Source organism: Rhipicephalus sanguineus, chromosome 8 (assembly GCF_013339695.2).
Source record: "Rhipicephalus sanguineus isolate Rsan-2018 chromosome 8, BIME_Rsan_1.4, whole genome shotgun sequence".
Classification (NCBI taxonomy): Eukaryota; Metazoa; Arthropoda; class Arachnida; order Ixodida; family Ixodidae; genus Rhipicephalus; species Rhipicephalus sanguineus.
The window spans coordinates 55898804-56042982 of NC_051183.1; the positions used below are offsets into that span (position 1 = coordinate 55898804).

Consider the following 144179-nt stretch of genomic DNA (forward strand, 5'->3'; position numbering starts at 1 on the left):
CACTGTAGCTGTCATAGCGACTTCACTCCCGCCTTTCGAGCCCCACTATGCCGAATATAAACAACGCCTCATTTTAAAAATTTTTTCGCGTATATATGATCTAGCTGGTCTGTGTAACTAACCCACTTAATGTTCTTTTTTTTTTCGCGAATCAATAATGGGCGGAATCACTCGGCTTCGTGATAAATGTATCTGCACCGTACGCTTAAAATTTTTTTTATTTACAGACGTAGATCGTACAAGGTTATTAAAACTGCAGTTGGACTCGTATACCCAATAAAAAAATATTTATACATAGTTAATATGACTACATAACAAGTAACATGTATCACGTGCGTACACATTTTTATTGCACCTTGGAATTGCACCAGCGCGGATAAAACAGGACACGAAGAAACACTCGACAGTGTCACGCACTGACATACTGATTTTATGTACACAATACCCTGCCCATGTATGCGCAAATGTTTGCCATATCACAATATGAATTATCAATGCCGAAAATGTCACTCGTGGTCGAACAATAAACAGATGCAACAAACGTGTATGAACATCTGCTAGTCGACTACGAAAATGAAAAATAAAGGACAGCAAGAAACGCCGCGGTGATGTTTGCAGTCGACAGCCGACGACAACGTCGACCTACCAGCAACTGGGGCATCCCAAAGAGAGCCCAATCACTTTGGACCTCCCCCGCTTCCTAATGAGAGCTACTTCAGCCCCCCTCTACATCTCCTTTTTCTGTACGTCACTATCCAGCCCGTTTCATCCGTCAGTATAGTTCTGTGCTTAGGACTTCGATAGCGAAACAAGCAGCGACGTACCAGCATTCTTTATTATTTTTTTAGAAGTACCCCTACCCCCCCCCCCTTTTTTTTTTTTACTAAAGCACGAGTATGGTTTTGTTGTCACCACCCTCGCGCGTTTTCTTGCTTTTATTGCTTTCACACTTGACTCTGCGGTCACTCCTAGCTTCGTTGGGTCCAGCTGTTTTTTGTTGTCAAACGCAGCCCCAGAAATTTCTCTGCACGTACGCTGCATGCTCTATGTGCACGACCGCCTGAGGCTGTAAAAAAGCGCGTCCCTCCCGTCCAGATGCAGCGGCGGGCCGTCTTTGAGACAGTTGCGATTTGCGGATAGACACAGATGCCGATCCTTCAGAAAAACAAGCATATATAAGTGCAGTAAAGCGGCACGCGGGGTGCCGACAAAGGTCCTTCAAGCGAATGAACGGAGTGAACATGCGCTGCAGGGCACACACAAATGGAAACAGTAGCTTCAACTACTTGGATCAGTTTAAAAAAAAAAGAATAAAATGCTCGACTCCCTCCCCTCCTCATTTTTTTTTTGTGATCTCTTTTTGTGTCATTGTGGTGGCCCTCTCCCCGCCACCAACCCCGCGTTTTTTGATACCCCCGCAACTACAGCGTAACCAGCCTAACCCCCACCGACCAAGGGGACGCGCTCCACACCCCGCAAGAGTTTTCAGGAGAAACTGGCGGCAGCGCCCCTGGCGGGCGCTCAAGCTGTCGACGCGGAGAGGGCCGCGGCGGCGCGGCGCAGGGATACGGCAGTGAGCCCACTGCCCCATTCTAGTACACTGTAGTGATGACGATAAGAACTGTGTAGCGGGTGGCGCCCTATCCAATCGTAAAATGAATTATAATAACGTAAAGATGTTACTATTGTTCTAGTACACTATAGATGTTACTATTAGCTCGATGCACTCTAAAGTCCGTAGACATTTCCCTAGGGAAGGAGAAAAAAAATATTAAACCACCGCTGTCCCCAGTTTTTTCAAAGGCAAAAATCTAGGGACTTTTAGCGCCGCCACGCTTTCGGCACCGCGCAGTTTGAACTGTGGACGTACATTACCGTATGGATTTCTCACAATTTGCAAAAAGTGTTCGCGGAATGCTTCACACAAAAGCCATTCCCCAATACTACGGCCAGCCCCACCACGCTGGTCTAGTGAACCGATGGTCGCGGGATCGAATCCCGGCCGCAGGGGCTGCGTTTTCGATGGAGGCAAGAATGTTTGAGGCCCGTGTACTTAGATTTAGGTGCACGTTAAAGATCCCCAGGTGGTCGCAATTTCCGGAGCCCTCCACTACGGCGTCTCTCATAACCATATTGTGGTTTTGGGACGTTAAACCCCAGATATTTAGGCAGTTTTCGAATAGCGTACGCAAAGCTTTGCGTTGTCTTTTCGCGCAACTACGCATGCGTCGTACGCTAACCGCTTGCGGGCTCCCGTTAAGTGACGGAAATAGCGGGCCGCTAACGTTAGCTTAGCGTACGCTATTCGAAAACTGCCTATTATTATTAATACTAAGGCCATATTTTTAACGCGAACAGCGTTGTTTCACTCTTTCACCAACTTTTCTATACATCCGAGTTATGGTAAAAACACCTATTTAAAACGAAAGCATTTTTTTATGAGCCATTTAAGTGTTAACTGTCCTCTGAAATTGCCAAGTTAAAGAGCTAAACCGACCTCCAAAGCCCTCGCGCGTTGCATGAGCTCCGATCTTGTTTTGTAGCTCACACACACACGCGCAAATAAAATTTGTGAAAAAAAAAAAATCATGCAGAACCTCCCTTGCAAACTGTCAAAGTGATGCGCAAGCGTAGAGTTTTGTTGTATGTCGTGGCCTTCCCAAGAATTGAGACAGCATCTCCATGCCGTCCTTTATTCTTTTAGTGTTCCTTATCGTATGAAATGGTCTCAGAGGGTGCATATCCGACCACGGGAACAAAGTTTAGCATTTCATTTCCGCATTCTGAATTTTCCCGAAGGGCACATAGTGGCTTTACATATTCTTATAAAGGGGCTTTTATTCCAGCACCATGAAATATTTCAACAAATCTTTTACAAGAAGTGTTCTACCTTTACGTTTGTTTCATGCCGCCATAGAACACATTAATCTGGTTCAGATATATGTTCCTATTCTGCAAGCATGGGTTCACCCGTTTCTTTCAGCTGTTCTTCAAAACCGTCTTACTTACCACCTCCCTTTCGTTTTTGTCGCAAGCGTTGCTGATGAATTGCCAGATGCATAAGGACACGACGTGATAATATCCAGAAAATGCCCACACCATTTATACTGCTTAAATATGCTCGACTGTGGCACAAAATACATTTAATGAAAAGGGAGATGGAAAAGACAAGGAATCGAAGTGCCGTTTTTTACGTCGCTGCCCTTCTGTTTTCTATCCCCCTTTTCACATAATATATTTTGCGCCACAGTCGAGCATACCTAAGCACCACTTGCCCCCCAAAAAAGTCCTTTGGACCATTTTATACCTTTGAAGTTATGATGCTTAATTTCTTTCAGTGAGCATTGTACAAGATGAACACTAACTTCACGATCCAAACATTGACACCCAAAGTTTGTTTGAGCTCGAGAGTTTAGTGCTAAAATTTGCGCGCAAGTGAACTTTCCGGAAGACTGTTGTGCGCACCTGTAGCCTTCCTTATCTTGTTCCACCTGCAGAGGAATGGGGTGTCTGTCGGGCCACTATTTCTCAACGCGAGCGTACAGTAAGTATACAAGAATACCAGCTCAGACTAACCTACACTGAATGCTGCGCCATGTCACATAGCATATCGAAGTGCCACCTGCTGCAATGTATGAATGGAGACAACACTCTTGGCTATGCGATGAAAAATGCGTGCAGCGTTTTCAAGGTCTCGCTTTGCAGTGAAATTCTTCACAAGGTGCAACCCTTGACTGCAGCAATGTTATTCTATTGAGGGTAAGACAAAATTAAAAACCTATACAGTAAAAGCTCGTTCATTCGGAAAATCTGATAATTCGGACGCGTTCTCTGGTTCCGGCAAGCCCCATATGCATGGCACCACTCATTAGATTGGTCATATTTGGCCACAACCCGTTTAACTGGGACGATTCTTCAATAGCGCCAAGCGACGCGAAGGAGCGAAAACGGTGTTCATGGACAACTGAAACGAGGTGGTGCGGTTTGCATCACAATCAGCTCTGGCGTTTTGGTAGGGTTTTGGACAACTGGTATTGCCAGAAGCAAAGCCTCCGAGATGATGAGACGTTTCGTGACTTTTCCGCTAGGGGAAGGGTGCATGTGCCGGGGCATTGTGAAAAAGGCGGATTGCCATCGTTGCGAACCGTACGGTAACGACAGCAACGTTTCTGCTTTATTCAGCGTGAACTGCACGGTAACGACAGCAACAACGTTTCTGCTTTATTCAGCGCGAACCATACGGTAACGACAGCAACGTTTCTGCTTGATTCCGGGTTAGCACGTTTCAAGTTAGTCGGGACGGGGAGATCTTGAGCCACGACCACATTGTGAACAAAGTAGCGAGTGGCAGGATTTACATGTTAACCTAGAAAATGAAAGTGTATTGACGTAACAGACATCTTCTTTTCTTGATACCTTCAATAATTAAAAATTCTCATAATTCGGACATTTTTGCCGGTCCCGTCAATCTGAATTCACGAGTTTTCGCTGTATCTGATATTACATGCAGTTGTGTTGAGTGGTGAAATGTACGGGGCAGTGTAGTGCACACTAGCTATCACTTGGCTGCAATCCTGGGCTTAATAGAGCTCAATGGCTACATTATTGTGCCATAACCTACCAGTTCTACAGAAAAGCTATGCAAATGTCGTTCGTTGGGCATTTTCCATTACCCCTGAGGGCAAGAACACTACCTGATCCTCAACAATGGAAATGCCTAGAACCAGTGTGTGACAGGTGAAAAAATGTTTTATTGATGAGCAAAAACCACAGAAACCAGACCTTTTCTCTGCACAGCCAGCACAAGCTGGCACGACCCAAACCCCGCAAATGCGCATTTGACGCACATTGCATAAGTGATGTTTTGGTCTTCGGACACATTTGACGCCGCCTATGGCAAGAAAAAAGAAAATAAAAGACCGCTGCGAAGGGTGCTGTGTTATGTTGGAGCTTAGTCGTCGCCATTTTCGCGGCAGCTAGCCGGGGATCCGCTGCGGCTCCGAGACCGCGACTCGCGCCGGGGGGACTGCGACTGACTCTTGCCGCTTCCGGGACCAGCAGAGTTCGACCGTGACCGATCACGAGATCGGCTACGAGACGAGCTCTTTCTCCCGTCCTTCCTGGCGACTTTCCCATTCTCCTCTCCCCTGCCAGGTGAAGCAGAGCGGGACTTCCCGCGGCTACCGCTGCGACTTCGGCTCGACTTCTTTGGTGACCCTTCCTTCGACTTCTTGCGACTCCGTGACCGGCTCTCACGCTCCTTGACGGGCGACCTGGAGCGGCTCCGAGAATCCCCCTTGCCGCCAGCAGGAGACTTGGAACGCGATGCGCTCCTTGACTTCTGGCCGCCTCCGCTGCTGGCGGGAGACTTTGATCGGCTTCGGCTCAATGACTTCTTGTCGGCCTTGCCCTCGGACTGGCTACGGCTGCGCGACTTCCGGTCGTTGCTGGCAGACCGTGACCGGCTCCGGCTGGACGGCTTGCTGCGCTTCTTGCTGGGCGAGCGGCTTCGGCTGCGGCTGGCAGCTTTCTCATCCTCGCTCCTCTTGCTGGCTACAGAGTGGCTTCGGCTACGGCTCGCCGGCTTACGGTCCTTGCTGGCCGAACGGCTGCGGCGTTTGGGCGACCGGGAGCGGCTGCGGGACTTGCGGCGTGGCGCAGGGGACTTGGAGTGGGACTCGCTGGAGCGCCGGCGCCGTGAAGCACTCCTGGAGCGCCGCTTGACGGAGCGGGAGCGGCTCCGCGATGCACTGCGTGAGCGGCGTCGTTTCTGTGGGCTACGGCTCTTTCGACGCCTGGAGCCGGAGCGTGATCGACGGTTGCGCCGCGGTGAGCGGCTTCTGGAACGTTTACGACTTCGACTGCGGCTCCTCGAAAAGCTGAAATGAGACAAATCAACAAATGGGGGTTGATTAATCATTTTCAACCACATATGAGCCGAGAGGCAGTCAACAATGAACTGTTTGCTTGCAGTTGTACAGAATGTCTTGTACTCAGTTAAGCCAAGCAGTCACATGAGAGCAACTTGCAAGCTCCTGCAAATGACTAAACACTCCTGAAATCTTTTAGCTTGTAAAAGCTATTTCAGCACAAAGAGAAATGTGCCAGTCCTACCTTCGTATTGGCTTTTCCTCGACAACTCTGATCCGCCGACCGTTGATCTCGGTGTTGTCCAGTTTCTCGATCGCTCGCTTCATGTCGGAGTAGGAGGCAAACTCCACCACACTGCGGAAAAGACAACCGTGTGTTGGATGTGGGAAGCCTTTACATATTCACATACATACATGCATACTGCGAGGTTTTATGTGCCAAAACCCCAATTATGAGGCTCGCAACAGTGGAAGAACTCGGGATCAATTTTGATCACCTGGGGTTCCTTAACCTAAGAACGTGTGGGTTTGAGCTAGTTGGTACCCAGTACCAGACCACCGTGTCTGTCTTTTCGTCCTTCATCCAAATGCCTTGCGCTTAACGGTAGCCAAATGCCTTAACATACACCAAACTCTAAATACATGCTGGGCTAGTCAGTGAAAGGAGCCCTAAACTGAGGGGCGCAAATTAAAGCAGGTCAAGAGCCAAGAAAGATGGAAGTGCTCATCTTGTCTCCGCTTTGCGTTTGTCCTAACCTGCGCCCCCCATTGTCGAGTTAAGTACCGTATTTACTGGAATCTAGGCCGGCCCCAATTCTAAGCCGACCCCCGAAATTCACAAGGCCAGAAAAAAAAAAAAAAAAAACCTTAGTCACTGTACTCGAATCTAAGCCGACCCCTCCACTTTCGCACATCGTTTTATTTAAAAAAAAAAAAAAAAACATCGGCTTAGATTCGAATAAATACGGCATGTGATTGTTTTTTGCATTTCGCCTCCACCAAGATGTGGCTGCCATCGTTGGGACTCCGACCCATGTCGAGCATAGCAGTGCAATACCTTAGCTGTGCTGCGACCTGTAACTGCAGTTCCTCGTAACATTAATAATCTTGGTTCTAAGCGTATCATTAAAACCAACAGCAAAGACTCCATGGGTCCTTCAAAAAATTGAATATTTGTGTAATTAATTTGAAAAACTGCAATTACAACTCAAAAGTGATGATGTGACATCACTTACCCCTCAGTCGAGGATACACTTCCTATCAAGACGAAATATGCTGCCAGTGTCAAGCCAGTGCTCTTCAAGTACATTCATCATCATCCTGACTATGCCCACTGCAGGGCAAAGGACTCTCCCACGTTTGGCCAATATATCCAGACCTTTGCTTGCTGCGGCCACACTGTCCCCACAAACTTCTTAATCTCATCTGCCCACCTAACATTCTGCCGCGACCTTGTGTGCTTGCCTTCTCTATTTCAAGTACATCGCCAGCATTAATTCTATACTCTTTAACTGCGTTGCCAGTGTTCACATGCTGCTGCAACAAGCGATTTTAAAGAACACCAGCTTCATGCAGGATCGAGACTACACATGCCAACTTCGCAACCGTAAGCCCGGAGAAACCCAGACAGTAGCCGTAACGCGAGCCTCGCGATAACACAAATTAAAACTGACAAGAAAGTCAAGGAAAAAGTACAGGGGATGTTACTTGTAGCAATTAGGATGTAAATGTGAAGAAAGTAAAGTGGTCGAAAAAATAACTTGCTGCCAGCAGGGACCGAAACTGCGACCTAGCTGCGCTAACGCTCTTAGATTTAAACGCACATATATACCCTACATAGTGGACGGAAGGACAACCGCCGCCGTAGCTCAGTGGTAGAGCATCGGACGCGTTATTTGAAGGCCGCAGGTTCGGTCCCTGCCTGCGACAAGTTATCTTTTCGTCCACTTTCTTCACATTTACATCATAATTACTACAAATAACACCCCCTTTACTTTCCTTGGCTTTCTTGTCTGTTAGTTCTAATTAATGCTGTGTCTAGCAATGAAAAACAAGCCCTTAAAATTCCCCTTTCGCTCAGCAATACAGTTAAACCTCGATATAACGAGTTATCGGTTATAACGAAGTAAATGAATAGTCTTGTCATACGTACACTTTTAGAAACATGTTTATAACGAATTTTCGGATATAACGAACTTATTATCAGGTCAGATGAGACTTTTGTTATAACGAGGTTTGAGTGTAACACAAAGGCATATAAAGCATGACAGTTTCTACTAACCCTTCGTTGCGTCTGTGCCGGTGTGCATCAGCATAGGTTACATCGCCAACCTGCCGCATGCGATCCTTCAGGTCCTGGTGGGGGCAAAGAGAAATCCGCACCACAAGGCCCGAGCGAGGGCGAGCACGCTTGTATTCAGACACGGCAACCACAACCACGCAACAACCGTGGCACTGGCCGACACTTCACACGCTCGGAACAGCAAGAGGCACAGAGAAGCGCAGAAGTGGACACTAGATCACACGCTCGGGGACACGAACACAAGCAATGCCACGTGCACCCTGCCAGCCAGGTTTCTGTGCTACATCAAGCTGCACTTAACACAGTTTATGATAATAATAATCATAAAGAACAGCAGGTAAACCAACTCTTGCTTGAAGGTCTTGAGCCTAGTGCCCTTTGTTCAGGATATTGCCATATTTTTTGCCCAATTGTTACTGTACTTTTTCCCTGTTACCATACCTTTTTTTCACTCCGTTCGTTACTGCGTTTCCCCCCATATGTTGTTGCATCCTTTTTTTCACTCTGTACAGCATTCTAAACTTACACAGTGAATAAACAATAAGGGCTAAAGTGCCCACCAGTGTCACACAAAAGTGTCTACAAATCCATAACTGGGTAAAATTGCATCTTAAAGGTGTAACATGCAAGTGTACACAAAATACACCTTTTCAGGTGTACACTGCATTTTTGCTCCCTCAGAGCAAATTACACCCAGAGTGTAATGCAAGTGTACATAAAAAGTACACCCTTTCAGGTGTATATTACCATTTTGCACCAGTATTTTTTACTACTCCAGCAGCATCTGCTGAGGCATTTAGTGCATCTCAGATGCAAACTGCATTTCCTTGATAAGCTATGCTCTGCAGGGCACATGATGTGAAATATCTGCCTTGAATGCCCCAGCTGTGTTTTCCTTAAATGGTCTCTTAAAACTTTTTTGTTGCACAAGTCTATTATGCAAAACAGACTCTTTTAGCCACTCAAGCAGACACCATTACCGTGCTAATAAAACAACATTGATGCAGCACTTGATACCGAACTGGCAAGGGCTTCTGGTCACGGAAGAGTTAAATAATAATAATAGTAATTAAAAAAAAAAAAACGTGAAGGTTTTGGAAAGCAGGCAATGCAACTAATGAAACAGGATAAAGTAAGCAGGGGCTTAGCGAATATGGTGCGTGAAACAAAAATACGACGAAAAAAAAGGGGGGGGAAAAGCCAAGCAACACAAGAAATAAAACCAATAAAACATATTCAACATGCTCCAGAAAGAGACCAACCTTTGCCCAAAGGGATAGCAGTGGCCACAGCCAATTCGTGACCGATACAAGCATTCAGAGTGCCAATATTTCTATTTTTTTTTCTTTTGAACGAGCTGTCCCTGTGGGCAGTGGGGTCTTCAGAAGGGAGTGCAAAGCACCCTGAAAGACAAAAGACAACTCCTTTTTGACAACAGAACGATGGATAAAAGCTTATCTGCAACTCGGTGCACTGCAGTCAACAAAGACTGAGTCAGCCAACTCGTAACTAAAAAGTAAGTTTACTTATTGTCTACTTTCATTTCTCTAATGTACGTGACAGGTTTATGATTCTGTCATATACGGGCTGCCCTTTTGTCTGTCGCCAATCCACACTTAGATGTCCGTATCAGATGAACATGACAGGTGAGCCTTTCTCTCCATGAAACATTTCAGGCAAATTGTTTAGGTCCACGGTTGGCTGACTATCTCGCAGGTTTCACTGCACAGCACAGAGCTGGTGAGACAACACAACTGCACACGCATTTCATCCCCCAGCAACATCTTCCCAGCGAAAGCTGCAAGAATTTTGCAGCTGCAATCTCGCGCTGCAACATGGTGGTGCAAGTGATGATAGTTACCATCAAAAAACGAACGTTCAAGTGGTATGCTCGGCCAACCGGCAACTACCCGGCCAACGCGGTGCAAAGGGTGGCAGTGAAGGTGCTGCCCCCAATTATTTTCCTTTCCGTTCTGCACTGCCTTACTGCATGCTACTCTTGTTCCACCCCAGTGCAGTGCCCGGGAGATTGCAGCCACACGGAGAGAAAGAAAGGTGCAGTAAACGAGTGACACACACAGCATAGGCAAACAGGAGGAAAGGCAAAGAGGATGTCACCAGATTGGCACAGTCCGGGCAGAGGCAGGAGGGGAGGAACTAGGTGAAGCAACAGGGACAGGGTGAAGGGTGGAAAAGGGACGGGACGACGGACAGCACGAGGACAGCATAAAAAAAAAAAAGGTGCAAGGAGGAGAGGCAGGAGAAGGGAAGGACAGACAAGGCCAAAACCATTCTCCTCTCCGGTCACCAGCCACGACAGGAGGAGCAGGAGGGGTGGTTCAATCACAATATCATCCCGCTTGCACACCGCCCGCGGGTGCAGCCACTCCAAAAAAAACTCTTCCCGCTTTTTTCGGTTGAAAAAGGGGGGGCCCCGCCGACGGCGGGGGCCGTAGACCAACGGGGTGGTGAGTATTTACCTTGGCCAGCGCCCCAAGCGTGCTGGCAGGCAACCCCTGAGCGCACAGTCCGAGAACAACCCTGAAGGAGGGCGCGTGGGGAAGGTGGCGCAGTGCTGCCGAACAGCCCACCACGGCAATGGGGAGAAGGAGGAGGACAGAGCTCCGTGTACACCATGGAGGAGGAGGGACCCCCGAGAGACCAAGAACATCGTGGGGCCGCTCTCTTTTACCTCGACCCTCCCGAGACCATCGACCGACCGACGGCTCGCACACTCTACAAGCAAACAGCCCCGGACGTGGCCCCCAGACCCCGAGGTCAAAAACGGCAGCCCGGCCACCAACCTCTCGTCTTTGCGCCGTGCGAGTGCCGGTAGGGCACCTGTTGCAATACCAGTTGCTTTCCTTTCAGACTTGCCTAACCTAACCAGTAGTGGCCGAGAGAGCTGGTTAACACTAAAACCGAGCCCTTCGGGCTAACTAACTAGAGTAGGGTACAACTAAAGAAGTCTGCAGAAGCCTCACAGGGATGACCGAAGAGCGGAAGACGATCACCTCTGCGACTTAAGAAATAGCCCCGTTCATGCAATGCCCTCTTTCTCTGAAGAGAGGGTTCACCGGCTGTCCGGCTCACGATGTCAAGTCTGGAGTGCGTGGCCATTGGGGCAGGTTTGTGTGCATCCGCCTTTCGAGGAGGAAATGCTGCAGACTTCTAAAGTTGTACCCGACTATAAGTGACGCGACTTCAGGTGATAACATTGGAGCTAGAAGAGAAAAAGCGTGCACACACACTGCCTGCATTCTCAGGGGATAACGTTTCGGGACGTCGCTTCCAGTGCGCACCAACTGGCCGAGCCTCTGCCTGTTGCCCCAAAGAGGTGTCAATGCCGGACATTACAGAGCACTGAAGTGACCCCGAACGTGATCTGCTGAGAATGCGGGCAAGAACAGTTTTCTGTTTGGCAATGTTTCCATCCCGTTATCGGGGATTTATATACACACCCTCAACAACCTTTCAGCTGTACTCCCAACACCACCTTCTCGAACTATTTCAGAAATACCTGAATATAGGTGTATATATCTGTGCATTACAGCCCCCATCGCTGCCCCACCATCTATTTGGCATGGCTTATGCATTGGGCAGTTATGGCACTAAACACGACCTGAACTTGCACTCACTGCTACGATCAAACATATCGTCACATTCCCTAGCTTGTACCAACTTCCAGGATAGTAGTTGCCGATATCATTCTATGGTATTTATCTACCAAAGCTAACTGTGAGTAAACTCAGACTAAAAGCAGAACACTCTCTGGCATCGTATGCTGACAGGCTGAAAGCCTATGCCAGTTTGCAACTCCAGGGCTTAATCGGCAATGTCAAGTGGTAGACTCAAGGCTGCTTCAAACTAATGGTAAGAAGAAAAGAGCCTCACAATAAGCTTAAAAAAAGGAGAATGCCATAGTTGGTAGTCTTGCTGGTTCTTCCGATGACACTGGTAGACAAATTATCGGAAGCAATATTAAGTTTACAAGATTTTCGAAGCTACACTAGAAATTTGAGCTAGGCAAGACTCGAGCTAAAGACATAGCAGCCTACAAATTCAACGAATTGCAAATGATAACTCGATAACGGTAACATCATTTATGCTAGATTTCCATAACAAAAGCTATCATGAACATGATGTCTGATTGCCCATTTGCAAGAGCTTAGCACAACCGAGTATAGATGTCCAGGTACGGAATGAAAACAGGGAACCTTTGTACTGTCCTTATACCAAGTCATCTCTCTCTGTCAAAGACTGAACTTTCGCTAAGTGTTTAGACACAATCGGACTAAGCGCGCTCTTTAACGCAGTGTCAATCAATCAACCTTTCCCCACTGGCGGCAATGAATCATCAGCTCAAAGTAACAAAGGACACAGGCCAAGAAGCAGGCGCTTGAGATACTTTACCTGCCAGCTGATGCGGCTGCTCAGGTTTTCGATGATTACTCGGTAGTCTGTCCGTGTGGGTGGCCCATATCTGTTAGTGCCACTGCGGGACACCCAAGAGACAACAGAGGGGGTCTTTGTTTCAAGTACGGCCCTCCCGAACTTCACTCGTTTGCGCTTAGGAGCAACACCCTTTCCGTGCGGGCAATGGCACCGGGCAGATGTCCGAGATCACCAGCACGGCTATGACAGGTGGACAGATTTCAACACCGATTGCGCGTTTGAACTTTACTGCATTGTTCGCTTAACCGGTTTTTCTTTTTCGGGAGACGAGTTGCTGCGAATCACAAGCAGTGCAGGTGAAAACAAGAATTTATAACACTTTTGATGACGCGGAATAGAACCTCAGCATAACAAATTATCAGCTATAAAAATTTTTCGGGTATTTTCATGAAAGATGACACTTATGGCAAGGTTTCACTGCATACAGTCGAACCCGGATATATCACACCTGACGGGGATCACAAAAAGGCCGTACATATACGTAATTCGACATACAGTAGACTCTCGTTAAACCTGAAGGGACCAGGAATATATGTTCCACTTAACAGGAGTTCCGTTTACTTAGAGATGAACAGGGGTGCAAAACTCGAGTATGAAACCAGTCATATTAGAGGCAGTTTCATTTAACCCTTTGATATGCTATATACACAAATTGTGTACACTTGTTTTTGTTAGTTGTACTGACTTGCGAAACGATTTCCCAACACGATTTCCCGCGTGTTATGCATGTCTCGGATGTCCATGCTCGACAACTCACCTGTCGGTCCACGCGCTCCGTGGCGGAGGGGGCCGGCGGGCAGTTCCGTGCGCCAGCTCGACCACCACCCTGCACGGAACATTACGGAGGAGCGATTACATTCGGGAAGGCCTGCTATCCTTAGACTTGGAAAGCACACCACAGATTCAAGCATTAAGGGGCCACTAAAGTGAAACACTGAATCGGTTTAGATTGATAAATTGTACTCTGAGAACTCTAATGTTGTTAATTCCAACATCATAGGTTTATTATTAGAGGAGAAAATCAAGGTCAAGGTTTCACTTTTAAATTTTGCACCGAAACGCACGTGACGTCTTGGATTTCAAAGTGTATTTTTCTTATTTTGGCAACAGTTGCTCAACAAAATTTCCTGAAACTCAGTATGTTAAGTCTGTGGCACTCCCTTGGAGGACACTGTGCTTAATTTTTACTAATTAGGAACTACGCAGGACCTAGCAGACACCATCAGAATCTGTGACGTCACCACGTTTGGTGTGGGAACTTCAAGGTGGCGTCACCACACGTCTCTTCACGGCAGGAGTGGTGATTTTGGAATTGTGAAACGGCAATTTCCTAATGTGAGAAATATCGTCTTTCTTTAGTGCTGCTTTAAAAACGGTAAAGTTGGGTGGCTAGGTACTGCAAAATCCATGATTTCCAATACAAAAATTAGCGAGTGCACGCTGCGCAGCTCTTACTATCTTAAAATAGAAGTCCAAGAGGATGTCACAAATAACCTTTTACATGGAATAACCAGGGCTTATTTAGTCTTTTTTTTGCTTGCAGAGACTGTTTTGCAGCTATGCTAAACTTATCAATTTTGACTGCTTCAGAGAATTTCAAAAGCATTTTTTCTTTCTCAAGATGACATAAGCAAGTTGCTTGACCGAAAGCATTTGCACTTCTTATACCCGTCACACGGTCAGCCTTAATTGCGGTTAAGCTAACTACGGTTAGAGGTAGCTACACGGCAGACATAACCGCCGTTAGTGTCCTAACCGTTGTTATCGCAAACAGAGCTAGGCAAGCATGGTTTACGCTCACGAACCGAGAAGCTGACAATATGGCGGACAAGCTACGACTGCACCAGTTGTGAACCAGCGCAAATTAATTGGCAGCTTCGCATTGTTTGAGGATTCTCATGGAACGCGGCTCCAGTTGGCGAACAACAGTCAAGCAAAACTCGTGGAAAACAAAGTTTGCCGTAGAACAGCCAACAACAATGATTATTCCGTCTTTGGCCAACACCACCTAGAAAACTAGAGGGCGCTGCCCGAGCAGCGAGAGGCTACAGCCCTACCGCTACATGTTTCTTGAAGGGAATTGCTTTTCGCACTGTTCGTGTCAAGCCCCCTCGTTGGGCCACAAACACAGAATGTGCAGTCAAAGGTGGAACAATTCAATGCACTGCCACGGAGCTGTAGAAATGCAGTCGCGTACCATGAAACTTGGCGAGGGTGTGACCAAACTCCTTGCCGACCACACGATTTTGTCGGCTTGCTCAATTGAGCTAACCGAGCCCGTCTAGCAGTGGCAAATGTTTCGCGTTAACTGCGATTAATTCTGTAAACCACGGGTAAGCGTAACCGCAGGCAAAACTGTTCGTGTGACAGGGGTAGTAGATGGTTTCTATACTCCGTTTCACACATCAGGTGCAACGCTGCGGATGCTAAGCAAGAAGTTCGGTCAGCAAAACGTGTTGAGTCCGGGTGGCTTCGGCTTCAATTTCGTTGTCGTAAATGTGGCCTCCATGATCGTCTCCGTCTGCGCGCTACCGTAACTAATCGCGGAGGCCACAACGCGCAAAACAAAGAAACGCCAAGCGATCCAAGATGGCCTATTGAGCACCGTATAAATAATGTTATTTGTTTATTGCACAGGCACAAAGCGTATTCATTTATTACTCAGTCTAAAAACGAAAAAAATCACATTACGGGAGGTAACACCATGAAACTATTTCTTGGTACAAACGCATCTACTGCAACAAGTCTCGCTAGCTTCCACAGCAGTGCACCTGATGCATGAAACGGAGTATGGGGCAAATGTCACGTACGTGCAATGCGACTAAACCACCAAACACAAATAAACTATTGCGCCTTTTTTTTTGCATTACAACAATTAATGTAAACTACCGCAGGCATTTGTCATGGCATTTGCTGCATGTGTTGTATTAGTGCAAGCAACACGCGTTGACCCTCCTGGAAACACCTGCTTCCAACAGCTGCCGGCGAAACAAATTTAATGCCAACTGCACTTTTCCACAGCAGTCAGCTTCCCCATAACCAAATGCAACTATTTTCCCTAAAACGTGACAATCTGCCAAGGGTTACGTTGAACTATTCAGGACAATAGGCTGTTTTAGAACAAAGTACGTAAAAGATAGCGTTCGGTACGTACGCCGTTTTCGTCGGTTAACGTGGGTACCCAACAGGAGAGCGTGTGCAGAGGCGTCAAAGGTGAATGCAAAGATATGTGTACCTTCTCCTCTAGTTGTCTATTAATACGCAATATTCCTTGAATGTATGAGCAATAACAGGGCCGCAGTATGCACGACACATGTTGCGACAATTACAAGCGAATCACGCGAGTTCACGCGAGTGCGTGTATTCCTGGGGCAAGTAGGAACGAGCACTGGCGCTACACGAGATAACAGAAAGGAAAAAAAAATATCGCGGGACGCACTTAAAAAAAAAAAAAGAAAAGCAGTCCTAGCAAAACTAATATGCAAGTGTGTGTCTCGTTTTTCCTGCGCGCGCGCGCGCTACACGACAAAGGAAGCCTCTACAGGAAGTGTTCCAACCGAATGATCAAACCTTTTTTTTTTATTTATTATTTTTCTTTTTGGCGCCCAATACTTACCGTTCGCCATCCAGTTCTCGGCCGTTCAGCTCGTACACGGCGTCATCGGCGTCGCGGTAGTCATCAAACTCCTGAAAACCGATTAACATTATTAGTTTAATCTAAAAAAAAAACTGATAGAAGGAACGGCCGCCAGCCACCCGGCGCTCGAAGCAATTCACACCGTATTCAACACATCGCATTAGAAAGAAAAAAAAAGAAGAAAAGGCGTAGTGGCTTACCACAAATCCGAATCCATTTTTAAGCAGGACTTCACGGATCTTTCCGAAACCCCGGAAGAACCTCTCCAAATCGCGTTCACGGACGCGATAGCTGAGGTGGCCAACGTAGACCCTGGTCATGATTTTTCAGGTTGCTTCGCCGTGGAACCTGCGTTCGAAAGTACGAAGAATGAGCCCCACGCCTCGTCAGCGGTGCAATACGAACACTAGAGAACGTGCGACAAAACAGTCGAGACCGATCGCACGCAGGAAGACCCTGAAACTGTCCCACGGCCAATTAAGAACGGCGTAGTGGAACGTTCGATCGGCGCGACGTTACTGCGTAGCGTTCGGATTGCGAGAAAATTGGATTACCGGGTGACGATGCCACGGGTGGGATTAGAATGCGGTGATAGGAGGAACGCCAAGGATGTCTTTCGGAGTTGTTCTTCTTGGTGGGGGGCGAGAGGTGGCCAAGTGGACGCTTTTCTCGGAGACTTTTTTAAGATGGCAAAGCCCTTATCGCCATATTGCAATCCGCAACAACACGCGCACAGCGCGCTCACGAGTCACGCAGCGCACGTGCGAATGTTATTTACAAATGTTATAAAATTAAACGCTAACCAAGTGCTCTTACCGCGCAAAATTGAATATTTATTTATTATAATTTATCAGCTTATGCCAGCCTCATATTGCACGTTTAATAAAAATCAATCTGGGAATTTTGTTTTGCTTTTCGGCCAATCGCGCGACGGGAAAGTAGAAAGTGCGAAGCACAAGTCACGCAGCGCACAAAAACTTTTCATATTAAAAGATAATTAACTAATTATAGCGCAAAAATTGTAATTTTATTTACTGTTATTTATTCTTTTGTGTATTATGCGCAAAATAAAAATTAATTTGGGAATTTTGTTTTGATTTTTAGACCAATCGCGCGATTGGAAAGCTAAAAGTGCGGAGCAGCAGTCGACCAATCGCAGCGAAGCTTTGCGGGCGCATCGGCTTTTGAAAATACGTTCCGGCTGAACCTGAGGTCGCGTTTCACGTGCGTGCGCGAGCCGATTGACAACCCCACGGCAGTTTTTCCTGTGACCAAAAAGGCCTTGCGTGTTTTTGTCTGCGGCAGAAACTGTCTCTACGACGTGGCTGCATCGAGGACGAGAGACGCGCAAGACGCCGCCACCACAAAACGGTGAGCTCACTGAACTGTCGAGCCGGTTGGCAAGTTTTTGGGGACGTGCTTTGTTGTGCGTTGTGTGCCATATTTACAACCTGCTGTCAGGCTTTGAACATTGATGCGTCCGAGGTTCGCTCTACAGGAAATCCCATGTCTCGTGTTCTACAACCGCGACCGGAAGTGGTATCCCCCCCCCTCGGAAATAATCAAAACGGTCGCCGCTAATTGCTTTCTGAAACCAGTAGCCCTCGCAGCGTGGCGTTTGACGCGGACCCTGCCCATTGCTACGCCTCTACTACTTGTGAGCATTCGTAGTTGCGCTGTGCATTGCCAGATTCGGTCGTTCTGTTTAACGCCGTATTTCGCTACTTCGCCTGTGTCATAGGGAGTGGGGGGGGCGGGGGGGCAGTAAACTACGTGGCATGCCGCTTCGCGGTTGTCGGCCGCATAGACTTACGTCTCGCATGTCTCGCATAAGACTTACGCAACACCAAGCAGAACCTTCCCTGTGTTTGTATTAAGCTTAGACTAAATATTACGGGAATGTGTCGGGGGGGGGGGGGGGGGGGCAGGAGGTTAACACCCCCCTCCCACGGGCGTAGTGAGAACTTTTTCGGTGGAGGTTCAACACCTTATGCGTGTTCGTGCGTGTTTGTATACATGCAAAATTTTCAGGGTGGGGGGGGGGGGGGGGAGGTGTTTGAACGACCCCGTGGCTACGGCAACGCCCCCCTCCTATCTGAGTCTACGTAACATATATATTTATCGACGTTGTGAAAACGGCACATTCATGCTTGTTTGACCAGAGGCTCTTGAGGCGAGAAAACCAACCTGCATTCTGTGTTTCAGCAAAAAAAGCAATTGTAAAATAAACAGTAACCGGTAATTTCCAACGAAATTTATTCTCCAGGTAACTGGACATTACCCTCCAAGTTCTAGCCGCTCCCGTATTAGCATTTCCCTTCATTCCCGATCCATGCCAACCGGCAATTGCTCAAAATAGCACTTGGAAACTTCAAGTAACAGATGGCGTATCGATTTTTCTAATCATCTATTTTATTACCTTCAACTCCCGTTTTCAACCTTGTTGAGTTTAGCTTTGGGCCACGAGTGGCTGGCAACACCTGTGTGACCGCCACTGAGACATATTTAATGCAGGTTCTTTAAGCTCCTACAAACATTTCCTTGTGGCCTCCAGAACAATTGGCTTGCACTGACGTCACTGGAACCGCCATGTTAGAGTACCAACATGGTGGCGCACAAACTTTGTGATGTCACATTAATGTTATCAGTACTTCGTGTGCAGGTTGTTTTGTTATGCATGCACAGAGGCTAATAACGTTCCAGCGGCATTGTTATCGCATTGAAGCTGGTTACCTGTCACATGTATATGCTGCCTTGACGTCGCTGAAGACACCGTGGAGTTGGAGTAATAGTACATTAACACGTGTCTGTGACATCACATGAAAGCCATCAATAGAATTGTGTGCTTGGCCAGCCCAGTCTTCTCTTACCTTGCCCATTGGCTAACATTGATTTTCTCTCCATTGTAATGGTGGCTTGTGTGACATGCCCGAAATATGAAAGATATGAACAAACACTGAGCATCTCTTATGACTGCGATATTTCGTTTGGTGGTCCATGGGACGCTTCAGTTGTGCCACACAACAGTACTGTTTCATCTATGTTAATCTTGAGGAGCTAATGAGTAACTCGACACTAACGAATCAGGACAAAATGAATACATATATTGCTGCAGTTTGTTTGCACTTGTGTCGCATGTTGAAGATAATCTTATTCGCGAGTGCGCGGCGAGTCTTTTAAATTCATTTTCAGGAAAATTAAATGGCTTCCACGGGTATCATTTAGCACAGCTTATCACAGTACCAATGAGAACATGTATTAAAAATTTAATTGAGATCAACAGACGTAGAAAAATTGACTGAGTTGGTCTTTAAACGTGTCAAGCTTTTCGTTTGTCCCTTTGCACGTGAGTAAAAGTTTAGGTATGTCAACTCTCTTAATCAAATAGTCTATTGACAGTACAGCACTCCTTGTACAGCACTCCCGTCCTCCTTGTTCATCGGCGTCCCACTTTTTACTGAATGTGCATCAGCAATCCCAGCTACACGTGTCTCTATTTTAAATGGGCACTAAAGAGAAAAACGATTTTTCTCTTATTGATAAATTACTTTTTCACAATATCAAAATCGCCATGCTTGTCGCGAGAATACTCTTGGTAAGCGAAACAATGTGGGTGGCGACGCCACCTCAAAAAAGTTTCCGCACCAGTCGCCGTCGCATCATCAATTGTGACGGCGTAATAAGGCCTGTGTAGTTCCTATTCGGTAAATATGAAGTTCATTATACTCTGAGGGGGGCTTGAGGCTCAGCATACCAAGTTTCAGCATATTTCATTGAACCAATGTTGCCAAAACACGAAACGCATGCTTTGAAATCCACAACGTCACTCGTGGAGATTTTGGTGCAAAATTTAAAAATGAAATGTTGACCTTGATTTTCTCCTCTATTAATAAACCTATAATGGTGAACTTAGCAACAATATAGCTTTGAGAGTATAATTTATCAGTCTAAACTGATTTATTGTTTCACTTTAATCTCCCTTTAATAAGCAGTGCCATCATCGCTCTCTCTCTAACAGCCGTCGTCCAGCTGACCAGCGAACCATGTCAGTCTGCTCCTTCGTGGACAACGCAGCCTGACTTCCGTAGGACCGGCAAGGTGCATCGTCCGTAGCAACCTCTGAAGCGTCTACAATGGCACCGCCGTTAAACCGCAAGCGGCGTTCCAACGAGACCGCGCAGTCGGCCCCGAAACGCCGCCGGTCTGGCAACAACCCGCCATCGCCCGGGGCACGCGTAAATGTGGCTGTCAGGGTGCGCCCGCTCAGCGATCGCGAGGCCGAGACGGCCAGCATCGTCCGCGTGGTGGACGACAGGTGCCTTGTGTTCGACCCAAAGGCCGAAGCCGAGCCTTTCTACTTCCAAGGGCAGCGGGCGTGCGGGGGCCTGGTCAAGCCAAACAAGGACCAGACGTTTATGTTTGATCAGGTGAGAGAAGTTGCAACCTCTTCCATGCAGCTGTTATCCTGAATTCTCACCAAAGATGGGCAGATTTTGTTATATTGTGGGGCTCTCTTGACTCTGAGTCTTGTATTCCTCCACACAACGAACTCGCTCCTTTCAGTGCCCGTCGGCACGTATGCTTATTAGCCCCGAGAACAAACACTGGCATCGCTGCAGGCGCGCCAGTGTGACATCACGACAAGGCGGCGCCTGCTCTGCCGCCGAAGATTTCCTTTTCCTGCGCCAGTCGTGTGCCCACTCTTTCGCAAGACGATGGCGATTGCTCCTCAATTCCGCAATGTACATCTCTCGCGGTAAAAGGTGTAAGCGTTCATTACTACGAAAGATAACTAAGCCCTTTCGAACGTTGGATAATGATGCTTGGAATGGGCAAACCACTGTATAAAGGGGAGCTTTATTGTGAAAGGGGAAAGGGGAACAAACCATTTGTTTTCACCGCGTATTCCATGTAATCGGTGCAAAGAAAACATTTCTGCTAAATGGTTCGAACTTTGTAGCAACTTTTCATCTCGGTGATTTGACAGAATTGCACTTGCTGCTACAGGAGACTTAGCTATTCCTGTCTGTCAAAAAGATCGCCTACGATGTTTGAACTGTAGAGAAGCATTGGAATGCTCTAATGGGTCGTCATCTCGAGTGCCTCCTAGTGGGTCGCCCTCTTCGCCTCTTCTCGGAGAGCACGCCCCTCGTGCTCGTGCTCGTGAGAGTCTGCGCTCTGTCGTTGTGCATCGTCGCCATCAATCCCGCCGTCATTAAACGCCTTAACAGAACGATTAAACAAAGTAATAATACCAGTCGCGTAGGGTTTTAAAAAATACGGAGGTATTGGTACTTCGAGCAAGTTCAGATATTTTTTCTCGGCAGTCATCAGTGATTCTGCAGTCACATCGTATTTATTATACATACTGCAGACCCTTAGGTCCAAGCAGGTTGGCAGTTTCAATATGACATGTATAATACAGAAAGTGACATAAAATTGTTTGCCATTGGCGTAAGTTTTTTTATATTACAATAAATTGCGTGAACAGTTGTTCCGATGTTCACTGCGGTAGTGTACAGGTTAAGTTGCTCGGCTGCTGACCCAAAGGTCGTGGGTTCTATCCGGGTTGTAGTGGTCACATTTTCGGTGGCAGCATAATGCCACAGGCCCATGTACTGTGCGATGTTAGTGCATGTTAAAGACCACCAGATGGTCGAAATTTCCGAAGCCCTCCACTACGAGGTGCCTCATAATTGTAGTGTGGTTATGGCATGTATAATGCCAGTTAATAAAAAAGTATTCGTTCCGATCTATCACTGCTTCGCAGATGGTAATTTTTCCTTCGTGTGGAACACTAGTACACTAGCATTCGTTCGCAAAACAAATGCCAGACAGTTGAAATGAGGATACTGAACTGTTTCGAAGATGCATTCAACGACGTGGCCCGCGCAAAAAACGTCAGTCGCCTCAATGAGGTATGGACTTATCTCACACACCTTGTTGATGCTGCTCAGGTGTAATGAACTGAAAAAAAAAATGTATCCAAACTGCAGTAGAGGTCTGACAGCAGAGCTCTTAAGATGCTGCACGAAGACATGAAGGTTTAGCAATTAACGTCAGTTTGTGTTTGTATTAAATGGAAGTACTAAAACTGATGTGAGAAACGTGAAACTGAGCCACAAAGTGAAAGAGTAGACCAGAAAAACTGGCCCTACAGCTGAGGCGGTGCTCTCGAGCACTTTCGAGATACTATTTTGCGAGACACGGCATTGCACGGGCTCTTGAGACTGTGTGCGGATAGCAGGCTTGGCACAGTGCTAGTGAGAGTGTCTGCAGATACGTGGATGCGGCCGATGCAGAATAAAACTTGCGGAGGTGATCGCATCTCCTAAAGGAATTGCCCGAAGACAACACAACCTAATAAAGTAAATACGGTGTTTTATGTGTCAAACCCCATGATATGATTGAGGCACAAGCATTGTGATCTCGCAGAATTCCTTCACGTACACTTCTATCTAAGTAACTGAATATTCCTGTATATCGCCCCATTGGAAAGTGGCTGCCGTGACTGGGAATCGAACCCGCATCCTCGAGCTTGGCAACATCGCACAACAACGCAACCTGGTCCCCACTTTTAGAGTGTGTACGGTGGGGCGGGAGGACGGTTGACGATAGTATACCTAAATAAATAGTTTGCTTCTTTACCCGAAACAACATCGCTGCTGCTATTGTCATTCAGCTGAAGTTTGAGACAAGCAAAAAGTGAACACAAGAACTCTCACAGCGTACGAGGAGAGCGCGTTATCTTCATGCATTGTGGCGGGTGTCAAACGAGTCTGTGCCGTGATGTCATAGAGGTCTCCCGCTAGGTGGCGCCTCCCGAAATTTTCGGGGCTAATACTGTTGAACCCAGATATACTGAATCTGAAGGGGATTACAAGTGTTCTGTTTGTAAGGAACTCAACATATGAAATATTTTATGTATCGAAAATATATTCAAGGGGATTTTACAACTGTTCGATATACACAATTCGTTATATGTGGGTTTGATAAGAGCGGGTTCGACTGCACACCAGAGCACGACAAAGCACATCGACAAAGCCCGTGACTGGGCAAGAAAAGGAGAAAGCATAGTTGACAAGCAGAGCTCATCCTTAACACACACAAAAAAATGTATTTTTTTGAGCTCTAAATAACTTGATCTCGTGCTTCTTGATTTGTCGCCAGTGTGGTTTGAAGCGGGACACAAGAGGGTGATGTGAATGCAAGATTGTGGGTTGTTTGCAACTCTGCTTCATCTCCCATTTCTGCCATGTCAGTGACAACCTAGAACCTCAGATAACCAGTTTTGAGGCTAACTATGATGAAGTTTGGTGTTGACTAAATTTGTTACTAGCTATAGCGGTACAGCGCACGATACAATGGTACACCACTATGTAGCAGCCGTTACGTTCCCAGGTCCTATGTTTTCCCGGCTGCTAACTTGTTGGTATTGGTATTTTTCATGTATAAGTATTTGCGTTCCTTCAAATAAACTCTGTTGATAGTTTGCACTCGTCTGTTGCAAGTGTTACCTTCTAGTCCTCGCGTTTTTTGCGCAGCAATTATTTCATTCAGTACGAGAACTTGTCATCCACTCCCGACATAGCTCTCATAGGATCCAATACATTGGGAACCTCACATGCCTTAGCATTGAACATTAATTTCCAAAAATGACGTATGTTTGTAAGAGGCCCAACACAGTCCATGTACGGCACATGCAATGCTAAAGCTAATTCCTTTCTTTTGCTGCCCTACACCATACTTAATGCTGTATGTTAAGATTTCCTGTGTAAAGCTCCCTTTGTGCGCCTTAACATTGAACGCTAAGTCATGAAGATGACGTACATGCATAACAAGCCCACTACCATCTACATACAGTGCATGCAAAGTAGAGAGCACGCAATGTTTACGCTAATTCCTTGTGTTTGCTACACTTAAATTCATTATCTTTGTTCTGTCACAGGTGTTTGACGAAAATAAGGACAATGATTATGTCTTTGAGCACACAACCAAGGAAATGCTCTCGACGCTTCTTGAAGGGTGCAACTGCTCTGGTAAGTGTTGATTGCTGAATGGCCCTTTTTGGTATCATTGATATCTTTATCTACGCTGGCTTTTTATCTAGGCTGTATCCAGGCAATTTAGCTGCAGCTGCACTTTGCCCCAAAAAGTAAATTAATCAGTGCAGGCAATGGAAAGCATGAAAACGAAAATAGGAATAGGCAGGTCTAACAAAATTTGAGATGGAAAATTTCCGATTATTTGTTCCCACAGCAATTTGTACACCAACGTGCCAGCAGTGTCCTCGCATTTAGGCCTGGTAAAACCATTAACGTGTTGCCACATGCTCTTCTTTTTCTATTTTCATGTAACCGACCCTTTACATGTGTAACCACTGCCTTTTGCGCGCCGTGCCGGAAGTTGAACATTCCCGATTATTTTAGATTGTTCTGATGAGCTTGAGCGTGCAACGCGATCATAGTTTATTCCGGAAGTAACGCGGCCATTAACGATAAGGCTGAGATCTTCGATGCCATATGTAAAATGCGGACGTGCCGATCAGATTACAGACGATTGTGCTCAAGGCTATCGTTGCACGGGGTGTGTCACATCTTTTCTTTCTGGGCACAAGTTCGCCCAGTAGAGTGTTCCATCCTTGCCTGCTGGAGTTGTGCGCGCTTCACCGTCACAACCACGTGACGGTATGCCCAGGGTTGTGACACTTGGGGTTGCTTGCAGTGTTCGCGTACGGCGCGACCGGTGCCGGAAAGACTTTCACGATGCTGGGCTCCGAGGAGTGTCCCGGAGTGGTCTCTCTGACGGCCAGCGAGCTGTACAGACGCGTGGACAAGCTCCGGTCTGAGGGACAGTCGTGCGACGTGGCGGTCGCCTACCTGGAAGTCTACAACGAGGTCGTGCGCGACCTGCTGTGCCCCAACGGACCGTCGCTGGTCGTCCGTGACGACCCGAACAAGGGCATCGCCATCTCCAACCTCTCCATACACAAGGTCAACCTTTGTCCCGATACCTCGCCAGTATGCCTGTGCGTGCCTGCCAACTCTGAAGTTGAATTGACTGGCGCAAATACTTGGACAGGGACGAAGAACACAGGACGTGGGCTAGCACACACTCTCAAACGTAAATTTTATCCTTCCAAGAACTCTGCTTCACAGCCCTCAAGCATGCATGCAAGACCAAGGAAAATAAAATGACATGTCATTTTATTTTCCTGGGTCTTGTACACATGCTTGAACGTTGTGAAGCAGAGCTCTGTGAAGAATAAAATTTAGTTGCAAGTGTGGGCTTGTCTGCATGTTCTTCATCCCTCTCTAAGTATTTGCGCCAGTCAATTGAACTTCAGCTATGTACCAACTAGCCTGGCAGCAGACGTTGCTAAGCTACCTGCCAAGTCTCCAGGTTTGCCCTGGAGACTTCGAAATTTTGAGCAATCCTCCGTTCCAATTTTACGGGCATGGCCGTAAGTCTCTTGAAAAGCAGCCCTAACCCCATTGCGATAGAAAATCGGGAAGGACTGCGGTTCTAAAATTTTCTGGCCTTGTTCTATCGCGTGCGAAACGCTTAAGTCAGTTTCACCACAGTACACTGATGTCATGTGGAAAAGCATACTAAAATTGGCAAGTGGCTGTACTAGCTGTCAACTCGTGGTTCACAGCACATTATGCTTCATGCACATGCTTGTAATTGTTAGTACTACAAGGGGTGTTCAAATGAAAAGGCACGAAACGACACTGTGGGTATAAGTGAAGACTTTATTCAAAGTATACACTATGTGCTAAATCACAACGATCTCAGTGATGAACGAACCGAAGGACTGTTTCCATAATTCCTGTGGCCTTGACGAGACCCACTCCTTCACAGCGTCCTTGAGTTTGTCGTTCGAGTTGAAGCACTTCCCTTTCAGACACTGTTTTTCAGGGGACCAGACACTTGGAAACCGCAGGCGATGAATGGTGGCCGGTTTAAGGCCTTCCGCTGTCAGAAATCAGATAATGCGTCGCTACTCCTTAATCGACAAACTGTGCGATGTGAACATCATCCTGTCCTCACATGCACTGCTGCGTCAATTGGATGGCGCTCTTTATAAGAATAAGCCTCTGCTCTCTCCTGCGCATGCGGGCGCCCCCGCATGCTCCAATCCACAGCAGACTCCACTTACATCCTTGGATGTCTCGCTACGTTCTCTCATGGCGGTATAGGCATCTATGTTAATGGCCATGTTGCGACGTTTCGTACCTTTTCATTTCAACACCCCTTGTACTAGTATGATTTCCGATATTAAAAAAAAATCACTGGCAGTTGTTCAGAGCTGTCTATGGTGTTGCTGCAGCCCTGAGAAACGTTAAGAACTTGCACCAGTTCTCATTTTTCGCGTCCCTCCATTGGCCCCGCTTTACAAATCTTCCGAATTTCCATCTCGCTAGGTTAGCAGGTATGTCTGTGAGTGGCGCAAAGTTACAGGAGCATGTGCTGCTGTCGCACTTTGCAGAAGTTGCGGAGTACTGCTTGTAAAGAATTTTGCGAGTTAAGTTTTTAATGTGAGGTAGACGGGAGCAGTCTGGAACTGAAAAGCTAGGAAGTGACGCGCCCACAGGTGGAGTACAGCGATGCATCGTCCCAAGCACAGTCTGTTGTTAGCGACATTAATCGGGATGACACTGTTAATGCGACTGATGAAGCCAGTGTCATGGACCCGTGCAAAGATATGGGAGTCATCTGTTTGGTGCAAGATTTTGGCAGCAATAAGTTCTGTAAAGAATTTGAGGGGACCACGTGACCTGTACCTTCGATTTTAAGTGTATCAGCCGCTGCTTAGTACGTCGCGTCGCTGGAATGGTTTGTCTGTGGCAAAGCTGCATATGATGAGCCCTTGTCTACTTCGGATAGTCTGGAAGCCGTAAATTGCTGGGTTGGCATCGAAGAAGCCAGGCTATTGTAATGAATGGCTGATTGGGCGAGTTGGTGATTCATGATACTCGAAATATGAGCACATAACTACACAGGCACACAAGAAGACAAAGGCAAGCACATACTACCAACTGAAACCATTGGATTACTTTCCAATGAACTTTCAGCAGGTAGTATGCACTTGTGCTTGTCATCTTGTGTCGCTGTGTAGTTGTGCACTTGTGTTTTAGATTTAACGATTATTTTGAATCGAGGGCAGGTTAGCCAACAAAACGACTGAAATTTGTTAATTAGCTCGTCTATGACGAACAGATCTTGCGTGAACATGACATGCGAGTTCGGCTGTACATTAATAGTTGTAGTGTGCTACGAGAGTGGTGTCACCATAGTCGCATGGACAGTATTAGACAGTAGCTGTACCATACTAGAATAACACAGGTTTGAGTTTGTAAGAACATTGCTGTCATGCAAAGAGAACTTCACAGCTGTGTGGCTAGTGCAGCCCCCTGTATGTGATCGATGGAAGTAAAATTTACGAAGTGAGCAAAAAATAAATAAATTTCAGCGAAAGCCAAAAAATTCAGGAGCCCTTCCCCTATTAGGAAAATGGGGGCAAGCGACGCTTTGCGTCTGCGTGCATGTTTTTCTTCTTCCTATTGCATTGCGCAATGCTCCCTCCTTTTTCCTTCCTCCATGTCGAGAATTGGACCTTCATTCACGTGCTTTGCAGTGCAACACTTCTGTTGCTACAGGCAACAATGGTTAGGCATTCGTAACCAGGCAACAAAAAAGTGGCAGCGTGAAATGACCAGTCTCTTCGTTAAAAGATCAGATTTCCATATCAGAAACTGCTGATAGCAGACAAGCCCAGGATTGAGAGAACATCAGTTATTAGATAGCGCACATTCAGATATGCATGTGACCAGCATACCTTTGAGGGCCCTATTTTGGTACACTCGCCAGTGCCAGTTCTCTTTGCACACGACACCGCCGTCACTGACAGCTGTAGCTCATAACAAGCTTGACTTGAAGGCTGTGATTGAAATGGTTGTGATTGAAATGGTTGTGATTGAAGTACAAGTTGTGCAACGGACAGGAAAGCTCATTCAGTGCATTAGCTGCAACATTGTGCATTAATGAATGCAGGTGAAGGAGTCTGGTGCACTGTTTGAGTTGCTTCTGAAAGGCAACAGGAACAGGACTCAGCACGCCACTGATGCCAACTCAGAGTCGTCGCGGTCCCATGCAATCTTCCAGGTAAGGGCGAGACACTGTTGCGCGTGCGTTGGAGCTATGCAAAATATTTCTGCCCCCGCCAGAACCAGGCTCTTTTTGAGCACTTAAATGGCGCTTGTGGCAGTGCACATAGCTTCGTTGCCGTGCCATCTCAGCGCAATTAGTGCAGTGACAGTTTGGAACGAGTTGAGAATGTTATGGGATTGATGTGTGGAGGGGAGATTCTAATGCATAGGTGTCTGTAGCATAGAGTACAGTCGAGCCAGACTATATCGAACCCGTTTATATCAAATTATCCCGTATATCGAACAATTTCTAAACACGGTAAATTTACATTGAGAATACATAGCAAAAGTTACTGTTACATCGAACGAAAATAGCAACGACAACCGATATATCAAACTCCATGTGCCTCAAAAGTGCCCCAGCAAGTTGGCTTTCCCTCGCGGTGGCGGGGAAAACTGCCGGCGCAACCCTAGAAAAAGTGGTTTAGACCCGGTTGTGCACGGGCGAACACCCCCCTGCAAGAAATGATCCTGGCCCGCTCGCAGCAATTACAGCCAATCAGAGGCCGTCGTGCTTTCTCCGAGGCGCGGAGGCGGTAGAAGTGAGCGCCATTTTTTTTCTTTATGCTTGTGTGCCTGCTGCTGCCCGTTTTTCGAGTCCTCATTCAGCGTGGTCCGTGCTGGTGGTGTTCCCTGTTGGTGCTCTGTGAACTTTATTGGCGCGCTATCGTCATGGCTTGTGCAAAGAGGCAGAATTTGCCGTTCGCCGCGAAACTCGAAATTATAAATCGGGTCGAGCGCGGTGAAAAGTCCGACGTCGCCGCCGCGTACAAAATTCCAAGGAGCACCTTGAGTACTATCCTGAAGAACAAGGCAGACATCAGGGCCAAGTCGGACAAAAGGCCAGGTGCCCGTGGCGCCCGACGTGTGCGCACTGCTGTGTACGAAGATGTTGAAGCGGCCGTTTACAAATGGTTTGTGGACGTTCGGTCGCGAAACATCCCGGTGTCCGGCCCTATGATCGAGCTATTACCGTCAGCTATTACCGTAAATTGACGATGGCCCATTGCCTACATCCTCCGAAGTGATTAGTGCACTTGCGTTGGTCCGGCGCTATTGCGTAAATGTGGAAGGTTGCGGCCTCAGCTGCTCCGACTCGTTGGACAACGTGGAGGCGTGCGTGCTGTCGCAGGCAGCGAAGTCGTTGACACAGAAGAAAATCCAGGACTATTTTGTTCCAAAGTAGGGCACGCAAGTATGCCACCATATTAATAAAGTACTTTTCTTAATGTTATGTGCCTTTGTGTCAAAATCCTATAGCGAGCCTATATCGAATTATGCCATATATCGAACTAATAAACGTTTTTTGGCGAGTTCGATATACCCGGGTTCGACTGTAATAACATTACTCTAGATGGAAATGTGGTGCTAGTGTCTATGGGAGCTGCAACGCATGGCACTTACCCGCGGATAGGCCGCAGGTAGGTTAAATGGCATCCGAGCGAGTAGTGGCGCTGTGTTCGCATGGTTTAGAGTTAGCGCGGTGGCGCCGCCTGCGGGAGAAGTTAGGCCGGCGCATAGAAAACAGCAATGAGCCTTTTTTTGGGTTTGGCAGCGTGCGTGGATGGACGTCTCCCGCGGTGGGTTCGTGGGGGACGATACTGTGGCTTGTTTCCCCGCGGGCCTCTCGTGGCGAGTCGGGCATCGGCGACACTGCACTCGCGGTGCATTGTATGTCTTATGTTGTCCTGTGTGTGTTATGTTTTCTGGGTATTCACCAGCATTGTGTAAGGTTACTTAGCAAGGGACTAGTTGTGTATCAGATTCGGCAGGCGAGCTCACCGCATGTGAAAGAGGTTAATAAACATGCACGTAGTTATTCTCGATGGCGTCTATTGTCTCAGTGTGTTCCGAGAGCGGCGATATCTTGAAACCCCACAGCGGGTCACTTTGGTAACACGGTGTTACTCCTCTTTTGCCCGCTTTCAGGTTTACGTCACGCAGACTGAGAACGTGACGAGCACGAGCAAAGGTATCCGCGTCTCCAAGATGAGCTTTGTCGACCTCGCGGGCTCAGAGCGTGCGGCTGCGGTGAGCAGAAACATCAAGGACCGGATGCGCGAGGGCACCAAGATCAACCTCTCCCTCCTGGCCCTGGGCAACTGCATTGATGCCCTCTCGAAGGGTGGGGTAAGTCTTAGTCTGTTGAAACCGCCGTCGTTTCTCTTTCGTTCATTCATAACGAGGGTCTCATCCCGGCTGACTTACCGTATTTACTAGATTGTAACGCGAGGGGTGACTTTTCATTGCGTCCAAGAAGAAAAAAATTGATAATACGTTGGAATGGAATGGAAACAACTTTATTGAAAGTCCGGCGATGTTTAATAACCCGGGCTCAGGTCTCCCATGAGGGGACTTCAAGGCTTTGCCTCAACGCCACCTCGCGGGCCCGCTGGACTGCCCATTCTTGTCTTGAAGTTGGAGCTGTGCAGTGCGGCTGCCCACTTCGACGCGAGAGCATCCGGAGCTACTGCCATCTGAGCTGCTGTGACAGGGCACTCCCATAACATGTGTGAGAGCGTCGCTGTAGTTGCCTGACATAATTTACAAGTAGCATCCGGGTACTGGGCAGGGAAAATGTGCCGCAGTCGCACCGGACTGGGGAAGGTGTGTCCTGCAGTTGTCGCCAGACGACTGCCTGGTGTCGTTTTAGCTTGGGGTGAGGTGGGGGCAATATCCGCTTGCCTAACTGGTAGTGCTTGGTGATGTCATTGTACCTGACCAAGCGTTCTCGCGTGTTTTGAAGCAGGAGGTCTGAACTCGACGGGGCGGCATCCGACTGTGCGCGGCGGGTCATTTCTCGCGCATAGCGGTGTGCCACCTCGTTCGAATTATAGGGGGGCCCTCGTCGGTGGGGATGGTGACGTGTGCTGGGAACCATAGGATAGCGGTGCTATTGAACTGCTGTCGACCAGCCTTCCTTAGGATCTGGAGAGCTTCTGGGGAAATGCGCCCCCGCGCGTAGTTACGGACTGCGGTTTGCGAGTCGCTAAGAACAGCTTCGCAGATGGGGTCGGTAAGTGCAAGCACAATCGCAACCTCTTCCGCTGTGTCTGGATATTTCGTGCTGACACTACACGCGTGCGTAAGCCGGGAGTTAACATCTACGACTACCGCCGTGAACCGGTGTTTGTTTCCATATTCTGCCACGTCCACGAATCGCGCAGTTTTCTCCCCACCGAAGGAGCGCAGCACTGTCTTTGCACGAGCCTGGCGTCGGCCCCCGTTATGTTCGGGGTGCATATTTCGATGACGGTCAGAAACGATCCATTCCACACGACATCGGCGACACGCTAATAGTTGATAATACGTTGGTATTCAGTTGTAATGCGAGGGTCGACTTTAGTTAGGAAAAATCTGGGGGAAAAACTCGTGTTACATTCGAGTACACACAGTAATGCCTTCAGGTAGTATGCTAGTGCTTATTGGTCAGCTGCCAACTCGTAAAAAGCTCGCATATTACGCTACGTCAGTTCGCAAGAAAGTCTTCCACACTCGCCGTCATGGCTATGAGTGGCAAAGGCTAACACTGCCAGGTTTACATGCACAGAAGTATCCAATAAAGTAGACGGGAGGACAGCCGCTGCTGTAGCGCAATCTGCCTCTTTCATTTTCTGAGAGGCAGATTGCTGCCTCTTTCACGGGAGCAAAGCGAGAATGACTGAAGCCGACCGAGCGCACGCGCGTATATATACACATGAAATGGGGGAGGGAGATGAGAGAGTGGGTTACAGGCTCCTCCCCCGCGGCTGCTGCAGCGTGGGGGAGGAGAGTAGAGAAGGTGGCCGAACACCTGCGTAAAAGAGTGTGGGAGAGAGAGTAGGCGCTTGCACAGTGGAGCACCGGCACCACTCCCACCGCCGGACACAGCCCCGAGCAAAAGCTGCTTCGCATCTAAAAAAAAAACTACGTATATTCCCGCTTACTGGATTACTAACTAGACCTGTCTCACGGATAGCTGATACGACCCTATTTTCAGGTGAGCATTGATTGCAGAATACCGAATGCTGCACTGTATATATAGATTGGATAACATTTGCCTACACTGAATATATACTCCTTTCAGAGACGCGCATTAAAAGTGGATGTACTATTCAATTTAATGACCATTCCGACCAGTGCACTTACGGAGTTTTCTCTTCGCTTGACATACCATAGCAATGTGAGAGTTATTCCATGTTATTGCGAACTTACTTGCCTTTCTGCATTTTGTTGCTTGCTATCATCATCCGGCCGAATGTAAACAGTAACGGCTGTCCCGATGCTTGTTGGCGGAAATGGATGTGCCCGACTTGTTGAACGAGCGGTGCTGCAATTTTCGAACTTCTGGGTTCTCAACTAGCTCATGGATTCAAAAATATGTTGCATATCACTACCTGAAACTTGCGTTGTTGTGAAATTGCTTTTTAAAATGTTTGCTCTCAAGACGTGGCAAATGCATTGAACTCTATGGACCTTCGCCGGGGATGCCAGATTTCCTTGCTGCCGCGAGAATTTCACTGGTGCAGTAAAGTTTTATGGCACAAAACCTTATCGCGGTACGCAGGGTACGCACTAAGCAGTAGGCATGGGGCGAACCACTGTGGCTTAAGCGGTCAGCGAATGCATTGGGCTCTATGGGACTCGGTCGGGGATTCATCGCAACTGCGTTTTAACCGTTAGTACGTTTAAAGCGGGTACATATTAATGAGGTTTGACTGTACAGTAGAACCTCAGTGATATGATCGTGGCTTATACGAATTTTGGGGTGATAAGAATTTTTCGGTGGTCCCTGCAATGTAATGGAGTTCGGTTGTTGCAAATAGATTTTCACCCCGGGACACTTGATACGAACATACGTTACCGTGCAGGTACAAACAAATGCTGCTCATGCTACGGTGGTAAACACTGCAATCGCACGTTGGCGCGGGAACCTGAGCGCGGGCATGTGGTCCTGACCACCAGTTTGTCAGAATGTGCCATCAATGGCACGTCGTATCCTCCAAGATTGGCTCGAGACAACGTCGTTGTACTGAGTTCACACTTGCCTGCCACGTCGATGCAAGCCATGTCCTTGCAATCAGATGTACTATGAAAGGTTGACGAGGACAGGAGGAAGCGGATGGTCTTGGCAAAGGAGCTAGACCTCGCATCAACATGCACGATTGTTGGGGACGCGCACACCTGCTAAATCTCAGATTTGCACGCGAGACTCCCGAATTTTGAGGAAACCTCCCGATTGTGCGGGCACAGCCGTAAGTCTCCCAAAAAACATCCGCAATACAGTTGAACCCACTTATAACGATTACATTTGTGCGAATAGCAAAATTTTGGGTTCGAAGCGAATACAAATATTGAAGTGTGAGTGCGAATCGAATCGAATATTTTTCTAATACTTCGAAGCAAAATTGCAGAAAAAAAAAGTTAGAGAGGATTCCTAAGCATATTCTTATGAGATAGCAACATGAAAGTGTTTCTTTTCGCTAGGTTGATGAAGCACTGGCGGGGTAGTGTTTCATAGTTGTCTTATCAAGAATAAGGCAATGTAGAGGCCGAATTCTATTTATGTACATGATTTGGTGCAACCAATGTGTTGCCGACAACACTTTACACGTGATAGGCAGAGATGCCATTTCCTCAGCCTCTCCTCTTTCAACTTCTGTGGAAGCCCAACTGATGTGGCAGACAAGGGTGTGCTCCCTTCAGGTCCGGAGTTCCAAACCTGCCTTGTAAACGTCGGTATATAACACCTGAAATTTTGGATGCTAAAAAGCTTCGGCGTCCACTTTTGCGGACTTCCTGCCCAAATTTCAGGCCCAAAGTAGCATTAATTGATCCCCCAATTCTGCCACATCTTTCATCTCCATGTTGGAACCAGCGTTTTGAGTTAATACATCTGCAACCGCAGCGGAGCTTGAAAGGCAGCCTTTCTGCAATACCAGGGTGTGATAAGATGAAGCCTATTGAAAATCTAGGGACCACTTCCAGTCGGACGTTGACTGTCTCTTGGCAAAATTCGACCGTAACGGAGCTTGAAAGGCAGCTTTACAGCAATACCGGGGTGTGATGAGGTTAAGCATATTGAAAATCTAGGGACCACTCTCAATCGGACGTTGAATGCGTCTTGGCAAAGTTCGACCGTAACGGAGCTTGAAAGGCAGCTTTGCTGCAATACGAGAGTGTATTGAGGTGAAGCATATTAAAAATTTGAAGGGGTCACTTTCAATCGGGCGTTGACTGTATTTGTTTTTGGAAAGTTCGAATAGTAAAATTCCAGTGCGAATCAAATAGCAAACACTATTCGAAATTTCGAATATTCGCACACCCCTAATAACGATCGCACATATAACGATCGATTGGTTATAACGACCAAATTTGGGTGCACTTACGATTTTCCTATGCTAGCCATTGAAGCTGCGTCCACATATCGTGAACATTTTTTCAAAGCCTCCTACTTTTTACAACGAACACTTCAGACACGGTCGCGGTAAAAATATGGCTCATACGAAGCGGAAAAAAAAGTTAAAACAGGCCTTCTGAAGCATCAAAGGGGCACTCGCGAGCACGTGCCCCGCTCCAGTTTACTTGCGACTAAGATATACCAGATTGGCGAGCACCGCACGCAGATTTCAGACACTGTGAGCGAGGTTTCTCACTTTCAGGTGTTTCTTCAGTGGCAGAATGCCAGTAAGGAAAAAAATAGGAGGCAGCATGAAGCTTTGCAGTTAGCTTTTGCATGGTAACCTTTCCTGATGCCGTTCTCTGCAGCTAAGACCGCTTACGATGAACCAAACAATGTCTTGGAATGCAAGAAGGCATAAATGCAAGAAGTGATAACTGCGATAACTTTTCATCACAAAAAGGTTCACTGCGTCCCTAAACTCGTCGATGCCACAGTGTGCCGCAAAAAGTCGTCAGTCTTTTCGGTAACTGCAGAGACCGGTCGATCGGTGATTACGACTTCCTCGCGGTTGCGGCGATGCCTTCGCGGCTAACGATCAGAAAAGAGCGAAGGCGAGGTGGCGGCCGTCGATGAACGTGCCATTATGTCTAAAAGCCGACAACCTTACCACAGTCATCTGCAGACTTCTGCTCGGCTGTGCGTGTGGCATACACTGTGCGGATTGACGGCGATACAAGCACTGCATGCTGCCATTCGCTGCCACTGTGTCGTGCGAGACCGCTTTAAAGTGCGCGTTGCTTTGTAGAAACAAAAGTAGCTCACTGTTGTTCAGCGGTGCGGGCACAGAAACGTCGATGCACTGACAGCGAGTGTATACCTCATATTTGATTAGGCAACAACCCAAGTGTGCATGTGCATCGTAGTGCAGGGCTGCAAGAGCATCGCGGAGACGTAGAGTGCGCATTACTTGCAAAAGGCTTGTCTTCGCAGTGTTGAACAGGCTACTCGCCGCCCCCGTGCACGGTCGGGAGTGAAGCAGACACGAAGAACGTACAAATGCATTCATACTGTATACAGCAAGTGGCCCGCCAGCGACTCTATGAGAGGAGTAGGTGACACGCTGCACACAACTAGCCAGGGATGATCGGCTCTACGTTATGGGTCCGCGCTTCGGTGAAACGGTGTTAGTTCATTGCAAAGGCAGTTAATTCACTCGTGAGCATGCAGTGGGCGTCGCTTCATGGCGCGAAAAGGCTTGGCTTGTCACCGGAGGGGTCGTTAGCACTTTAATAAAAGTGCACAGAAAAGAAAAAAAAGGCTTGGCTGCTAAGTGCATGTTTTTAAGGGAGAGTCCATATACAACGAATTACTGATATAATGACCACTTTTCGCGACACTTCAGAGTTCGTTATAAACAGGTTTGACTGTATACCGTGATCAGAAAATAATACATAACAACAAAGGACAGCAGTTCAAAAATTTTTCTGGCCTTCATCTATCGCTTGCAAAGCACTCCTTAAGTCACTTTCGCCACAATACTCTGGTGTCATGCGGACCAGCGTACCAAGATTAGGAGAGCTACTAGCTGTCATGGATCTCAACACATGTTTCATTAATTACACACATGCGCCGTATACAGAGCTGTTCATGACATTGCTGTGGCCCTGAGAAACAATAAGTGAAAGTGTACGCCAGCTTTCTTTTGTCGCATACTAATTCTGTGTTTTCTGTTTATACGGATTTTGGATGATATGAATATTTTTGGTTTACCTTGCATGATTTTTATCACAGAGGTTTTAGTGTACTACATTGCAATGAAAGATTACAAATGATGTCCCCGATGTCTTCTTTGACGTCGATGTCTATTGGTTTCATTAGGTCGTGTCTAACAAAGACACGAGCTGTCCAACAGGATGGTTGCTAAGGGACCTGAAATCATTTGATAATGGAGGAATGTTCTGATTAATCAACCAGCCTTTTTTCTTTCTTAATCTCTTTCCAGGTGCAGCGGGTGCCGTACCGGGGATCCAAGCTGACCCACATCCTCAAGGATTCGCTGGGCGGCACGTGTCGCACCCTCATGATCGCAGCAGTGTCGCCGTCCAAACTCAGCTACACCGAGACGCACAACACGCTGAAGTACGCTGAACGGGCCATGAAGATTGAGCTCCAGGTTTGTGAAACTTTGTGCACGTATTGGCTGTGGTTTCTGTGTAGTGGAACAAAGTAACAAATGAGAAAGATAAACAACTGGCCTCATGATTTCTGCTAATTGAGTGGATAATGAAGCTAATAGGCCTATCCTTTCTTTTTTGCTTTTAGTCATTGTTATACACTGCATTCATGCAACGTCATCTTGCATTGAAATGCAGCCAAGCCAATTTCTTGTTAATTGATCTCTTGGTCTCGTTAATTAATTAAAATAAATGATCGCCTCGTATTGCAGCACTGTTGTCGCCGACCGTTTATTCGGACTCCGAATAATCGAGAGTCCGAAAAAAAGGAATCACCAGAAAAAAGCACTTTTATTGGCCCAGCGGCCGGAAAAAACTTGTTAGTGCGCGTCTGTACACATGCACACTTACGCGCGACGAAGTCGGCCTGTATTTCAGCCAATGTTTGGCCACCCCTGATGGTCGGCAATAGCACTGCAATGGCCTACGCTGAATCCGCATTTGATGGCTGTGGTGTGGGAGGTGCATCGTCACGGCAGTCGCTGTCCACATGTGTTGGTTCGAGTAGCTGACGGATGATCTCATCGCCCAACTCGGCGAAAACTCCAAAGCAACTTCCACCTGGTGAATAATCGCCGTTTTTTTCGCCATCGTCGGGGCCTTGTAGTTGCCGCGTTTCTTTAGCTCCGGCGGCGCACGTGGAACGGGCAGCGTCGGAGCAATTTCATCAGATCTGGCCTAGCCACAGAAACGCAAACCCTCACACGCCAAAAGGAATTGACGTTGGGCTAGTTGATGTTGCAGCGCTTCTGTAATCTGCTGTACTCTCTTTGTCCGAATTAGAATCCGCGTCGTACTCGTACGCGCTGTCATTCACCTGAAACGCCGCACAGAGTCTATTCTAATCGTGGCTTGGCTTGGCCTGCTGTTTGGCCGTGGTGGCTGTTCAGTGGATAGTACTTGACTGGCTAAAGCCAAAAGGCAACCGTTGCGTGTAGCCAACAAACATAGCCTTCGAGATCTGTAATTTCTGCGTGGATTTTTGACACTGGCACGATCTCCAGTTATAGTCAGTGCAACATTTGAGTGCTGGCAACCTCGCAAAAATATTGTAAACATTGCTGACAGCTTGTCATGGCGTTCAGCGTCGCACTTGATCAGCCAGCCGGAGTCCGAAAAATCGAACGGCACACTGTGGGGCGTCCGAATTTTCGGTCGTGAGTTTACATTACTTCAATGGGACGAGTGGTGGTGCCGCGAAGGTGTCCGAATAAACGAGCATGTCCGAATTTTCGGCATCCGAATAAACGGTCGGCGACTGTACATGGTAATGGTGTGGTACATTTTTAATGTGTACAGTCAAATCTCGTTACAGTGAAGTTGCATCTGATACAAAATAGCTTCGTTATTTCCAAAAATTACAAACCTATATTAACACTTACAAAACACGTTGTGGGGCTAGTTGGTGATACATTCTTATTTGTCCTGTCATGTACTTCTCTGTCTTGTCCTCATCAAATCTAGTGCTACAATATTTTAAATAATATATGCACGCGATAACGTTAAAGGGCTCATTTTGGCTGCCTGCTTTTTGCATGAGAATGAAAATGCAAGAAAAAAATGTGTATCTTGATGATTCCTTGTGAGAAGACATCTCTGTAGAGTGCTTGCATGAAAAAAAATATGCGATGTGTTCTCACCTGAGGATTCTGAAGAAAATACTGTGGATGAACCAGAGCAAAGTGATGCAGTTGAAGCCTTTGTCGAACTATGTTATTGCAGAATTTGTGAAATAAACTCTGCTGAATTGAAAAGAACTGCACTATTCTTATTCAAAAAGAACGCTACGAACTTGGTGAAATCTGGTACGATTTCCTCACTTCTTCATGGTTCGGGAAGCACTAATATTATCTGCATTTTTGGGCAAGTCGCAGTAGCCACGTGCGATTGGTGGCACCAAGAAATTAAACTGCGTCATTGTCATAAGAGCTGCATCACCGAACACCGTACGTCATCACTGACGTACAGCGTGCAGTCACCGACAAAGAAACTGTGTCACTGATGTACCATGTCATTACCAACGAAGAAACTGCATCACCATATATATGTTATCACCGATATAGAAGCTGCATTGCCGACACACCGTACGTCATCACTGACATAGAAGCTGCATCACTAATATGAGTCATCAAAACTGACATACACTGCATCACTGACATAGAAACTTACTAAATTACTAAAAACGCTTCTGAAACATGCGGCTGACACCCGCCCCGCGTAAGAGATCGTGCCACTGCCATCACCAGCATATCATACGTCATCACCGATATGCCTTATGTCATCGGACATAATGCTGCATCACCACCATAGAAACAGCATCACCGACATTTGGTGTCATCACCAAAGAAGAAACTGCATCACCGACATGCAGTGTCATCGCCAATGAAGAAACTGCATCACCGACATTCGGTGTCATCACCAATGAAGAAACTGCATCACAGACATGCTGTGTCATCACTGGCAAAGAAACTGTATGACTGACACCGTACATCATTGCCAACATAATTGTACGTTGTCACTGACATAGAAATTGGTTCACTGACATATCATGTCATCACGGACTTAGAAAGTGCAACATCGACTTGCCATATCATCCGCAAAAGAAACTGCATTACCGTCGTGCCATACGTCATCAGCAGCATAGAAACTGCATTACAGTCATGTTGTATGGCCAGCAAAAACTCGCAGGGTCTCTGATGCATTCACCTAAGACAACTGGAAGGCGAAAGCCATCTTCTTTTTCTACTCACTCGATGTATTGCTCCTGCCCCCCCACCACCCTCCGAAAGCTTTCGAAAGCGAATTTTTTATTTTCTCACAAGCCATTTTACAATATAACGATTCTTGGTAGTCCCTTGAGATTCATTTTATCGAGCTTTGACTAGTGTCTCAATGCTTTTTTTTCCACAGTGCTTTTTCTGTTCTGGTTAATCACTGTCAATAATTCATTTGTGCAGGCCAAGAAAAATGTCCTCAACGTCAACGTGCACATGTCGATGTACAGCGCGCTCATCGAGGAGTACAAGCAGAAGGTGAGATAGATTGCCCTTAAGCCCTGATATAACGAAGTGAATCTAAAACTCAGTAGGTCGTACCTAGAGGCCATAGCTTTCCACGATGCCAGGAAAAATTGCAGAGTTGAACGTTTTTGGGGGGAAATGCAGAAAAACTATGGGTGTGCAAATATTGGAGTTGGAATCGTGGAAATCTAAGGCCTCTAGTCAATGTCAAGCCAGCTCTCTTCATGAACTGCGATATCCTGGCCCTGCTGGCTTTGAAGTGCATCCCCAGTTTTTTAGGCGCGTAAAACCTCTGGCCTTGACGTCGCATGTGAAAGTTTGGCCACGCTACAGCCACTGCTGCCAAACTACACGCGCGGAAAGTCGAAATTCGCACCCTGCTGCCCAGCTAACCCATCGAGACGCTGTGTACACAATTGTGTACACAACCTGTGTTTGTTATTTTTATCGACTAAGGGCTAAGGAAGAGCAAGGTACATTGAGCTTTGGATGAATTGAACACCCTGCACAGTAAACTTGTCTTCATTTAACTTCATTTTGCAGTGTACTGATCACTTTGCTGAAGGCCCTACCATATACGACAAGTCGTTTTTGCAATTTTTGGGGGAATCATGGAAAGCTAGTTGACGGGCCGCTTCCCGCGACCCATGTCAAAAGTACAGTTTTGCTTTGCTCAACATGGAGATAACCGAAAATGAGTTGGCACTGTATTTCTAGCCTGAGATTTCATTTTATACAAAAGACAGAGCATGAATGGCTTCAGAATAGATTACAATGTAATTATGAATGATTACTATAACACACATAAATTAACGTATTACGAAATTATTTTTGTTGCCATATAATATCGAGTGCCTTGAAATAACGTAGATTTGACGCACTTACAGACAGTTCTTCATAGGTGGTGTCTGAAAGGATTAATTATTTGGCATGAAGAATAACGGCCCTCTTGAAGGCTGCTAGTGACGGTACTTAGCACCATTAATTTTCAAACGGGAAAAGCCAGGCAAGCTAAGCAGACCGCTCGAACAAAACCTCCAGTGACTGCTGCCAGGTGCGTAACCAACATAGTGCGGCGCATCTGCCCGAGTCAGCATGGCGGCTGCTTATATGCGACTCCGTCACGTTGTACAGGTCTCGGAAGCTGTCATCGAATGAGTTGGTATTTTATCCATCTTGCCCTGCAACCCCCCGATTACCTTTGTACACTCAAACCTCATTAAAACAAAGTCTCATCTGACGCAAAATAACTTGGTTATATCTGAAAATTCGTTACGAACGTATATGTTCATAACATTGCATTTATGACAAGACTGTTTACTTTGTTATATTTGATAATTCGTTATATCACTGTTTGTTATGGTAAGGTTTGAGTGTATGTCTACGGTGTTTGAATGGAATCGATTTGACTAGATAAGATGCAAACGCCGAATCCTTTACCTCCCAGGTGGAGGGCCTTCAACGCAAGCTCGACAAGGTCGAAAAAGAGAAGTCCGAGCTCGAGGCAGAGGTGGTCGAGCTCAAGGAGAGTCTCGCGACGGCCCACCGAGACGCCCTGCTACGAGGACAACAAACCGGCGGTGGCAGCATCGTCCCAGCTAGGCATAACGATGCCCTGTCGACGACGCCCGTCCTTTCTCCAAGCGTTGAGGCGAGCCAGCCCAGTGACTACGGCAGGACAGCCTACTTTGTTGATGCAACCAGGAAAATATACGCTGTGCGTGCAAAGATCGTCAGGCAGATCTGGGGAAAACGAGACCGCCATCCGCCACCAGCCTGGTGAGTGATGTCGTGGCAGTGCATAAAGGATTAGGAGGATAAGCGCTGTCCTGTCAAATTCTTAGTTCTTCTGTCCTCGTTTTAGGTGCGCTTAAAAAGATTTTGATTTAAACATGAAAGATTAGGAGAGTAGGGAATAAGTTGCAGCATCTCGGCCTTTGACACACCTGGTTCTGGGTTATGTTACTCAAACCAGGAATGCTTGTGGTGCAACATTCAACGAACTGTTAATGGCAGAGCCCACTTTCTGTGAAAGCCCGTATGCATTTCAATTGAAGCTTCTTCGGGCCACTTTCAAGCGGACGACTTGAAAGTAGCGTGATGTTTACTTTGAAGTCGTCCACTTTTTCGTTTTACTTTACACAAACCATTTCTGCACGTTGTGGACCCTGTATTTATAGTGCGCGACTTCCGCATAACCATTTGCCGTAGAGTTTTTCAAGCGAAGCTTGTTACAAGTTAGATTTCAGTGGTGGCGGCAGCATCGTGTACAAGAAACCCGGTGCTCGAAAGTGTACAGAAATGTGGCCCTTGGAGGTCTGCCGGTCGCGTGCGTATTAGTATGCACCGTATTTGTATGCATAAGCCCTCTCTTGATCGTGGGCTTGTCGGCGACCAGCTATTTCCGATATGGCGATGGGATCTTTTATCGAGGTCTCATGTTATTCCATGTTGCCACATTTCATGTTTCACTTCATTGTTTCACGCGTGGCCATCATTGTTGCCTGTAGCAACTTAAATGTTGCGCTGCCAAGCACGTGAGTGAAGGTCCAGTTCCCGGCATGGAAGGAAAAAGTTAGGCAGAAGCGTTGTGCAATGTGATAGAAAGTGCAGTAAAAGCTCGTTAATTCGGATTTCACAGGACCAGAAAAACTGATTGACCAAATGCCAAATTATCAGAAGTATCTAGGAAACAATAAAATTTATAGAACATCAATGTACTTTCATTTTCTTGTAGAATGTGTAAATCCAATAATTAGCTTGCATGAGCGCAGTGCAAAAGCCGCAGTTTTCGTCATTTGCAACTTCGTTCACAGCGTGAATGCGGCTCGAGATCCCTGTTTCTTAATCCGAATCATGCTCTGAACCAATACCTTATTGTGTCCCAACAATGTGATTGTGGGTGGTGGTAACGACTTTCTGAAAGTCTGTGGCTGTTTTGGCTGTCCATGAATGTTGTTTTTGTACCTTTGTGCCGCTTCGCGCTCCACACGCTCTGGGGAATGTCCAAATTAACGGGGTTGCGGCCAAGTAAGACCGAATTAACTAGAGCTTGATGCCATTAAAAAGTGCATGCGCTGGCCGTGACCTGAGACCACGTCCGAATTATCAGATTTTCCAAATTAACGAGTGTCGAATTAACGAGCTTTTACTGTTCTAGGACAGGCATGCAAACGCCAGGCTTCGCTGGCCCGATTTTCTTGCTAGTGAAAGGGCTCCTGATTTTATGGACAGTCTCGACGGGTTTTTGCTGTCGCCATCCTGTCCTTCCCGTATGACGTCCAAATTGATAAGATCCCCTTGCGCATTGTATGCTCTACCGCGGGTAAAAGCGCGCAAGTGGGGGCGATGAACGCGGCCAAAGCAAAGATCAAACGAGCCTGCCCATTTCAGTCTCTCGGAGGGTGCATGCGATAACATCACCCTGCTTGGGAGGCCCACCGTCGAAGCAGACAGGAAATGCCCTGCCCGTTTTTAATGACCATGAAAAGACGCGAGGTGGGGGGCGGGGGGGGGTTGTCATGCGAGCAGCCACTTTCAACTTTCAATGTAAGGGCGCGGTCGCAATCGCTGGCGTGTGTGCTATCTTGACAGCCATCACAGCGGGCGGCTCGTATACCCTTCTACGTGCTGCACTCTCAACGCGAAGTGACTATGCGGAGAGCATCTCTCCCTGGAGCGGCCGTATTCTCTTACACCAGCGTATTGTAGTTACACGAGATCGGATACAAAACAGTTAGCTGCCAGCCTCACTTCGTGTAACACTACAATTTGTTGCTATCACATTCATTGCTTTGCCCTTGTGGTGAAACTGTGACTTTTTTTGTCCTATTCAATTTTCTGAGTTTGGGCATGGGATATCAATTCTAAAAGCAAATTTTGAAATCGACGTCTGATCTCCTTCTTTGCAGGTGAAAGAGAACTGGAAGCAGCAGGTGGCAAAGACTGTCAAGGTGCTTCAGGGTTGCACTGAAGACACCCTGAAGGTGAGCGTTTGCTTTGACCAAATAACAATGGTTTGCTGCAATGACCTGGATGCCAGTCGTGGGATTGGACTTGTGCAGCCTTTGCGGGTCTCCTTGAATTGCCACCGCTGTGGGAATTACCGTATAGACTCGTATAAAACCTGCACACATGTAAGGGTTGCACCCCACAACTCGGCAACCCAATACAGTCACAGACCGTTTCTTCGGACGCTGAAAATTCGGACATGCTCGTTTATTCGGACACCTTCGCGGCATCACCGCTCGTCCCATTGAAGTAATGTAAACTTACGACCGAAAATTCGGACGTCCCACAGTGCGCCGTTCGATTTTTGGACTCCTGCTGGCTCATAGAATGCGATGTTGAACGCCATTACAAGCTCTCGGCAATGTTTACAATAGTTTTGCTAGGCTGCCAGCACTGAATTGTTGCACTGGCTGTAGCTGGAGATCGTGCCGCTGTCAAAATCCATGCAGAAATTACCGATCTCAAAGGCTATGTTTGTAGGCTACACGTAACGGTTGCCGTTTGGCTTTATTAGCCAGTCAAATATTCATTGAACATCTGCCATGGCCAAACAGCAGGCCAAGCCAAGATCTGAATCGGCTCGGTGCGGTGTTTGAGGTGAATGACAACGCGTGTGAGTACGACGCGGATCCTAACTTGGACAAAGAGTACAACACAAGCGCTGCAACATCAACTAGCCCATCGTCGTTCCTTTCGGCGTTGGAGGGTTTGCGTTGTCAGATGTTTCTATGGCTAGGCCTGATCTGCGTCCCGACCTTTGTGTCTCGCTCTCTTGTTTGTTGCTTGGCGTGCGAGGCCTGATGCGTTGGAGGCGTTGGCTGAAATTGCTCCGACGCTGTCACTCTGCCTAAAACATTTTATGGCCTATGAAGTGAAAAATTTGGCATTAACATCCAGTGGTGCCAGAATCCATGTTGATTTCGCATTCGACAGGATGGTGTGATCATGTCAAGTGTTCCGTGATGTAAGTTGACGATAACGTCACATCAAATGTTCCATGATGACGCGGTAAATATTGCGATACACTCAAACCTCGATATAACGAGCACATATACAGTAGAACCCCGCTGTTACGTTCCTCACTGCTGCGTTTTCCCGGCTGTTACGTCGTTTTCCACCGGTCCCGGCATAGCTCCCATAGGATACAATGTATTGGGAACCCCGCTGTTACGTCGTAACTGTCGGACCGTTCCCGTATGATACGTCGCGAAGTGCGCTCGGAATCGACCGAGTGACTACCGAAGAGAGCGGCCATGGTGCATTTTCACGCAGCTTGGCCTGGTTTTACCGTAATATTAGCCGCATGAGAGGCGCAAGCAACAGGATCTTTCAATTGATGCAAACAAAAGCATGGCCTTCGAGATTCAAATTGCAAAGATGGCGTCTATGACGTAACTGCGCGTGAAAGCAAGGCCTTCGAGATTGGCATATACTATTGACAAAAGCATAGCCTTTGAGATTTGCATTGCACAAACATGGCGTGTATGACGTAATTGCTTGCGAAAGCAAGGCTTTCGAGATTGGCATTCACTTCTGCCATCGCGTTGGCGTAGACTCATCATCATCGTTATTTGTCGGAGAACGGGAGGAGTTCGAGCTGGTTGGAGCTCGCATGGTCGTGCGTGCGGTTCGCGGTCGGACTCGCCGCGCTGGTCATGATTGCGTGTGCTTAGTTCTTTCATGCCTACAGCTGTTGGTGTTAAAAAAATCACATACGTTGATTACATTTCTGTGGATGAGGCCGTCCTTAGCTCCGCGTTTCTATCCATCGACTAGAACGCGGCTGAGCGCGCCAATTTTCGTGCTGCTCGTAAGAATTGAAATAAAATTCTGTACCAGGGTGTGTCCAGATAAGATCAAACACGAGGTCCCGGTCACCATTCCCGATTGTGATGAAATTTACTGTAGGTCTAGGCATTACACCCAGAACAATGGTTTCGCAGTTAGTTTTGCGAAAAAGATTTGTTCGCCTGAAAAAAAAAAATACAAATTTCGGCCGCAAAAAAAAAAACGCTTTTCCGCCGATTTCGCGATTTCTGAATTTTGAGCGCACCTAGGGAAAAAACTGTGCACTTCTTCGTCACAATATTTATTCCCCTTAAAATAAGTGAAACACAATCTTATGAGGCTATTATTTTTCTTGCTTGTCGAAGCACTTTTGAAGAAAAAAATCACAAACTTGGCAAATCGCACAAAATACCTGTATTTCAGGAATTTATTGCTGCAAGCACGTTAAAGTGAGGGTAATAAAAATCGGTAAATATTAACTTTGATACTTTCGCTCTTTTTAAAATAATTTGCGTGGTTTTATCACGCTCCGTTTTACTCGATAATTGCGCTGAAATGTAAGTAATTTACCAAAAACGCCGAACTTTGAAAATGATTTTAAAAGGCCATTTTTAATTTTTTTTTAAATCCCTCTGATTGAGGTCAAGGGCGTCGTCTACCATTGTGCAGAAAAAAACGTTGCATTATTTTGGTTGCTAACAAGTTATAGTGCGTCACATGTGACCATGCCAGCCTAGCGGCCGCGTCGTTCCTTATTGGCTGAAACTCGGATATAAGTTGCTAAAAATACTTGTACGTGACATAATCACAAATCAGCAGCTCCACACCAACAAATGCGCAGTTCGGTGTCATGGTTCAGCAAGCTTTGTCTTGCGATCAGCCGCTTGACAAACCCGCAGCAGCGGCCGCTCGATGCTGCGGGCACTCACATTATATGAGTGCCGCTTCGACGGCGGATGAGCTCCGCTTGCGCGTGAAAACTACGGTAAGAGGACGAAAGTTAAAGGCCGTTATGTGTCAACAAATGTCATAGTATGCAACGAAAACACTGCCGGCGATTTCCCAGTGAGCGCCTCCAGTAGTGCGCTCATGTGTTGCTTTCTCTCTTCTAATGGGCTAAAGATAATTAGGATCATTCTATGAGCAACAGATGACACAAAAGAAAGCCATTGACATCTAAAGAAAGCTGTCATACGTGCTTCCGATGGTCAAACTACTCAAATTGCAGTTCTTCATCTCGTGCCAGAACACTTGCGTCAGCCGGCTGTGAAAAGAAGTGTGTCCAAGTTGTTTGCTTCATTGAAGAACCGCTTTTACAATACTCTCTTGTTGTGCGTCGGCAGATCAAATATTCAACGCAAGTCGAGCGTTTATCACGATATTATGCGGCTTCGGGCATAACAGCAGGGGAAAAAATACATCCGTGCTGTATTGAAGGCGCTCACTGGGAAATCGCCGGCAGTGTTTTCGTTGCATACTATGACATTTGTTGGCACTTAACAGCCTCTAACTTTCACAGTGATGCCTTCCTTATCTCATTCGTCCTCTTAGCGTAGTTTTCACGCGCAAGCAGAGCTCATCCGCCGTCGAAGCGGCACTCATGTAATATGAGTGCCCGCAGCATCGAGCGGCCGCTGCTGCGGGTTTGTCAAGCGGCTGATCGCAAGACAAAGCTTTCTTAACCATGACACCGGGCTGCGCATTTGTTAGTGTGGAGCTGCTGATTTGTGATTATGTCACATACAAGTATTTTTAGCAACTTATATCCGAGTTTCACCCATAACGAACGACGCGGCCGCTCGGCTGGCATGGTTACATTTGACGCACTATAACTTGTTGGCAACCAAAATAATGCAACGTTTTTTTCTGCACAATGGTAGATGACGTCCTTGACTTCAATCAGAGGGATTTAAAAAAAAATTAAAAATGACCTTTTTGAAAAAATTATTTTCAAATTTCGGCGTTTTTCGTAAATCACTTACGTTTCAGCCCAATTAACGGGTAAATGGACCGCGATAAAACCACGCAAATTATTTTAAAAAAGAGCGAAAGTATCAACGTTAATATGTACCGATTTTCATTACCCTAACTTTAACTTGCTTGCAGCAATAAATTCCTGAAATAGAGGTATTTTGTACGATTTGCCAAGTTTGTGATTTTTTTGTTCAAAAGTGCTTCGACAAACAAGATAAATAATAGACTCATAAGATTGTATTTCACTTGTTCTTTAGGGCGAATAAATATTTTGATGGAGAAGTGCACCGTTTTTTCCCTAGGTGCGCTCAAAATTCAGAAATCGCAAAATTGGCGGAAAAGCGTTTTTTGCGGCCAAAATTTGTATATTTTTTTTTCAGGTGGACAAATTTTTTTTCGCAAAACTAACTGCGAAACCATTGTTCTGGGTGTAATGCCTAGACCTGCAGTAAATTTCATCACAATCGGGAATGGTGACCGGGACCTCGTGTTCGATCTTATCTGGACACACCCACCACTAAATATTTTGCCGTTTTTCCTGTTTTTCGTCTCTTACGTTTCCCGTCTCTTACGTTTATTTCCTACGGTCCCTTCAAAAACGTATCAGCGGGGTTCTACTGTATAACGAATTATTGGTTTTAATGAAGTAAATGAAAAATAACCCTGTCATAGTGTTGTGACTGCATGTTTATAACGAATTTTCGGATATAACAAAGTTATCTTCGTGTCAAATGCGACTTTGTTATAATGAGGTTATAAGTAAAAGCTCGTCAATTCAACACCCGTTAATTCGGATATTCGGATAATTCAGACGGCTCTATTGGTCCCGGCCAAAGTGCATGTTAATCTATGGGACCAAACCTTCGTTAATTCGTCAAAATTGGGCTCCGCACCGCTTAATTCGGACAAATTCTGACTGCTGCCGCTACACAAATGTGTGGTAAAGCAGCGCTGGCACCACTGGGGCGAAACCGAAACTTGAGTGACATCGCCATCGTCGTCAACTAGGGGGGGGGGGGGCGATCGCAGCGTCACCGAACGTCGGCGTCTTCTTTCTTCGCTCCACTGCGCCTCCGACGCCATTTTTCCTTGTGTTGTGTCGGCACCGTCTCTTCTTGCGGAGTTCTTGTTTTTTTTCCCGTTGTGACCGTGTTTACATGTGAGGCCCGAGCATATGGCAGTAGCCGACGGTGGCATCGACGAGGTGTCAGCTGAGTCCACCGACGATGACTGCCAGACCTTCGATGCTGCCCTTCCCACAGATATGACCCTTCAGGACTACATCATGATTGATGATTGTGTCGCCACGACTGGTCTCCTGCCCGATCAAGAAATTATTAAAGGTGTCGCGACCTCATCGCACCTCACGGGAAGTCTCGGAGGCGCTTTTGATATTAGAGGGCGTTTGCCTGAGCACTTCAGACAGTTTGCGTGCTGTTGGCCATTTGGAAAAGTTAAGAAAAATTGTAATGTAAGCCGGAATCTGCGTGACAACGCAGACGACCATTACAAAATACTTCAGCAAATAAAGGTATGCTTCTCCAACTTGATTTTAATGTTGTTTTTCCTGTTCATTCGTTAATTCGGCATTCGGTTAATTCGGACATTTTTTCCGGTCCCGTGAAATCCGAATTAACGAGCTTTTACTGTAGTGTAATGTCATGTGACAATAACATTATGCCAAACTTTACGCGACTCTTATGGCGATAGCATCATCACTAACATTTCGTGACGTCATCGTGATGCGATATCACTTGATGATGTAACATCACCCGATCATGTCATCACATCAAACACGATGTCCAGAGAAATCGTGACAGAACTACGTTGCAAAAAAATCTTAAACAACTAGCTGGTAGCACCTTCGTTGTAAGATTTGAATTGAGGACTGAGCCAGTGCTTTGTTATCCTGCGTCATGCGCTGTTACTATAGTTATTTTTAGTCTATGGCACACCCAGCACAGTCACATAGGCCAATTAAGGGATGACTGCTAGCTGTCACATCTTGCCAGGGTGCTTTTTTCCATAAGTAAGCTTTGCGGGCGTGGCTTGTTGCACCACATTTCATCTCTTTTTGGAATGGGCATCATAAAGCTACTGTCTGTGCTACCTTTAGGTAGCAGGGTTGCGTGTAGGTGTGCCTCGCGACCGCAGCTGTGCGATGAAGCCGCACTTTGTTTTTCCAGGCGATATGCCTAGTGTGTCACCGATCGACATCTCCTGTCATGTCGCTGACCGACGGTGAACTTGACTGTCGAAGACTAGTGTCAGTCCAGTACGCTGCAGCGGCGGTGTCAAGAAATGCGAAAATCGGCCTGAGCATCGGCTTCTCCATAATGCACAGCTGCTAGCAGCGTTTGGAAGACAGACGTGCAACTCTGCTACCTAAAGGTAGCATACACACTTGAACCTCATTATAACACTTGCATTTTACACGAAAATAACTCGCTATATCAGAAAATTCGTTATAAGCGCATATTCGAACCACTGTATCTATTACCAAGGCTATTCATTTACTGCGTTATAACCGATAATTCGTTATATCCATGTTCATTATATCGAAGTTTGAGTACAGCAACTCTAGGTCAGCACATAGATTAAGCCCCCTATGTTTTTTTTCTCCCTCTCCAGGAATCTGAGAGGCTGGATCACTTCTTGCAGTCGCAAGCAGCCAAACGTCTTGCTGCTAAAGAAAAGCTGGAGGCACTTCACAATGAGCGAAGACGAAACTTCGAGTGTGGCAAAGACCTTCTAGCAGAGGCTTCTGCTGCCGGTTGCTTGGAGGTGAGTGTGCAGGTTATTTACCGTATTTACTCGAATGTAACGCGCACCTTTTTTCCGGTAAAACGAGTCCAAAAATCGCATGCGCGTTAGAATCGAGTACCGAAAAAAGAAAAACTGTTATCATATTGCCATCGGCATTTCAAAATGGCCGCCTCCTACGCGCCTTGGCCATTTCTCGTGTGCTGAGATTATCATCCCGTTCTGCATTCGCATCGACGGCATGGAAGTGCCGACTCCAAATACTCGAAGAGTACACTACGATGCTGCATTTAAAAGAATAGTTACAGTCGCCGACTGATAAATCGGACACTGATAATTCGGACATGCTCTGTAATTCGGACAGTCGCGCGGCACCGCCGATGATCCCATAGAAGTAATGTGTAAAGACGACCGATATTTCGGACAGCTGCGAGATCTACAGTGAAATCTCGGTATAACGAACTTCAGGGGACCGCGGAAAAATGTTCGTTATTCTGAAAGGTCGTTATAGTGAAAGCCCAAAAATTTACCATAACAATAGAATTTCAGTAACGCAAACGTCCTACCTTTGCAACGGTACGTCCTTGAACTCATTTCTCACAACAATGCACACGTGAACGTCAGACAAGGCACGTTTATTTGAAATAGTCCGTGATCGTTTTTTTTTTTTGACGGGTGCAGCACAAACTCTGCGTCACGAACGATTCTAGACCGTTCGCATTTTTATCCGCCGCTTCGGTCGCTGTTCCGCTTTTTTTTATGAATATGCGGAGTTTCCTCAAGTAGTCCAACGCATCTGTGGCCGACACGGACTCGTCGCGATCTTCGGGTGCTACCGTGACATCGTCGTCCATGTCATCGCTGCAATCCTTTAAGGCCCAACTGCATGCACGCGAGTTTTGAGCGACGGCCGACAGGATTTGCTGTCGCGGAGGGCCATCCATCACCGTCGCTTGTCGCAGGGGTGCAATCGCGAAACGATGCTATTTCCGATTCCACACGGCTGGCTGATCGCGCTTATAACGCGGACGGACCGTCGTTCTGACCACTGGCCAAGCGCGAAAAGCACGAAAGGCATTGGAATCTGAAATAGAATCGTTCCGCGATAGCATCCCAGGTTTCTGGAAAGCCAGAAAACATCGCTTGTCGCCCGGAAGTGAGCATGACGATATCCAACAACATGGCAGCATCTCTGACCCTTGCTTCGGTTGCAATTTGCTCGTGATGCTTCCAATCGGCGCGTACTTCAAGGAATGCAAGTTATAGACTACCTTATTTACAGCCCCATCTCACGCGTAGAGCGAGGCAGCGGTCGTATTTTGTCGTTATTTATGATCGACGGTTCGTTTTGATGTTTCGGTGGTAGCTTGCTGCATTGGTGGTAGCTTGCTGCAATGTCAACATCGTCGTCGTGTGAGGTAGCCCTTCTCCCTGCGAAGCAACGATGTGAGGCGCTGCGGCTTTTCTTAAACGTTCTATGACAGCAAGAGGAAACGTTGTCGAGATGCGCCTCGTGGACTAACCCCAACATAACGCAGTTTGCAAAGTGCGACGTAGCGTAGGCAGCGTACGCTTCCGGGCGCCCCATGGGATCACAGCAGATACTACTGTCGCGGTTAAACATAAGACTGCAAAAAAAGAAAGTCACGAAACGCTTTTATGGCATCTTTATCTCAAACAAGACAATAATAAATTTGGCATGTTGTCATTCATCTACTCTGTAATTCTTTTTTGTAATTTGCCTGCGTGCGCACAATAGTTTTCAATCGAGCAGCGCAACGGAGCCCGTTTGTCGCAGTCGCCTTCGCTCGAAAGTCGCGTGCTATGCACGCGGTTGGGCCTTTACAAAACCAGATGCGTTGTCGCCTCCGCAACGAAGGGAAAAAAAAAAGTTCTCCGCCCGCGTCTTTCTCCTCCCGTGCCATCTCAGGTTTTAGCGGGAGGGCGTCCGCTCTTCGCGCTGCGTCGTCTGCTACCTTACAGCTCCGACTGCCATGACCGATACACTGAAATCTAAGAATCCTCGCATTTCGGGATATAAGTTCGTAGTACTGAGGTGTTGTTAAGATTACACGGGAATTAAATAACGATCGTTATTCTGAAATGTTCGTTATTCTGAAGTTCGTAATAGTGAAATATTTTTACATTGAAACCAGTGATTCCACTCCTGCGCCAACTGCGCCAAAGTGTGCCAAGTTGTATTTACTGCGCCATCCTGATAATATCAACGAAATTTGCGCCAAACTGCGCCAAAGTCTCGGGTTTGGGGGCGTCTATCACCGGCAATCGCACCGCCGGCGCGTCAGAACATGTGCAGCTCGATCTTGGGGCTGCCAATAAAGTCGCAATCATGGACCAAGAATTATTCCGCTGAATAAATAGCACTCGTGCGTGCGTTCCGAGTGAGCCACAATGCCGTGCATGGTGCCGACGCAGCTTCTGTTCTGCAAGTCGGCTCGACAGCAAAACGCGCTCTCCGCAGAGGCTCGTGACGTCTAGGCCTATCGGTAGCGAGAAAGTGCGACGGCGATTCATCGGCGGACGTCGTTATGTTCCAGAAACGCTGCTGATAGCTCGTTTCAAGCGTCGCACGGCACGTAAGGAAAGAAATGTTCAGTAATAACTACATGAGTGCCGCTAAAATGTCTGTCATTTCTGTTTCCGGACATCGCGGAATGAAATCTGGGATTGCTCGCAGTAGATATATGGGAGAATATCTGATTTTCTTTGCTTCGCGTTTATGGAAGAGCATGCGAACGGTGGAAACGTGTTGAGACTTTTCCTCAGATATACTTTATCCATGGATCTTCATCCAGAACAGCTTTTTCGTAATTCCTTCCGCCAGCACGTCCGAGTTTGTAATCACTCTGCGGTAAATACCCCCTAAGAGGCCCTGGCCTCTCGAGCTCACGTGCTAGGGTTCCAATTCGAATTTTTTGCTTGCTTTTTTAAAAATGTCATCTCATTAGTAAAATCATATCTCCTGGTCGGAGCAGCCGCAAATTCGCAGCTGTCAGTAGCGGGCCCATCGCTGACGGCCCACAGTGAAGCGGCTACGCCATGTTACGCGTCCGCCCCTCGCTTTCGGGGGTCAATAGCTAACGGTAAAAAAAAAAACTGTTTCGCTTACGAGCGAAGCAATGAATGCGATACCAAAAAAATGTATTGTGAAACGAAGACTAGCAGCTAACTCTTTTGGATCCGATCTCGCGTAACTCAACAAAACGCTGGTTTAAGGGAATATGGCCCCTCCAGGAACCGAAGCGTTTTCTTGCTCTGAGTTCTCTAAACGCGAAGTAAGCGTTGAGAGCACAGCAAGTTTACGAGCCGTCTCCTGATGCCTCGAGATAGCGCGCGCGCAAGCGACTGCGCCCTTCGAACGATGCCCCCCCCCCCTTCCGCTCCCCTTGCGTCCCTTCATGCTCCTTACGAAAGACGGGCGGGGCGTTTCCTCTCTGTTTGATGAGCAATCGACGGCAGGCCCGCACGCGGGAAGATGTTATCTCATGCGCTGTCCGTGCGGCGGAGACAGACGGCCGGCTAGTTTAATCTCCGCTTCAGCCGCGTTGTCGTCAGCGCTCGCGAGCGTTTACCCGCGGCTAGAATGCGCGTGGTGATGTTATTAATTTGGACTTTATACGGAAAATTACGGCAACGGCGACGGCAAAAATCCGCCTAGAGTGTCCATATAATTGCTATCGCAAGGGTCAGTGTACGGGGCAGATTTTGCACCCCCCCCCTCTTAGGTGATTAGGGGGGGCGCCCCCCCTGCCCCCGCTGTGCGCACGCCTATGCTCCTGAGATGATTTTTCCATGAGATTTGCAATGAATCGAAATATTTTTAGCCTTCATAAGAGCCCCATAATAATACTCAGGTGCTTGAATGTTAATGCAATATGCTTCTGTATTGCACTCCAGGATGTAAAATTCGCGGCTCCAAAGTGCTCCCAGATGCAAAATTATCTGCTCCAAATTGCTCCAAGATGAAAATTTTGCTGCTCCAAATGCTCCAAAAGAGAAATTTTGCTGCTCCAAAAATTGCTCCAAATCAGAAGTCCTCGGTAGCATCACTGTGAAACTATAAGCAGTCGGCACGGGATTTCTTAAAAGTTCGTTAATTTGAAATGTTCGTTAATGTGGTGTTCGTTGTAACGAGATTTGACTGTACATTCGATAATCCGGACCCTGTCCGAGATTGTTGCGCATGCCGAATCGCCAGCCATTATCTTCTCCGGCACCCGTACCATACAAAGTATGGCCTCAGAGATCAAAGCGAAAGCTAATTGGTGATCTATGAGGCTTTATTTCGATCGCTACGTTATGCCTCGGAGATTTGCACTTGGAAATGCCGATCTTGGAGGCACTGGTCAACTGCGGGAAATCGTATCGACATCGCGAACATCCTACATTCCGGTTCCTGTACCCCGCGCTGTGCTGCTATCGCCAGTGCGTCTGTGGTAGAGCGTTTTGCGCGCGCGTTCATTTTTATCTTGAGACTTGCTTTATTTTACGCTCTGCTGTCTCAAAAGATCTGGGTTAAATGGCGCCAACGGTGCCCTCACAGCCAGCGCCGAAAGCCGCGCCGACAACGAAACGTGGCAGATACAGTCAACTGCAGATTTTTCGGACGCCCGATTTTCCGGACATGCTCAAATTCGGACGCTTTCACGGCATCGTCACCAGCCCTATAGACTTCAATGTATTAGAACGTCCGAAATTTCGGACGCTAAATCTCTTCGGCGTCCGATTTTTTGGACTTTGCCCAAATTGCAGGTCCGAAAGGCAATAATTGAAGCCCCCACCTCTGCCGCGTCTATCATCTCGTAGGTTCGAACCAGCGCTTTCGCGAGTCGACCTGTTTGCGACAGTAGCAGTCCGAAAGTCAGCTTTGTCGCGATGCCGAAGTGCTATGGAGTGAAGCGGACCGGAAATTCAAAGGGGCTGCTATCACGGCACCGTGCGCCGATGTCTTTACGGATAAGCAGTGAAAATGCACGGAGGCGTGATGGCGGCAGGTGGTAAACGCGCCAGTACGGCTCAATCGCTGACAAGCCTTACGATAAGTCTTCAGTCAACTGCTTGATAGTGCATGTGGCCTGGTGCAGTTGCATGCGTAGTGCACGCATTTAATAGGAGAGAACCCAAACGCGCCGCGCCGCCATTCATGCTGCCGCTTTGTGCGACCGCTAAGTGCACCGCACAGACGCGTTGCCTTCACGAGCGAAACCAGCTCATCGTACAGCGATCACATCACACTGGCGAAGATGCAGGCGGACTTCGTTGCACGTAAGCGGGAGTGCGGGCAGCAACACATTGACAACTTTTTCGGCCACCGGGACCCTGAAGTGTCAATAAAAGTATTTTTTTTCTGACGCATTCGTTTTTTCGGACATTCAATAATTTCGGACTTATTTACGTTCCCCGTGGAGTCCGAATTATCGGTCGTCGACTGTATTACATGTGCAGAGACGGACGGACATCGGGCCGCATCGCGGTCGTTCGGAGTTCCCAAAACGTGCGTGAGAGACTGGCGCAAACAGAAGCAGAAGATTTTTTACAGCAAAGCTTCACGAAAGGGTTTCAGTGGATCAAAGCAGGGCCGGTTTCCCGAAATCGAAGAGCGTTGACAGCGACAAGGAGTTGTCCGACAGCGACGAGGACTGATCCATTACGCAACTCGTATCGCCGCCGTAGTGGTGACAGCTTTAGCGGCAAGGCCCGCTTTTTGACTGTGTTTTACTTTTTTAAAACTTTAGTTCTTTAAAAACCCAAATACTTGTTCTTCTGAATGTGCGAAGTCTGACTCCTATGGACTTTTGTTCTTTTCTCTCACGAAAAAATGGGTGCGCGTTACAATCGATGTATTACTTTTTTTTTGGTCGCGGAAAACGGGTGCGCGTTACAATCGAGGGTGCGGTAGAATCGAGTAAATACGGTACTCATTTGTTTGTTATTAGGGGTGTGTGAATATCACATTTTCAATGTCTAAGCCAATTCAAATAATGAAAACAATGTTCAAATCGAGTATTCTCGAATACGAATTTCGCCGTGTCACAGGAACTATTTGTATCTCCAGAAAACATTATAAGCATACTACTAGCATACAATGAAAGCTGGCGTGCCGTTTCATTTGTTTGTCAGGGCTGCATAGACAGACCTGAATGATTGTCAGTAAAATTTTGGACGTCGGCGATCATATCAGTGCTCTAAATATACAGCAAGTCTACGCATATCTAATTAAGACTCTTGCCTTTGGAACATGTTGTCCAGTGTTCAAATCCCAGCACCGGGAGAAAAATTTTCACTCCAGTGAATTAGTTTTTTTCTTCCATCCTCCAAAGAGGGCATCAGGGGTTCGACCGTTAATGCTTCAAAATACCACTTCTCCCTAGGGAGTACTAGGTGTTTCTTTTGCGTTAGTTTCCTAAAGGGCACCAGGGGTTCCACTTTAATGCTTCAAAATACAGTTTCTCCCTAGAGTGTGCTAAGTGTTCCTTGTTGTCACGGACAAACTGCACAATGAAGGTGTGCCATTCACAGTTCTACTGTTCGAAACGTTTTGGTTATGAAATGAATGAGACACCGACGGCTTACATATTCTTTGATGTACTGTATTTTTACCTGGGTCCTACCCCGTTCGGCAGGACACACCTACCTTTTATCTGTTCATCTATGACAATGTTTGAAAAAAGATAACCCATCTGTCCTGCCCTGTTTAAAAGTTTTTCTCGTGCAGGCTGTGGAAGCGGAAATAGCCGTGCTGGAGCCACTGGTCGAGCATGCCGAGACCCAGGGTCAGCGGCAGATGTTCGCCGAGCTCGCCGAACTGCTGGGCCAGAAGTGCAACCACTGGGAGGGCCTGAACAGCGTGGCAGTTCCCCACCTGCGCAGCCTCTACGTCATCCTGGAGGCCCGGAACTGCTCCAGCTCCGACCAACGCGATGCTCATGCAGCCGTTGTCAAAAAGGTGATCGCGTCATAGGACTCTGTAAAGGACTTTATGGTTGAACATCATCGTGACAGGAACTCGTGTCTGGCCCAAAGATCGCTCTGTTGTACATTAAATGCTCGTTACTTCAGATTTCAATGGGACGCCTGCAGAGTTCAAAGTTATTATACATAGATGTCTATGGGGCTTGTGACGGGGCTGTGAAAGCGTCTGAATTTTCAAGCATGTCTGAAAAATCTGCAGTTGACTGTATACATAAACTCTGCAAGTGTTATCAAAATTGGTGAAGAACTAAAAAAAAAAATTTTTTAAAACTTCAGAGCACAAGGGTCCTCCTTGACTACTTTCTACTGTACGTGGAACATACTTGGGATATAATATCCCTTTACTAGGTGTTTACTGTCACTAATTATAAAGTGTCACTTGGATTGTGTGCATTGTCTGTGAAAAGATGAGTTACTTTAGGATTATTCTGAAAAGAGCAAGAAGCAGTTTTTCTTTCGCTCATAAGTGAGTTTTTCACCAAACAGCCACTCCTATGTTAGTAGTTATCAGAATTTACTGGTTGGCTTTCTTGCATGCCAGGCCAAGGGTCCCGGTGTGACATGGGCGGATGAACAAAACGAGGAGGCGGATGGTCAACTGGACCTCGCGAGTCTGCTCCACGCTCCCGAGTGGCGACTGGCAACCACAGTGCGGCGGAAGTCTGTCACTCTACCATCCGTTAAGCTCGACGACTCCTTTGAAGGTGAGCATTTTCCGCCGTTATCAGTTTCATCTATCTTGCATCCCCCAAGGTGTTGCTGTCCAGCACTGTTGTAGGGCTGTATATCTACATAACTATTTGTTGCAACTACATTCTAACAGTTAGTATTGCCATGCGTGCTTATTTCTTTTAACTCTTTCCTTAGCGCGCCCATAGGGCATCGATAACCCACTATCTGTGGTTTGAATTGTCACTTTCGAGACATTCTGCGATGTTCACGGACACACTGCGCGATCAGTTGTGAAGAACAAAAATAGTTTCTTTTTTATGTAGATTTTTTCCCAGGTGGCCTTGATTTTTGAGTGCGCTCCAAAGTGGCGCAGTCGTCCAAGTGGAAAGCGAAAAATGGCCGCCACCGGATGCGGCACGCGCGCTTCGCAAAGTTGCAGATGTTAGCATTCCGGCAGGTTTGTGGCTGATTTTATCGATTTAACGAGCAGCAGCGAGTCTGAGGATGCTGTGTTTTGGTTGGACTTTGACTCTGAGAGTAGTGACGATGCAAATCAGCCCGAAACATCGGTCAGCTTCGCTTTCTGCTTCGGGCCGTCTCAGTTCGCGTGTGTGCACGAGCCTGCCAGGATGGAAACTTAAGAAACTGTAAGAAATGCAAGTGCGACAAGAAAACCAAGCAGAAAACATGAGTTTACTTCAAGAAAATCGACATTACGCTATGCTTTGCACCGAGGAACTGCTTTGCCGCATGATATGGCCAATTGTGGTGCTTGCAATAAGATTTTTGTCGGGAAAGTCCTGTTCAATGAAAAAGTTTGAATTTTTCAGGGATGGAGCCTATTAGACGGCAGTACATTTTGTATGTCTCATAATTCCTGTTACATTTCTTTCTTAGAAGATAGAGGCGTGTCTTTACAAACTAGTATGTTGAATTTTGTCCTGTAATATTGAATCTGGTAATTTATATCACTCTCATAGCATGAATCTCATTAATGAAACCTATATGTGTAAAGTTCATTCATTCTGCTTTTCGTTGATGCGTTACATAAAATATTAGGTGCAGTAGTTCCTTCAGCAAAAGATCTAGTGTAACCTACAAAAACTATTTTCCCCGTGGTACGGAAAGAGCTAATTTGATCGGGCTTCACACACAAGGATTTATCAGGTCGCGCTGCAGTCTTTGGAAACATTACGATTGTCTGAGAATGTTCAATTAGGATTACATGCTGGACACAAGTGACTGAGCTTATTCTAGAGAGCACCAGCGATAACGCTGGAAGGTTTGATAAGGCGTGTATGAAATTGGTGCATTTCACAGATAAGCAGATTATTGATAACTGATGTCCGTGTTCAATGTTATCATTGTACAGTGAGTGTTGCTTGTAGTTTGAGCCTTTCTTTTCCTGGGCATGAGTTCACCAATAGAGTTTTGACTTGCAGTTTTTACTGTAGTCTGTAGTATGTGGTCTAAAGAGCTGAAGGCAGTGTTAGGCATCCTCTTTCAGTGTGTTCCTATTCTCTTTTGTTGGCTCTGGCTTTGGATCAGGCTGCACGGGTGACATGACGTTCGTCCGGTTTCCGAACGGATCCCCGCATCCACGGCGTCACAGGCGTAGCATGAGCACAGACATGGCCAGCACGTCTGCAAGTCCGGCCTGGAGCTCGATGCAGTCAAACGCCGCGAACGAGACATTCGTCAGCGACACTCCCAAGCTGCAAATATTCCAGCCAAGTAAGCAGTTCCACTCCTCTCCTGTTCTGAAGTGCACAGCTGAACTTTCGCTCGATACTACAGTCGAATCTTGTTATAACGAAGTCGCATCTGGCACAAAAATATACTAGACTCTCGTTAAATGGAAACTGAAGGGTCGAGTAAAATATGCTACGGTTAACAGGAGTTCAGTTTACTGAGAGATGTGCAGGGGTGCAGAATTCAAGTACGAAACCAATCATATTAGAGGCAGTTGTTCATTCAAGCAGCAGTTCCATTTAAGGGGGCGGCCGGGTCTTTGGGACCGAAAAATCGCAAAGAAATCTGTTTTTTTCTAATGGCATTTTTGAATTCTGCGAGCATTTTTCCATCTGCCTGCCAATTTTCAGACTCGAGGAAGCGATAATTTACTTGTTATATCACTTCAAAGAAGACGCGCGAGCTCGATTTGCGCAGAATCCGACGAAAAACACCACTTTTTTCGCGACGCGGAGCAGCCGTTTGACGAACGCCATAGCCGCGACCTTTGTCTCGTTTGAAAGAGCGTTTCTTCGTCTACAAATTCCCGCTCATGCCTCTTCGCACCACTCATTGGTTGGAGAAAAAAAAGCAACCGAAAAAGAAGCATAGTACGCGATGCTATTGGCTGTTACGCGCACGTGACCGCGAGCTGGCCATTTCATTGGCTGAGCGCGTCTCGCATCGTCTGCTTGGGGCGGCAACAGCGCGCAAACAACTTGTTGCGCCGCCATTTTGCCTGTTCTTCGACCGCCGACCGGAGTTGCTAGCGTGCTCGCGACCCAAGTTGTTGCAATGCCTGGATCAGCGCGGAAGTTCCATTCGCGGCATAAGTTTGGCAAAAAAAGAAAAAAGTCGCAAGCGAATAACTTCAAGGCGCGTTTGTTAGCGAGAAGTGTCGACGACGAACGAGATGGGTCGCCCGCCGCTGCTGCCGATGCAAGCCCGTCAGGCCCGCCAGCCTGCGATGCTCCTGATGCTCCTATAGACGACACATCGCTGGCAACGGAGCGCGCAGGAGAACATCGAGACTCTGCATCACCCAGCTCGTCCGCCGACAGCGAAGGATTCGCCGAGCCGCCCGAGGCAGCTAACGGAGAGTTAGGCCTAGCGGGCCTGACGGCCAGCGACGCTTCGCAAGGCAGCAGCCGCGTCCGCCGCGATACAACCTTGCTAACGCAATCAGAGCTGCGGGAAAGGCAGACGAAAGCTGATTCGAGGCTACGCGACCTTGCATCAAGGGCCGCGTCGAAAAGAAAATTTGATTTTCTGAAAAACGACGCACCGGCCGGCGCTGCTCCCGCGGTGCCGAGCGAAGAGGCAAGTTTCATAATTGCCGATCTCGGCTGCATGGGTCCACTGTTGGATGCTATGAAATGTAAAGTCTGCAATGGCAGCGTCAGCATCTATAAACGGGACAGAGAGTACGGCCTTGCCGTGAAAATGTGTGCGCACTGCGTGAACTCTGGTGACATCGCGCAAGCATGGAGCTCTCCGCGGGTGGATTGTGATCAAAAAGTGAAACCGTTCGCCATCAACATTCTCGCCACTCGAGCCATGCAGACCACTGGGAACCGTCAAGCGGCAATGAACGATATCTTTTCGACTATGAACATTTCCCATCGCGGTCTCCATAAGAAAACGTGGCAAGGATACGTAAAGCGGAAATTGACGCCTGCAGCCAACTGCGCGGCCGAAAAAGTCACAGGCGAGTGCGCGAGTGCAGTTCGCGAGCTGTATAAGGAACTGCATATTGACAATTCCGACAATATTGCAGTTTCTTATGACGGCTTGTGGATGACGCGCGGGCACTCATCCCACATAGCCGTGGGGGCAGTGATCGAGCTCTTCACTGGGCTTGTGCTGGACTATGTTGTTCTGAGCAATTACTGTGCCGGATGTGAACTTGGACCGAAGGCAGACGACCCGGCATACCAGGCTTGGCGTGACAGCCACGTGTGCCAGAAAAACTCCTCAAAAAAAGCTGGCGAAATGGAAGTGGAGGCAGCCGTGCTCCTTTTTGAGAGGTCTCTGGAAAAAAATGGCCTCAGATACACCACAATCTTATCAGATGGCGACAGCCGCACCTTCCTCGCCTTGCAAGATGATGTTTATGGCTTCATCAAGGTACAAAAAGAGGATTGTGTAAATCATGTACAAAAGTGTATGGGCACTGCCCTACGCAATTTGGTTGCAAGGCACAAGGGAGGGGCCTCTGAAACCCTTGGAGGAAGGGGAAGGCTCACTGGGGACCTCATAACCAAGTTGAGCTCTTATTACGGCTGGGCGCTCAAATCTCATAAAGGAGATGTTGAGGGCATGAAAAGAGCTGTCATGGCGACTTACCATCACATAACCTCTAATGATGGTGAGTCAAACCACAGCCTGTGTCCGACAGGCCCAGGCTCTTGGTGCCGGCAGAACGCGGCAGCTGCAAAACGGGAGCCCACTCCAAGGCACCGCTATAATTTGCCACAACATGTGTGCAAGGCTCTCCTGCCTATTTATGAGCGCCTATCAGAACGAGGGCTCTTGGAAAGGTGTCAAAGGGGTAAAACCCAGAATAGTAATGAAAGCCTTCATTCTATGATCTGGGCTTTGGCACCTAAGCAGCGCCATGCTTCACTGTTTGCCGTTGAAGCTGCAGTTGCTGAAGCAGTTATGAAATTTAACTGTGGCAACGTGAGAACGTCAACAGGTATCCTTGATGAACTCAATCTCAACCCCAGCCTCCCAAGCATCAGACGCATGACGGAGAAGGACAGGCGTCGAGTGGCAGACTCTAACCGCAAGCGTGCCTCCAGTGAGAATGTGCAGCGAGCACTGAAGAAGCGCCACTACAGTGCTAAGCATCAGTCCGATTATGTTCCTGGTGGCTATTAGCATCTGCATTGAAAAATATGCTCATTCTCATTGTGGTTTTTTTAATAAACTGTGTGTTTTTTGTTTTTTCCATTTTTCTCAAAATGTAAATTTATGACTATGTTCAATCTTGAGGCCTCGATATCTCGGCAGCTATGGCAGGCAGAACAATAATTCTTTTTGCAATGGAAACCTGTATGCGTGTAGAATCCAAGTATGAGAATGGAATTTAGAGCCCATGCCTTTTTAATTAATTACTCATCAAAATTGTAATATATGTTGCCAAGTGCTTTTTAGAATGTAAAGTTCGTTCTGCTGTAAAATAGCTAAAAAAAGGCAAAAATAGAAAACTGCTTGCATCGTTTCAATCTTAGTCATTAATATATGTTGCCATATCTTAAATGTCGCTTTTAATTAAGCAAATTTTTTTCTACTGAGGCCTTAAACAATGGGGGGTGAACTTAAGAGGTATCTCGGGAACGAGATGAGTTACAGGAAAAGTAATTACATATTTGAAATCAGCAGAAAAAACTGCACAAGTGTGCACAGTTTCATCAAGATCACTGAAGAAATAACAAAAAAATGTCTAAAATGAGTCTGCCCCCTTAAGAGATTCCCATTTATTGAGTCTGCTGTAACTTCGTTATGTCCGAAAATTCGTTATAAGCGTATACAGTCGCCGACCAATAAATCGGACACCGATAATTCGGACATGCTCGGTAATTTGGACAGTCGCGCGGCACCGCCGATGATCCCATAGAAGTAATGTATAAAGACTACAGATATTTCGGACAGCTGCCAGATCTACATTCTATAATCCGGACCCTGTTCGGAGACTGTCGCGCACACCGAATCGCCAGCCATTATCTCCTCCGGCACCCATACCATACAAAGTATGGCCTCAGAGATTTGTAATTGAAAATGCCAATCTTGGAGGCACTGGTCAACTTTGGGAAATCTTATTGACATCGCGAGAATCCTACATTCCGGTTCCTGCATCGCCGCGCTGCGCTGCTATTGCTGCTATCACCGCCATTCTGTCGAATGTGTCTGCGGTGAAGCGTTTTGCCGCTAAGGCAGTGACTGTGGTAACGGGGCTTGTCAGCGCAGTACCACGGCCGCTACATAAAAAAAACAGGTGCGGCCTGCTGCGTGGCGCCGAAACGGCGTCCGGGGCCTAGTTCTCCTGGCGCCCGCTCTGGCGCCACAACACCGGTCCAGCTGTTCACGGAGAAGCGCTTCGACAGCCGCGTTTGTACGCCCGACACTTACTACAATTAGGGGCCGTAGCTAAGGCGTTTCATAGTTGCGCATTACAGGTTGAATATTGAAGTCGTTATTAGAACTGCCCATTACCCCACATATGTGAACAGTTTGCCCTGGAGTACTAATGTTTTGCAGAGTGGGCCTCAATACTCTCCGTGAATGCTGCCCGCCTGGCTCAACTGAAATGAAAAGTGCCACTCAATCACTGATCCCGTTAATGGAGAGGCAGTTGCCGGGCAGGTTCCAAGGGCTGACTTATCGGCCCACCGAAACGCACCATGAAAGTACACACAATTTAAATGTGGGTCCTTTTAGTGCGCCAACAAATGCCGGTTGTGGTCCAAAGCAAGAGTTAGAGCCAAGAGTTGACAACACAAACAAAATATATTCTCAGTTAAGGGAGTACAAGCATCACGCAAATATCCACACTGGGCAGGTATCAATTACAACTCACAACATCACTTAGATGGTGTTTAAAACAACGGGAACAAACTTACCGTGCTACAAATGCACTCTCATCCATTAGAAACTATCCAAGAACGCTTAAAGGCCTTGAATATTCACCAAACGTGTGCAACCCACAATTCTTCGAACATTTCACGAATATTTCTCTTCCAAGAAACACTCAAACAATATCCAGCTCTGGTCACCGTCATTCAGCAACACTCTTCTAAACAGTGCTCCCACGGTGTCATCACTCGATTATCCAGGATCGACTGACCGCACTACACTACTTACACGAGCAACATAACTTCTTTGCCGACATCACCATACCGCCCTACCCTCCGTCGTCTCTCGTTTGGATCCTTCCCGGTTTCGCGAACATTCCAAGTGATTGTTCGGCTTGTAGCACGTAGCGCAGCGACAGCTAGGGGAAAGGGGTTCGTCTCGCCGGTTCGTCTGCGGAATCGGTCGGTTCCACTTTGATTTCTTGAATTCCCCCTATCTGCGCGGGTGTTAGGCTGTCGTGACTGCGACGACATCTTCGGTGGAGAGGGTAGGGGCTCGCCCTCAGCGCCTTTTCATGCTTGTCTTTTTTTTTTTTTCCTTGCGAGCACCCGTTGGGGGTAGCAGTCGGCGCAGTGGCTTGATGCTGTAGTCAGGATGCGGTGGCGCGCGCCTGTTTTATCGCTCGTTTGTGACAGAAAGAAGTGCTCTGTTACGAATATTACGCTTCCCGACACTGTAGATCGCATGGGAATACGTGGCACTTCACAGTAGCGTCTTTTCACACGTTCGAGTTGCACAGCGGCAAACAACAGCTTCGCGTCATCACACCGCTAGAAAAAACCGTCTGCCACACACGCGCACACCGAAAAACCGTACTCAGGCGCAGGAAACATGAGGCAAGCTGCTCACACGCACGGTCACACACAAGAAAGACACGAGAAAGCACAAGAAAAAGCACACGGACACGCATAAATCCTGAGGCGACCACATAGTAACACGAACCGGCGTCTGCCTTGCGGACCTAATGCGGACCGTGCTTGTGGCGCCCTCACCGAAAACAGCTGCCGCTCAGCCGACCCGCGCTCGCCCATTGACGGCGACGCGACGCAGCAGGCCGCACCTGTTTTTTTTTATGTAGCGGCCGTGGCAGTACTATCGTAAGATAGTACTGCGCCCGTCAGTAGGGGCCAGTCAGCGTAGTGTAATCGGAATAGTGAGGAAGCCCGTCACCGTAGTGTAATACGGTGGCGGGCCTCGTCTCGAGCCCTTGCCGTCCTTTTGTCATCGTACAGAGATAACATCACACTGGCGGAGATACAGGCGAACTTGGTTGCACGTAAGCGGAAGTGCGCGCAGCAACGCATTGACAACTTTTTTTGGCCACCGGGACACTGAAGTGTCGGGAGAGGCCCCGCTCAGATGACCGAAGCGCAGCAGCCGGTCGCCTCCGCGACTAAAGAAATAGTCCTGCTCATGCGCGCGCCGATGTTCTCTGAAGGCTGAGCCACCGGCCGTCCCGCTCATGACGTCAGTCCCGTGTGTACACCCGTCGGTGCGGGCTTGTGTTCATCCGCCTTTGAGGAGGAAATGCCGCTGACTTCTAAAGTTGTATGTAACTATATTATTATCATCTCTTATTTTGATACTATACATCGAAATAAGGGGTGATTAGAAAATAGGAACGCTGTCCTCTGCTTATGAGAGACAGGCCCGTAGCAGGGAAGGGGGGGAGGGGCCTAGGCCCCTCTCCCCACCAGCTATGGTGAAGTAGGTGTTTTTACCAAAAATAATGAAAATAGGTGTTTTTCTCAAATAGTCAAGGTCTCTGCATCTATGACAAGACTGTTTCATTTACTTCATTATAACTGATAATTTGTTATATCTGTGTTTGCTATATCAAGGTACACATGTGTTATTAAAGAGCAGATTAATAGGCGTAAAAAATCTGGGTCATGGGTGCCCTAATCTTAAATTCCTGTTAAGCGCAATAAACTTCGCGGGTTGACCCTGGTCCAATTTTTTCGCGAAATCCAGTCCAAAAATGCGTAATTTCTTTATTGCTGAAATTAAGGGGGGAAGCGGGTCTTTGAGACCGAAAATCAGAAAAAAAATCGAATTTTTGAAAATGTTTGATTTGGATTCTGCCGCTACTGATGCATAACCTCGCCAATTTTCATTCGTCTTAGATCAGTATTTTAGCCGTGACAGCATTTTATGTGCCATCAGCGAGCTAAATTTTTAGCGATGAACGCGTAAAAAACGGGCTTATTCAGCGCTGCGCTGTTGCCGTTCTACGTTCCCTACGGCAGCCATCTTGGTCGCATTCGAAAGAGCCGCGCTTTTTCTTGAATATCCCGCCGCCCTTGTTTCCGTCCACTCAGAATTCATGTAGAAAATCCGCGCCAAAAAAAGGTCCCTCCGCGTGAGCCTATTGGCACAGTGAGCCCACGTGACTAAATAACGCCTTCCGATTCGTCGGGCCTCCCGCGCTGTCTGCTACAGTGCACGCAAAGCGGCAAGTGATGTCGCCGTAGTATAACTGTGTTCTCGTCGATTTTCGTCCGTAAAGTTCCAACCCGCGCAAGCTGGCAAGAAACTGGAGCAGGCGTTTTTATCATCCTCAACAAAGACTGCACGTTGCGGCGGCTTACTGGCACGGCGCCAAGCGAGCTAGACGAAGTGCGCCGCAGCCGCCGGGAGTGAATTAGGCCTACGCTCTCGGCCGCGTTTTGGAACTTTGATCGTGGCGAAGCCACATCGAAAGTTGCGCAGCGCTCATAAATTCGAAAAAAAAAAAAAGCGAGATCACGGCTCGAGTGCATCAGACGCGCATCCAGCGGAGGACGGCGTGGCGGGGGAACGCGATTCATCGGTCGAAATGCCGACTTCACCTGTGTCGGCGGCCGCCTCGACGACGTCAGTGATAGGCAGCGTGGTAGAAGGATCGACACGACGTTCTTGACTAGCGCCGATCGTGCGCCCCCCCCAACAGCAGAAAAAGACTGAAGATAAGATCTCCGGCTTATCGGCAACTTCCGCTAGCGAGCGCAAGCTGCGGACGCTCGCAACAGCGTGCGAGGGCTCTGACCCGTCGGCGGCTAACTACGGCATCGTCGACTTCTCCGCAATCAACAAACTGCTTGAAAGGACATGCAATGGGGCCGTTTCGATTGGAAACTGCGATAAACTACTCTCCTGGTGTCTTCTAAGGCATTTATTTGCAAAGTAAACCATTTTTGCTTGTGTAGCACTCCTTGAAGATACGGAGTTTCGTTTTTTGCTTTTTTCTCAGTTTCAATTTTTTGGCCACCTTTCATTCTTTTAACGAGCGTTTCTCAGCTTTGGTACACTCGATTTTGATTATTGTATTACTGAAAAGCTGGATGTTTAGTGAGTGCAACAAAGTGTCATATGTTACTATAGAAAAGCGTAAATTTTTAAAAGAGAGAAAATAACAAAAATATATTTTCTCGGTAATCGAATGGCAAACTTTGAAGCTTCATAACTTTTGTTGTAGGAAAGCTAGAACCATAAAATTTGCTTTTTGAACTCTGATAACTGTAGAATGCAATGACATTTAATTCAGCAGGATCCGAGTAGCCAATATATCAAAAAGGTGATTAAACGAAATTTTAATGAATGATTAATTTAAAAAATTGTCATAAGGGCTACATAAAAACTCAGTTCATATTTGATATTTACACATGTAAATACATGATCACCGATTTGATATTTACACATGTAAATACATGATCACCCAAGTTTTCATCATCCTAACTTAAAAATGCTTCATGTCAAAGTGCCTCTTCCCCCTTAAAAACAATGCTTTCAGTCTTTTCTGATTTTCTCAGTTTCATTTTTTCAGCCAGTGTGCAAACTTCTGATCACGTTTTCTCAGCTTCCACAAGTCCAGTTTTAATCATTCTTCTTTTGTTTAGAACCTAAGTGTTTGGTAAGTGCCGTACTACTACCAAGTAATGCAAGATAATGTTATTTATTAAAACAAATGTCACTTTTGATCAAAGTAATTGAGCTGGTACTGCAAACATGAACTTCAAATGCCTACAACTTTTGTTCTAGACAAGCTAGAATGACGAAACTTGTTGTTTGGCACTCCTTGGTTACAGTAGGTTATAATGACATGGAGTTTAGCAAAAACTATGCAGTACATTTTTTTGGAAAGATGACAAAAGATTTTTACCAAAATGTCTCTGTTAAGGAAGAATGGTATAACATGCATTAAAACAAGTTGTGTATTTAAGATCAGCATACAAAACTACATAAACCTTGAAATTTTCATCATTCTAACTCAAATTTTGAAAAATGTTTTTCAAAGGCCCACATATCCCCTTAATTCTTCAGACGATTCTGTTTAAGAAAAAAGTTGGGTAAAATTTTTTTTCGTGACTGTAAAGTGACAAAAAAATTTCTGTTGTTACATCCACATGGTTTATTTGTAGTAAAATCAAGGAAAATCCTAAAAAAAAAATAGGTTTTTATAAATAAAAATTATGCATTGTACTAAACATAGCTCAGAGACATACAAAAATAAGCACACAAGAGTACTTTTCCGGTTAAAAATGTTCGTGCTCTAACACTAAAAACTTTTCAGCGCAGATAGTCTTTGAAGCATGGCTCGCCGCGCACACTTTTCAGATGTCGCTCCGTGATAGTCATCGGAGTCTGAACTCTTCAAAAAAATTCTTGTCTGACAAACTGAAAGCCAATGAATCGGATTTTGATTCGGCACTTGTGCAATAGTCTGCATCGGAAGAATCGCTGCTCGACTCACCGGCAGCAGAGCAACCGGCGCGCGTTTCCATAGCGTAAGCAAACTGAGTCAGTGAGTGCATGGAAGAAAACTCTATGGTTGTGTGCCTGTACAGAAAGCAAAAAGTGAAAAAGCTACAGTAATCCTTCGTCTTATCGCCAGCAAGACGTAGTTAGCCACGGCAGCTGGATTTTCGATGGAGGCGAAAATGTTAGAGGCCCGTGTACTTAGATTTAGGTGCACGTTAAAGAACCCCAGGTGGTCGAAATTTCCGGAGCCCTCCACTACGGCGTCTCTAATAATCATATCGTGGTTTTGGGACGTTAAACCCCAGATATTATTATATTATTATTAAGACGTAGTTAGTTTTTCTGAGACCCCAAAACAGGAAACGCAATCACGGCGGTGTTGTTTGTGTAATTTAGCGCCGCACGGAAACTGATGTAATCTGCCCCGGAGAGCAATAAACCAGAGTAACAAGTGGTCACCCTTTGAGAGATTAGAAACCAAACAGCCATCAGCTTTGTGGGTGCAGGAAGCGAAAACCACCCGAAGGACGAAACCGAAACCTGCCGGATCGCCTGCGCTCGTTCTGATGCGCAATTGAAAGCTGCTGTGCCGCTTTGGAAAGCAAAAAAAAAAGAGACTGAGAGACATCGGCGCACGGAGGTGTATCGGCATATTAAAAAAATTCCACTTATTCCCGAAGCGTGGCAGCACATTCTAAGCAAGAGAAATGATCTAAGAAGGCGCGCATTTGAAACCAACCACTCTGTGGGCGCGCTCGGTTGCGCAAGCAATAGCCGGCGGGCTGTTTTGTGAAGCATAAAAAAAGCAACAACGGAGAGACATCGGCGCATGAAAAAAATTCCGCGTGTTCCCGCAGCGTGGCAGCACATGCAAAGCAAGAGAAATGATCAAAAAAGACGTCCACTTTAAACGAGCTGCACCACGAACGCACTCGAATGGGCAAGCGATAGCCGATGCGCCGTTTTGGGAAGCAAAAATAAAATACAACTGAGAGACATCCGCGTATGAAAAAAATTCCACGTATTCCAGAAGTGTGGCAGCACAGGCCAAGCAAGAGAAATGGTCGAAAAAGGCGCGAGTTTTAAAAATAAATGCTATGCCGTATATGTACGACAAAAACCCTTTGGTACCAGGAAGCTTCTGCCGTACATGTACGGCGAAAACCCTCAAGGGGTTAATACCTGCTTTATGCATTGAAGATGTGCCGTAGAGACGCTTGTAAAGGCTGCACCATTGTGTGGTGGCCCAGAATTTAGGGGAAAAAAGTTCCAAGGGATGATGAAAATCAAGAGATTGTCGAATGCCAAGCGATTGTTACAAACTTTGGCATAGCTTGGATTGACAATGCAGTAGAGACCATTGTTGTTTGCTTATGTTCATTTTGGTTTTGGGACATTAAACCCCGACAATTATTATTATTACTTTGTTGTAACCTCTAATTAGGGATGGGTGAATGGTAAGTTTGAGCTTTGAAGTGAATTCGAAGGAAATTGTGAGTTGGTCAAATAATTTCGAATTGAACCGTTCAAATAGTATATATCGCATATTATAACGAAAAATGAGCATATTTGTCATGACCCAACTAACTGCACTATAATTTTTTTAAATTGAAAGAAGGCATGTGTGAATGTCACTTTTCTGGTTCGAAGGGAAGTGGAAGCTACTTTGAATAGTAGCAAGATTTGCATAGCAGTAAGGTGCAAGTATAACTGGTTCAATACGTTGTGTTTAAAAATGACTATACTTAATGCATATAAGCTCGAATAATACACTTTCAGTCTTAAAAAATAAATGTTTGAGGTGAAGGTAATATACATTTAACCTTGAAGTGCGGCTTCGCAGCAGTGTGGATTTCCCCTGGATTGGTTGTTTGGTGGCAAAGCACTCCCACGCTGCAGTGAAGCCACCTTTACAGGGGCTTAGATGTCATATGTACTTGTATTTGTTCACTTCAAATCCTTCAAAATTTGATTTCGAATAATCTGAATTCGTGTCGAAGCGAATTCAAATATAACTATAATATTCGTTCAAATATTTGAAGCGCCTGAACATTCGCCCAACCCTACCTATAATCCATTACACTAAAACCTCAATATAACAAACTATAGGTTATAACGAAATGAAAAATTGCCTTGGTAATAGATACAGTGGTTTGAATATAGGCTTATAACGAATTTTGGGATATAACTAAGTCATTTTCGTGTCAAATGAGACTTTGTTATAATGGGGTTTCAGTGCATATCCATATTTGCTTTATTGTGGTTCAGCTGTATTTGTCGAGTGTTACTGTTCTGCTGTAGTTTCTCTAACGCAAAAGTTGTGTGCCAGTAACATTTTGAAAATCTTGGGAGTGGAAGGTTGACTATGTTTGTCTTTCGTCACGTTGAGAATGCAGAGATTTCAGTTTGACCTGAAACTTCTTGTCATTTTGCGGATTGCCGTCTTACTGTGTTCATGAGTGACTGCAGCGGAGCTGGTGGCGACATCTCGTGGCGTTTTGTCCAGCTACAATGTGTGAAAAACTGTCACATCGGTGTCCTTGTCAATAGAGTCATGAAATTACTTGAGGTTAATGATTATTTGACTATCACTGCTTCAAGTCGGCAGTTAAAGGGGACCTGCAACACTTTTTCAGCATGGTCAGAAAACGCTGCTGATTGGTAGTCGACGCTCCCGAGAACACATGAGCCAAACATTATAGCGCAGCGCACGGCCTGGAATTTACAATCAATTCTTAGTCAGCTGGAAATCGTTCCCTCTTCTTTCTACAAGTGATGCCATATACCCAAATGGCCGTGCCATATATCGAAATTTCACGGCCATTGGCTGATTTGAGCATCGATAGCTGCATATTTACCGAGGTTGCCACATGCCTGCATGCTCACGATCACATTGAAAGTAAGCCGCGCATTCAAAGACAAAAAAAGAAACAAGCAGAGTGCTCAGGGTCATGACGCACACGTGACGTAACATCATTACCCCGTGCCATCCCTCCCTGCTTAGCTTCCAGCGCGCTCGACGGGACGAGAGTGAAAGCAATTGCAGCATGCAACAAATCTCTCACACCGTTTGTACTTGAGATTCTAAAAATTTTTGCCGCTGTAGACTCTTGAGTAGGGGTGTGCGAATATTCGAAAGTTTCGAATATTCGTCGACTATTACATTCGAAATATTCGTATTCGATTCGAAAATCGTGTATTCGAAAAGTTTCGAATATTCGATAATTTCGAATATTCGAAAGATTCGAATATACGATTCGATTAACATGCATAAAATAACTTGTCTTCCACATTTCTGCTGCGTTCGTGTCGCTAAAGACGTTGCCGAGAGGAGTAATAAACATCGTAAGTACACGGAGGCACGATATCTGCCTGCGACAAGCGCCCCAATACGTATGATTTATTGCTGGTGCATCTCCGACGTGCAGCGCTGTTGGTGATCATGTAACCATACATTTTCAATATTATGCGGCCGTAACGTGCCGCACTACCATTCGTTCACTATGCGGGACCACTTCTGAAGAAAGACAGTGACCCATGTGACTGGTGGCGGACTGTAGGCACCTTCAGATACCCCAGTCTGGCAAAGCTTTGCCCCATGTACCTTCCTATACCAGCCACTTCTGTTCCAAGCGAGTGTGCCTTTTCAGTGGCGGGGTGTCTCTGTTAGGAGGGAGCGCCTGCTGCCTGATCATGTGGAGCAACTCATATTTCTTCATAACATGTATTCATTACTTTCATTGTGCCGTGATATTTGCTTGTGTTGTGATGTGCATTGTGCTAGCCTGGACATTGTGTTCTGGAGATAGCAGTGTATGTTGTGTTGCCAGTCAGGCTGTTAATGTCTTTTTTTTCAAATAGCTACATGTTAAATAAAATATTGTTACTGTGGAGGCATTTTTCCTTTGATATTCGATATTCGAAGGTGGATATTCGTATTCGAAAAATTTGATATTCGCACACCCCTACTCTTGAGGCAATATACTCCTTTAATGAAGCCATTTGATGGTTTCTTGGAAAAGTGTTGCAGGGCCCCTTTAACGGACAAACTGATGCTTCTCTTGTGACATTCTGTGTTACATTACTATGTCGTTGCAGCAGCACCATCAATGAAGCATTGCACTTTTGCTCTCTCTATCCTTCCAGTCTCTTCTCCGCTGCCATCCACATCAAAGGCCGCAGCACAATCGCGGAAGTTTGCAAAGTACCGCCCGTCCATAGTGCACAAAGAGAACTCAGCACCGCGATCCATACTTGGTGAGTCCATTCACATTTTCATGGGAGTACAGCATGATGTTAATAGCACTGTCACTTATGTACTGGAGTGTAGTACTACCAGTCCTCTTCAGTGTTACTTCAGTTGTGGCAAGAAATATGAGCATTGTACTACAGTTCAATATCGTAAACAGTTGTGTCGGAAACAAAAAGACAGTTTACTTTCAGTAAATGGAAATCTGTTAATTGAAATTGCTGCTTAAGTTGGGCAACTGCCTCTAATAAGACTGGTTTTGTGCTTCAAATCTGGACTTCAGCTCATTTCTCAGTTAATGGAACGCCTGTTAAATGGAACATAGTATTGGCCTGGCTTCTTCAGGTTCTATTTAACAAGTCTACTGCACCTCTGTACAAGTACAAGCTTTTTAAGCTTTTTATGAGTAGGGACGTGGCCTGCCGTGTGCTGCTAACCACAAGGGCACTGCAGCTAAGCAGCGATTCCCACCTCAGTCATATTTTGGCACACGAAAATGCAGAATTTAATTTCGGCTCATTCACGTAGCGTTGCTGCATAAAGAGGCATCATGGGAAATGACTGAGTAGCAAAAAGTTCGGCACATATTCACAGGGGACATCAAATTTAATGTGAGGGTTGTACCTGCCGTTATCGCCGGCAGTATACCTTATTTGTTTTGAATACAGCAAATTTTTGTTCATTCAACCCCAAAACAGGATCGACGAAATTGGTTGCATTATCTCGTTAGGCAAGAGGTTATATAAACTAAGTGCTCTACCGGCGAATTCAATGTTACTTGCTCCAATTGGAACGCGTCCCTGAACCGAATGTGCACACGTGTTTTATAGATTTTAAGTACAAAGTTCACATAAAAACAACATTGGAGAGCCTAAATTGTGGAAAAATAAGATGCACACCCAATATTGTAGCAAGAAAAGCCCGGTTAGTGCCGTTTATTTCTCAACGCTTCCATTGCGTATTCTCGTACAGTTTTGGGCAGTCAGGATACAAAAAGCACTCGCTAAAACACATTTGCTTGTTTTTGTTTTTGCCAGGACTCTTATTGTCAGCGAGATTTTGTTTTGCAAGCTTAGTTTGAAGTCCAATCTTTGGCAACTATATAGTTACCGGTGCGAGAACCTAGAGTACAGTGCAGACGACTTATAACGTAACCGCGTATAGTGCAGGACCGGTTATAATGCGGTCTTTTTCAACTCCCGTTTACCCTCCCATAGAACCGCATGTATACGCATACCGCTTATTGTGCAGTCCCCCAAGATGAAATACCGTTTATAATGCGGTTGCGGGAAAATATTTCTGACAAACGGGGTAGCGAGTGCGGTTCTCAAAGGAGGTACGCCGCCGGGGAGGGAGCGACGAGGTCGTTACGAAGGGCGAGGGCACGCACAGTGAACGAACGAGGGGCGGAGGGAGGAAAAAGACTGCGGCAGCGCTGTGCGGGACTCGCCGAGTGGGGAAGGATGGTGGTTGCCTAGGCAACGGAGTAGCCTTTGCACCGGCGGTGGCGAGGCGGCAAGGCTCCGCGGCCGCTTGCCGACAGCGCGTTACGCGTGGAACGTACGATCGCGTCCTCATCAAGTGTGCTTTAAAGTAAGTTTCCTGTCGGTAAAAGCGTCATCGTTATCACACTTGCTGCAGATATCGCATTTGATACCTCGTCCGCAAATTGAAAAGTTTTGCGGCTTCATGACGCGAGCTTTCGCCTTTTCTGCCAGTGCGCGGACTTAAACGAGCTTGGCGGGCTTTTGTCGCCGTTGATCTCCCGGCCGCGAGCACAAACTTCGTATCACGCGCGCGCTGTTCTTGGGTTAGTGCTTGAGTGCGATCTTTTCGACGTCCGATCTTCATGTTGTCTTGGACAAACTTCCCACGACAACATGCTGAACCGCACGCTAGGCCTAATCAGCGTTGGTTGCTTTACGGTAGCGGTCGCGGGCGATAAAAGTTGCGGTTTGGTGCGGAATCAACGAAACTTTTTGCGATGGCTGCACTTGAAGGGAAGAGAATCATATCGTTAATGAAAACGAGGGCATGGTTGGCACATGCAACTCTCGAATGGTGGTTCCGGATTCGATTGCAATGTCTGACATCGCGTGTGCGCCCGTGAAATCGAACGATCGGTACCGCTCAGCACGTAAAATTTCGGTCGCGATTCGACATGGTTTCTGTGTAATGCGCATACCTCGAGATGGCCTGAAAGGTAGTCGGCGAATTTCCGCGATGGCACTTTTTGTTTGCTTTTTTCCCTCGTGTTCATTTCGTTGGCAATGCGGGTCTTTGGCGGTTAATTTTTGAACATTCGGAGATTTAAGTGGTTGTAAGCGCCCCAAACTGCATATGTCGATTATCGGACACGCGAGGCTACATGTTCAACACGTTTTGCGCAAGTGCAGCCTTTGAAGAAAATTGTTTTGGTTATAGTGTGGTACCGCTTATAGTGAGGATATTCGCGACTCTGGCGACTTACGTTATAAGCGGTCTATACTGTAATTGCTTGCGAAAGCTGCTCCACTTTGTAATGTGTTGATCGTGTTTCATTTGTGCATGACTCTACGTTTTACAATTACGTGCTGTGAGACGTTGCACATGAGTAGCACCCCCAGGGAGCAGTGGTGTATTTTAAAGCATTAAGTGAAACCACTGACACCCTCTATGTAGTTGTGGTAATCTCTGGACTACAGTCCTAACAGTCAAATTGCCTGTTTCTGACAAAAATCAGTTCTGTTTTTAACTGCATTAAAGATGTTTTTTTTCCAATTTTGATCACTTCAAATACAGCAATCAATCTGTCCCGAAAATATTATGGTAAGTACATACCTGCCAACTCTTCCGAATTTTCCATAAAATGTATGAATTTCGACCTCGCTTACGATTTTACGAATGTTACCTGAAATTTTACGGAAAACATATTTCCGATAAAAAAAATTAAAAAGTTAATTAAAACAGCATGGCCTTCGCGATCAGCTACTGCGCATTGCCGTAGCTAGTCGCGGAGGCCACGAAAACGGCGTTGTGGTACTTTCCGCCGCTAGGGCAGGACAATACGTACTCTTGTTATCATCATCAACAGAAGCTTCAACATTTATAGACTTCTGTTGTCTTCTCGTGGGGTGGCTACGAATCCATACCGCCTTGGAGCGTACGCAAAGCGCAAATATATGGCAGTGGGCTTTGTTCGCGGGTCAGCGGTGAGGACTGCATTGTTCGTGTCTCCATTCGTATGACCGGCTGCCGCGTCCGACGCAGTAGGACTGCTGTGTTTAAGCCCAGGTGCGACGTGCAGTGGGCACGTTTGGGAGCTGTTCGAAGTGTTGACGGATCGCTCAGGTTCCACAGAATTTTATTGGTTATGCTGGGCATTCTCTCCATTCCCCACAGTAATGCGGAATGCGAGAAAATATTCGGCACTGTCAACAAAACTCTGAGTTTTGCTCATCTTGTCTGTGAAAGAACTCTTGAGAGCCTGCTGATGGTGAAAGGGCACCAGAGTGGAACTTGCTTTGGAGCAAAGTTACACCATGGTCCCTCAATACTTTTACTGGTCATGAAACTCCCGTGCAACTCAATGGGAGAGCTTCATATACCGCCCGCACTTTCCGCGCCGCGGCGCTGGCGTAGATAGAAGGGGGACGTGAAAGCTGGCTGCTGCATGCCGCCATTAGCGAAGTGTGGGCGCGGAGTGGTGTTTGTGTTTGTGCTAGTGGTTGCACCCCCTTTTTTCTTTTCGCGGTCACCTCGTCGTGACAGCCCTGCTGTATGCCGGGCTGTCGCTCGGGATACAAAGGCACCGTCGAAAAAGTCTGCGTTTTGTGTACCAGCCGACGCAGAACAACGCGTCAGGTGGAAATGCGCAATGCCGCGACAGGGGACTGTCGGATTTTCATTAGACTCCAAGTAGGTTCGTGTGTGCGAAACATTTCGATGCAAGTGACCTATATACCCTCTTAAAGTGACATTGTACGTGCGGATGTGTGCACAGTCAATGGAAAGATCGTTTCACTGCCTCGAGATCGACCAAGACTGGTGGAAGACACCGTGCCTAGAATTGTATGTGTAGTGTGTGTGTGTGTTTTATGTGAAGTGCGGTGTTCGGATTGTGTGCGTTTGCTTTCTGGATGTTGGAAACTAAATAGTGATGCCGTGGGCCAAAACGCAATAGTTAGTTTTACTTTGATAGTGATGTTTGCTGGTGCTGTCGCTGAATCGAGAAAATTTCTAGAAAAGTTCAAAAAGAGTAATGCAGTTTTATGTATCATTGATCAGTTTAAGCTGAATAACTGGGTTGCTGGAAGCACCGGGTTGATTTCGATTTGTGCTGGTGTTTACATAGAAGGAACAGGGTGGCTAACTGGAACACCAACTTAGAACTCGTGCTCATTGAGACAGTATTCGCTTGAAAATTGCACATCGTGCCTATATCTAGCAAGAGCAGCTCACAGCAGTTCCACCTCATTATTTTTTTTAATCTTCAATATCAAAAGCGCGAATTATGACACCAATGAAAAAAAAAGAAAACACAAGCATCCCTCTCCGTTTTGTGGTATCTCAACCTGCGCTTTTGATTTTTAAAGCTATGTTTCAGTAACGATATCCTTCAAGAGGTACTTCATAGCTATTAATGCCAAGTTAGCCTGATATGCAGGCTTGTTTATTGGCACGCAAACTTTTATTTGCAGCTTCATGATGCTCTTAGAATGAAGTGACAATTAGTCCAAAAATGAGTGTTACGTGCAGCCAGAGCACGGCTACTCCACAAGCTCTAGCGCAAACTACGTTAACCTGTCAGTCATCTAGAACCAGTCACAGTGTTCGGTTTAAGCCCGAAACAGACTATGCAGGAATCGAGAAACTAGGAACGTCACGAACACACGAGTCACTTGACACCCTCAGTCAAAACATTGCCAGCAATTAATGACTTGGGCAATTTTACAATCTGCATCATGTACCATATTGACAATACTAATCGTTGCTATGATTTGTTAGCGAGAACACGGAGAAGGAAAATATCTGAAGTGTATTTGGCGGCAAACGCTTCCGCGAATGCGCAACTACCCTACCAATTGCGGCAGATAAATGCCCTTCTGCTTAAGGTGGCGCCTCTGGTGGCCACTTTTGTCTCTATATGAAACTTTCGTGGGAGTTTCATGACCAGTAAAAAGTATTGAGGGACCATGGTTACACGGAGAAGTTTCTCATGCGGGCAAAGGCCGCAACAGCAAAGTCACTGCAAAAATAAATTGTTGCCCAAATGATTTGCTGCTGGTTAGTCTCTGACCGATTTTACTTATGGCTGCAAAAACATGATTAAAGGACCCCTGACACCAAAATTGAAACCTCGAGATGTTTTTGTTGTTTGACTTTCCTGTATACGGGGATACATCTGACTGATTATTAGTGACGAACGTTGCCTTTAAGATATCTTAATTTGGTTTTAAAAGTAAGCGTGAGTGCTCATTTGAGTTGGCTGCACCTTGAGGCATCCTGGTATGACGTAGATAGAGGCCCCGTGTGACGTTCTACGAGTAAAGCAAGTATTGTGGCACCCGGCGAGGCCTATTGTTCCGCACCCCTCTCGCTTTGTTATCGGGCTGCTCTCGAGGTAGTTTTCGTGAGGGGACACGCGCTTAACAGGTTTAACCCATACCGAGGCACCCACATACTTTCAATCTCTACCGCGCGCGGGGCCCCGATTTGCAAACCGCGCTTTCAACGTCACCACAGCTTGAGTGCACGTGGTCTCGCTCCCCCGCATGGGGCGCTAGTTTCTTGTGGTTTTTAGGCGGGCGTTCTGAAGTGACGCTAAAATGGTCACAATTAACTACGCTAGAATTAGTTATACGATATGCTAGAGCATTTACGATTTAACTTAGGGATTACCAGACACAAAGCTACAAATTACAGTAAAAAAGTCACCAACAAAAATTTTGCTGTCAGGGGCCCTTTAAGCTTGTCGCTAAAGGCAGAACCCTCGGAACTTTAATACAAAAAGTCAGTTTCACCGCAAGGGCGAAGCAGTGAATGCGATAGCAACAAATTGTAGTGTTACACGAAGTAGTGAGGCTGGTAGCTGTTTTGTATCCGATCTCGCGTAACTACAAAACGCTGGTGTAAGAGAATACGGCCGCTCCAGGGAGCGATGCTTTCCGCATAGTCACTTCGCGTTGAGAGCGCAGCACGTAGAAGGGTATACGAGCCGCCCGCTGTGATGGCTTTCGAGATGGTGCGCGGGCCAGCGGTCGCGACCGCGCCCTTAGATTCAAAGTTCAAAGTTGCCCCTCGCACGACACTCCCCCCCCCCCCCTCGCGTCTTTTGAGGCTCGTTAAATATGGGCGGGGCGTTTCCTGTCTGCTTCGACGACAGGCCTCCCGAGTAGGGTGATGTTAGCGCATGCACCCTCCGATCGACGGAAACGGGCCGACTCGTTTGAACTCTGCTTCGGCCGCGTTTGTCGCCCCCGCTCGCGCGCTTTTACCCGCGGGTACATACAATGCGAGGGGGGATCTTATCGATTTGGACGTCATGCCGGAAGGACATGACGGCAACGGCGACGGCAAAAACCCTTCGCGACTGTCAATAATAAGTGGGTTGGCTACACTGCCCTCCCCCCCCCCCCTTTTGCCCCATGAAAGTTTTATTTCGCCAGGTTGGCAGGTATGTAAGTATTTATAAATTAATATTTGGCTGGTGTTAAACTTTCCTTCTTTTTTTGCCATTTTATAAGAAACGTGTCAGAAGAGTTCTACTACTGTTTCGCAAAATTAATGGCAGTAAGGTTCTCAAACAATAATATAGCAGTCTGAAGTGATGTAATAATGCCACTTTAGCATTTTTTAAATCAGTGTTTTGATTCAGACGAGTTCCCACCTCTCTATTTTAGTGCAGCTGTTGTGGCAGCTTTGTAACGAAGGCATTGTGCTAAGTACAAGTACTTGGGTATGATCGCAGCCACAGTGGCCGCATTTACGTGGGGCAAAATGCAACAACACTCATGTACTTTGATTTTGGTGTGCATCCAAAAACCAGAGTTTATCAAAGTCAATGTGGAGGTCCCACACCACAGCGAGCCTTGGTCATATCGTGGTTCTAACGTATAGAATCATAAAATTTATCCCTTTCAGGTGCCACCTGTAAAGAACTACATCAAATTTATGCAACATTATTTCAAGGCACTCTATATTCTATTGCAACAAAAAAAGTCATAATATGTTGACTTGTGTTTTATAGTAATTATAATTAAATTGTAGTGAAATACCTATTTATCTTGGAGTCCTTTATGCTCAGTTTTTGCATAAATGGAATCATATCTCAGCCTGGAAATATGGTGAAAATTCATTTGCGCTTATGTTCATTTCGAGCCAAGACAAATTTAAATTTTGACATGGCTCGTAGAAAGCAGCATGTTGAAGGACTCGTCAAATATGGTAGTACCTTCAGCAAAGTGATCATATGCAACAGTTCACATTTATTACACGGACACATATATTACACGGGAGGTTCAATTCATCCAAGGCGCAATATTTCTTGCTCTTCTTCTCCACTAGTCGACACAACTAACAAAAGCAGGTGGTGTACACAACTTTGTACGATGCGTCTGAAAGGGTTAATATTCATGTTTCACTTTTGGGTGCCTTTAATGTAGATTTTCCTTGACACAAGCACCTGTCTCTCATTCTCAGTGGGACCAGGCAGCATTAGGAGCAATCCTCAGTCCGGCCGAAGAATGATGAGGAAGAGCATGAGCACGTCGAACTTACCCCAGTCGACGTCAACTGTGACTCCAACTTCCCGGAATGCCTTCCTGATGGCCAACAGGCCCCAGCAGCCCGCCAATCGGTTCCGCCAGCATCAAACCAACAGGCGCAACCCATGAGAGTGCACCCGGGGGCTTAGTTGACGAGCTGATTCTCGCTTCTGTGGCACGGCCAGTGTTATGGAAGTGTTCAGAACAGTGGTGTTTTTAAAACGCGTTTAATCTACCGACGCGTATAAGCATTTGGCCAAAAAGCAGTGGAGTGTTATGGGAAGCCGGAACATCCTTCCACAAACGACCACCGCCAGTGTCGTGACGCACGTCTGCAGAGGCACGTGACTTCTGCAGCTTCGAAAATGAACACTTGTGTGCCGCACGCTTTTCGAAAGTTTTTACGTGCTTGTCGCAACAGAGACTGGTTCGGTCTCCAGTTTCCCAGCTCCTCACTAGCCTTGCCATTGTGTGAAGACTGAACAGCTGTCGTGTGGCAGTTTTTGCACTGTAGCGTTCTTGAATTGTCGCAACTCGCTTTGCAACCTCGGCCGCTGTTGGAATTGTGCCTTCCTGCTTTTATTTGTAGTTTTGGCACTGCGGACTCGCATCCAGCCTAGGCTACAATTGTTGGCGTCCGTGCGCACAATTCTGCGGCAGGCCGTTTTTTTTACTTTTGAGATTAGTGACCTTAAACAGTTCTTGTATTTTGAAGTGACAAGGAAGCACATTTTTTTTTTCTTGCTGCAAAATTTGCTTTTAGCGTTCAGTTTTTAGCTTTGACGAAGCAGTAATTGCACTGCTGTTTCAAACGGTTCCTAATGCGAGCAGCCTTACAACCATGACCAGTCTGGGTGGCATGTCATTTGTATCTCCTTGTGAGCATTCAGATGTATAGAATGTTTTCTTACTCTGTCTTGACCATCTCAATGAAGAGTGGCATTGTCATGACGCAGTAGCCATTACTTGCAGCCACATAGTGTCTTTACATCTGCTTGTGTTGATGAAAGAATGAACTGCCAACTGTTCGTGATTGCCTTCTCACGTAAAATGGTACTGACATGCCAGCAACATCAATCAAGGAATACATCGGGCCAAGGCCATCTCGCAAGATGAAAACGCATCCGCATCACTTCTACTTGTCCCAGAATGACAGCAACAGTCGCAGAGAGACACCTGGTGCGATGTCTGTAGAGCTTTTTTATTTGCTAAAGGCATGCATTTTTACGCTGCTGAAATGCAGTATGGGACCTTCTACGACGACATGCAACTGAACTTGTGTTGAAAGTTGACAGAAGTGTTGAGCCCCTCATGTTGCAGCTTTGCACTAAGGCTACGATATTTTGCCTCCTTCAATTCTGCTTGTTTTAAAGCGGAAGAGAACGGCCCCTGCCTTGACAACTCTACAAACTTTTGTAGAGTTCCCCGGGCAGACAGAATAAAGCCAGGCGGGACCACCGAACTGGTGTTCAAATGTGCGTGCCTCCAGGGACTGTGTGTCATGATTAACGTGTTCGAGATTTGTAGCGTGGGCTTTTAGCAGTGGCTGCCTTGTTTGTACTAATTCTCATGTGCAAATGAAGCTAGTCTGGCAAGCTGCTTTGACACTGCTGTTGCTGGTCAAAGATTCTGCGTTTCTTGTTTGCAGAACCTAACATATTCTCACTGTTGCTAATTGCTAAGGGCTGTCTTATTTGCTGTGGCGCGTCCTTTTTTTTGTCACGGAATCTAGCCCTCAATATTTTAAAACATTGTGGTACCTTGTAACTGACCCTGCATTGTATTATCAAGGTGTTAAGCCATGCTCTGTATCTTGTCTTGGTTTGCGGATATATCTCATGCCTCTGGTGTCAGTTTGAGCTGTACAGTAACTTAACTCGCACATCAGTTGTACTCCTTGGCAGGCTGTTCGTGCACCCCTTTAGTGGGAGCAGCGCTTGTGTGCTCATCTCGTAACTTCACTATAGGTTGTTTGTGTGTGTCCATGAATGGACAGCAAACCAAACTTTTTGTAAGCAGTGCAACAGACACGGTGCTGAAAATAAATTGTGAATTTTGCATGTGGCAGTTTATGTGGTTGCATCGGACACTATTTCTAGGCTGCTCGTTTCATGACTGAAAAAAAACTTATGCTGGAGACAGTATTATATCATTGCAAAAGACCACATTCCGGGCTGCTCATTCCATGACAAGAAATAGCTTCCATGACAAAAACATTTGGCAAACAATATCTCGAACGTACAAGTCGAGCAACAAGGCTTGAGAAGACAAGACCATATGTGAAATGTTGGATTCAGCTACACCCAGTGTTCAAGCATTTTTCATCTCAAGCAAGAAGGCTGCGAAAGAGTCGGAAACGAATATTACATGAACAGATTTCCTAACCTAAAGGAAACACTGAAACAAGCCATCGTAACAGGTTTCTTCATAAAGCCTACAGAACTGGAGTTCACTGAGACGCTCAAAGCACGTATGACACAATAGCAATGATGCCTGTTGCAACTATCGAATTGTCATATGCACTACATTTAAAGAACATTCTCGGAAGTACTACCACATTCTCACTACCAAGAAAACAAAAAAAATCGCCAAACCGCTTCAGGTCGCCTACGGTTGCAAAACCAATTTCGAAGAAGTCATCCATGTGTAACGGAAAACGGACAACCAATATCAGGCCTGAGGCCGTTCTGAATTCTACACACATGTAGACACATACAGCCGGCTACTAACGAAAAACAAACCTAGTTATCACGATCGAAAGGCACGTTCCTTTCGCTCCGTAATCAGTTATTCAAGCTGACCTCCTTTCACTTCGGTGTTACAGCAGGCATCTTTGCCTTTGCTTCAGATTTCACAGCCTGCCGTCTAGCTATATTTGCTGGATGACTGGATTCAGCCTGTCGCTTGCACTAAAGCGCATGCACACACGGCCGAGCCTGCGTGCCATCCATTGCGAGGCCGATCGAGTGACCAAGCGCCGGCGAAGCAGTTTTAGAGGCTGGGTCCAATTGTTCTAAATCCCCCAAACCACCCGGAGGTCGATATTTAGTCGTGGCGTTGCAGTTGTGCACGAGTCTACACAGTGAACGCTAACAGAGTTGCAAACACTTGATAATCGAAACGCGGCCCTTGTCTCTCCGTTTCCGAGTGAGCGAGCGAGACAAGCAGGTTATTGTTAGCCTAAAGTCACTGGAAGGAGAAAAGTACCGCGACCGTCCTGCCTGCCGCCATATTTGGTCCAGCGCGGCCGAAGCTTCGGCGGCGCGGTGTTGATTTCACGCGGAGTAACGCATGTTTTACGCATTGCGTGCGCTTTTGCAGCCCCGAATGAAGCATACCGTTGTTCTCTAACTGATTAGGAAAGAAATAGCGGCAGTTTTCACTTGCCTACATGCGCACGCACGCGTACTAACGCGATAAAGAAATGCAAACTGCGCGGCATTTACGCGCTCGGCTGTCAGAATTTATTAAATGCGAATCATTTCTTAGCGAACTTCTTCGAGTTTGAACATAGTATCTATCTATCTATCTATCTATCTATCTATCTATCTATCTATCTATCTATCTATCTATCTATCTATCTATCTATCTATCTATCTATCTATCTATCTATCTATCTATCTATCTATCTATCCGCCCACGACTATGTGCTCTCCTGGCCGTTTCGTTAATGGGATGTATACCAAATTTGGTATGGCATAACATGACTGTATGACGAATATAAACTACAGGTGGTAACATTAAAATAATGACATGTACGGCATGATTTACATGCCACGCTCATGGTGCGCTCGCGGCCGCTTCGCTGGCGTGATACACACCAAAATTGATATGGCGTGACAAGAGTGTATGATGAACATAAGTTACTGGTCATAACGTGCAAATCATGGCAGGCATACCCTGTAAAACATAATTTACATGACATGGCCTCAGGGCGCTCGCGGTCGTTTAGTGAAATGCATATATACCAAAATTGATATGACGAGATATTTCTGTATGATGAACGTTAGTGACACGTGGTAACGTGAAAATCATGACTTGTATGTCATATACAGCATCACTGACTTGCCATGCCCATGGTGCGCTCGCGGCCGGTTCGGTAGCTTGGTATACACCAAAATTGGTATAGCGCGAGGTAACTGTATGACGAAGATGAATGACAGGCGGTAACGTGATAACCACCACATGCATTACATGTACGGCATGTTTTACATTACACTGTCTTTGTACGCTTCCGGCCGTTTTGTTAACTGGATGTATACCAAATTTGGTATGGCATGACGTGGTGCGTGACGAACATAAATTACAGGTCATGCGTTGTATATACCAGATTCTACATGCATGCACGCATGACAAACATGCGATATATAGTGAACTAGATGTCATGATATGAATGATTTTATCTGCCTGAAAGACGAACAAGGCGATACATGCAGCTCTTCGCTGGCTGCTTCGCATTAGATTGATTCCCACAATGCATGAGATCTGCCGGATTGACACAAAAGGCACAATTATACAGTGACGTCACGCGCTACCAATCTTGGTGCATATCAAGCCAGCGAACCGGCCGCGGATGCACCATAAGCATGGCATGTAAATCATGCCTTACATGACATGCGTGCCATTATTTTCATATTACCACCTGGTATTTATGATCGTCATACAGTCACGTCACGCAATACCGATTTTGGTCCATATCTAGCCGGCGAACCGGCCACGAGTGCACCACGAGCATGGCATGTGAATGATGCCTTACATTACATGCGTGCAATTATTTTCATAGTACACACTGTTATTTATGTTCGTCATTCAGTCACGTCACGCAATACCAATCTGTAGCAGTCAGTTTTCATGGCGCACTGATCGTTATATGTGAGCCCAAGCGTCATTTATGCCAAACATAATTAAGAGCTGCCCGGCAATGTTTTTGTGCATGAACCTTCTGCAGCAACCACGCAAAACAAGCTGCACTAGTGCAGCGGTGACGCCAACATTCCCCAAAACAGCATTTGCGAATTGTCAATGAAACGCTTGCCTCACAAAGGCGGGTATCAGTCGTGGGAACAAATTTTTCGCGCCGTATTCTGTGCAGCCACACAGCCCGTCGCTTGGCATGCTTTTTCCCGCTGGAAATAGCAAAGAGGGCTTGGCCCGTTTCCCGCCGGTTGCTGCTCCCGAAAGCGCAGTAAGCGCAGAACCCAGGCCTTCTTCGATGCCTCAACAGGCTTGCGATGAAGTGTCAATACGATACGGGATGTCGTAATGTTCCTGCACGCTTTTCTGAGGCTATAAGAACAATCGCCCTTCAAAGCGCAGTGCGTCGGCGGCCGGGAGACGCTAGCGAGGCGAGCGAGCTGGACCATTTATGTGGCGAAGCCGCCGAAAGGGCGCGGCGGCGAAGAAAAAAAGAACGCGGTACTTTTCCCGTTCCAGTGACTTTATGTTAGCCCACTCGACAGCGCCTATAGACCCTTTTCATAAATACGCCACCTGACGGTGGGCTTTTCGTCAGTTTCGCTTCGCAAAGTTTGTATTGCGTTTGTATTCCGCCAGTTTTGTATTGCAGTAGCATGGGATAGCCAGCGCCATCGTGAGGGTAAAGTGTTCTAGAAAGGGGTAGTGGGCTGACTGGAGGCCGTGCACTGACGCACTTTATGTCTCACCTGGTAGATGGCGCCACCACCACCTGCAATGTAAGCCACGCGTTGTTGCCCTCAGCGCGAAGGTTAGTTTGCCAGCGCTTCAAGCACAAACTACTCTTGTGCAACCCCTGTACATAGCCATTTTCGTTGCTTTTCTTTCTTTTGCGTGAGCATATTCTTGCTTTGGCCGTCGTTCTGGCGCATGAAGTATCGCTAAACATGAGCGCGTCATCAGCGGGCGCCGGATGCAATATATGCTGTAAACCGCCAGTTTTGTATTGCAGTAGCGAGCTCTCGCTTAAAAAAAAAGATCTCGCAGTTTTATTGCGTTTAGATAATTAATTTATGGGGTTTTACGTGCCAGAACCACTTTCTGATTATGAAGCACGCCGTAGTGGAGGACTGCGGAAATTTCGACCACCTGGGGTTCTTTAACGTGCATTGACATCGATTGCCTTTAGATAAAAGAGACTAATATTTTCATGCTAGCGTTTGTACTCGGTAGTCTCCTTAGTGAGGTCATACTCTCACTAAATAAAACAATATTACTACAAACTTAAGCACCTTACGCGCTCTCAGTTGATATATTCTCCTGAAAAGTGCAAGAAAATGTGTGGGAGTGCACAGCAGGAAAGACCTATCCTAATCATGCCCAAAAAATAAAAGACCGAAAGTAAGGGTAGACCATGCAATCAGATTTTGCTTCTTGAAGACCCCTCACATGCTGGAAATTATATTTGTGTAAGAAATTGCATGCAAACACCGCTATCAGTTGAGTGCAAAATTCAGTTAGCAATTCTGCTGACACTATAATATGCCTCAAAGGTTCATATGCACTCTTTTCTACAGAACTATTTGTCCGCACTCCCGTATTTAGAAAAATGAATTTGTAATGAAGGTGTGGAAAAATGTAGACAACAATCGTTCGCGGAAATAAGTGAAAAGTTTATTTGGTGGGGCAGCAAAATGACCTTTATACTCCACAAAAGCCATGCGTATCAATCACTTTCATTTTTTTTAAAGTGAAAACAGATGGAAAAAAGCTGAAATAGCTTGAAGAGGGCCTTGCCCCATTTTGTACTTATCAGCGTGTGCGGCAAAAAGCATGTCTCCTAAAACAGCCCAATAGATGCTAGAAAAATACTCACAAAGAGACGCTAAATATTTTCAATAGCATACTTAGCATAGCATAAATTTAAAAAGTTCACAAAAGCACATGAATACTCAACACATATTGTTCACACAATAAGTGAAGACACTGAATCAGAAGAAATACTAAAAAAAGGACAAATAATAGACACATTTCCATTCAAACACGTGCATTTTTATACAGATCTACTGACGTTCTGGTAGATCATATTAATCGCACTGTTGATGGTACGCCAAGGACCAAAGCCACCATTCACAATTGAATTAAGGGTTTATTGCTATAGTATGCATGGCGAGTGGCAGTTAACATACTATCTTGCTTGTTTTTCAAATCTGGCATTTTCTTGTATTTGGGTCAGTGAAACAGAAAAAGAATATTCAGAGAAGATTCATACTTCAAGTTTAACCTACACTTGTAAAACCTAAACGCAGGAACAATAATAAAATTTAAAAAATCTTCTATAGCAAGGAAAAAAAATTTAAGTGCAGCGGCTTATCTTGAAGTGCTTTGCTTTTTGGCGTTTTCCTGCTCTGTCTGTGTTTAGCCCCTTAATGTAAAAATGAAGTCGCGTAACAACATAGAATTGGATTATTTTTTGAGAGAGCATTGAGGCATGGCTTCGGCACCCAACCTCTTGCCAAAGCCTTGCTTTCACAATGGTCAGCACATCTAAAATGCTGTCTGCACGGAGTTCTTCACATGAAAAGCAGCCCGTGAACAAGCCTTGCTACCAATTTACATTATTCACAACTACAGGAACTGAAAAATGAAACCTATTGACGAAGCAATGCTCGGCCGAAAACCTGCAGCGACGACGAAACACAGCAGCAGCCCTACAGCAGCGGGGCGAAGGCTCCCATTGCTGACGATGGTAGCGCCGCCACGCGGGCACTCAGGAAAACGAAAACTCGTTTACATATTTTGCGCCGCGGCAACGTACCCTCTCCCCGGAGAGTGGGCTCACTACCCAATATTCTAGAACACTATAGTGAGGGCATGGAAAGCGAGCCGTCAAATGCGTGAGTGCCGTGATGTTTGTGTTGGTGCCTAGTTCTCCGTGTCATCCGCTGAAATCTCACCGTTTGCGTGCTTGAACGAGCTCTTAGTACTCTCCGTTGGTCTTTCTGAGGTGCTTCCGATGCACAATGAGCAACATTTTGTATCCTTCAACGGGTTGGAGGAGCAGTTTGGCTCGACTGCCGCGGGTGCGGGACCGTGACCACCGCCAACTCGCGTGCGCGCCCGGACCAGAAAAAAAGGCTCGCCGAAGCTACAAACTTCTCACCGAAGGAAAGGAAGGACGTCGCTGTCGCGGAACTATGCGACCGCAACCGGTGAAATTCCTGCAGGTCTGCCGCAAGCCACACCACGCAACTATTTTCCGGACGCCACGCGTTAGGTATATTTGCGGCGACAATTAAAACAACACTCTGACCACGATTAAAAGCAAATAAAAGCACGACGTTTCGGCCCCCGTACGGGAGCCTTGTTCACAAGTGAAAAATGACTGTGTGAGCGGTCCGGTTATGTATGTTATAAAATGTGACGTAAGCAACGTGTGTAGGCGTGTGGAAAGTTTCCGTCATTTCGAATGAGTGTGTGCGCCGTTGTCTGGATCGTGATAGATTCGAGATGAAGCCGAGATGACCAGTTCTTTTCTCTATATGTATATTTGTATGCAGTGGCGTAGCCAGGGGGGGGGGCACACCGGGCCCGTGCCCCCCCCCCCACCCCCCCCCCCCGAATTTTTTTTTTGCCATGGCACACAGATCACAAAATGACACTCGACCACATCCGCCTGCCCGGCCTCCACACTTCAGATCAAGGTGGCGCCCCCCCCCCCCCCCGAAAAAAAAATTCTGCCTGAGCCCCTGTTTGTATGTATTAAAAAATGTTGACACGTGGCTTACGGTATGCGAGTACTGTCGCTAAGTAAATGAACGGTACGCAACTTCATTTTTATTTTTCTGGCAGGCCTTACGAACCCTCGCAGTATTTCTGCACAATCTATCGTAATTCACCGCATGCAGGCACTCGGGAGAAGACTATTCATTCGTAAAAGCAAGGCTACACATGGCGCTGTGAAATAAGCACGTCCGTTTCTGTAGCGCGTTTACAAAACGGCGTCCGCACGTCCGTTTGACACCACGTACGGAGAGAGAGCACGTGCGTTTGTTATTCAAGTTTTATCGCGTACCTTATCGCTGTTCTCGTCGCGATATCGTCGATGGTGGCACATGGGAACGCAGCACGTCTGCACCATTGCAGCACCTCTACGAAAAACGTTGATGAGAGTTCACGATTCGGCGGTGCTGAAGTGTCACGCACTGGCACGTTGCCGAAGCCTGCGTCGTCTGCTGCGGTGCCCTCACAATGGCGGCAAAGTGTAGTTTGCGTGCGCAGCGCTAGGGGCGCCCTTTTTCGAAAAGGGTCTATTGCTCGTATGGCGGCCGCTGGGGATAGCGGAAAGGCACGAAGAGGAGCACGCGAGCGTTTCTTGGTGGTTTGCCTTTGCCGAGCCACGTGGTACCAACGTTATTAAATTTGGTTAGTAAGGATGCGCAGTACGAGGTTATTAACGATGCGATGCGAGATTTAGTAACGTCGCGTGGTACCACAGCGACGGGGCTCCAAGCGGGCGCAGCTGCGACGCCTCTCCGCAGCGGATCACGTGGCGTGACCCTGCCACAGCGTATATACCGGGTGTTCAAAATTAGGCTTTTTGGTTTTGTTAAAATTCAGCACTGGTAATAGCGGGAAAACCACCTTGGCATATTTTTTTTATCCAGGGGAACACAAAGCGAAAATAACTATCACTGTCAGCCGTCCAGTTAATTAACTAACATTGCATAATGAACTTTTTAATGAGTGCAGCGAGCGGGCATGTTTGTACTGAAAAGTTGGAGACAGTCGCGTTTTTACACAGTTCCACTTGGAAGAATTCTAGCATGTCTGTGCCCGAAGATATCCCGCTGCAAAGTTTGATTGCGGTTTGCATGATTACGTATGCAAGACGGTGAGGACCCGCGCAATATGTTCCTCCCTGATGTGCTGCGGCAGTTGCGTGCGGCGTTTAATCTGACATCGGGTCGAAGGCATACGCAAAGGTGATAACGGTTACCCTTTTGCTCCCGGCTGGCGATAGCAAGCAATGACTGCTTCAGTGAGCAGGACCACAACTTTGACCTGGCAAAATTTTATGTATTACGGATTTTCATTCACTACGTGACAAGAAATTTGTGTTTGAGTCATACCTCACGCGCAAATTTAAATCCCTACAACCGTCGGAAATAAATCTGGCACGTGGTATTCCGGAATCGCAAGAACCTATGGCACAAGCCGAACATCGTGAAGAGGTGGACAACACGTTCATCAGTCCATCACTATTCTGGGTGTACGCACGATAAAGCTCGTCTGCAAGCCTTGCTACGCTATCTGGTATTCCGCTACGCCTTTTCGTGTAGCGGAATACTGGGATGCCATCTTGTCAGATTTCGCAATGGTGGAATTTTAAGCCAATCGGAGGGGCCGTAGCAGCCCTCCGGGCCAATCAGACTTGACCACCGCGGAATTCGACAACATGGCGGAATTTGACAACGTCCAGAATAGGGGGGCTGGACAGGCTAAAAACATATATTATAAGCGACGCTTTCTTACACCGAGGCTCAGCACATGCGCACTGTGTTAGCAGCGAGACTATTTTACCGTCATGAGTAACGCGTCATCTGAGCCTGCACCTTCCTCCAAGGCAGTTACCGATGGCGCTGTGCGCGTGATAGCACGTAAAATAACACCGCAAATGAACTGCGCATGCGCATAGCTTCATGTTGGTATAGGTGGGCACCTCTGATAGCACCGTGCGGCACGCGCTCCCGTGCTCACGCTTAGTGCGCGCACAACTGTATGTGGTTGAAATCCTACATACTTTAAGTGAAATGGCATCCCCTGACCCGGCGCCCGGTAGTTACGTGGTGTGTCAACGCGTATGGAAGGGTTGACTTCAGCCATATATATCCAATAGCTCAATTACTTTCAGTCGCTCGGTAAGGAACAGCTGTGTTCCCGTAGCCGCACATCTGGGCGTGATATGCACATCCAGGCAACGCCCCCGTCTACCCTACGCAGTGCCGGCCACAGGACAAACAATATCATGCACGACATTATGGCTACGCAGGACAGACACTGGCAGTCGTCTTGCGGCTTCACATGGCGCGCGGCGACCTGTTGGTGAGCAACTTTACCAAAGGTATGAGCAATTCTTGTCAGGCTAAGAAGTGTCTGACAGCCGGGTAACCAATTGCGGCGCGCTCAGCTGCACATCCGTGGTGTGCGCCTATCCACTGTACATCCGTAGTGTGCACATATCCGTGATGTGTTGTACTTCCCACTGGCGGGTCTCGCCAGTCCAAGGCGATCACATATTCATATCCGATTGTCGGTTCCTTCCTGTGGTGTACCAGAGGGCGCTTTGGCTTCCTTGGCTACTAGGCATCACATGCTAACGTCGCATCGAAAAAGTCAGTTTCACCGCAAGGGCGAAAAAATGAATGCGATAGCAACAAATTGTAGTGTTAGACGAAGTAGTGAGGCTGGTAGCTAACTGTTTTGTATCCGATCTCGCGTAACTACAAAACGCTGGTGTAAGAGTATACGGCCGCTCCAGGGAGCGATGCTTTCCGCATAGTCACATCGCGTTGAGAGCGCAGCACGTAGAAGGGTATACGAGCCGCCCGCTGTGATGGCTTTCGAGATGGTGCGCGCGCCAGCGGTCGCGACCGCGCCCTTAGATTCAAAGTTAAAGGTAGTGGCCTGCTCGCGCGACACCCCCCCCCCCCCGCCCTTACCTCGCGTCTTTTTTCATGGTTGTTAAAGACGGCGGGGCGTTTCCTGTCTGCTTCGACGGCAGGCCTCCCGAGCGGGGTGATGTTATCGCATGCAAACTGCGAGCGACGGAAACGGGCCAGCTCGTTTGATTTCTGTTTCGGCCGCGTATGGCTCTGGGCCGCGTTTGTCTCCCCCGCTCGCGTGCTTTTACCCGCGGTAGAACAACAATGCGCGGGGGGATCTTATCAATTTGGACTTCATACCGGTAGGACATGACGGCGACGGTAAAAACCCGTCGAGACTGTCCATATAATTGCTATCGCAATAAAAAAATCGATGTGGTTAAACTGCGTCGATACTTCGTAGGGCCGGCCGCCGTCAGAGCAGGAAGCTGAGAGAAATAACGCCCCTAGTGGGCAGTTAACGAAAAAAGTTTACGGACCACGCGAACGCTGGAATGCCTATCCGCGCCATCTAGCGGTACGCCACCTGCCGCCGACCGCAGCGATCGGCCGGAAATGGGTCTTCTTGTTATTGACTTTAATATCTATTCAGCGTATTCTTCGTTGTCTTAATAATATAATATAATATCTAGGGTTTAAGGTCCAAAAACCACGATATGATTATGAGAGACGCCGTAGTGGTGGGCTCCGGAAATTTCGACCACCTGGGGTTCTTTAACGTGCACCTAAATCTAAGTACACGGGCCTCAAATATTTTTGCCTCCATCGAAAATGACGCAAAGCTTATTTTGATAGCAGTATCACGGCAATCACACCGTGCCCCGAGCGGCCGTGTACTGTTGGTGAGATACGAGTTTCCACGAAGGGTTGGGATTGATAAGTCATATGCTACTCTTGAGAAAGAAGCGCGTAACCATGGCAGCTGAAGAGCGCGTCGCGTTAGAAAGAGGACGATAGAAAATACTTGTGCTTAGTAAGAAAATAGAAAGGCCATGTATCAGAGGCCGCGCCAGGATTTTTTCGAAGTTTATTTCAGGCAAAAACAAAGTACAGTTACGTAGGGGACCGACGAAAAGGCAACAAAAAATTACAGCATATCCACGGGGTGAATGATGATGAGTGGGGCGAAGCTCCGGAGGACATCATCGGTAAACCGTGAATACGAGTAATTCGCCCCACTAAAGTATACACGTCAGAAATGTTAAACATCATTCTCGCATCGGCTACTCAACAGTCACCTGTCGAGCGCCGGCGGTGGCCATTTCTCCTGATGTAGGGCTTGGCTGGAGAAGTTCCAGAGGGATGGCCTCGGGACTAAGGCCTCGCAGTCGGCGACTGTAGCGGTGGACAGGAGTATCCACTGCAGGAACGGGTTGCGGGATCGGGCTGGCAGAACCGCTTCGTGAATGGGTGGTGAGCATCAGGCGTTGAAGTCCGAAGAACCGAAGACCCGAGCGTCGTATTCCTCAGAGAAATCGTGGTTGCTGCTCGAGCTTCCAACTTCGTCGTCCTCAGTTATCTAGCCGGCTTTGAACACGTCCGAAGAACCGAAGACCCGAGCGTCGTCTTCCTCAGAGAAATCGTGGTTGCTGCTCGAGCTTCTCACTTCGTCGTCCTCAGTTATCTAGCCGGCCTTGAGCCGTGTTTTCATCATATACAAGTACCGCCATCTAGCGGACACTCCACGAACTAATCATATACAAGTACCGCCATCTAGCGGACACTCCACGAACTAAACGAGAGGTGGCTACTACATACATCGGGGACGCACGACCCACGGCTTAAGGAGCTTCGCCCCTAAAAAGCCTGACAAGGAGCCTGTCCCCTGTAAACCCAGAAATCCCACCAAAATGACACGCTCAGAGTTAATTCACAGTACAATAGATGTGTAGAAAATAAACATAAATTAGGGTTATTGCATGGAAGTTGATAAGAAAAACCAAACAGATGACAGTATTAGCCCAAGCAATGACGTCAAGAACTCGTATATGTGTTCACGGAAGTGAGTTCCTCAGGGGGAGCAGAGAGGCGGGGAACTTATGCGGTGTGTTTTGACTGTGTTGCTCTTGGGCGGCGCAAAGCGGGGGTGGTGAGGGGGTGGTACCACCCCTCCGTGCCATATCTCCCAGCGATGCTAAAAACGCGCATGCTTTTCTTGCCCGACGTCATTTACGTGACAGAAATGACTGCATTCAATTCTGAGCCTCATTTCTTGCTCCGAACGAAAACATTTTCTGATACAAAACACGAGAATCCACTTCCATCACTGAGCGGGATTCAATGTTATTGGCTGTGTATAACATTCATCACCACCTTATCGGCAAAAACAAGATTACACGATCACATTCAGCCTTTGCATGAAAAATGCTTTATCGGCATTCTTCGTCCAAAGAACGGGAATATAATCGTCAATGTCCCGCAGTGCACAACGTCCCGATTTATTTTATTTTTGTTTTTCGGCATAATTTGCGGACAAAGCTGAGTAGATAAATGTTGCACAGAATAATTTGTAAATGGTGCAGCGCCGAAACAGTGCACGGGGTGGTGGCGTTGCTAGGAAGGAAAACGCATGATGAGGCGCGTGTCTGATTTCATTTAATAGGCTAACACATTTTACAGCATGTTCACGTTATCTGCATAATCTGTGCTTTTGTTACGCGTCTTTTAAATGTTCATTTCCATATTTGTTTAATTTGTTGTCTTTCGTCCTCGTATTTTTTTCTAATCGTGTTGTCTTTTTGTCGTACGCCAAGTTCTAGGCGAGCGTAGGCGCCACGTTCGAAGAAATTATCATCATCGGCGTCTCACGAGAGACGAGCACGCGGCGTTCGCACCGGTTAGCTCGAGGTTCTTGCGAGCTGCCAGAGAAACGTTCGTTGCTGCACTCGTACGTCAAGAGCTCTACAGCTAGGACTACGCGTCGCTGGGCTCAGTGGATTAAAGCCAGCCTGGTCTCGACTTCCCTCGCGGCCATGGCTGGAATGGCGTGGACGCTCCACCCGGCACTCTTCTACGAGAAGTACGGCACGGTGCTCGTACAGCTCTGGGAATCGAGCGACGTCGGCACCCTGTTCAATCCCGTGCGAAGGTTGTCCAGGAGCATCGGCGACCGGATCACGTCTCTTCGTCGTCCCCACGACACTACCACGACTGCCGCGCCCAAGGCCGGGGCGGTCGGTGGCGCCGTCGAGGCGCTAAGCCTAACGGACGACTGGAGCGTCGCCACGGAGGACGACGCCATGTCGAGGGTGAACCGCGAGCCGGGAGACACGTCGTCCGAGCCCAGTACGTCGCAGCAGAACGAGCTTGCCTTCCAGGGCGACATCTACACGCAGATGCGACGCAACCGCCGGCAACGCGAACGCCTCCAGAAAATCCGCGAGACGCGCGCGAAGTTCCTGGAAGGCGGAAGCACCAGCAGTGGTGGCAGCGAGTTCGGCAGGAAACGACGCGGCTTCCAAAGTCGTGGTAGCTCGATCCTGGTCTCCAAGAAGGACAAGGGCCTCAGGAAGGCGGACGGAGGAGGCACTCCCCTAACGGACATGGAGGGCGTTGTACCCGCGCGGGCCGTCGTCATAGACGTTTCCGATTCGCCTGGAGGGAGTAGCTCTTCAGAAGACGAGGACCTCGCGGACAAAGTTGGCGAGAAACGCGACGGCACGACTCAAGCCGAAGAGCTGCTCGAGGAAAACTACAGCCTGCAGGCGTTCAGGGACGTCCGCGGGACAAGCAAGAGAGGGCGCGGGTCACCACCGCCGGCCGTGCGCTTGCCGTCGGAGTCGCAGACTGACACCGACTCTATCGCCAGCACTTCAGCGGTGGGTCCAGCGCCAATCGGCAGTACGCCGCCGCTCAAAAAGCTGGCACAGCCGTTCGTGGCCGCGAAGCCACCCAGGCATTCTGCCCTCCGCAAGCGCAAGGCTTCCAGCAGGAGAGCCTCCGCAGCATCGCGTGGCAAGGCGGTGACTGAGCCAGAAATGTCGCCGTCCGTCACGACGATCGACATGTCATCCACGGTTGTTGCTGGTAGATGGCACCCCGCTACGGAAGCAAACTTCTCTTCTGCAACGAGCTTATTGTCGACCAAGGAGCCCGTCGCGAATGACAAATGCCCCGAGCCTCCAAGCCAGGTCAAAAGCGTCGCGAAGAAAGACGCCACTAAGCGACGGAAACCGAAGGTCGAAAGGAAACGCAAGAAAGCGAAGGACAAGTCGAAAGCCACGCTTGGCACGAAGGGATCGCGCGCGTTTTCTGTGGACTCGTGCACGGCTGGCGACGTCGATTCAGGTGCTGAGCCGCGTCGGAAACTCAAAACGGTTGAAGCCCCTTCGAAGGACGGTGCGCGCTCACTGGTTCCAGGGCGTGCCGTCGCCAGCAAAGGGTCGACTTCCACCAGCGTAACCGCGTCGTCGCAGGTTGCTGCAGCTTCGCAGATCACAGATGCCAGAGCCGCTTCAAAGTCGGCAACTTCCGTTTCTACGCCGGGCGAGGATAGCAAGGGGCTATCAATTGTCGGGAAGGCCACTCAATCGTCCACCGACGTAGCCATGGTACACTCACGACTGCCGGCTGCCGTACGAGCCCAAGGCGGGGATGCTGTGAAGACCGCAACGCCACCGCGTGTCGAGGTAAAGGAGCGGTCAGCGAGAAAAAAGGAGGAGGGCGCCGCAGAAGCCAAACCATCCGCGCCAAGTAGCGAGGACGTAGCGCCAAGTAGCGAGGCTCTCGGGACATCGGCTGCGGTGAGTCGGACCTCCGGTGTGCACAAAAGGCGTTCCAAGAAGCACAGGACCTCCAAGCCGCCGGCCGGCGCTGTCGTCGAGACATCGTCCGGAGCGCCCTGCACGTCGACCAAAGACGTCGAGCAGGAAAGCGCTCGTCCGACGTCTGTCGACAGCGCCGAGAGGGTCTTCGACGAGGCTGTGGGAGTCCACGATCACCACCACCACCGTCGTCGTCGGGGGCACAGCAAGTCCAAGAAGCACGCTAAAAAGGGAGACGGCAAGCGGCACTCCAGAAAGACGAAGGAAGGCCGTCCCCTTGACTCGACCACGCTGGCGACCGGGGGCGAGCTTGCGCCGGCGACGACCACCGACGTTAACGCCGATGGCGGCACGTCCAAGGTCGAGAGCTCCGACGCGGCGACGACGGCGTTCAAAGAATCGAGCGCGGTGTCTGCGCAGTCGCAGCCGCGCTACGTGCTGCCGCCCACCGCTGACATCACGCTGTCGGGTACCGACACAGGGCTGTCGTTGGGCGGCCAAAGGCATGCACCCAGGTCGAGCACGGTGATCAGGGGCGACGACGTGACGGTCCACGTGGACCTGACTAGCCGTGATAGGGCGGCCATGTTCTGGCCATTTGGCCGCAGGGGCCAGAAGAAGAAACAAACTAAGCAACCCTGAAAGACCGCGCGATGAAAATAAACATGCATTCAGAGGTCGCGACACCGGGGCGCGCATAGTGCGCCGCTTTGCTGCTTTCGCAGCCACAGTAAATGTATTCACCCACAATGATTTCAATTCAGTCATTTCTGTGGCATAGACGTCCACCTGAGGTTACAAGAAAATGTGCAGCTAGGGCCACACTCGCAGATAGTCTCCGGAAGCTTGTACGAAAGCTGGCCGAAAAGAGGCTTGAGCGAAACATAAATCGCAAGGACGTTCTGAGACAACTAGAAGGCGGAAGCCATCCGGTGTGGCTATAAAAAGTTCCCGCCCGCAACCAGGCTCGAGCATTCATTCATTCTCCGAACCACAGGCTACTCGCCAACCCGAAACGAGGGTACCGGAGCCGAGCGCCCTGGGCCGTCGACGCGCGACATCGTGGCAACATATCAGGCTATAACGTTACCGTCTAGCCAGATTACTGTATCCCCCAGCGCACAAAACTCTTTCGAAGAAACGGGATCATTTGGCGGCAACTACGAACGAATACCTTCCCAATCCCCTTTATTACATCGCGCATTAACCCCTCAGTTATTCCAACTGTTGTAAACTCTGCCAAACAGATAACGCAGATCTCTACCGCAACCTCTGGGGCTGCCCTCAAACGCAGCAACTTCAGTCCCCAGGTTGCGCGTATCGCTACCCCTCAGCAGTGGGAGGCCACGCTGCTCTGCTTCGACCCGGAAACTCGTCTGGGTCACGGAGCGAGAAGAGGCAGCCGTCAGGGCCCAACTTTTTCTGGCTGCCTGACGAACAGTGGACTCTCGCACGCCGAATTTCAGCTCCACGCATATGGTGCTAAATAAATGCTTTGCATCCTCCTCGCAGAAATGGTGGTGTCGGCGTCGTTTGGTTTCGAGAGAAGAATCGCGATGGATGCAAAGAACTGGGAGGACGCTTGCCGGAATTGAAGCCAGGCATTGTGTGCAGCGGTCAGGTATTCTACCACAGAGTAATGCCAGTGCTTGTAACCGCTTTGGAAAAAAAAAAAAAAAAACCTCTATGTATGTAGTGCGAGAAGTCGCGTTAGCACATGCATTGTTGCGTGGCAGAAGAGCAGAATGGCAACAGACATCGCACCGCGTGAACTGCGCAACGAGTGAGTGGTTTAAAGGCACATCCATTACCACCGCGTCAGGCATAATGGATCGTGATGATGATTAGCCCCTGTGTCAACAAGGTTCTCAGCTGCGTGGGTGCCTTCCGGACGTGCAGCGAGCACTTCGTTAATTCGCGAAATGATGAATTATGGCGGAGTGGGCACTTCGCTAATGCACTTGGGGTAGCGAAGCATGGCAAATGAATGAGAAGGCAAGGTGAATGACAAGGCAATGAGACGGCAATGCGAACAGGGCCCGACTAGGCGGTCGCGTTACACTGTTCAAGGCGAAGCTCAAGCGTCCTCCAAGCTTTTATCATTATCATCACCATCGTCGTCATATTCATTATCATCATCGAGGTTGAGGGGTAGGTGAGTAGCTGCACATTTTGTTGATGGCTCAGCTGAACACGATGAATTGGAGCTCATCCCTTTGTAATGGAATGGCAGTTTTCAACACCCCAGCTGTTACGCAATTCACATGGTGTGACGCGTAGTGCGATTCCACGCTTCTCTCGCGCAATATTTCATCTTTTGACGCTTGCCCTACATAAAGAGTGTTTCAAACTTTGGTGTGGTTCCGTAATACACGCAGCATTACTGGGTTTGATTCCGTCTTGAACAGTGATTTTTATTAAACCCGCTAAAATGACGGAGCTGTTTTACCACGCGCCGCGTTTTTCAAGGTCTGATGAGGCAGTTACGGATTTCGCCATAATCTCCGTAAGAATTCATGTAATCCTCATAAGCACCTTCTCAAAGTCGTACCATTTGAATATTTAAAAAAAAAACGCTAGAATGTGCGCCTTCCTATGTTCAGTAAAGTTGTAAGACGGGTCAGATGGTGACAATTCATGTTGGCGTGTGAAGCAGTGCATGGAGACAAGGCACAAAAGGAAGAAACGAATCAAAGGACCGCAGCTGCATTCGCAACTAGATTATTTGAAGAAACAGCAGTTTACATACACACCAGCGTATCACGCGTACATAGTTCGGCACTACAACAGAATGCTCACTCACCCTAATCTATTTCAAGTTTCGCACTCGCTCACGTTCATACTCACGTGTACTCGCACCCGTACGTACACATTCACATTCATACTCATATATACTCATACTCCAAGCTCAGGTTGATGATATGTGGGGTTTAACGTCCCAAAACCACGATATGATTATGAAAGACGCCGTAGGGGAGGGCTCCGTAAATTTCGACCACCTGGGGTTCTTTAACGTTCACCTAAATCAAAGTACACGGGCCTCAAACATTTTAACCTACTCCCTCAGGTTCATACTCACGTGTACTCGCTCCCTTACGTAGCGACCCATGCTCAAATTCACGTGTATACTCACACCCTTATTATATATACGTACCCGCCCATGCTCTACTCACGTGTACTTCCACCCTTACGTACTCATTGACATTCATACTCACGTCTACTCACACTCATACGTACAGGCTCACGTTCATACTCATGAGTACTCACTCACGCTCGTACTCACGCCTACTCGCAGGTACTCACGTGTACACACACCCATACGTGCTCGCTCACGTTCGTACTCACGTATACTCATTCATTGGTGCTCACTTACGTTCACCTACACTTACATCTACTCACTCACTTTCATTCTCACGTCTATTCACACTCACAGACACTTACTCATCTTCATACCCACCCACTTTACTCACGCTCATTGTCATATCTCCTTGCGCTCATGACGCTCACTCGCGTTCAGCTCATGTTTTTTAGCACATGTGTCTCGCATTCACTCAGGTCACTCGCACTGACTGCCGGTTGGAACTCACCCATGCTCATACTCACGTCTACACATCCTCAGAAGTACACATACACGTTCTTATACGCGCTCACACTCACGTCTACTAACCCTCCGGTACACACTGACGCTCATACCAACTCTGGTCTACTCACAATCACAGGCACTCACGTTCATACTAAAGGTTACTGTCGTCCACAGATACTCGCGTTCAAACGTCCACTCAGTCCCTTCAATTACACATTCACATCCACCAAAACTCAAGGGTTCACGACCACTTTTAGGATAAACAGCATGATATAGAAACCTATATGCGATCTAAAGAACACGGCGTACGAAAGGTAATATTGGTGATTATATAAACGTTCCAGTAGATCCACTAGGTGAATGCTTGTTTTGTGGTCTTTGTGCTCTATGTGCCTGTAATTAAATCCACTAGCGCCGTAACGTGCAATCACAAGTCGAATGGTGTGCATAGGCCTCTAGTTTTTGCAAGTAACTATATCTACAATAAACACACTAGCGCCGTCACGTGCAGTCACATCGAACGGTATTCATACGCGTCTAGTTGGCGCAAGTAACAATGCACAATAAACACATTAGCGCTGTCACGTGCAATCACAAGTCGAACGGTGTACATAGGCGTCTAGTTGGCGCAAGTAACAATCCACATGAATAAACAGATTTGCGCCGTCATGCGCAGTCACAAGTCGAAAGGTGTACATAGGTGTCTAGTTGGCGCAAGTAACAATCTGCATTAAACACACAGCGCCGTCACGTGCAGTCACAAGTCGAACTTTGTTCATACGCGTCTAGTTGGCGCAAATAACAATCTACAATAAACACATTAGCGCCGTCACGTGCAGTCACAAGCCGAACGCTGTACACAGGCGTCCAGTTGGCGCAAGTAACAATCTGCAATAAAGACACAGCACCGTCACGTGCAATCACAAGTCGAACGGTGTACATAGGCGTCTAGTTGGCGCAAGTAACAATCCACAATAGACACATTAGCGCTGTCACGCGCAGTCACAAGTTGAACGGTGTGCATTAGCGTCAAGTAGGCGCAAGTAACAACCTACAACACATTAGCGCCGTGTCGTCCAATTACAAGTCGAAAGGTGTACATAGGCGTCTAGTAGGCGCAAGTAACAATTTACAATAAACACATTAGCGCCGTCAGGTGCAGTCACAAGTCGAGAGGTGTACATAGGCGTCTATTTTTTATAGCTGGCGCAAGTAACAATCTGCAATAAACACATCAGCGCCGTCACGTGCAATCACAAGTGGAAAGGTGTACATAGGCGTCTAGTAGGTGCTAGTAACAATGTACAACACATTAGTGCCCTCACGTGCAATCACAAGTCGAATGGTGTACATAGGCCTCTAGTTGGCGCAAGTAACAATGCACAATAAACCTATCGCACGAAGGTTCCACACAGAACACATGGTTGTATGTAAAGCGATGACAAACTAGACAAGACAAATTCACGCGAAAGGACAAGGCGCGAAAGTTAGATGGCAGCAGGTAACGTGTATCACTGAACACGATAAATGTTGTGTGCATCAAACAGCAAATGTTTGCTGGACGCGAAATGTTCGATAGAACTATATTCTCGTGTTGCCTGGAAAACCACCAAATTTCCCTGCCTGTAGTTGGTATTGCAACGTATACGGTCACATTAGAGACATTACGTACTAATAGAGCAGAAATTCGCATTTGTTGCGGACGTCTCGAAAACTTTTGCTGTTGGGTGTACAAAAAAGCTTCTCATGCTTGCATAACCTGCCAAGAAAGAAGTACATAAAGAAGTGCATTGCTTAATTTGGGATCGATACTTGTACCGCAGTCACATTGCTCAGAATGTCGTTTTTGAGAATCCCCACGCACAAGCTGGACAGTTCCCACTAAACTCCACGGATGCATCTCGCAAGCTCATTGACACACCTACATCTGTTAGTCATGATGACGAGCGGTTTTGATAGGCGAATATCATGCCCCATACTGATTACAACTCCGTGCAGGTTGCGTATGGCCGTGTTTTATTAGCGTTTAATGCCCGGCGGTTTCTTGTAACCGCTTCACCTACGTTGACAACCTGGTCGTCTTAAACGGGTTACGCGGATCTCTTACACAGTCCTAATCAAGTAAACTATATTCTCCAGTGATATAATATAAAAAAAGCCACAGTTTCACCACCTGAGAGCAGCATTAAATGTGACAGCAACAAATTAAAATTTTATACCAAGAAAGGCTAGCAGGTCACTCCTCTAGAAACATGCTGTAATTCTTCAGGGCGCACTCACGCTTACCAATACATGTTCTAGCCTATTGAGGGCCTGGCTTTTGACTTGACGCAAAAAAAACCTGAAAAATTTCGTGTCAATACCTCTTCAACTAAGGATGGGGAACATTATTTGGGCTTAAAAATGCGCCTGGGACACAGAAAGCTCGCGTAACCTCAGAAGCTCTAGAATTTACGTCCGCGGGAGACATAATGCGCATCCTTTATCATTGACTCAGATATGGGAAAATTTGCATCCGGAAATAACTTACCTAACTTATCGCATTATCTTCAACGGAAACGTCTCAACCGTCGGCGAAAAGATTTGACGAACCTCGTTTGGGCCATAACTTCAAAAGCTAGAACCACATAACTCGCAGCACAGCCAAATATGTAAACGAGGAAATAAAATTTCATTTGCTGGGATGTTTCTTCTTCGGCCATGCTTGTGGGCTCCATCAGTTTTCTGTGAGGCTTGGAAAGTCCAGCTTCCGCAATGGCAAGGAGGAGCCGTCTGTGCTGGTATCTGTAACGGAGCATGCAGCGTGACTTATTCTCATGCCATTGGCAGAAAGCATACATTAACGTGTGATAATACTCTTCTAACGAAGCCGTAGTTTTCTATACCGAGCTTTGTTTGCTTCGACGCCCAACTTATCTCATTTTGTTTCTGCAACTCGTGCCGACGTGTGATTATCTGTTGAACAGGAATGGTTTGTCAGCTCAGGTGTTAACATCATAATAATCGTTGGCGTTTAACGTCCCAAAACCAAGATATGAATATGAGAGACGCCGTAGTGGAGGGCTCCGGAAATTTCTACCTCCTGGGGTTCTTAACGTGCACCTAAATCTAAGAATACGGGCCTCAAACATTTTCGCCTCCATCTAAAATGCGGCTGCCGCGGCCGCGATTCGGTCCCGCGACCTTCGGGTCAACACTCGAGCACCATGACCACTACCCCGCAGGGGCGCCTGCGCGAGCAGGCGTTTGGTGTGTAGCGACACCACGGACCCGAGCTAATGGGGGGTTTCGACCCCTCCCACGCCTAGCCGTGCGTGGCTTTGCCGTGTCCGGGGAAAAGGGGATCCTGGGGGTTGAGTCGGCGCCGGGTGATTGGACCTTTAAGGCCCCCCGGCAGAGGCAACACACCCCTTTGGCCCCAGCTTCACGTAGACGGCACCCTTGGGCTGACCCACCCAGGGGAAATCGGCGGTCGCCTTTTCCTATCCCCTTCTCTCATCTTTCACTTTCCTATCCTCTTTCCTCGCTGTCCTGTCTCCGATTCGCTTCAGTTACTTCCCAGTTTTCGTAGGCGGCCTGGGTTAACCTTGTGTACTATATCCAGCCTTGGATATATTATATTGGGTTATAGCAGCTATGTATAGCTGGCGTCTGCATGTGTTGACCAAGCATTGTAGCGTCCCCTTGTTGGGCTCGATGGTGGGTGGCTACCATGGCTGCTGAATAATGAAGCATTTAATGGGTACTCCTTTCCCCCCACTTTCTGATCGCCCTCTCAAAAGAGGGCGCACCGAAGTGACAGCAAGTTTCCTGACAAACCACAAAGACAACTTTTCTCGGTATCATGTGATACACAGTGAGCAAACCGACATGCCAGCGAGAGGCGTTTCACCTTTTCTTGTCGCTAAATACCTTGAACAAAAGCTAGGGCCAGGATATAAGATCACTAAAATGTCAAGTGGAGATCTACTTCTTGAGATTTCTTGCAAAGCCCAGTATGAGAAACTCCCCAGCCTTGAGAGATTCGGAGACATTCCTATAACTGTGACTGCACACAAATCAATGAATACGGTCCGTGGTGTAGTGACAGATGACGACTTAATTACACTAAGTGAGGCCGAACTACTGGACGGATGGAAAGAACAAAATGTGATTGATGTTAAAAGGATCAAGATACGCAGAGATGACTGAGAAATACCAACCAAGCACTTGATCCTCACATTTGACTCAAGCAAGCTGCCAGAATACATTGAAACAGGGTACATGAAAATCCGTGTCAGGGCATACATACCTAATCCGAGACGGTGTTTCCGGTGCCAGAGATATGGCCACGGATCTCTGAGCTGCCGAGGACGGCCAACGTGTGCAAAGTGTGCTGAGCACGATCACTCCTCTGACGACTGCAACAACACGCCTCACTGTGCGAACTGCGATGGTGAGCACCCTTCTTACTCTCGATCATGCCCTGCATGGAAAAAGGAAAAGGATATAATAACGTTCAAAGTCAAAGAAAATGTATCGTTCAAGGAAGCACGGAAACGGTTTTCAATAGTTCACTACACTACATACGCCGATGTGACACGCGAGGGGGCAGTGTCACAACGGACAGTGGCTCCCGCCCAGACCTCACGCAGGGTTGCAGCGGCTAAGCCCCCAGCCCCCCACGCGGATGCAGCAGCTGCTGCTCTGCCACCAACAAAGGGCCAGCAGCCTAGCGGCTCGGTGGCCTCAACGGCCTCCTCTCGCGAGTCGAGGCCTAAACCGCAACAGTCTGCGCGCATAATGCGCTCATCCAGCGCCTCCAGGGAGGCGATGGATACAACACCAGTCACCTCGACGCCTCTGGTGTCGAAGGAGCGGCACCGCTCCCTTGAGCGTGCCGCAACAAGCAAACAACGCATAACAGCTCCTCCAAAAGAAAGTCTTACATAAGATAAATCCTAGTATACAGAGTACTCTCCCCTCTAGCTCATAATGGCTACACAGATACTGCAGTGGAATGCTAGAGGCCTTCTACACAACCTAGATGATGTTAGAGAACTAATAAGCAAGTTTAATCTTAATGTACTCTGTATACAGGAGACACACCTCAAGCCTGAAAACACAAACTTTTTAAACCAACATGTCATTTTTCGTAAGGACCGCACTGACAGCCTTGCCTCGTCAGGTGGGGTAGCTATTATCACAGTAAAGTCAATTGCAAGCCAGAAGTTACAACTTCAAACTTCTCTAGAGGCAGTGGCCATTCGCGCCATCTTGCTTAATAGGATCACAACTATCTGCTCTCTATATATTCCTCCTGATCAAATGCTAGACAAGGCAGATTTTGAAGGCCTAATCAATCAGCTCCCGGAGCCGTTTATTTTGACAGGCGATTTCAATGCACACAACTCGCTCTGGGGAGACTGTCGGTGTGATGCGAGGGGCCGCCTGATAGAGCGGTATCTCTTGAACTCTGGTACATGCCTTCTAAATAAAAAACAACCGACATACTACAGCACAACACACAATACCTACTCTGCTATAGATCTAGCGATCTGCTCAGCCACTCTTTTACCCTACTTAGATTGGGAGGTGATTCAGAACCCCTACGGCAGCGATCACTTCCCTATCTGCCTCAAAACCACGGACCAAGACTCCATACCACATAACCCTCAGTGGAAAGTAGCATGTGCAGATTGGGAAAAGTTTTTTCGTATAACTCACATGCCTAGAAATGCTTTTAATGATTTTAACATAAACGATGCTATTGCTCATTTTACCGCTTTTATAGTTGATGCTGCATTAGAGTGCATTCCCCTCACAAATGGTAGCACAAGAAAAAAGCGCGTCCCATGGTGGAATGACGAGTGCAGAAATGCGCGCAAAAAGCAAAATAAGGCATGGAGCTTGCTTCGTGAGCACCCAACGGCTGAAAATCTTGAAAACTTTAAACAAGTAAAATCCCAGGGTAGGCGCACTCGCCGTAATGCTAAAAGAGATAGCTGGGTAAAATATATCTCGAGTATAAACTCATACACACAAGAAGTGAAAGCGTGGAATAGGCTGAGAAAATTATCAGATAAGCAGTTCCGCGCTTTGCCCTTTGTTGACGCCGAAGGCAACAGCCTTGAAGACCAGGCAAATGCGCTCGGTGAACATTTCGAGCGCGTGTCTAGCTCATCGAACTACTCAGCAAGTTTCCGTAAACACAAAGAAATAGCAGAAAAGAAAGCACTGAACCGTAAGCCTAGTAGAGACGAACCGTACAATCGTCCCTTTGGCATGGCTGAGTTTAGAGCTTCCTTGAACAGTTGTCACAAGTCTTCGCCGGGAGCTGACAGAGTCATGTACATAATGATACAACATCTCCATCCCGACGCGCAGATGGTGCTCTTGAGTATCTATAACAAGATCTGGACCGCAGGATATATTCCTTTAGCATGGAAAGAGGCTATCGTAATCCCCGTCCTAAAAGAAGGTAAAGATCCATCTTGTGCAGCAAGCTACCGGCCAATAGCTCTGACAAGTTGCCTTTGCAAGCTATTTGAAAAGATGATAAATCGCCGGTTGTTGTACTTTCTTGAAACTAATATGCTGCTCGATATGTATCAGTGCGGTTTCAGGGAAGGCCGTTCAACAACGGACCATCTCGTGCGTATTGAGGCCTACATTCGGGATGCCTTTATCCACAAACAGTTTTTCCTCTCCGTGTTTCTTGATATGGAGAAGGCGTATGACACTACCTGGCGATTCGGAATCTTGAAAGACCTCTCCGAAATTGGTATTCGAGGTAACATGCTAAACGTGATAGAAAGTTACCTAAGTGACCGTACCTTCCGCGTCAGAGTAGGAAATGCTCTGTCCAAGCCATTTACCCAAGAGACTGGTGTACCGCAGGGCGGTGTTCTAAGCTGTACCCTTTTCATAGTAAAAATGACCTCTCTACGGTCATTCATTCCGCGAAACATGTTTTATTCAGTCTACGTAGATGATGTTCAGATTGGGTTTAAGTCCTGTAATCTTGCAATATGTGAGCGGCAGGTACAGTTAGGCCTCAATAAAGTGTCAGCCTGGGCAAATGAGAATGGGTTCAAATTAAACCCCCAGAAAAGCTCCTGCGTTCTTTTTTCAAGAAAGAGAGGCCCAACCCCTCAGCCCGATATCCATCTACAAGGGCACCGCATACCTTTGAGCGCAGAACATAAATTTTTAGGTGTGATCCTAGACTCAAAACTGACTTTTGTATCTCACATTAAAAACCTGAAAAATAAATGTCTTAGAACCATGAACATACTAAAAATTCTCTCACACACAGCATGGGGTAGTGATAGAGAATGTCTCATGAAACTTTACAAAAGCCTCATACGCACACGCTTGGACTATGGTTCTGTAATTTATCATTCTGCTGCCCCAAGTGCATTGAAGATGCTAGATCCTGTGCATCATCTGGGCATCCGGCTGGCCACTGGTGCATTCAGAACAAGTCCAGTGGAGAGCCTTTATGTGGAATCTAATGAATGGTCGCTCCATATGCAAAGATCATATTTAAGCTTTACTTATTTCCTTAATGTACACTCGGATCAACAGCATCCCACTTACACAACTATAAACGATATGACCACGGCCACATTGTATAGTAACCGACCTGCAGCAAGACGTCCCTTTTCGCTGCGGGTGAGGAACCTAAGTGATGAAATGGATGTCCCTCTTGAGCATGTGTTAATGCGCCCTGCAAGGGCGGCGCCACCGTGGCAGTGGCAGGTATTAGAGTGTGACATGTCTTTTGTGGAGGTAACTAAGCACGCTCCAGAAATACACATTCAAATGCACTACCTAGAGTTACAGTCAAAATACTCGTGCCCTGCATTTTTTACGGACGCATCAAAATCTAAGGTAGGCGTGTCCTACGCTGCTGTGGGTCCATCGTTTTCTGAATGCGAGAGGCTGCAACCAGAGACGAGTATTTTTACAGCTGAGGCTTACGCACTCCTTTCTGCTGTTAAATACATCCATAGTACAAGGCTCCAAAAGGCGGTTATCTATACAGACTCGCTAAGTGTTGTTAAAGCCCTGAAGTCACTAAAAACAAATAAAAATCCAGTTCTTGTCGAACTGTTTTCAATCCTGTGCAAAGCCTATTTGTCAGAACAACGTGTGATAATATGCTGGGTCCCCGGGCACAGGGGCATTGAAGGCAATGTACTCGCTGACAGCATGGCGACTTCCATAGGCACGAAACCTGTGAATCCCTCTATAGGTCTTCCTGCCTTAGATCTTAAATCATTCGTGCGTAGGAAGGTGAGGGACTACTGGCAGCGATTATGGGATACCAGGACTTCTAACAAGCTCCACCTAATTAAACCACAGATAGGAAAATGGCCTCCTCATAGTAAAGTACGACGCACCGAGGTCACTCTCTGTCGACTAAGAATAGGCCATACATATGGTACGCACGCTTACCTGCTCCTTGGAAATGATCCCCCCGTCTGTGGTGAATGTGGTGAGACACTAACGGTCCTCCACGCATTACTGGAATGCCGCAAACTTGACGTACTAAGAAAAAAGCATTTTCCCCTGGCATTTAGACAAAGGATACCACTACACCCAGCTTTATTCCTCGGCACAGATCCTTTATTCAGCACAGGTTCTGTTTTAAGCTTTTTAAGAGAATGCCAAGTATTGCAAGTTTTTGCTCAATTTGTACCGTAGAGCAGCCTCTCGGGAGAGGCTGCTGCTGCGGCAGTTTTAAGAGGCACGTGTCTCCACGCCCTTGTGGTTAAGGGTCTTGTTGAGGCATTAGTGCCGCGTTTACAGAATGCCAATGAAACTTATAATCTTGCGATATAGTTTTAACCTACTTTAATCTTTGACCTCTACCAACTGTAGCCCATAGCCCACCGCACTACATTCATCATGCCTCCATTGATTGTATATATCTTTTAGGCCGTTTTACAGCCATGATATCACACACACATCGTAAATCATGGCCCATCTACATCCCAGCATCAATTGACATGGCGCTCTTTGGCCTGATTTGGCCCTTGCGCCACAAAACACCAATACAACAACAACAACCATGACCACTAGACCACCGTGGCCGGTCAGCTCCAGCGATGTCCTCGCTGATTATCGTCGCACAACCTACCGAACACACAACCTACCAGTGCACGCAACGTCCGGCAGACGCCGTCTCGCCACTAGTTAAGGACAGACTCGCAAATTGGTCGCGGGAAGGAGGGACTCTCCAAACTGGACTTAGCCAATAGGCGACCCTTGTCGAGGCCCAGCGAACCGCAGTAGCCAGTAGGGCCCTGGACATGGTGCTCCATCATCAGTAACCAGGAGGCCTTATTTTTTGTTCAAATTGTTTATTCAAGTTGCTCCCCCCCTCTCTCTCTCTCTCATATATTCCCGCTTAGTTCTCCATCGGCAACCACAATCACGAATTTACGCCCAATGGAGAGGCCGTGCACGATAGTGCGGAACACGACACGACATTGCAGGCGATGCTGCCGAAACGCCAGCTAGCACCACAATCCTTGCCGTGTCCTACGGTTTTCGGTAGTGCGTATAGCTGGAGCTTGGTCCTTGAAAGCGAGGGAATTGCGGTACACTTATTTGTCGGAGCAGAGCTGCACAGCGAGAAATTTTGTCCACGGGAGGCCTTTTAAGTGCGCTGACCTGTTGGGAAGAAACTAGCGTGCTCTACCGAATATGCCATGTGCGCACCAGCGCTGCAGATGCTGTTTTGCTACGTTGGACAAATACGATGTTTTTTTCCCCTCTTGCTACAGAATATGCCGCGTACAAATAGTGGGAAATCAGTAGTCACGTCAGCAAAGAATATTCCTAATGAGTAACACTCTTTTAAGATTAGCACCGTTACATCAATTTTCACTTATGGCACATGTACACGCTGTGCTCCTTGAACTACCCAGTTTGGGGAAAGGAAATATTTGAAGCAGGAAAAATTAACGACAATGGCAACTAGCCGTACTCTTAGTTGCTCTTTCTCATGGCGTTCTGCTCAGCGATAATGTATATAGTGAAACCTCGGTGATACGAATCCCACGGGACCGCCAAAAATATTCGTATCATCCGAAATTCGTATCACCAGAAAGCATAGAAAATTACCATGACAAAGGAAAGCTGGCGTACATTTTCATTTATTGTTTTTCAGGGCCGCAAGAACATCAGGAAGAACCCTGAATGATTTTCAGTTATGTTTTAGATGTCGGCAATCCTACCAGCCCTCGTAAACATCCGGCCCCTACCCGCGTATTTAATTAATGAACCAGGTGTGTTGTGTCCCGCGACAGCAGTAGCTCCTTCCGAATTTTCGTATGCTTTTTTGCATGACAGCTGAGTACCGCAGCGAAAGTAACAAAAGAAGCGCTTTGAAGCGAGGGATCAAGGCCACAAAATTACAGAGCCACGGTCCTGTGTCATGATGTTGTTATTGCGGAGGTGTTGGGGATGTTTTTTGGGAGATCTACAGCGGTGCCTGCACAAATGCGACCTCAACGGTCACGCATGTTGACGTTGTGAGGCCTGACTCCTTCACCAAGAGCGTCATCGCCTTCTTTTGGTCCTCGTCCACCTTTCATAGGATGTCTGATGCATGAGGCAGGCACGTGTAAACACAGTACAACGACAGCAGCCCACGTCGACGCGTTAGAAAAAAAAGCATGGCGCTAATGTCATCTGTAATCTAATCTCGAAGGCACATGGAGGCACATAAGAGCCTCAAAGATTAGCGCACACAATCTCGGAGGCCGTGACGCGTCTCTGAAGGTTTATTCTGACCGTAACAAAAAAGTTCTTACACCGTGATTCTGACGATTTGGCGGTGCGGCGCGCATGCGCACGCTTGCGTTCCCGCACTCGCACGTGCTTGGCGCGTCTTCCGCATCTCTTCGTACCTCGGCGGTAGCGTACGTTCGTATCAAACGTTGCTGGGTGAAAATCGGTTCGCAACAACCGTACTCCATTACATTGCAGGCCAATAGGCTTTGGCCGGGACCAACGAAAAATTCGTATCATCCCGAAATTCGTATGAACTGTGATCGTACCACCGAGGTTTCACTGTATGCAATATTCCAGCCATGTTGTGAAAGATCGCATTGTAGAAGAAGTAAGGTCTCTTACCTGAGTGGATTCATGATGTGTATTGCAGATACTTGAATTCCAGTGAGGTACGGGTCACCAGGGACGAGTTGCCACTGTGAAGCTACTGCCACTTCATCATCAGAACAAACAGAAAGGGCAACGTGAGTTCGGGCCTGCGTTCTACGGTAGCAGTCGGAGAAGTCAGATACAGCCGAAGCTGCTCTCAAAAAGTCTTTCGCTCCAGCAGCCATTACGTCCACGTGCAAATGGACAGTTTGGGGGTTCAAAGAAAACCGGAGCATATCAAACCAATTGTTATCAAAGCAAGGAGTCAAAGCACGACTGCCGGTTGCACGAAACAATTCCGAGTAGGATTCCACCACCCTGACAGCCCTCGGGGCTGACCGAATGGCGGTGATGCTTGACTGGACGTAATTGCCCAGAACCATCATGCCCAAAGCCCACGCTGCGACGCCTAAGCCCCGAAAGGTTGGAGCGTTCGCTAGCGACGAAGCCGGAGACCTTCCCAGGAAGGTGGACACAAAGAACAGCAAAACGTGAGATCCGTGATGCCTGTGCTCTCTCCTGTAGAAGAGACGGCAGCGGAGGTTCATGTAGGTTGCCAAGAGGCCAGAGAGAAATATTATACCTGTAGCTGACAAAATTAGAGAACGCCAGGAATCAATGAAAGTGATTTCGGAAACAATTTGCATAGCAGTGAAGAAACAAAGCGGTGCGGGGGAATACTGGGCGTCGATGAATACGGTAGAGAGGATAAAAATACTTCCTTGTACAGGAGGAATGTACAAGTCCGCACGCTTTGTGGCCAATGAAAAGATGTTTCCTGTCCTCGCTTCTTCAATGCTGTTGTTCAGTGATCTGTATGCGTCGACGAGCGCCAAGTGTTCCGGTTTCAAGTTGCTCCCGCCCCATCCTTCACCTTTCATTATTGCTCGGAGCTTGTGGCCTTTGGGAAAACTCCCTTCGGTCCTCTCTTCAGCGAACAGCTGCGACGCTTGCACCTTTTTTCGCGACTTACACAGGCGATACCTGTCCTCCGGAGCGCTGATATCTGCCTCGGTGACAGTTACGGCTTGACAATCAGCCCCAAAAAATGCTCGTAGGCCTCTGGTGTGCGACTCCGTCGAAACGAAGATAAGGTTTTCCGGACGCTCGGTCGCGGATTGCATCAACTGTTTCTTGGTAGACTTCGGTTGCCCGGAAAAGGAGTTAAGCAAGAAAATCAATCTGTACTCCAGCGGGGAATCGACAAAATTATCCGTTTCGTACCTTGTACCGCAATGCGTGGAATTATACCCGTAGAATTCACCGCACAGGCTTGTCAGTGAAGCAGGAACGAATTTGATTGGAATAGGCAACTCGTTGAGACTACCTAGAAGGCTTTCCGTATCCGACAAAGAGTACAGCAACACGGGGCGCCCGAGTGACGCTTTCGAGGCGTTCATTACGCTTAGCATGGTCGGGTATATTGGAGCTCTGCTCGCAAAGTTACCGCTGAATAATATTAAAATGACAAACATGTTTCTGACAGCAATATCCATAGGCATGCCTCGGAGCTGAGATACCTGAAAGTACTTTGATTATTGTAGGTCTCCTATTTAAATGCTTTGGCAGTGAACGTTTTATTAGCACGTACTACTATAATACTTGACCGTATCACGCGTTTCAGATTTGCTTATCGGAAGGCGCTCACGTAATCTGCAAAGGCATCGGTATTGCAAACTCTAAACAATATTCCTTCCCGTGTAAGCTGCGAGAAGCTGTTTTGGTTTCAAGACAACGGACCGCGAATATTGATGCGAAATCCGCGAGAAGTAGACTTGCTCAATTGGGGTGCAAAGCTGTTGTCATCCTGCTCCAGAACATCGAACGAGTGGCCCACTCGCGCCACCCTTGCGGCAACACGGCACCCTATAGCTCTCCTGGGTGTTTACCTCATTAACGACAAGAGGTCTTCAGTGACGCGCCATGGAAGATTACTTGCGTGATTAAACCTGCATTTGCTGTGGAATGATAACAACACTTATGTGTTAGCTCATTAGGTTGTATTGTCGTTTATTACCATCTCATTTGAGTAGAGGAGCGAGATATTGACGATACTGATTGGTATAGAGATACCGAAGGGGCATGCATGCATTTAATTGCCTTGTTTGTTTGTTTTTCTTAAGTAAGGGCGTGCTATATTTTTTCGCCGTATATTTGGAACTCCTACTAATCTCATTTTCTGGTTTTCTCCGCTAAATGTTTTCCAGTGCAGTCACACCCATGTCCTGGATGAAGTGGTAATTAGGCTAATGAGGAAGTCCGTGGCGCGCAAACAATATTGTTTCCATGTGTCGCTGATGACATCGCTCAATCATAAATGCACACAAAAAGAGGTTTTTTTTTCTTATTCGGCATGTTTTTTTCAGTAGGCTGCTTTCGCTTGTGTTGAGGAATCTGCGGGAAAGGCTAGATGGCGCGATCGACATACAAATGGTGTAAATCTCTCTGAATATTATTAACTTTCTTTCATGCGGTCGAACTGGGTGTGTGACTGAGCATTAAAAGCAGTGCATTCTAATTTCATAGATGCAGCTTTATGAATGTGTTTTTTTTATCCTACACGTTCTAAAATAGTGCAGCAAGGTTTTTAAAAAAGGTTGTATGCTGCAAGTTGTGGAACAGACTTCCTCCTATGCTATCCGTATGTGATCATCAGACCTTCGGTGGCCCACGCAAGTTGTCATATTCCGCAGAAGACCAGGTATTACCAAGTACCCGCTCCTTGTGTCATTCTATGTGCACGAATTTATGCAAGACATATTCTACCACACCGATAAACACTACTGACCAAAATTCTATATCCTTCTCCTGAAGATTCATCTGTCACGAAACCAGTAAAGTTTATACTAAGCAGAAAAGAAGCTTCGTGTATTATAGTTTTTTTTTTCATAACAAAGGTGCCTATTTTTCTAAGTTCATCAATCCTGACACACAGGACATAGTGTTCGCGGTTCATTTTGTAGCAGCTGCGTACTGCTCGAAGGAAGCCTCCATAAAATAACCAAATCTCGTCAATTCTCACGATACAACATCGGACAACCATTTTCAAACTGTGTGGTTTTGATCTGATTTTGTCTGGGCTGCAGGTATGCCTAAAAAGAAAAAGCATTAGCGAAATTTCGCATTATATTGAAATTGCTAAAAGATTCTTTGCTTATAAATCGGCTCTAGGTCTATTTCTCGACACCCTTAGCTAAGTGGCTTTTCTAACCACTTTTATTAAGCAGAGATCGGAGATTAGCTGTTACATGCATGATTTCAGAAAGTGCTATAACAGTGTCAGGAGGCACTACATTTGATATGAACACGCGCATAGTACAGTGACAATCTTGTGTGCAGTACACCTGCTTGCATCTATGCACAGCGTGCGTGGCACTTAGTCGCACAGGTAACACACTTCTGCAATTTTTCTTAGTTTCAATATAGCGACGCATCGACTCGCTGCCGTCCCGATAAAGTTATGACCAAGTATACGAGCTAAAAGAGGAAATTTGAACTCAGCAGACGCCCAGAGAAGGCAACTGTATGACTCCGTCTACCATGTAATTGCATCGAAGTATTTGTTGTACAATAGAATGTGCTATGTATGAAACTGTCCAATGTACTCGTAGGCAGCCGAAGCGACCCTTATCGATTAATTACGAGAATAACACGCCGGAGCCTTAACTGCATCAATGCTTCAACTGCTCAAATTGAACAACAAATTGCACTGCCAAAGTGTGCAGCTGGAGACACTGCTTGAAAGGCTACGCTGCTTCTTCACACGTAGTGTGTGGCACCTCGAATCATCGATGATGCATGGCGAGCCCAGCCGACTGAATGGCCAAGCGAAGACGTTTGAGCTGATACCTGATATTAAATATGATGCCGGATTCTTGCGACGTCTAGTGAGGTGCTGCAATATTTGCATCCGAGCATGCCACATCACCTCTCGAAGATTTCAGGAATGGTAAATTAGCATAGATCCAACGACGGAAAATATGTCAAGAGAACGAAGTGTACAATAAACCATAAAAGAGGTAAAATTTCCTTAATTCCACACATTTATGAAAATACCCCCAACGCTCGAAATTCATTTTGACAAAGGTTTCGGAATGCAGGCCCTAGTATCTTACGGCTTCCTATTGTGTCGTAATTCTGATGGCCCATACGTTGGGAAAGTTTCGGTGTCTTGTTCGAGGCCACGTCATGCCCTCACGCAGCATCGTGATAACCATCAAGCACAGTTTTAAGGCGTTTCCAGGGGTTGCATTCTGTCAAAGATTATCTACCAGGTTTGAAACTCAAGAGCAAATGCTACTTTAGAGGGACGACCGATATTTTCCTAGCCAGTTGCTTGACAGTGCTACCCGGCGTAGAAGACCGATTCAGTACCGCATTTAAGCTGACGACATTGTTGCCTTTTCCGTAGAACGTGGTAGTTCGGGTCGTCGCAGTGTCTCCTTGTTTGCCACCTGTAGTTCGTCTTCAACCTAATAATAATATCTGGGGTTTAATTAACGTCCCAAAACCACGACATGATTATGAGAGACGCTGTAGTGGAGGGCTCCGGAAATTTCGACCACCTGGGGTTCTTTAACGTGCACCTAAAACTAAGTACACGGGCCTCAAACATTTTCGCCTCCATAGAAAATGCAGCCGCCGCGGCCGGGATTCGATCCCGCGACCTTCGGGTCAGCAGTCGAGCGCCATAACCACTAGAACACCATGGCGGGGCTCGTCTTCAACCTGGAAAAGTAAAGCAATGCAAGAAATAAATATAACGACAGCAGTATTAATATGCAATCTTGTGAAAACATTAAACTAAATGCCTTTATATCTTTCGTCACGCTTTTCATATATGTTCAGTAAAAGAAAAGAAAATACACACTAATAAACGCAGATGGTTTTGTAATTCGTTTCGGAAACAGAGTACGCTTTCGCAAAAACAGTTAGGTGCATATTGCCACTTATTCAAAAACTGAACGAGTAGTCTTATCTGGAATGACTTCGCAGAGTAGCCTCTTATCCTGAATTGCGCTACCAAAATATGTTATACTCTTGGATTTCTTCGAGCGAAGCAGGCATTTTACAATGTGCGGACCTCCTCATCCGTTTCCCCAAACTGCATCCTAATGTACTACATGCTCAATGTGGCACCAAGAAGCTTCAAAAATACATTGCTATAATCAAGAGGACACACGAACATAGTGCACGGCTCGACTACACGTTTTGCGTGCATTATAACGTTCTTTTTCCTTACCATTAAAAAACACACGTTCAAAGGAAGATGGAAGCTTCAAGAGATGACAAATTCGGAAACACGAGGTTTCACTGGAGTCGACATTTCGACCAAGCTGGCTTGTCTTCTTCACGGCTGCAACTGCTTCAGTTTCAGCTTCGATTTGGCTTCTTCAGTTGCAGCCTTGAAGAAGACAAGTCCGCTTGGTCGGAACGTCGGCTCCAGTGAAACCCCATGTTCACAATGTTTTCCTTACCATGAAACATGTCGGGGTTGATTGTCGCTTAAGCGTTGTGTGGGTCCCAGTCAGGCGGGATGCACATTATTCAACGTCCACTTAGGATGAGCTAGACAGGTCTTGAGACCACTTAAAGTCTTGAGGACCACCACTGAACATGTTGCCGAGAACTTTCTTTTCTGAATTCGAATATCACATGATAGTCTGCAACGCACACCATTTGGGTCCAGAAGCCGAGGCAATAGAGTGCGTGGCCCGCAATCGGTTTGTCGCTTTCCTGAACTAGCGCGCAGGTGTGGGTGCTAGCATTTTTTATATTCATCGAATGATCGAATCCGCGGTCCAGATCCATCTGCCTTAAAGAGCGGATCACGAGAGTGTCTTCGGCTACATGTTAAATATGGGGGACGCGATAAAAAACCCAGGGACCAATCAGGCTTTTCACCACGAGGCACGAGTAAATCGCGCATACGCAGCTCAGACGATGTTTAATGTTCGGGATAGGTGAAACATGCCTACGGACTGTTCATTGGCACGGACTGTCCCTGATCTTAGGAATGGCGAGGATCTCTTCGTCATCCAAAAAATACAGTTGATCAGTTTCCACACTCGATAGGCGGGAGCACAGCCTGTCTAAGTCTACAGATGCCATCGCGAGTAATGGAAGTGGTCTGGGGAAGAGGTTGTCTTTGAAATGGAGTCACTGGTCGGGTGTGGTAATTGTCCTTGTCTGCCGCCGATGTTCACCGCCGAGTATGGGGAAACCGGTCACTGTGCTCTCCGTATCGCACTGGATCTACTGCACGTATGCACGACGTGCTGGTGTAGCCTCCTGTTAAAGTGTCGACGTATCCAGCACGATCTAGATAAATGTCTCGTTCGGGCGTTAACGCTAGACGTCTCTGGTAGAGCGGCACGTCGCTGTCGAGTCTGGTTCTGGCAGTTGTGATGCTGGCAGAATTGTGTGAACGCAGGTCAGTTCGCACCGATCGCTAAAGCTAACTGAACGAAAACCGTTGGAAGACCTTTTGCTACAAACATGAACTCACGGCATACGGTTGAAACGCGACTAGGTAGGGTGGGGAAATTAATGAAAACGAAAATCTCAACGAAAATTTCTTTGTAATATTTCTAATTTTATACATGACAGTACGATATAGCAATTTACCTTGTGTTATATTTGGCGTTTTCCCAAGTAGTTGACTGCCTGACATTTTTTTTATCGCCAGAAATAATGGGCTTGTGTTTAGTTTGGCGCACTCTCTGATCAACATAACGTCGCTCAGTTTAGCGCAGTGGGTTCGCGCGTATCGTGCGCTAAAAATGTCTTTACATATGCGTTTTCCCCTTGGCATGACACTTCATTGAAACTAAACTTGCTCGCAGCAGCCGTAGAGAACTGTTTCTGTGAGTTCTTTAGCTAGCGCACGGCCGGAGCGCTGCGCTGTCCTTGATAACTAATGTTGTACGCTACGCGATGAAGCGTAGCGTACAAGGAACGGCTGCGTTCTCGCCCCATTGGTTTCCTCTTGATTGAGCAACGCAAGTTTTAACATCGGAGCTGTTCCAGGGCTGCGCCTGACGACAGATGAGTGTCCACATGTCACACTCCGATTCCTTCCTCGGTCGCCGACGTAGCGGTATAGTCGCACAGCGACCATAGAAAACAAGTAAAACACAGAATAATCGCAGCTCCGCTGTTTCTGCAGATTTCACTCTGGGTGGACCTGGGGTAGTTCTTTGAACTATAAGGCGTAAGTTACTGGATGATGTGTGATCGTCTGTGGTTAGCCGGACACATTCACCATCTTCGGCGTGCGCGACCAACTGCAGCGTGACTCTGCGGCGGCGACGATGTGGCACTGTGTATAGTCTGATTGCCCCGAGGGGGCGCGGACCTTGTCGCGACTCGTCGCTTAAGGGAGTTGTGCCCCGGTTCGCCACCACCAACGGCTACGTCAACCGCGCCAGTACCGGAGTACCTCCGAAAACGAAATGTCGTCCAGCAAAGGCTGGTGTCGCCACGCCTTCCGTTCACGTGCTTACGCCGCTTGACGCGAGGCAGTGACCAGCACGGTATCAAGGGACAACTGATGACGCTGCAAGGGAAATGTCAAGAGGGGGAATTCTCAGTATAATTAGACAAAACCATTAGCTACGCTGGTCTCTCATCTTCTCATAGTGAAAGGGCTATGGATTTTTTTTCAGCATTTCTTTACCGCATGTGTGATCGCCTTAGGCCTAGCGTCTGCGCGCAGACGCTGGCGGCAGGCAGCAGCCTGATCCAGGTACTTTGGCACATTTCCTCTGCCATTAGTACCTCCGCGGCTTTGCGGACACACCCACGCCTCGCCTGACTCCAAGTGCCCACCGACGGCTGGCTGGATCAACATGGGCCCACACATTCCGGCGGTGTTGGTCGACAGGAGCCAATCAACCCACACCTGCCATCGTTAATCCACGAGACATAGACTCGCGAACATCCGATGGTTGATGTCGTAGCGTATATGGACTGCTATATACTGTATCAAGAACACTGGCCTCGTAGATCTATGGAACAGGCGTTCCTGTAAAACAGGCATAGCAGAGACAACTGTAGCAGGTTGGTATAAAGATGCATAACTTAATGAATTGCGCATAATAAACGAAGCAAAAATAAGAGAAGTAGACATGACAAGCGCTAATCTTCAAAGCATGTTTATAATTGGGAGCATACATGAGATATACGAACTTAAATCTCACAGATCTCACGCATCGCACTCATAAAATGACAGTACTAGAGAACCTTTTACGCTAACAAAAATAGTGATGATAGCGTGCAGGAATGTCTGGGGTAGAGTTACTGTATATGCTACCTTTAGGTAGCAGAGTTGCGCATCTGCCTTCCATACGCCGCTAGCATCCATGCGTTGCGGAGAAGCTGACGCTCAGGCTAATTTTTGTATTTCTCGATGCCGCCGCTGCAGCGAACTGGATTGACACTAGTCATTCACAGTAACGTTAATCACCGGTCTTCGACACACCGAAAATGTCGATCGGTGACCCGGTAGGCATGTCGCCTGAAAAAACGGAGTGAGTCTTCGCGACATAGCCATGGTTGCTAGCCAGACCTACGCGCTACTCTGCTACCTAAAGGTAGCGTATACAGTAACTCTAATCTGGGGTGGTTTACAGAGCCACGTGGCGACGCATTGCCGAAGCTGTGGATGTACGCCTGAATTCGAAAAAAAAAATGTGCAGTGCTCTACATTCATGCAGGCCAAAGGAAACGAGAAATAATAGAAGCAGCATAAATGGCCAAGGTTGACCAACAGTGTATCAGTGTACCTTGCCCTGCCTAGGAAAGAATTGTGCTTTCTAGGTGCAGCATGTGATGTTGAAAGGTGAATTATTATGTACGAGTTTTTGTTTTGCATGTAACTGATGCTTGTTATCTTGTAAGCTCACTACAGTTATCACTTTAGGGCGTCCTGATTACTGGAAGCGGAGTGGCGCAGGCGCGCGGTTACCGTTATAAATATATGTTTATGAACAATAAATGTTATTTTGGAAGTTAGCGCTTGTGCGTGTCGCAATTTCTATCGTCCCGTGTCTCTGGAGTGTGCGCTAAAGTATTCTCCCTCGACTTTAAAATAGGAGTGGTTCAGGTGCCCGTCAGTTGGGATAAGAACTCCAAGAATCGGAAGTGTTTTAGAGAACTAAGTTCACAAGGCAGCGCAGCATCGATGAAACTTGTTTTATTCGACTCATTCAATAGAACATCTCGGACGCTCCAAAGTAATCTTGATAAAAGTTTAAATGTGAGAGGTGTCTTATAGTCGCTGAAATGGGTCACATTGAAAAAAAGCTGCGCACGTTGTGAAATTTCGGCCGCGTATTCCAAGCCACGTCACAAATTGTATGATCATCCTCGCAACCCAGCCGCAAAATAAGTTTAATTCATGCAGTAAAGTGAAAGACAGCGCAGCACAGGTTGCAGGGGCTTCTAGAGGTTACGGTCTGTCAAAGCCTCTCGTCCACGCGTTAAAATCAAGATGCACTGTAAGGTTTGCTCGCTGCTTTTTTCGCCAGTCGATTCAGAGCGATGCACTACGTAGAAGTTTGACAATGTTGCCTTGGCCGAGCGGCCTCGTAGGTCTGGACACTGCACTTTCTATTCGTCCGTCAATCGACATCGGCTTGAAGCTGAAAAAGCAAAGCAAGCAATAAATTTCAGGATAGCATTGTTAACACTTCGCGTGAAATCAACAAAATAAATGTCTTAATTTTTGGCACGCTTTTTACTAGAGTGCAAAAAAAAAAGCAATATCCACTAATCAAAACACCGAAGATTTTGCTATTCCCATCGGATGCATACACGCTAAGAAAAAACAAAGGACTTTGACTCTTGTTAAAGAGGCACGTGAACTCTTTGGAGACCAGTATACTCTCGTTGGAGAGTCCTGGGACCCAAAAGGGAGTTAATGTGTCCCTCTAAAGAGAGTCATACGTGGCAAGCCAGCACTCGCCTAAAAGAGCCGAAAACTCATACTTTTTCTGAAACCGTGGTAGTAATGGGCAAAGTCAATAATGTACGTATTGCTACGTAGTAGAGCAGCTTCACGGGTAGCAATTGCTCAGTTTATTTTGCAGAAGAGCCCTTTTAAATGAATGGCAAGAACGCAACGAATCACAATCTCGAATTTCTGCGGGCCACGCGCACAATGTGAACTTACGAATCTGCTTCTTCATTTCGCATCATTGCGCCCAAAAGTACTACGTCTTCAATGTAACGCCAACATGCTGCAAAAGAAGATTGCTAATCAATAACACAAACGTAAATTAAGTTGCTAACACGCTTGCGTTCAGCTATACCTCTGAACGAGTCGGATACGCGTTTTACATATCTCTCAAAGGCTTTTTTTAAAAGACGAAAGCATTAGATGCGTCATCAAACGCGAAAAGTCACCGTTGGCGGCGTGATGCAGAAATCGTCACAATGTGATGGCGTCACAAATAGCCAAAACTTGTGAATTCATCGTGACGTCATCGATGACGTTATCACATTATATCGTCGCTTGGTCATAGCTGGGCCGATCACGGAGCACTGCGAAACCACGTTGGGTGCGGAAAGCTTTCGGGCGGGATCAATACAATAGACGTAGAAGAAAAAGATGGCTTTCGCCTTTCCGTCATCTTAGGCAATTGCATAAAGAACCGTTTAATTTTTTTTTGTCTCACCATGCAGTGTGTCGGTGTTGGCTGGCGTAAAGTGACTCTGTGGTGGGCGGAAGAAGCAGGATCAGCGTTCTCCGACATCCTGCGCAGAATGGCCAGGCGGGACCAAACTCATGGCCACGTGGTACGCCGCGTCCTGGTCGAAGTACTCGCCGCACTCGAAGTCCTTAGGATCACCGCCGAGAATATCGCGGAGAACTTGACGCACTCCATCCGAATACCCCTCCGGCGGTCTGTAGACTGCAACGCATGGGGACGAACACCAGAAGGTGAAGCAGTAGAGCTCGTGACCCGTACTCGGGCTGTCGCTCTCCGGAACCATCGCGCACGCGTGGATACGTTCTGCGGTTATGGCAAGCCTGTCGGCGGGGACGGTCTTCGGATCCATCTCCCGGAAGAAGCGGACCAAGAGAACACCCTCGGCTGCGCATTCGGGGTCGCCGACGTGGTAGAGAACCCACGGACCGATCGCCCGGTTGGTTATGAGACACGCGTAGATCTCGCATACGCACTCTAGACGCTCCTTCGTGTCCGGCATTGCAGAGATGCACGCGCGGATAGTGGCGATGACTTCTGGAACGGACATTCCTGTGATCTTCGGAAAAGGAAGCGCGCTGTCGCCGTCCAGGCAATACAGTTGGTCCGCTTGGATGCTGGAGAGGCGGGAGAACAGCCTGTCCAAGTCTACAGCTGTCATCACGAATAACGGAAATTGCGCAGAGGAAAGAGCTCGACCTTTAAATGGGAGTCGATGGTTAACAAATTGTAATACTGTCCTTGCCGGCCGCTGCTGTTCGCCGCCGAGTCTGCCGATGTGAACCGGCGTGCTGTCCGTATCGCACTGGCTTCAGGGTGGTCCAGAGTACCAGCTCTTAAAGCGTCGACGTATCATGAGAGATCTCGATAAACGTGTAATGTAATACTACACTAGATAGGTATTGCAACGCTGCAGCAGTTCATTTTTTCAAGGATTGCTGGTGATTATTTTACGTGGCATGTGATCGGAACAAGCACGTTACTCTGCTCTCCCAGCGCAGCCAGTGACGTGGGCGGTACTTATCCAGTTCAAATTAATGTTCGCCAGATGTATGTTAGAATTCGTTGAATGCCCGCGAAGAGACGATGACATATTATTTTTATGGGTTTCCTACATGGCGTTAAGTAACGCCAGGCACCACATTCTAGATTAAACAGGCCACAGGCGGTTACGTTAAGGCTTCTGCAGACGCGGACGTACCCTAACCCGGTCGTCATGAATAAAATTAATCCGGACTGCGGGATTTCAGTCTATTGTAAGTGCGGGGGTTTGCTCGATTTAGTGACGCGCTGTCGGACCAACTCAGGGCTGTCCAGAGGGCCCGTGTGGCGGTAGAAGGGCTTTGCCTCTCTGTCCCGACATGGGAGCGGCCCGCATCAGTCCTGGACTGAATCCTCGGGACATCAATAAAGTTATCCATACCATACTGCGCGAAGTTAAACACGGAAGAGGACTGGGAGAGGGCTTTTAAAAGCCGCGAGCTCTCAGTCCAGCTGTCGGCAGTCCAGGAGGCCTGCGAACGGGCGGAGGGCCACGGTCTTCCAGTACCGGCGTGGGCGCGGCCAGCAACTGCGGCGGACCCCCTTTCGGGGGTTGTCTAATCGGGGTTCTCCAGGACCAAATAAAGTTCATTTCATCATCATCATCTACATGGCGTCTGTGTATTCTGTTTTTGTTTAGTGCTTTCTTTTTTTGCAGCGAAGCCGTCGTCGTCGTCGTAATAGTAGTAGTAGTTATAGCAGTAGTATTAGTATTAGTAATAACAGTAGTGGTAGCAGTAGTAGTAGTAGGCCATGCAAATAGTACGTCACGCAAATCATGTAACCTGAGGGGGAAGTGTGAATAAATAAATGAATAAAACAAAATGACGATGATGCTGAAAAGTATGATAACGATGCTTTTTTTTTTAAATAAAGAAAACGAAATGGCGATGGTCATGATGACTTTTTTGTACCAAAAGTCATCATACTCACCATTAAAGCTTCACTCTCCGACAGTTTTAGAGGCGTGTAACTAGCTGATTTTTATTTTTTTAATGTAGTAAAAATACGTGAATACGCAGTGCCGTTATTTGACTGATACACCAATATCCTACGTATATGCAGAGAGCATTGAAGGACTCTGGCATAGGTAACGGGGGTTCTGGATGAGCGCGTGATAAATTATCCAGAAAACTAGGCACCAGTTTATCGTCTCTTGTTACATTTTTACGTGCCTGTAATCACGTGTCAACGATAAGAAATGGCGCTTATATGTGCGATAGTTAGTGAATACGTTTCCGGACAAGTACATTTGTCGCGGGTACTGCTACTAGTACGCAGAATACACAGAAGCATATAATGCATAGTTTATTTACGACTGCTGTCGTAATAACAGCTCTCTTAAGTGTACGTGATTGGCTAGCGAGATGACGCGGTTTCGTAACGTTTATCCTTTCATTTTAGTGGCCCGAACACCGAGAGACACTCCCGTTTCTCTTCCAAGCATATCCGGTCGTGCGCTTACTTCCGGTTTTAAGAATATTCGAAAGAAGTCGTCTAAAAATAGAAAGTAATGATTCTGGTTCATGTTAAGAGTTATATCAGATAGGTCTGATATCTGAGCGCAACATGACTTAAGATAAGTCCATTTAACTCTCAGGATAACTAGTGAAAATTAATTGAGTTCACTGAAAGATTGTGAGGAGCTGGGATCGTAGCGGCACCTAGCGGAGCAGGTCTCAACCACGCACTGCTCTCTACGTGGCCTCCGAGATCCGCTCCGGCATCGGTGCGAAATATTCTTATTGTGAAGCGTGGTACTGAAACGATGGGAACGGAACAGGGAGTTAGCGCTTGTGTGTGTGTTACTCACTGTCCCTTCTCTGTTGTAATTCAGTTCCGCGCTTCACAATATGAATATTTCGCACCAAGTTAACCGAGGAAAACACCAGGGCACACGAAACGCCGACGCGTGAGTATACACTACCAGACCTAAGTCCAGGAGTATAGGGTCGCCTCCAGAATTTTTTACTTTTAGTGCTCAAAGCGATAATTGTTGAAACAAGCGAGGGTTCCTCGGTCTAGGTTATTTTAAGAGTACGCATGCATTAGACAAATCAGTTGCAATGGAGCATTGGCGTAAATCCAGAAAAATCACAAAGGGGGGACACACATCAGACCATGGCGGCCATTTTGTTTTTATACATAAGGGTTTTATTTTCATTTACACAAGAATTAAACCATGCTTTGAAATAAAATTTAACAAACGAGCACGGAGTCCCAGCTCGAGCAGTCGCATTGTTCTGTTCAGTCTTCTTTGAACCGGTCGAGCGGCGTTTGCAGTTTTTATAGTCTGACACAGCTGAGGGGTATTGAACACAGGTGCACACTAAAAAATAATCAGCCTTTTAAAAAAGTTGCATGCGCTATACTGAACTGTCAAGTAATTCAAATATATGATGTTCTAAAGCTAAATCTTAAGCGGGGGGGGGGGGGAGACATTTGTAAGGGGTGCCCCCCCCCCCAGCCTGAACACAAGGGGGTGGGGGGGGGGGGTCAGGTACGCCAATGCAAGAGAGACAAGCTTGGGTGCTTTCCTTCCTCGAAGATAGAAACTTCGCTTGGCACAAATGGCGAAATTATCGTTATTAAATCTGGAGCCAGCCAGGCTATAATGCTTTTGCCCACGCAGAGAGATGAACATCGAGAAATGGATGCGGTGTCGCCAAAACAACATTTATTCTGAGTTTCGAACATGCGCACAACGACTGCTAAATGTGCGAAATGAAGTACAATAACACTTTCAAAATTCTCCTCACCTAAACTGCACTTCGTGTTCATTTCAGCACCAGTCCGTTGAAATTACTGCCTGTTTCATCACGATGCCTCAGACTGAAGCAACACACAGAAAGGCTCACTGCTTTACGCGATGTGGTAGGCGCATGCGCCACAATTAGTATCCTCGATATCTTCAATTTGTTACCTGGTTGAATTTTGGACCACCATTGGAGATCGAGCTCGATAAATTGCTCCAATATGTGTCTACTGATGGGGGTTCTTGGAAATATGCTTTACGATACCTAGTGGTTATTCGTTTTCTTTTCGCTTTATTTTTAACTCCTAAAATAGTCTGTGGTGTTCTACCGTCAGCCAGGCGCAGAATTCCAAAGCTGTAAGGCTTTGGCGGGCCTGAAAGAATGGTACAGTTGTGCTGTATACCGCGCCATCTATCGCCCCTGCTATAAAGTTGAGAAGCATTGCGCAAAAGACTGATGAACGATACGCATGCGCGGCGGCGTGGATCGCGTATATTCAGAATAGAGCTGTGCACGGGCCGTATTTCCGAGCCCGAGCCCGGCCCGGGCCCGCTGACTTTGTCGAAGGCCCGCCCGAGCCCGACGGCAAAGGGCTGCGAGCCCGCCCGGCCCGGCCCGACGTACGAAAACACAATCCCGGGCCCGGCCCTGCCCGGCCCGGCTTTTTGAAGGTTCGCTGCGAAAACAAAACATCGTTTTCCGGTAATTTGGCATTTTGTTGAGCATATCAAATAACATCTAACGACACTCGAAGAACAGTCTCTATTACACAGATTACAAATTGTCGTGCAATAACAGCAAGCAGTCCAACGATTCCGGCTTCAACGAAGTGCGGCGCTTTTGCATTATGTAGCCCGCCGAACTGAAGTTACGTTCGCTGCTTGCACTCGTCGCCGGAATTGCTAATATCTTTATTGGCAGCTTGGCAAGCTTGGCAATTTTATTTGCATCGCATACTTGTGACAGCGCGGCACTTTTGCTATACAAGTAGATGGCCTCATAATGGAGTTCTCTCGCCAAAGCCGTCACGTGTATGGGGTATGCCCATGAAGCGTCAGCTTGCACGAAGGCGATCTACGTCGGGTCGCTCATCGCTGTCGCGTGCATTTTCAATCATATGGGATTTGGCCTTAAATCTAACGCGAACAGTCGCGTGGCGCCGTCAGTAGCTAAGGTGGTGTTACTTCTCTGTTTGTCGGAGTGCAACAGAGGCAGTGCTTTACCTGCTCCCCTTTTGTTTAAAGTAGCGAATGGAAAAGAAAAGCGGTAAAGGGCGGTCGCGGAAAAGGCGCTGTATGCATGCTGGAAAACAATCGCCGCTCATTCTATATATTTCGGGCTTTAGTCGTGCTTTGCGCCGGGCCCGAGCCCGGCCCGATAACACTCCAAGTAGCCCGAGCCCGGCCCGGGCCCGAGCTGAAAGTACGTCGGCCCGCCCGAGCCCGGCCCGCGGGCCGGGTCGGGCTCGGGCTTTCGGGCTACCCGGAGCCCGTGCACACCTCTAATTCAGAACTTGGGAATCTGACATCCTATCAATGGCGGTTGAACGCCGTTGGCCACAATATAGGCATGGTTGAAAAACAAACATACCATAGAGCATGAGCGCATCAAGTTCCTTTATTCGAGTGATCGATACGAGGATCTGTCGTCTTGCGTGGGACATTACATGTTTCATTAGATACTAACTCCAGAAGCCCCATTCTGGTCGCCTGCGTCACAGTGGTGATGGAACGTACGTGGTCCGCTTTCGGCCGCTCTGTCGAGGCCTCGTCACAAAGCGAAGAGCAGGCGTTCAACTAAGCAGGTGAATACAGTTGGTGAACAGTGGTCTCAGGATAACGATGATGTCGTCCTCCTGGCGGCGCTCACTCACAAAGGGGGATGGGCCAAGAACCGGGCAGCAGGATGTTTAAGGTAGAGACGTATGAAGCTAAACGCAAACTGGAAATTTGGATTAAAGATCAACCATCGAATAAATGAAAACTTCAGCACACATACTGACAACACTTCTTTCGCTTCTTTCACAGTAGCTTGAACAGCGTTGTTATCAAGACTTTTCTTGGCTTCAATGTCTAATGGGATGACTGGTATCTGTACCTGGTGAAGCGGTTTTAGCGTACGAGTTCATGTAAAATGTTGATCCGTCGACTGACGTCGTCTTGATGCTGAAAAGAAGGCCGCGGACGGAAGAATCGTTTTACAAATGCAATATTCCTCCATGGCGAATGACGAAAAGAGCCGCTTATGGCAGTTATCAATCAAAGCGAATTGCCCCCGGCCATCAACGTTCCGGAAGTTAGCACCGGTGACGTCAAGGGCGCAAAAAAAAAAAAAGACGTGTCACACTCGCAAGCATCCTCATGTATCCCGTAGTTATTTGTTCTGAGGGATTAACTTGTACAAGCATGTAATCAGAACTCTTGCCAACAAAGGCTGTTTGATCAACATTTTGGTTTAAGCGTTCGTATTCACTTAAACACATGTGAATACATAATACAAAAACAGCATATAACATTTGGTGCTTAGCAATGCTACTAAATTTAGAATTGTTTAATCGACGGCACATCAATAATTGCTTAATTAAAAATTAGCATATCGCCGTAGCAACATCTATGCAGATTGCGTGCTTAAGTTAACTTATAGTAGAGCAAATGCGCTAGATTTTCAAAGCCAAGCTTAGTAGCTCAGAAAAATAACTTACGGAATAAGATCGTCGGCCAAAATGCAAATAAACGTGGCGGCCTTGTCCATGGACGTCATGCGTGGGAGCTCACAGCAGCATCACGAGAAGAACTGGAGGGCACCAAAATGCGCCGAGCTAAGGTCTTGGTAAACACCGCAACGCAGGGACTCTGGCTGTGGGCCCAACGTCTGTCGGAGGGCGTTTGCGAGTAACATCGAATGTCCCTCGGGCGCTTCGTATATCGCTACGCAAGGCTGCGTATGCCAGATGACGAAGAAGTAAGGCTTGTAGTCTCTTCCCCTCTCTTCGTCAGGGGCGAGCATGCAGCTGCAGCATATGTTTTTCGTCACCTTCGTGAACAAGCCTACGACACGTCTGTGGCGAATCTTTTTCAGGATATCGCCGACGACATCGCCGTGGCTCTCCCTCTTGTCGACGCGGTAGAGCACCCAGGGCCGTAATATGCCCAGCACGGCCAGGCAGCTGTACAAGTGGGCTGCGTAATTGAGACGCGCCTGCAGCTCGCCGATGGATTGTATATGGGCGCGGACGGCGCTGACGGCCTCTGGTACCGATTTTTCGCCGAGCTTCGGAAGGTCGAGCGAGACCTCGTTGTCCAGGTATTGCAGTTGGTCTGCCGGTATCCTCGAAAGATGCGCGCACAGGACGTCCAGGTACGCCATTGTTAACTGGAACCCCAAAGGCGCTTATGGAAACTTGATGTTCAGCGGAGGCGTTGGCCTATGGCTGAAGTGAACCCTGACTCTTTTCAATGGCGTCCGAAACCTTGGTTTTTATCCACTATGCGCGGCGTCGATGCGATTTTGAAGGGTGTGATGGTGCAGCTTCCGTCTGCCTTTAGCTTGAGGGATGTCGAGGCTAGGAGTCAAAAGCGTCCCGGTGGGCGAGGCGTTCGAAGATCCGTTTTTTTTTTTCAGAAGCGTGGCGACAGAATCTGCTTCTCTCGAACGTTTCGGGCGCATTGCTATGCATTGCCTCGCCGCAAGGATTTTAATGTACGCGCTTACTCAGCCGCTAGTCACGTGTTTGATAATGGATCTGGATTGAAGGAGCGTTAATCTGATACAAAAAAAAAGCAGCCGTGCAGACACGTTGTGAAGACCTGTCATATGATGTGCACGAGGCGTTTATAACGCGGTGATCTTTGCTATTTTTGTAAATTTGTGTACTTTATACTTTTACTGCTTTATATGTAGGCGCTGTCTACTCCGTTCTATTATCAGTCAAGTAAGTTAGCAGCATGTTCATCCTGCCGAATCCGAGTGCTGAATATTGATTTTCAGAAACATCCTTATAAGACAAAAGTCCTATATCGTCAATCTACGGCATTCTTCTGAGTTGCAACGTGTAAAATAAACATGAACACACGAGAAGACGAGATAAATAAGACAACCGTTTCTTCACTTACCATTTTATTTTACTTATTCTGATGGGTCTATAACACACTGTAGTCCTAGTTCAAGAACTAGCTCGCGTCACTGCGATCAGTTTGCTGCATACGCCTTGTGAATCTCGGAAAGTGGTCGCATTCGCAGCGTGAGTGACAATCACACGGACTGCTGACCCGTATGTACTTAGATTAAGGTGCACGTTAAGGAACCCCAAATAGTCAAAATTTCTCACTTCGCGACATATGTCAGGCAGGGACAAACTGCTACCACCGCGCGAAGGCAGGGGCCGACCGCCGCCGCGGCTGTGGTCACTGCTGAGGATCGGCTGCGTCGGCGTCGCTGCCGCTGGGAGGCGGCACTCACCAGTGACAAGCTGATCACCGACCAACTTTGGGCCGTCCGGCAAGCCGAGGATGCCGCCTGGGTTCAAGGGCTTCAAGCCGTCACCTGACGCCATCATCATAGACGGAGAGTGGGACGGGACAGGAGTCAATCCCCTATTCCCCCCGCCTCGCCCGGACTTTTAATAAAGTTTATTCACTCACTCACTCCAAAACCCTGCACTACTACCCGCCCCAGAATCACTTTGTGGTTCAGGCACGTAGAACATGATCAGTTATTATTTGATGGACTGGTGAAATATGATGATTGCGATGACATGTTACGTCGTGTTCGTGGTTGGGAAATGGCTGTGGTAGGATTGCGCAACAATTTAAAGCAGCGTATTTTGCACACTCAACTGCACAGTTTACGTCAACTCACGGGGTAGGAATTTTGGCGTTGCAACACAGAGGCCTCCACGCAGGAAAGTCGCAGGTTTGTTCTAGTGCGCCTCTATAGATGCGTCGTCTGCTGGCAATTCGCACAGTGCAACGCGTCACTTCGGTGGCGTGCAGATGAGAAGGAATGTGGGCCGCCTTTCGGGGCAAACCTACAGGACATAGTAGAGAGTTTGGGAATTGGGGCCCCAAGGAGCTTGGGGACACAAGAAATTTGCGAGCCGCCAGGGCGCATGCGCAGAGCCCAAGCCACTCTTGGGCTCACGTTGACTCAAGACCCAAAAATCGAAAACTAGCGTGGGTCGCCAGCGAGACGAAGCAGACGCAGCGCGGGCCATGACGCAGCATGGCGTGCCTCTCGAATAATTTTAATTTCGCCGCGTGCGTCGCCGCGAGCGTTTGACTCAACACAGTCTGCGTTTGACCCAATTCCCAAACTGTGCTGATCCTCCGAATGCAAGGGCAGCCTACCCAACGAACTTGGGGACCCAGTGTCTTGGGTCCCCAATTCTCACACTTTCGAACGGCTACGGACTGTCAGGGTTAGCAACCCGCAACAAGTGAGTTACTTCTGAGGGGGGGGGGGGGGAGGCGAAAATTTTTGGGAGGACTTTCGTCTGGGGACCGGTCTGTTTCAAAAGTGGAGTCGTTTTAACAGTGACGCTGAGAACGAACCCGCGTCTATCGCGTCAGCAGTCCGAGTCACCGTCACGATCGATCCACCGTGACGGCTGCACCAGGTGAGGTGATGATTAAAATAGAAGAAACCGTTCTCGTCACCGAAATTCGTCTCCAAGGCCTGGTCGTACTTTACACCTGTGGCACGTTTTTACAAGGTGTAGTACAACGTGTACTATACTATACTATACAACGTGTACTAACTCTACGGGGTGTCTTTTTTTAGACAAGACAAAAATTTTTATAAAAATTTTATGACAGTCAGGCTCCTGTAATTTTTGCGCATGAGCTCTATGTCGAGGTGGAAGTACTTTTCCGCGGCCAACCATTATATTCACGCGACTAACGAACAAAAACTCGTTAATTAGCCTTTTAATTATTGACTTGAGAGCAGTTGTTTATATAAGAAAGTTGCAGTGCGGGTCGATTTATGGCACACCCATTTTTTAATCAGTAAAGTTGCACGTAATTAGAGACATTCATCATCGACAATTAGGGGCGATGTCGAAACTGACGGCGCCCGGCGCGCAGGAAACGCGGCCTCTCGGTTGCGTCAGACCGGAGCCACCTGTGACAGGGAAGGGGCGAAATTTGAATCAAGGTGTGCCGAAGCAGAACCTGGTCAGGAAAATCGGCAAGCATTCTAAAATACACGAGTGAACAGTTTATTGTTCGCGTGAGTTGTGTGGTGCTTGTCCATTTCTTCCCTAAGCTATAAACAGGTGCGAAAAGCTATTTCGCCTGTTTGCAAAAAGAAGCGCCGCAGTGGCTACCCGTGTGTTTTATGCTTGCCAGACAAAGAAAAAGTTGATATTGTGGGTTTCTTGAGCGCAGCTCGAGAGGAACAGATAAGGACCAAACACTAGACGCAAAGGTAAGGCGATGCGCTGGCACAAGTGAGATGACTTGCCACTTTTCACGAAAAGATACGGCCGCGACGCGAATTCATTCAAATTTCGTCACTTCCTTGTCACATGTAGTTCCGGTCTAACGTAACAGAGCGGTCGCGCTTCGTCCACACCGAGCGGATCCCGTTTCGAAATCAATCAATCAATCAATCAATCAATCAATCAATCAATCAATCAATCAATCAATCAATCAATCAATCAATCAACTTTATTTTTGTCCATTTCAAAATAGACAAAGGAGCTGCGAATAAAAGCTGTCTTTCGGCAGCTTGACGAGCCCGCCGCCCTTAATATTCGATGATGAATATCTAGAACGACCTGTATCTTTTGTGATTTGTAAAAAAAAAATGTGTATGCCATAAGTTATCATGCGCTACAACTTCCTTATACAAACAACTGCGCTCAAGACAATAATTAGGAAGCTAATTAAGGAGTTCTCGTTAATTAGTTGCAACTGTGCCATTTCAGCTGCGGCAAGGTATTTCTGCCTCGATGTGGAGCTCGTGTTCGAGAACGACAGGAGCCTTACTGCCATAGGATTTTGATAAAAAATCTGCATTGTTGAAAAAAAAGGACACCCTGTATATCCTGGGGTGCTATCCTGGACCCTGTCAAATTCCGCCATCTTGTCGAATTCCGCAACGGCGGCATTTTAAGCCAATCGGAGAGGCCGTAGCAGCCCTCCGGGCCAATCAGACTTGACCAATGGCGGAATTTGACAATGTCCAGAATAGCACCACTGAATAAAGCATCCGTTCGGGCTACAACGTTTGCTGTGGACGCCGGAAGACGAACTATAGCGTGGAAGTTTGCGACGCTTTTCTCTTGCGAAGCAAAAAAGAAAGAAGTGACGCGACGCACGGAACAAACATACAAAGGACGAGCGCGAACTGTCACAGTTGTAACTTATTTTTGTGTGAGCAAGCCACTCCTTTCACAAAAGCAGCCGCTGCAGTGAGCGAAGTGACATTCATGCTCTCAACACAAATTTGCGGTGAGAGCACACGAGGTACAAACCACTGCCATCACGAGATAAGCGCGCGCACGAGCGACCACGCCCTGTCGAAGAACGCTCATCGCAACGCGAGGGGCGAGGACCTTTAAAGTGCGCTCTTCCCTCTTCGAGCCCTTCGCGCCATCATGCTAGTGATAAAGAAAACACGCTGGTGTACCACCGATCTGGCGTATATAATAGCTGGTGTATATAATATAAAATGATGTATCTAAATAGCTCGCTGTTAGCATGACGAAGAAGGTGCCGTCTGTGGCCAAACCGTTTCGCGCCGCGCGCTGCGGAGCGAGGAGTCGTAAGTTCGACTTCCGGTAGGAACTTTCGCTTCTAGTTTTTTCTTTGCCGTCTGTTAGTCTTCATATTTTACGTCATATCCGTGACGGAAATACGTCAATGGAGCCGTGGTGGACCCCGGCATAAAACACTTTCGTGTTAAAAAAATGTTGGCGACCCTAACCCACTAGGTGCCTGGTAGCGACACTCGCAGGTCGGCGTTTGTGTGCCCCGGTGTATTCCTTGGGTTAACTTTGTGTTTCGTCGCGCTGCCGAAGCTGATCTCGGAGGCCACGTAGAAAGAAGCACGTAGTTGAAATCTGCTCCGCCAGGTGCCGCAGCGACCCCAGTCGCTCACAAGAAAACCGTCTGCTACTTCAGTGAACTAATTCAGTCAATTTTCGTTGAATTTGGTGACAGTTGAGTGACCCTTATATTAAAAAAATGCTATGCCTCTGATATCATGCGCATCCAACCTAACTCTTAACTTGAAGAAGAACCGTGCATTTCGTACCATGTCTACTTCTAGAAGACAGTTCTTGAATATTCGGAAAACCAGAAATAAGCACTCAACCGGAAGTGCTTGCGAGAGGAGCAAGAGTGACAGTCGTTGTTCGTGCCACTTATAAGTTTTGCCAAATCACGAAAGCTTCGAGTATACGCTCACAACCACAGTGCTAAAAACTGCTTAATTTATGTTGCTGTATTTTTTCTGCACAATTCTTCAATTTTGCTGTTGGTGGTACTTGTCAACATCTTTACTTACGTACCTAATTTTATCATGAATCCGTAGTAATATAAGCAGGTTTCAGCTATTTGAAGCTTATTTTCAAGGAGGAGGATAAAACGTGTTTTTTTCATAAAAAAAAACTCACCATCTCCCGCTAAAGGGGACCACGAGGCGATGCGAAGCAGTGTTTCGGCATGTAGAGCCCGCGTTTCAGAGGCGGAGTGGTGAGGGGGAAAGGTGAGAGGGGGAGAGGAGAGAGGGAAGGGGAGATGGGGAGGGAGGGGAAGAGTGGAGAGAGGGAAAGGAGAGTGGTAAGGTGAAAGGGGGGGGGGAGGTGATTCTTAAAAGGAAGAAGGAAATGAAAATGGAAATTGGGTGTGGAGTGCACGATAACTGTCTCTCAAGTGAGGACACCTCAACCGATACACTCACGGGGGATTGGGGATTAAAGGGACAGTGAGAGTGAAAAAGAGTATGGTAAAAGAAGAAAAAGACAGGTATGAGTGAAAAAAAAACAGTGAGGGGGTGGGGGGGGGGCAAGAGAACGGGCGTCCGAGTCACCGTGGTGAGCGGCTAGAAAATTCGTTCGACTAGGCCGGCATCCTCGAGAAAAGCTAGTAGGGCCGCAAGGGCTGATCGGCGACAGTGAAAGGGGAGGGGAAAGGGAGAGGTGATGTGGAGAGGGGAAGTGGAGAGGGGGAAATGGGGAGTGGAGAGGGGAGGGGGAGTGGAGAGGGGAAGTGGAGAGGGTTTGCGCATGCGCAGTAAGTGTGGTCACGCCGCACACCACCACCACCGGTTTGAACTCCGCTATAAGATGCTTCACATCTAAAATATTGAGGTGGTCTAGTGGTTATGGCGCTCGACTGCTGACCCGAAGGTCGCGGGATCAAATCCCGGCCGCGGCGGCTGCGTTTTCGATGGAGGCGAAAATGTTTGAGGCCCGTCTACTTAGATTTAGGTGCTCGTTAAAGAACCCCAGGTGGTCGAAATTTCCGGAGCCCTCCACTACGGCGTCTCTCATAATCATATGGTGGTTTTGGGACGTTAAACCCCAGATATTATTATTATTATTATTATCTAAAATATTGAATAAATGGCAAGAGGGAGAAACGTCACGGGTAGTAACTCCAGCTGAAGATAATACACTGAAGGTCGCGGGTTCCATCTCGGCGCGGCATTTCGCTGGAGGCGGCGAAATGCTAGAGGCCCGCATACTGTGCGGTGTCAGTGCACGTTAAAGAACACCGGATGGTCAAAATTTCCGGAGCCCTCCACTGCGGCGTCCCTCATAATCATATCATGATTATTAGGACATAAAACAACAGATACTGGGACGTAAAACACCAGATATTAGCATTACCTGAAGATAATACACTGCTAAATCATGATATCGTCTACGGCAGCACACCTACATGCTACTTACGTGAATTATCCAGAGATAAGACACTGTAGGTTGCAACGGCGACAATCCAGTAAACGCTACAAGAGTGGCACGCATTCCCAAAAAGTGAGTGCAGGACAATGTATAATCACACGTACAGCTTCACGAAGCATTGAAGCATTTTCCTATTAGATAAGACGTCGTATATTTATTAGATAAAAATACACAAGGCTTGTTCATAGTGCGCTGACGTCACACACATAGATTTCGGCCACAGACCTTAGGCCACGTCATACAGCACTGAATGTTGTTCGCACATGCGCAATGTAAAAGATAAAAAATTGTGAAAGGCAGTCTCATTTGCAACTTCGATGTCATTCGCTCAGCATTTCCATTGCACCTCTTGAGGACTCAGAGTACGTGCCACCGAGACCAAAACCTTCCACAGCATTGGTGCTTTCACCAACAGTTCTTATTGTCGAGCGTTCAGGAAATTTCTTATTTGATGCCTGGCGGTAACTTTTTGACACTACTTGTTCCCAGAAACCAACTTCTTGGTCGTCACTTGATGTAACTTCACATATCCTCTATGCTGGAAAACAAAAATGTGAAAATTTCATTTTGCACAGGCAATGTTACTCAAGCGTGAAATCACAAAATAAGTTCATTTTTAAACGGACGTAATGTGCGTACTGAATAACGTCATTACACGCGTTCGAAAACTCAACGAAAGGTTGGCAGGTACAGCTAAAAATGACGTGTTTGAACATGTTTAGACAAAGCTTGTCGAGCGTTAGCAGCAACTGCCGAGAGAAAGGCATGCCGCAAAGGCGTCAAGCAGCGGCACGCTGTCCACATTTCTATTCCCATTGCCTGCGCGGGAGTCACGTGACAAAATTTGAGGTCTCGAGGCGCGCGGGAGCCCGCCGGCTCGCGGCTCTCGCCGTAAGACAGAGACGGGTGCACAGGAGAGAACAAATCTAGACTGCGCATGTACGTTACTATGACGAATCACGCGCGAGGAGGAAGAGGAGGAAATTGGCATTGGCTGAGCTTCTAGGTCAAAAGCACGTGCAAGGTCGCTTTATTGGTTTGCAGCCGGAGGAGCAGGCCATCGCTCTAAATATACTCGAATGAACGCGGCTAATATATCGGCTTTCGCATTCGGGCGTCAATGTCTAAGTGGGATCTGCTCTGTTATATTGTTTGCCGGACCGGCTTTCGAAATATATGATTTGTACACCGAAGGTTTAATCTTTTTTTCGCTATTGATTTTCAAAATGCATGGTCTAATACGTGTCACCAGTAGACACAAATGACCCTAGCATCAAATGGGAAGTAAGCGTTTCTGCACTATATGCGACATTTTTACTTCACAATAACGCTCACTGCTTTACAGCCCCGTCCGCATCTGTGTAGAGCGCACGAGCAGCCGGCTTTCTTCCGCCGGGCGGCACCTTGGAGTAGTTGCTGGCTCTGACGGTATGTCCAGGAGCATGCGCGGCCTAATAGACATGCCGATCTGCGCAAATTGCTTTAAACCAGAAATGATGTTGGTAAGCGCCTTTATTTTGCTGACTGTTCGCATTACTCGAGGTTATCACTTTTTCATGTGGCCGCGTATCTCGAAACAGTCAGAAGCGCACATCGTTTGCTATGAAAGTCTTGGGCACGTGTTGTCAGCCCAAACGCGTCATTCTCTGGCATCGAGATGCTGCATGGGCCCTGAGGCCGAGGGCAAATTCAGTTAAACAAGGGCATTTTTCAACGTTGCCACTCGTGCATATCAGGTCTGCGTGCCTGTTGGGACGCGCATGCTCCTGGGCGAACCACGTCAGACCCCGCAACCACCGCAAGGTGTCGCCCCCCAGAGCAAGGCCGGCTGCTCGCGTGCTCTACACAGACGTGGACGGTGCTGTACGTCTCCAAGCAAATATGCGAAGCATTCTCGTTCGGTTTACATCTAGACGCGCAACGTGCATGAAAGACAACCTGTCGTTTTTCCAAATAGGGAACCAGTATACGGATGCTAATTGAAGAATGGGGGTTGGGGTTCAGCGACAGTGAAGGCAAAATCTACTTTCAGCGGGTAGAAATAACTAAAAGGAGGTTGTCTCAGTGGTTGCTAAAATCAAGGCAGGCGTGAAACTTAGCCCTTCACTACATCTAGTTAGTACTTCACTACACATAATACATACTAGTTACGGCAAGAGGAGATGGAGAATCCTTAAACTCGGGGTACCGCTGTAGCCAACGTTTGAGCAAGTGGTCTCCTCTCCTTCAAGGCAGCATTGACAGTTGGTCTTGTCTTCTTCAGGGCAGTTGCTGCCTTGAATATGAAAGGACCACTTGTCGAAACCTTGGCTCGAGCGACATATCCCGGGGAGGATGGACGATTTTTCAACCTTCCATCCTCCCCTGAACTCCTGCCCAGATGGCGCGATCCGCTTCCCAATCAAAAGGGTACAGTCTTATCTATGCAACAACCGTATTCTACCGATTAAATATATTATTCTTTGAGGAACTTCCTTACCGAGTGCAATCTTCGGTAGGTGGCGTAAAAGTGGCTGTGTCGGCTACGGACGGCGCACCTAAGGGACTTCTCGCAACAGTCGCTGTGCCGCCGCCTGCGCCGAGCCCAGGTTCTGATGAGCTTGACTGCGGCCATTGTCATTCACGGCTTCCCAAAACGTCTCACGGAGGGCACATTTGAGGAGCGTTGAGGGTCTTTCCGGTGGTTCGTAGATTGCTACGCACCGCAGCGTATTCCAGGCGCCGAAGCAGTGAAGCTCATGGTATGCCCGGCCCTCGACGGCGACCAGCAAACAGGTATGCCAGGCTCCCGAAATTTCCTGAGTGCAGCACACTTCCTTGCCTCCGCACCGCATATAGTTAACGAGTATGACCCAATGCCTAGGTTTCTTGTAGTGTCTGCCCCAGTATAGCTTCCACGGTCGTATCGAACCTAGCGGTATTAGCCAGCAGTAAATCTGTGCCATGCAATACAGGCGCCTCTTTAGGACTGCTATACTTTCCAGGTAGACGCGAACAGCGCTGACAGCGTCTGCCAAGGGCCTCCCTCTCATTTTGGGAAGTTTAAGGTCGATTCGTTTGTCCAGGGAATATAGCGCGTCCGCAGACAAGCTCGAAAGGTGGAAGACCAACAAGTTCAAGTCGGCCGACGTCATTCCAGGCAGCAGAAGAGTCGAAGGTTCGGCAACGACACTCACACAGAACTTCTTCCTACGGGAACGAACGCTGCGGGCACACCGTTCACCTTGAACACGGGTTCTGAGGCATACCTGTGTTTCTTGTGCAGGGCTGGCTTCAGTTCAACGTGCGCTAGACAGAAGCGCTGGCTGGTGACAAAATAAAACGTTTTGGGTAGCAGATACGGTCAAGTAATCTGTGTACATAGCCGTAGCGGCAGTCCTAAGTTATACCTTGGTTGAAGGGATTACACTAACACGTGTTATCTCGCCAAAGGAAAGTTACCGTGCGTCCTGAGTCAGCAGGATGCGTGTTAAGAATGCGCCAAAGTTGAATATATGTCTCTCAGCAGAAAAAAAGAGAAATGCAAAGCTGCGTGAAGGCTTAAACAGGTAATATGCGCAAAAATTTATCAAAGGCCTTCTGGGCCGCGCTTTGTTGCATCAGTCCGTGAGTCAACCAAGTTAAGGTGCACCCTGCTAAGGGCAAATATCCTTATCCTGTCAATGAAGCGACAAAGTGTTACGAAGAATCTGTGGTGTGCAGAGTGGCTGTAATCACTAGCAGGAGAGAAAAATAGTCAGAAGAAAGCGCGCTGTCCACTGCACATAGAAGCCTGCATCGATTCGATAAACCTCCTCATATTTTGCATTGAAATCCAGGCACACAATCATTACGTCCGTTCGATAAAAAGTTATCGGTACGTAACTTGCAGGATTACAAATAAGAACGAAAAGATGGTAGAGAGGCGAATACTGAAAGAGATATGGAGGAAGAATGCAGTACAGCGATTTTTTTACAGACGTATTTGACTCCTAATTCATTATTATTACTATCAACGTAACTACGCCCACTGCAGGGCAAGAGCCTGTTCCATATTTCTCCAATTGGCCCGGTCCGGTGAAAGCGGCGACCGCGTTAACTCCGCAAACTGCTTAATCTCATCTGCTCAGCTAACTTTCTGACCCGCCCCCTTTCCCCCTCGCCTGTGCCTTCTCTTGGAATGCAGTGCGTTACTCTTAGTGAACAGCGGTTAATCTTGCCTTCTCGTTACAAATTCCTGCCCACGCCAATTTCTCCTTCTTGATTTCGACTAAGATGTCCTTAGCACGCGTCTTTTGCCTGACCAACTTTGCTTTCTTCTTGCCCCTTAAGGTTACAGCTCTCATTTTCCTTCGCGTGGCTCGCTACGTCCTCCTCAATATTATGATCGAATGTCCTCTAATTTGTGACGTTGCATAATTTGATACTAAGGCTATGCCCGTTTAATACAAATGGAAGTCATTGTTAGAACGACCTTTTCCGTGTTTCCTGTGAGATTGCCTTGTCAGATGTTCATTGTACAATTAGTTCTGCTACACATGTTCACAAAACGAATTCATTCACATACTCAAAATACGAGCGAGAGCTGGATATTGTCGGCAAGCATTACCAGATAATAGAATATTTCGAAATTGCTATCGGCATCACCCACGTCCAAAGATTGGTCTAATACGGTACCGCCTTCACGAAAGCGGTCGTTTGTAGTAAAATATTTCGCAGAGAAGGACGAAAAAAGGGGGGAGGTTACGCTAATCCTTGACTTGGCTGTCTGCCAGTAGCACTTGCACGTCGGCGTCCTTGTGCCCTGGTGTATTGTTTCGTCGGGATGCTGAAGCAGATCTCAGAGGCCACGTGAAAAGAAGCACATGCTTCAGAGTGGTCCTCCAGGTGCCGCTAGGGTCCCAGCAGCTCAGAAGAAAACCGTCTGCCCTTTCAATGAGCTCATTTAAACAATTCCCATTAATTACCCTGGCAACTGATTGGCTTGTAAGTTAACTTATGATCTGATACCATATATGTCGAATATAACTCTAAACTTGAACCGGAAACATCGACTTCGCACCAGTTTTATTCTTTAGACTTTTTATGAATATTCGGAAAACCGGAAGTGCTTGACCGGAAGTGTTTGAATGAGAAACAAGAATGTCACGCGTTGCTTTTGTCAATATAGTTCACTATATTTGTCACTAAGGCGAAGGTTTACCTTAAATGACGCCTTACAGGTTTATAGAGTACGAGCATAAAACCTCAAGTTCACTGTTTGGGTATACTTCCTGCACAGCTTGGCGAATCTGACCTCTAGTCTATGCGCGATCCATACAACAATATAATATCTGGGGTTTAACGTCCCAAAACCACGATGTGATTATGAGGGACGCCGTAGCGGAGGGCTCCGGAAACTTCGACCACCTGGGGTTCTGTATCGTGCACCTAATTCTAAGTACACGGGCCTCAAACATTTTCGCCTCCATCGAAAATGCAGCCGCCGCGGCCGGGATTCGATCCCGCGACCTTCGGGTCAGCAGCAGAGCGCCATAACCACTAGACCACCATGGCGGGGCATCCATACAGCAAGGAATCGTTCAGTGCTGTTAGAGGAACGCTGGTACGTTGGCACTTGCTTTTGCAGCGCGGAGCGTGAGCCGGGCGTAGTTCCGAATTCTGTCAGTAAACGTTCAAGCGTCAGTGGCATCCGAACCCGCAACCTTCGAAGGTGGTGGCTTCGGATCTCACCGACGGAAAGGGTGATTTTTCATTCACTTTATTTTTTTAGTTTAAGTGAGAATCATTACTCTACAGTAAAAGAAACAACAAATGATGTCCCCTATGCATTCCTTGGCTTAACTGTCTGTCGATTTCATTAGTTCTTTCTTGCGTATCTTAATTGTGTGTTCCGCTCTTCCGAATACCATCATGGATCCTTACAAACTAGCCCAATTACCTGTCCTTCTAAGTCCAACTTTAGTTCTAAGTTCTTCTAAGTTCTGTCTTCTAAGTTCAACTTCAGTCGGTGGCGATGTAGAAGTTGGGCAACGTTGACACATCCTCTACACACATTGTGGATTAGAGAACTATTGAAGCGAGTCGAAGCGCGGTTAGAGAGTATAGTAATGCACGGTTCCTTCACGCTCGTTCAGGCGTATGCCCAGCAGGAAGTGACGGACAGGCAGGTGGGTGTCGTAGATTTTGCATACGTATCATCAGTAAAGTGAAGTTCCGTGGCGACAGCGCCAGACAATCAGCTACTTCGTAATCTGGGACACCTTGGTGGGACGCCTCCATCAATAATACGACCGCCACGACAAGGATCGAATCCACATCTTTCGGATCAGTAGACGAGCATTGTAACCACTGAGCCACCACCGCGGCAACGTGTTGTTTATTGGAGATTCAACGAAGTGGATGGGCACTAAAACATTTGAAGTGTCTAACCACAGCATTACCTTGAGTGGAAAAATCAGAAGTGCAGTCGCTTATTTGAGGTTGAATCGCAGCATTTTATTTCGACAATTTTATTTCTTAGATAAACAAATTTACATGCCATAGGCCGTTACCTTTCTTTTTGTACTCTTTCGCTGTATTCGATAAGACAACGTAGATAAAATAAACGATAAAAATGATAAAAACTATTGTCCCGCTGGCGCTATGTCACTGAAGTGAGGCCTGACCAATCATCCAAAAAAACTGATAAGGAGGTAAAAATATGTTCCGTGGGACTTCAGCATTGGTATGAGATATGCCTACAAACATGGCGCTCAAGTTATTTTGGTTAATCGTCGAATAAAACTTGCGTATCTGTTGGGAAACTTAAAATAATATTTCAGGTTTCGGCGCAAGATGCTGATATCATTCCCGAAATTGCGAAAAAGCGCAATATCTTCAGGGACTTGTCAAGTGGAAATGGTCATCGCCAGCAGAGCTCTTCCTGTGGTACTTTTCGCCTGGAATTAAAGAAAAAAAAAACGCACAAAATTTCAGCTCTGAAAGACACCACAATAGCAGCGCTAGCAATTTAGCCGCGATAGTTGCCCGTCCTCGGATAGCCTAAGTACTCTAGGGTTCAAACGCGACATCAACTTTTTTATTATAACGACCGGTACGCGGGACTGCTCGAGATAACCACGTCATGTCGGGACGAATCTGGTCTTTAAAGATTATGTTTGCTCTGATTTACGTGTTCGAGTGGAAATTACGCCGATATGACCCGAACTAATTAAAGACGATGGAAACGAAAGTATGTACGTTACTTAGCCCTAAATTGTCCTGTTTCAATCTATGAG

General features: G+C 47.3%; 2 protein-coding genes across 2 annotated transcripts; one reads left to right on the plus strand and one right to left on the minus strand.

Annotated features, from left to right (window-relative positions):
• Positions 1-4726: 4726 nt before the first annotated feature.
• Positions 4727-17035, minus strand: LOC119401943 (serine/arginine-rich splicing factor 5). The gene is made up of 8 exons (XM_037668976.2): positions 16819-17035; positions 16465-16612; positions 16244-16314; positions 13385-13453; positions 12586-12667; positions 8152-8225; positions 6115-6225; positions 4727-5879 (listed from the first exon to the last, which is right to left on the minus strand). Exons 2-8 carry the CDS (start codon positions 16582-16584, stop codon positions 4952-4954), a joined length of 1455 nt encoding a protein of 484 aa, XP_037524904.1. The 5' UTR covers positions 16585-16612; positions 16819-17035; the 3' UTR covers positions 4727-4951.
• Positions 17036-20287: 3252 nt separating this feature from the next.
• LOC119403236 (uncharacterized) lies at positions 20288-83461 on the plus strand. The gene is made up of 16 exons (XM_037670182.2): positions 20288-20691; positions 24213-24303; positions 24989-25257; positions 28322-28432; positions 30406-30606; positions 36861-37031; positions 40050-40124; positions 41560-41891; positions 42362-42428; positions 44024-44098; positions 50517-50669; positions 57385-57615; positions 58183-58345; positions 59862-60047; positions 73569-73679; positions 81352-83461. The coding sequence occupies exons 1-16, from the start codon at positions 20398-20400 to the stop codon at positions 81543-81545; spliced, it is 2724 nt and encodes a 907-aa protein (XP_037526110.1). The 5' UTR covers positions 20288-20397; the 3' UTR covers positions 81546-83461.
• The last annotated feature ends 60718 nt before the right edge of the window (positions 83462-144179 follow it).

Coding starts and splice junctions, on each gene's coding strand:
- LOC119403236 (XM_037670182.2), top strand. CDS start 20,398: ATGGCACCGCCGTTAAACCGCAAGCGGCGTTCCAACGAGACCGCGCAG. Junction 37,032..40,049: donor CCATGAAGATTGAGCTCCAG/GTTTGTGAAACT, acceptor TCATTTGTGCAG/GCCAAGAAAAATGTCCTCAA. Junction 42,429..44,023: donor CAGAAATGTGGCCCTTGGAG/GTCTGCCGGTCG, acceptor CCTTCTTTGCAG/GTGAAAGAGAACTGGAAGCA.
- LOC119401943 (XM_037668976.2), bottom strand. CDS start 16,584: ATGACCAGGGTCTACGTTGGCCACCTCAGCTATCGCGTCCGTGAACGC. Junction 13,454..16,243: donor CGAGAACTGGATGGCGAACG/GTAAGTATTGGG, acceptor TGTTCCGTGCAG/GGTGGTGGTCGAGCTGGCGC. Junction 8,226..12,585: donor GCAGCCGCATCAGCTGGCAG/GTAAAGTATCTC, acceptor TGCCCCCACCAG/GACCTGAAGGATCGCATGCG.